Genomic DNA, 126,798 nt, shown 5'->3' with positions numbered 1-126,798 from the left:
ATCATACTGCTCGTATTTAGTTATTCGCCGCTGCACATTTAGAAGAAAAATATCGATTAAAACATTCCATCGAGATCGAGTTCGATCGAACCGTGAAGTGAAATCCAAATTATTTCAACTTTCAACTAACCCACAATCTAGTCCACAGCGCGCGTGTGCGCTGTCCTCATATTAGCTGTGAAATTTATAGGGAAGAGAATCGCGAAAAACAGAAGCTTAGAACAACGAAGAGCAAATCAATGAACCTACGTGTTTTTCTCGGTGTAGTGATTCTGCTGTTACAAGTATGGTATTTTGTATTAGATTCCTTCATTTCAAACATTGAACACATTTTAAGTTGAACTATCAAAGCTTCCTCTTGTTTCGTGATTCCATCGAATATAATCTATGATTTTTATGTAAAAACATGAAGGTAAATGAGAGATAATTCGTAGAATGACATTTACTTCAGTAAAATGGAAATAACTATGGTATGAGGATACAGTTATGGAAAGTACTCCGAATAGGGTAACATTGTAGAAGAGTTTGACTTTCGAATCAACATTATGCAAATGAGAGAAATAACAGCTGATAGCAATAAATTCTATATTCGCCTATGCGTTTAAATTGGGAAAGAATCAAAACATTGCTAGAGATAAAGGTATAAACAGATCCGAATACATCTAAATCGTTTAAATTGAGCATAAGCTTTCTGTTGCATGCTTAGACTTTCCTTGCTACTACCCAATGCTAATCGGTGTGTGTAATGTATATCTGTACGTTTGTATGTGTGCGTGTTGCCGCATTCAAATCGGAAGTTTTAGCCATATTTAATTGTGTAAATCTGACCATAGAACCAATCGGTATTTGAGGGGTTTTAAGTAGTTGTTTTCTTAGAGAGCGTTCCGACTGCATCAAACGGTCATTCAATAAGCTATACATACTATTATACATCATACAGAACATGGAACAATCTAAAATAACCACTTGATGTCGTGTGCATTGTGTTAAAACAGTACTCCGTTAACTAGGTTATAATACCGCGTGTTCGCCTATTGAAGAGAAATCGAGGAATCATATAAAACTGTAGTGATGTAGGAACTTCACTGAGCCGTGCTTATTTATGAATTTGGAAACGTTAAAATCGCTGGAAGGCTTACAAAGTGCAACTAATTGTTGGGAAAGACAAATACTATTAAATTGCTTTAGCAAAGTTTAAACATTACAAAACGCTTTGTTGGACAAGCAGTTGAGCAGAATGGAGGAGGGCGATCAGGTAGACGCGGTTACATTGATTGGAGTTTATTAATTCCGACGGAAAGCCGTTGGGATGTGCTGTAAAATAGTTCTTTTTTTTCGCTGCGATGTTGCTGCAAAGTAAAATGTGTTTTTTAAGATTCGATATGTTAGGAATATTTACAACGTAAACAATTTAATTCGGTTATTAGCTCAATAGGAGGAATGTTATATTTTACTGTATAGTTATCATTACTATTATTGTTATATTATAGCTGTATAGGCGTATAACCTATGTTATTGTGATTTTTATTATTAATATAACTATTTTTTTGTTATGAATGAACTGTTCATATAGTGTTTGTATAAGTATGATTTATTTATATTTAGTTTACGCTGGAAAAGTAAGACATGCAAAAGCAAGAAATGAACGATGAAAGCAGTTGGAAATAATAATGAAAAGATTAGATTGAATGCAAGAATTTTATTTATCCGAAAACTCCTTCGAAGAATGCAACACAGACAAAACAGAATAGATGTACCCGTTATGATTACAATATTAATTACGGCAATAGTGGAAAGAAAACAAGATCTTTCCCATTAATGCCTCAGAATATAACGGCTTATATTGACAGGAATGATTTATTTGTTTTCAATTAAAACTAGGCCTTGCTAAGTGTATTGGTGCAATACACTTCGAAAAATATACATTTTGAAGTATTATCTCACGTATATGTCACCTTCTTATTAGTTTTATAAAGGACACTAGCACCGAAATTTATGTTTTCGTCCGATAAAACTATTTCAAATGATGAATGTATGTATTCTAGTGGGAACAGGCTTGGCAACTGTGACCACAATTTACCACAGTTCGTCGATTCTGCTAGTCAACCAAAACACAAAGCAGCAGCAGCCAGTGTTGGGAAACTCGTACTCACGAGTTAAAAAATACTCACTCTCGTACTCGTTTGCGAGTAATACTCACACTGTGAGTTACTCATTCCTTACTCTTACTCACGCGAGAGTATGACGTCATAACTCACTGCGAGTATTACTTACGTAAAGAGTAATACTCGCAGTGAGTATGACGTCATTACCCAGACAACCAGAAATCGCATAAAAGTTTACGTTACAACTCGTTTATTCATACTAATTACATCAAACCCGCAAAACACCGTGGATAAACTCGTCAGATTGATGAGTTTCCTCGCATAACACACTTCTTTTCTGAGTTCCTTTGTACATTTTGTTTCGTCCCGTACACTTGTACAAAGTAAGTCGAATCAATCCGTAGCAGCTGTCAAATCAACATTTGTTATCATAAGTTAAGTCGCATAAGATTACAGGATAGTTCGGTAGAATATTTATTGACTCGCATTGCATGTTATCATTCATCACATAATATATGCACGCATATCGCCTCCACTTTTGTACGTAGAAGACCTTTTCGCGACATCTTATAAGTGAAATTTTGCACATACAAAGCCTCCAGGTGATTTCGTTATACGTACATTTTGGTTGTCTGGGTACTCTCGGGTGAGTGAGCAAGTTACTCTTTGTGAGTATGGTGAGTAAAGAAAATCCAAAACAAATTAAGAGTGTACATTTGTATGTTTTATACTAGGTGAAAGACTGTAGAATTAATTCATAGTATTAACACTTGCTTCGATTTCTGTATTGTGATACGCATTTTTTAGCATGGATTTTAAAATATTACTGAATTTATAGTCAGTTTTCAAACATGAATCAACAAGTTATAATGGCGAAAGTTTGCTTGTGTTCAAATATACTGCTTCGCGTTAGAAAATGGGTTAACCAAGGTGCAAAGTTTGATTTTGGACCAACCTCGCCGCGTCGCAACTCGATTCTCAATAGTGCGCATGATGCACACGGCGGAGGGCATAGATGCGCACTATAGCGAAGTGACTCGCGACGCGGCGAAGTTGGTCAAAAATCGAACTTCGCACGTTGGTTCATCCATTTTTAGTCGCGAAGCAGTATATATTCCAGACCAATTTCATTCTTCTAGTAACAAATAATAATACAGATACTTTTTTCTGAATACGTTTATGTTATTGATATTCAAAATTGAATAGCAATAATAGTAACATTCATTTATTTAATTAACATCTAAACAGATAACACTGAATCAACAATTTCACGCCACAATGGACCGATGCACACCAATTATGAACTAATCTAAGATGACGTCACGCTGCAACTTCCAGCGGGAAGAAAGCCTTTACTGCGGGCCGTGTTTACAAAAAATGAATGATTTCGTTGTACATTCATCCAATTCATGTTCATCCGGTGAACATTCGTTGTCTGGATGTTGGTCCGGATGTCATTTAATGTGAACATTGCCCGCATTTACAGCAGAAAAGAAAAAAAAGTGGAGGGTAAAAGAAGACCGTGGATAAGTCCACTACGATTATTACACGAAACCAATGTATGGACCAATGCACGAGTCCATTATTTGAAGTTTGAGCGGTGCCGTGTTATTTATTTGACCATGGCAACTAGTGAATATGGCACCGCTCAAACACCAAATTAATGAACTCGTGCATCGGTCCATTTTGTCGTTTGCCATCATAACATAAATAACACGGCACCACTAAAACGTCAAAGAATGAATGCGTGCGTTGGTCCATTATCGCATCCAATTTCGATGCGATAAAATCTCGCAACACTGCTCACCTTTGTTTTCGTACCGGTTGACGACACAAGGTGCAGTTGGCGTTCGCGTTTTTCTCCACAACGCAGGAAATAAGTTTATTTTATTGTAAAAAAAAAGTGTTAAATAGTGAAAATCACTTGGCATAGGTGCCGGAATGGTAAGAAACGAGAACTTATTCGGGTGGCGCAAAAACCTAAAACTTAAGCAATTCTGAAACAGCTACCGGTGAAAATTGTATTCCATTTGGCTCTGCGGATCAGGAGCAAACACGAGATGAAAATCGTGCTAAAGATAGCGCAGGATCTGAAAGAACATCCCAGGAGCTGATCGTCACTGGTTAGTTACCTCGTCTCAATAAAGGACATCGGTTCCTCCACATCGATGTGAACAGCCCAGCAACTTCACGAAAAGGATATCCCCTCTTTCAGTTCCTGGAATTCCTGCACGGATCCGCCCTCTTGGATAAACTTACCGCCACCTCCTCCGACGATACTATCCACTCTACGGCTCATCTCGTCCCCTCAAATGTCCACACAACAGCCACTACCGAATCATTCGAGGAAGCCATTGATTTGGTCCTCAAGGAAAGACACCGCTCGCCACCATCCCCCATTTTCACCAAACAGACCTGCTCTAGGTGCAGATCAACCAGTTTCACGAGTTCAGTCTTCGACAAACGCAGATCGAAGGAGATTCTGGTGGAGGTCAACACAATCACCGTAACCGTCCTCCACAGTCACCAAGCTCGCGGAACACCTGAAATCCATACTGTTTGCCGTGAGGGACGAACTCAGGCGGTACGAGTAAATTCCGTGGACGGCCTCCTCCGAGCGGAACATGCTGTACATGATCAGAAACACATTGGTGACATGACGAAGATTTTGGACTTTGTGCTGAACGGGCGCATGCTGCTGCTCGAGAGCGTCCAATACGAGGCCAACCAGACCTTGCTGCTGCAAAAGTTTAAATAACAGAGGAGTGACTTGATTTTACCGCTAGGTAAGCGTTGGTTGTTGTTCGATAAGAAGGAATAGGAAAATTAGACCTCTCATTATCATGCTCAATTTTTATCTAAAAAAATCTGACAAAGTTAAACGATACGTTTCCTGTAGACAGGTTCTAAAATTTGGAAATGAATGTTGAACCCTAAATATCTGTAGAGATTACTTTATCCCAGCAACCTTTAGGAGTGGATTTTTTCAAGAATCTTCTCTAGGAAATTCTTCAACACTCCGTGGCTTAATAAAATACAGAGATTATCAAAAGATTTTCCACAGTTTTCCAACGATACTCTAGGGTATTTTACAAAGATTTCAATGGGAGTTGTATTAATAAAATCCACATTTTCAGATAGGACCTCTATGGACTTGACATACGAACGGACAGCGAGACGTGCATCAGGACAGACGGCTGACTTAACAACTGTAGCTTCAGGGGCATTTTCTGATTTTTAGGGCACGGACAATAATAAGTCAGAAACTTGAACGGACATTCGAATCCAGGACTCTTGTATCAAAGACAAAATAAAGACCTTCATGTCCCTTGCAATTGCCCAAAATTTTTTGGCACATAATGTAATAGAGTAGAATATAGAATTCCGTGAAAATTGTAATTGTACCTGTAAATTGTACAAACCACATTTTCTATGCAAAATATATAAGACGCTTTACTATATAAAACTAAACTGCCCATAACTGCATATTTGTAATATTCGACAAAAGTAGGCATTGAGTAAATGGAATACCAAGTGTGCATTTTATTGCAGTATGGGAGGAAACTAAAATTTCAAAAAATTACCAGGAACTCAAAAGTGCTTATTTGAGGCTGATTTTGTACAACTCATATCGCATACTACGTGAATAGTCAGAAAATAATTCTGATAAAAAATTCATTGCTATTACATTACGAGGCACATTTATAATCTCAATATGACTGTTATGCGGTTGTAATTACCAATGTGACAAAACAACTTGCTATTTTTTCGAATTATCTAGAACAATCTCACAGATTTCATTAAGTTGATCGAAAGTATTTCATTTGACGACTCTTCATTGTATTAACTCCAATTTGTCAAAAATGTCGAATGTGACTGTTATGCAGTTATGGACAGTAAAAAGAAACTTGAAAATAATCATTTTTTTCTGATTGATTGAAACTTGAGATTTTTAATTGTTATAGGGCATGTCACGGTAAACTTCAAAACGTCAAAACCTTATAACAGCCCAAATTCTTGAGACCACACCATAAAAACGATCATCTAATTATGTATCATGAAATTGAAAGCCTTTAAAGCTAGAGGTTGTGCAACGAAATTAATTACAAGCCTAAACGAAGTTACACAAAATTGAGTAAAATGCGAACAATACCAAGCTCTTGTAAACCAACACATGTATACAATTTTAATACATATTGAAGAACTGCTCACGGGATGGTTTTATCTTTTTTTCGCAAAGTTTATTCGAAAAGTAATCCGAAGCATTTTTTTGTGTGGTGAATTTTAATAAAATGAAGTAGAAATCTGGATGTGTTGAAATCACACATATGGTATGCATCAGTTAAAATAAGTAAACTACCACTGACTAGTTTAGGGTAATTCGCTAATTGTTGAACGCTACCCAAATGTTGAACGATCTGTACAAACCATGTTAAAACAGGAAATTGAACCATTTTCAAACAGTTGCAATAAATTATACAGATTATTTTGTAAGTTAGCTGTACTATTGGACACAATAAATTTAATTAGCACATCAATTTCTGAAACGAACTATTTATTGAAAATTTTTATCGGTAGGTGGAACGAAAATTTCGATTCTCTTAAAAAATAACTTAAGCTGGGGCTGCTATGAAATAAGCTGTGTGGTAAAACATACTACGTATATTGGGTTAAGCACCTATTCACGATATCAGTAAAAGTCTACTTTAGTTATTTTCTAAACATCCGTACAATTTACTCGTATCTATTAATTACATAAAATCATTTTCAATTGCACTTTCGTTTCACGTACATTTTCCATTTGTTGAACACTAGCATAACATGAAAGGCTTGGTTTCATCAACAGTATTGCCAGATTTTTTTATTTTCGTACCAAACACCTATATTGAAATGGAATATTGCATTACACAATATAGTATTGTTTTTTGCTTTAAATATCTGTTGAATAATTATTTTAAAAATCCTATAATGGTGTATGTTGCAATGATGAAAACGCGATTCAGAAAAGTATAATTAATTGCATCCCATTCCCATAGCCATTCTGATTCTTTTTTTACGAATTTCACTATCTTCACTATGGCATCAATGCCATCACCGTTTGTTTGTTTACACCATGATTGAAATTACGCATCGGCAGCCGATTTATCCGGAGTATAACCTCAATCTCGCGATTGATGCTGTAATGTCGAAAATAATGTACATTAGGAGAAGCCGCTAAAGTCTATGGAGTGTCGTAGGGGACGATTCACTTCCGTTTCAGCCCAGAGTGGTCAGGGAAAGTGCTTCGTGGACCTAACCCTGGCCTCACAACCGGCGAGGAGCGCAAACTTGCAAGTTGAATGAATGCGGGAGTAAAACGGTCAACATTTAGCGACAATCGTTCAACATTAGGATAAGATGGGTTATGTATGTGTTCAACAATTGGGTATAGAACTCTCTTTTTAAATATATATTTTTTCAATTAAAAATGGACATTACCGTGCTAAAAATGTTACAGAAATAATGTTAAAAAATCGTCTACGTGTTGAATGCTTTTTAAGCAACATTTCTATCGAAATTTCCATGAAAATCAAATAACAAAAAAACGTCTATCTTAACCGTTCAACATTTGGCGATTTACCCTATATGTTTGCTTCGAGCAGTGTGTAATGTACTGTAGAGGCGTAGCGCAAAAAAAACATTTACGAGACAACATACGGAGCGCAATGCCCAAAATAAATTACAGCTTGTGTTAAGAATTGATATTAAAACAAGGTTTTGCGTCCATCAAACAGTTCCCAGAATAAAAAAATCATCTTACCATTTCATTAAGAACGCCCTTATAAAAGCCTTACATAGAACTTATTATTTATTTGAGGCATTTGCAAGTTTTTGAATATTTACAATACTTCAAGTGAGTAAAACTACTCACGAGTGAGTAAGCGTTAGTCTAAAACTCACTCACGAGTATGAGTTGTACAGCTGAAACTCACGCCTGAGTATACTCACGCGAGAGTTCAAGCTGTACAACTCATACTCGCGGGTGAGTTTTCAGTTTTCAGTGAGTACTCACGAGTTTCCCAACACTGGCAGCAGCATCAATACCATCAGGCGCTGCGCTGCCAACGGTTCACACACTGCTTGAATGGTTTTGTCTCTCCATTATGATCGTTTTCGGGCAAGGTGAATGATTGAAAAAATGTTAAATAATTTAATCGCTAATATTTCGCTTGTGTTTCAAACTGATTGAAATCTATTAGCGCTAGCAGAAAGAGCACAATCTCACCGTTACGATACATATAAACAAGTTCAATTTCATGCGGCCTTTATCGAGCAAAAATGCAAAACCCCGAAAGCCGGAAAAATCGTGTCACCGCTTTGCTCGAGTCATTTCGCATTCGGATTTAAAAAAAACATTGGGAGGACAAAGATTACAGTTTCGAAGAGCTGTGACATTTTTTTTTGTTTTGAACGGTCATGGTTTGCTTTGGAATTTGATTGAGAAGGTAACTCAGGGAATGCGGGGATGACGCACCAACGACGACTCGCTAAAACCTGGGAGGGAGAAACCGATACAAAATTTATGTACGTCATAGTGAGCCGAGATTCTGCTGTCATGAACTGTCACGGTGAGCCCAGATCTTGAAGAATGGACAAACTTGATAAAAGCGCGTAATTGATCAAAACAAATTTTTGCATTCCAACAAAGTTGACAACAGTCGGTTGAAAATCTTTTTACTGTTTTCCAATCATCATTAAAATTGAATGCACATAAAACTATGGCCCTTTTTCCAAGTTTGTCCAGAAAGATCGAAGGTACACAACAAAAGAAAACTAGCGATTTTACCCAAGCCTGCCTTGATTGTCGTTGGTGAGCGGGAGTTATCTTGCAATTTGGAAAAGTGTTGTGTCATATTTCGTGTGTAGTATCGGTGCCTCCCTCCCAGGCTAAAACCAGCCTATGCACTGTGGTTGAGCAATTCTTTTAGGATTGCTCAAGTGGTGAACAGTGCATCGACATGACCCTTGGACTCAGACCCTTATCTCCCTGGAACCACCTTACGGTATTTCTTCGGGGAGGGACCAGTGCATATAGCACACACGTGTAGCAGAAGTAGCCTAGGCTAACTGCTTCAGCAGACTTAAACAATGTTACAATGTTGCAATTCTATCATAATGTGAGTGACAGCCGTACTTAGTGCTTTCCAGCACTCGGCATCCGCACACATTCTCTCTATTATATTGTCGGGGGACGTGTCCCCTCCGCATGTAGTGAGCATGCGACCTCTCACAACAATGAAACGGGGGCAATCGAATACGACATGCTCCGCTGTTTCCTCCACACCAGCACAATTGGGGCACGCAGGAGATTCTGAGTGCCCGAACCTATGAAGGTACTGTCTATAGCAACCATGTCCTGACAGAAACTGCGTCAGGTGGAAGTTCACTTCCCCATGGTTTCTACCAATCTGACACATTTGGTATTAGCCGATGGGTCCATCTACCCTTAGTAGAGTTATCTCCTTCATGCTGCCAGCTTCTGAGCGTTTCCTCTTTACACGTGTCGCGGACTCCTCTGGTACCCCTTTGGTTGAAGCATTGGACATCTTCCTTGATGATGAGCCCGATGGGCGTCATCCCGGCTATGATGCACACGGCCTCTTTAGATACCGTCCGGTATGCACTTGCTACTCTTAAGCACATTATCCTGTACGCGCTTTCCAACCGCTCGTTCTAAGCGCTTTTGACCAGATTGGTCCTCCATACCTTAGTATGGATAGCGCCACGCTTGCTAGTAGCTTGCGTTTGCTGGCAATTACAGCAGAGCTGTTAGACATCATCCTCGGAAGCGCCGCTATAGCCGTAGATGCCCTTTTACAGGCATATTCAACGTGGCTAGCGAAGCTGAGCTTGTCGAAGGCTGCTTGGGCACGTCAGGAGTTAATCATCAATATTAACCTCCTTTTCCCGAGCAGCCTAGATAGCCGCGTAGTGTCGGTAGCGGTTGTTTCAACTGGCTAAGAATTAACACTACGGATTGCCTGTTCCGGTGGTAAAAGTCCACCTCACAGGTGACCCCTAATTTATGGTGTGATGCGTACCGTGCCTAAGAATGAATGGTTAGGGGGGTCTAAATAAAACCTAACCGCAAACGGAGCCTGTGGGGTACCAGGGCGCCCTCCACAGTATTGAGTCCTTCCTGTGCTACCCGGAGCAATGGTGCAGGTGACCTTGTGTTTCTCCGAGATAATCGGCTGCCCTTCTTCAGTCTCTATCTTGAGGCTTAATAAGGGTGGGATTATGAATATGTTGACATTTAATTTAAATTATCACCTATATGGATTCGCATTATGCGTTTTACACAGTGTATTCTGTGCTCTTTCGCCTTTGGCGACTTTAAATAGATACCGATCTGGTTTTTTCGTTGCTGGTCTTTTTCGTGCTGAGATTGCAAAAAGCTTAACCCTGCCTAGTTTGGGTAGTGGCTACGGTTAGGTTAGCTCAGATCAATCTTCAGCATAAAAGAACAGCAACGATCAATCTTTGCAGACTCATGCAAAATGGTGCAGCCCAAGTGGCGCTAGTTCAAGAACCCTACTTTCGTAGAGGGAACTAGGTATCTAGGTAACCTTGTGGACCCAGTTTTTGCTACTTTTAGCAAGCTTGAAATGGCAAACTCGCGCTCCATACCCCGCGCATGCGTGCTCGTTAATAAAACAATCGTTGCTACACTCATTTCTGAGTTAACTACCAGAGATGTATGTGCTGTCACAATCGATGTTTCTGTTGGTGACCTCAACAGGAAATACGTCTATTGTTCGGTATATTTACCACATGATGAACCATCCCCAACGGATGACTTCAAACGAGTTGTCGTACACTGCGTAACAAAAGGCCTTCCGCTGATTGTGGGCAGTGATGCCAATGCTCATCACATCATCTGGGGCAGCTCGGATATCAATTTGAGAGGCTCCAGTCTGATGGAATACTTAAGTAGTACAGACCTTGGATTACTTAACATAGGCAATCGCCCAACCTTCATGGTTTCTAATAGAGAAGAAGTGTTAGACATAACGCTCTGCTCGAATAGAATCAGTCACGAGTTGACGAATTGGCATGTATCAGATGAGGAATCATTATCTGATCATCGCTACATCTTCTTTGAACATTCAAATGTAACTGCGCAGACTTTGCGTTTTAGGAATCCCCGGTCAACAAACTGGGAACTCTACATTGAATTGGTTGCGACCAAATTTCATGGATATTCTCCGTCCATTGAAAATCCAAGTGATCTGGATGATGCCGTCGATACTACAACATCCTACATTATGGGAGCTTTTGAAGAAGCATGTCCTCTGCGGTCTGTAAAGACTACAAGAGGGACCCCATGGTGGAATTCCGATCTGACTAGACTCAGGAAACAATGTAGAAGGAGTTGGAACAGACGCCGTTCAGCTGGATCAGAGTCGTTCAAGTCAGCTCGCAAGGCTTACAAGAAGGCTCTTCGTTCTGCTGAACGATCCGGCTGGAAAAAACCTTTGTACAAATGTTTCCAGTTTGAGTAAAGTCAGTCGGTTGAATAAAATTCTTGCAAAATCTAAGGATTTCCAAGTGAACGAAATTCGCTTACCTAATGGTGACTTTACTTCTTCCGATGAAGAAGTTTTAGAATGTTTATTCAATACACACTTCCCCGGATGTGTGGACATAGCATCTACGGATGAACCAAATGTCTTTTCATGTAGTTACGAGTCTCTGGCCTCGGCTCGCAGTATCTTAACTACTGAATCGATTCAATGGGCACTTAATAGTTTTGCTCCTTTCAAATCTCCAGGAGCGGATGGGATTTATCCTGTTCTGCTCCAAAAGGGATTTGAGTCTATCAAACATGTTTTGAAAAAGCTACTTGTAAGCAGTTTTGCTACCGGGTACATTCCCAAATCCTGGCGTGATATTACTGTAAAGTTTATCCCAAAAGGAGGACGTGCGTCGTATGAGGAAGCGAAGAGTTTTAGACCAATCAGTCTGACCTCTTTTCTTCTGAAATGTCTGGAACGCATTATCGATCATCACATCCGTGATGTTTATTTGGCAAACATGCCTCTTCATGTGAATCAACATGCTTACCAATCTGGAAAGTCCACTGTGACTCTTTTACACAAAGTTGTATACGATATCGAGAAAGCATTCGCTCAGAAGCAATCCTGCTTGGGTGTTTTCTTGGATATTGAGGGTGCCTTTGATAACGTGTCTTTCGATGCCATATTGGAAGCCGCACGAAACCATGGGCTACCTATAATGATTACCAATTGGATTCATCAAATGCTCAAAAACCGACATCTCTTCTCGACATTGCGTCAAGCAGCGATTCGAAAATTGAGTGTTTGCGGATGCCCCCAAGGGGGAGTCTTGTCACCACTTTTGTGGAATCTCGTAGCAGATACGCTATTGAGGCAACTCAATAATTGCGGTTTTCCAACTTATGGATTTGCCGATGACTATCTAGCTCTGATAGTTGGTATGTGCATAAGCACCCTATTCGACCTGATGCAAAGTGCTCTTCAGGTAGTCGAGAGTTGGTGTCGCCAATATGGCCTTTCGGTTAACCCGAATAAAACATCTATTGTTCTTTTTACGGAAAGACCGCGATGGAATTCGACCTTTACGTCTTTTTGGCACTGAGATTAATGTGACTGATCAAGTAAAGTATGTCGGAGTCATTCTAGATTCCAAACTTTTATGGACAGCTCACATTGATTTCAGAGTCAAAAAAGCTTGTATGGCCTTCGGTCAATGCCGGCGAACCTTTGGTAAAACTTGGGGCCTCAAACCCAAATATATCAAATGGATTTACACAACAGTTGTTCGACCAATATTGGCATATAGATGTCTTGTGTGGTGGCAAAAGGGCGAAGTGAGAACAATCCAATCAAAATTGGGCCATCTCCAAAGGATGTGCTTGATGGCGATGTCTGGTGCGTTCTCTACAACTCCCACAGCAGCGCTCGAGGCCCTTTTCGACGTTGCGCCACTACACATATATCTTAAACAAGAAGCACTTTCTTGCTCTTACCGTTTATGGGTACTGGATCTACTGGAGAAAATCCAGTGAATCGTAGATCTACACACACTTCGTTGTTTCCACTTTTGGTGAATTGGGACAAAATTGTCCTTGCTCCAAGTGATCTCACAATTGCTTGTAACTTTCCTTACAGGACATTTACCACACAATTCCCTTCACGGGAAGAGTGGACGTCTGGCTATTTGGAAAGAAGTATATCAAACAATATAGTATGTTACACTGATGGCTCCCTTCTTGAAGGTAGAGCTGGTGCAGGAGTATATTCTCGTGAGCTAAGGCTGAATCAGTTTTACTCACTTGGTAGAAACTGCACCGTTTTTCAGGCGGAAATATTTGCTCTTATGTTACATACAAAGGTATCGACCGTGATGATTTTATTTTGAAATTGTTTATCGGCATATCGGTCTATTTTGCTCGAAGTAAGAGGGAGCATGGAGAAGAAAGCAATGAATACTAGATGGATAGGTACCGTAAGGGAACGGCGAGAGAAATTGGATTAGATGTTGAAGAGGGCATACCATATGAAACAGTATTACTTGAAACGTCACTGTGACGTTTCAAGTAATACTGTTTCATATGGTATGCCCTCTTCAACATCTAATCCAATTTCTCTCGCCGTTCCCTTACGGTACCTATCCATCTAGTATTCATTGCTTTCTTCTCCATGCTCCCTCTTACTTCGAGCAAAATAGACCGATATGCCGATAAACAATTTCAAAATTTGCTCTTATGTGTGGAGTGCAATCAGCACTTCAACAGCGCGTAATGGGTAAAGTCATATACTTCTGTTCAGATAGTCAGGCTGCTATAAAAGCTCTCTCTTCGGCCAACTCAAGGTCGAAGCTTGTTATCGCATGTCGAACTCAAATTGAGGAACTGAATTCAGTCAACTCTGTAAACCTTGTATGGGTACCTGGCCATTCTTCCATCGCTGGAAATGAATTGGCTGATGAGCTAGCTCGCGATGGAGCATCGCATGACTTCATTGGCCCTGAGCCGGCTATTCCAATTTCGAAGTGCTGGGTGAAGCTTCAGATAAACTCTTGGGCGGCAACTCAGCACAAGCAATATTGGAATAGTTTGGAGTCGTGTCGTCAAACAAAATTGTATATTACTGAGCCATCTCCAAAGGTGGCGAAGTATTTAACAAATCTGTCAAAGCAGAATTGCAGTCTCTTGGTCAGAGCGTTGACAGGCCACTGCCGACTCAACTATCACATGGCAAATATTCAGCGTGCTGACTCATTTGTGTGTGATAGTTGTGACTCCGATTATGGAACTTCGTATCACCTGATATGTAACTGTCCAGTTTTTGCGCAAATGCGATTCCAATTACTTGGTAAACACTTATTAAGTGAAACTGAATACAGAAGCCTGAATCTTCAGGACATCCTGTTATTCTTAACCCGCTGTGGTAATGAGCTATAGGCTCTCTTTACGCTCATGCGTTTTGCAGTGCCCTTTTTAGGGCGCTGTTCGAACCCATTGTGGTATGGAGCTACATGCTCTCATTTCGCTTATGCGATCTTCCCTCTTCAAGGGACCCCACTCCTATTTCCTCCCATCTTTCCCTTCCCTTTCCTCTCCCATCGGGTAGATGATGAAATAGGCTCAAATATGGCGATGGCACAAATCTCCCAACTGGTGGGGAACGTGCCTTTGGAGCCGGCCTTCTGATACCTGATACCTGATGGATAGCGCCACGCTTGCTAGTAGCTTGCGTTTGCTGGCAATTACAGCAGAGCTGTTAGACATCATCCTCGGAAGCGCCGCTATAGCCGTAGATGCCCTTTTACAGGCATATTCAACGTGGCTAGCGAAGCTGAGCTTGTCATCGATCATTACCCCAAGATGCCTAAGGGATCGCTTGAACTCTATGGTGCAATCACCTACCGAGATAAGCGCCCGTTGCTCGGACTTGCGGTTGTTGACCACCACCACCTCAGTCTTGTGACGGGCCAGTCCTAGATTTCCTAGACTTCATCCATTCCTCAACTTTGGAAATAGAGTGCGCTGCTTTCAACCCTACTTCCTCCATCGATTCACCATAGATCACTAGGGTGATATCGTCGGCGAAGCCCACAATCTCAACACCCGTCGGAAGGGGCAGCCTCAGTACGTCATCGTACATCGCATTCCATAACAGCGGGCCCAGGATTGAACCTTGAGGTACTTCCGCGGTAATTCGAACGCTTTTCTGTCCCTCCTCTGTGTCATACAGTAGAATCCTACCTTCAAAATAACTTTCTATAGGCTTACACAACTGCATTGGTACCAGTGGTAGCTTTTTCCCAGAATTTGTTGGCATTTTTCGTTGGAAATGTCCACGAAATATTTACCTGAATTCTTCCAGAAAGTTAGTCAGGTTTCTATCTTCCTTGACATTTGAAATTCCAAACATTTGTCTTTGTATATATTTGGCTGTTTTTGCTAACTTAGCTTTAAGCTTCATTATCATCAGATTACGAAAATATGTAGTGACCATTTTTGTGAAAAAAGTGTCTAGTGACTTTTTGTTGCAAATAGTGACTTTTTAGTGACCATGTCGAGAAAAGTGACTCGCTTCCAGGCCTGAAAGCACTACCTACCGCAATAATAAGGGATGGTACACAAATTAAGTCACGCTAAATTTCAACTTCTTTTACCACCTAACCCCCCCCCCCCTTAGAGCGTGACGTAATTTGTGCATGACCCCTAAGTTTGATTTCAACTTTTTAACTTCATCATATTTTAAATTAGATAAAGAATAGTTTCAATACTTTGCATTGCAAAATACGTCTATATTTAAGTTTTGAACAGTTAAATACGATTTAAATTTCAATACCGTGCATAGATTCTTCATTATAGGAAGGATACTCTAAATGATCAAAGGTACGGAATAATTATTCAAAAAGCAGGCTTTATTTCACAAATGCAAATTAAACAAAATTATCAAAACATTATCCATTCACAACATACTCGGAGGTAAACCTATATTTAGCTGATTGGTCGATTCATTGAATCAAAGAGGTCACCTTTGTGATCGGCAGCATTTGGTTGAGCTTCATATGTACAAATTGTTACTCCGTGATGGTGTGCCTCGCTGAATTCTCCCTTCAAGCCGATGTAGTACACGGTGGTATTAGAGTCTCCATAGTTGGTGGGGAAGTGAATCGACAGATGGTGCACCGACGAAAACGTAACAACCCTGAACAATGAAAACAAGTGTTAGGTATTCATCAAAATCGTTACATCGCAGTCAAGGAATTTACTCACTTGGTGGAATATTCAATAACTCCGTTGGGATCCCGTTCAAGTTCAAACTCCTGATCCGCTTGGGCACTCACATCGTCAAAGGTCATCTTTGGGCGATTTTTGAATCTGAAATGGAATTTCCTCATGAGTAAGGCTACTAGAGATTGAGTAATGGCAGGTAATTATACAATTTATCAACCCTAGGTATCACCTCACAATAGGAACTATAGATAAGAACCATAAAGAGGTCAAACAGAAACTATGAAAACAAAACAAAATCCTTAAGATTGTAGTATTATCAATAGTTTTTTTTCTGCGTGTTTTAAGTACTCCAGAAGAAATCTCTACAACAAAATCAATAGCAGAATTCCTGAACTTTTTCCTCGAGAAATCTAAGAATTTGTTGAAAAACCTGTGGAGTTGGAGTAGGCCCATGATAATCTCTGTAAGTTTCTGTAGTTCTAGAAACCATTTTGATTAAAATAGACCAAGACCTTTAATAGAAATTAGACTTTTTAGTGTCTTCCCCCATCATTGTGACCAAGCCTCTAAAAAGACACCTGCTAGCACCAGCCCTACATGAGTCATTCTCATGCCATGTCCATACAAGGTACCTAGTTTTACTCACAGTCTCATCTTCTTCGGATGACTATCGTCATTGGCGCCCACAACGATGATTCCCTTCAGTTTGATATTTCCGGTAAACGGGATATTGAAAAGCAGTTCCTCATCGGCATCGCTGGTAACATGCTTGTCGAAATCCAACCGTTGGCTGTAGGGTTTGAACACCGTCTTGCCGGATCCTTCCTCTTCCTCGTTCAAACATTCCACGTTGATCGTGTCGATTTTTTCGTACAAGCTGTACTGGATGCCCATCTCCAGTTCGTCTTCGATTCCTAGGGCCTCGTGCGCACAGGCCCCACCATGGTCGTGTGGATGATTGTGCGACATTCCGATAATATTCCGCGATTTTGATCGGCAGATGTAGGAAGCTTCCAATGGCTGAAATGAAACTGCGCTAAAAACAAAAACAACAGCAGAATGACGTTTTACTTTTTAGCGAAGCGTTTCGTTTGTTCCCTTGAAGCGTTTTGTTATGACATTTGCTTAGAAGAGTGTTGAAAATCTTTGCTCGATATGGACCAACAGGTCTGTGCCACAATAAGGGAGAAAATCTTTGCTTAGAAAATTGTCAGTCCTGAGTCTGACTCTGCCTTCGGCGCTGGAAATTTTTTTTTTTCACTCTCTGCACGGGAAAAAATTCTGTAGTAAAAATTACTATTTTAGCTGACTACGCTCATTATTGAAACTACCATGCAATTTCAGACCAATTTACTATGTTTACGGGATGTACCACATTACAGGTACATTTGACAGAAATAATTTACAACAATCTGATTTCGACTACAGACATAGTAAAACACGCAGCGAACTGAACTACCGAATTACATACTTTTTGCCTTATGAAAGGTGGAACGATTATTGCAATACGAATGCTTTATGTATCGTTTTAGCATCACTCCTCATCAACGCGTCGATGGGCGCGTGGTGTACGCTCGGGCCTATCGATCGCAAAGTTCTTGGTTCGATTCCAGGTTGCCGCGTAAACGTTTTTTGTTTTCAAATTCTGTGGCCGGTACCCGACAGAACAGAGTGCGGTACAGGCAAGGGGTGGATCACTTGTTCAGTGCACATCAAATGTACACGCTAAAGAAATAATACACTAAATAGCTTAAATACTATACTAAAACCATACTTGGTCTATTCACTCATTGCGATGCATTTTAACGAATTATGCTCAGCTAGTATAAACGTGTTTTATATAGATAAATGAATTTTCGGTCAATATGCATTCAATGTATAAAGCTCTAAAATCCAGTGCTCTGAATACAACTAGCCATTTTTATTTGATTGCTGTAAACAAAAGCAAGATAAAATGTGAGAAAGTAATAACGCATGCAAAGTATTTATTTTCATTTCAATCATGTGATAGGATATACATTTTTATGCTGCCAATCGTTGATTAATCTACCGATCTGCTGATTTTTGTCCGTCTTCGATAAGGATCTGTTATCCTCAGTTTTGTCGCATAGTTCGTTTTTGCAGTTTTTGTACCTGGAATTGACCTGGAAAAGTGGACGTAACGATGATTTTATGCCGATGTGAATAAGACAAAGGAACTTACCTTTATGTTCATCAATATCGCTACCATTTTCCATATTTGAATGATGCTATTCCGAGGTTTGTGCTGGACGCAATACACTAGCGGCTATAACGGTATAATGGCGGCAGTGGGTGATTCACAGAAGAATTTTTCGCTCAAGTTCTCGTTTTTCTTTTACTGGTTTTCTCTTGAGAAAATGATTATGCGATCACAGAAAAACACGGTGAAATAACACTTGACTTGAATGAATCGAACTTTGCAGAAAATTGCTAAATATTATTCAAAAACAATACTGAAAGTTTTAGGAATAGCGCGACGTGATTTTTATAGGAGAATCCGACCGAAATGAGATTATAAGTTTCCAGAGTAACATGATTATCTACATAAGCACGTCCTAAAATAAATCATGAATATGCAAGGTTAAGTATAAAACATAATGATTCGGTGATTAAAGTCTAATCTTCTCCATGATTAAAAACGTTTAATGGTGGAAAAATAATATATCATATACTAACTAGTATTTTCGACTTTCTCCGTGTACATTTATTTGTATCAAATGCATTTTTTCGACTTCCGCATCAACTTAGCTTTGTCTTTAATAACACTACTTTAGCTACGAATCGTTCTATAGCAACGCGTTGTTTATTGTGTACGTTTTAAATTTGGTTGCGCTCCTCACGGCAAATTGAATATTGTAAACCATGGTTTTTCCTTTTAATTTGCTAATCGTTATGTATTTCAGGTTATCGAACAAGTATTACTATCAGTATTACTATCGGATCTTCGAATACTGCTGGCATAAGTCGTATCCTGCGTGCACACAGAACAATAGTACTTGCAAGCATGAATAAGACGATTTACCTCACTGAGCTGCCTTTATATGATTGGTGGAATCGAATTGCAGAACTCGAAAACCCAAGACAAAAAAATGACCATTTTTATTCAATGAACTCGTTTTATTTGCTTCAACGATAGTTAGGAGTACGAATGGCATTCCAGTTGAATTTTTTATCCTTTCAGCTAGTTCTTCGGATCATGAACCGGATTGAACTTTTTTTTTATCAGAATGTGTCCTCTAGGTTAAGATGGAGAAGCGCAACGTTTTTGTATATTTGTAGAGCGACTAACAATTGATGTCTTCATAAATATATTCAATTCTAAGCCAGTGATTCATAGTAATCTCCCCGGACCAAACCCTGCTTTGAACTTGCCACATACATACGTACTATAAACGGAAAACATCTTTGACCGGAATAAGAGTTAAGTCGATTATCAGATTGACGATACTAGGTCTTCAATGCCACTAAAATGGGCCAAACGAGATTACGATCATAGTCACAGTTACTGCCTCTTGTTTTTTACGCGATAACAAAAATTCTTGGACCAATTCATCGGTGGATACGTAGCATTTCCACTATTCCAGATAGATTCACTTCCACGTTGAGCCTGCAAACAATTTGCATTCACGGTGACTATTTTACGTCTCCTCTTGTTGGAGAAACCCTTCTTGTCCAGTTTCGCATGTAGTTTCAACATAGAATCTAGAAGAATAAGTAACAATGATAAAATAGCTATTTTTTCTTTATCAACGCAGACGCTCGATCTTCCTCTTAAATATTTTGTCAGGCCTAACTGTTCACGAAGAAATTTGGAACTTCATTATCCAAGTATTTGAAGTGAAAACCCAAATGCCGATAATCTGGAAGTGTTATGAATCCTGAGTGTGTACATTTTTCGTATGGGGTAGCAACTCTTTTCGATTTTGTGGAACGCCAAGTTTGACACTTCGACAAAACAACTGTAAAACGTTTGAGCAAGCCATGATTAGCAAATTTGCTGAAGGTGTGTATTTAAATGCATTTGAATGCATCAAATTTACTCGAAATAATTAGATGCATTAGGAGTGATCCACGCCTTGGGTACAGGGCAGCGAGAGCCGAAGAAAAGCGAATCCACCGCAGAAAGAAAAGGCAGCACGAAGAAAGTGTGGTAGCTGACGCACAAGAAAGCATGAACCGGAATGATATGCGGAGATTTTATGCAACGGTCAATGGTGCGCGGCACAATACCGTACCAGTGCCCGCCATGTGGAATGACCGAGAAGGGAATTTGCTGACCGATAAAACGGCGGTGGCTGCCAGGTGGAAGGAGCACTTTCAGCAATTGTTGAACGGTGAGAATGGAAATGTAGCGAGGAACAGGATGAACATAGATGATGATGATCAAGCTGTGGACCCACCGACCATAGGAGAGGTTAAAAAGGCTACAGCGAGCTGAAGAACTGTAAGGCTGCTGGGAAGGACGAGATCCCGGTCGAGCTTCTCAAGCACGGAAACGAGCAGCTTTACCAGTCGATCCACCGAGTACTTCTGAAGGTATGGGAGGACGAAGAATTGCCCACCGGCTGGTTGGATGGCTTCATCCGCCCTATCTACAAGAAAGGGCACAGACTGGAGTGTGCCAATTACAGAGGAATTACCCTGCTGAATTCGGCGTACAAAATTCTGTCGCGCATCCTGTTTAACAGACTGAGACCGCTCGAGGAGTCCTTCGTCGGCGAATACCAAGCTGGTTTTCGTGAATGCCGTTCGACAACGGACCAGATGTTTAGCTTGCGAATGATCCTAGACAAATTCCGGGAGTATAACTTGCAGACTCACCATCTGTTTATTGATTTCAAGGCGGCGTACGACTCAGTGAAAAGAAATGAGCTTTGGCAGATAATGTCTGAAAATGGTTTTCCGGCGAAACTAATTAGTCTGATACGTGCTACGCTGGATGGTTCGAAATCAAGTGTTCGGATCGCAGACGAGGTGTCAACCTCGTTCGTGACATTAGACGGATTGAAGCAGGGAGACGCACTTTCGAATTTACTGTTCAACATTGCACTTGAGGGTGCTATTAGGAGATCTGGCGTGCAAAGAAATGGCACTATTATCACAAGGTCGCACATGCTCCTTGGCTTTGCGGACGATATAGACCTGATTGGAATCAATCGCAGGTCAGTGGAAGAGGCCTTCGTGCCTCTGAAGAGGGAGACAGCGAGGATAGGCCTGACCATCAATTCTACCAAGACGAAGTACATGGTTGCAGGTAGAGATAGAGTCAGGCATGGTGGTGTAAGTGCTGAGGTAGTGTTTGAAGTTGTTGAAGAATTTGTTTACCTTGGAACACTTGTGACATGTGACAACGACGTTTCCCGCGAAGTGAAAAGACGTGTTGCGGCTGCGAATAGGGCCTTTTACGGACTACGTAACCAGCTTAGGTCCCGCAGCTTGCAAACCGAAACAATATTCGCCCTGTATAAAACATTGATTCTTCCGGTGGCTCTCTACGGGCACGAAGCGTGGACGTTGAAAGAGTCAGACCGGAAAGCTCTCGGTGTTTTCGAGCGTAAAGTGCTGCGGACAATACTCGGTGGGAAACTCGAAAATGGTGTGTGGCGCAGACGCATGAATCACGCGTTGTATCAAGTGTACAAAGATGCGAATATTATCAATCGTGTAAAATACGGCAGACTTCAGTGGGCTGGTCACTTAGTGCGAATGTCGGAAGAAAGAATTGCGAAAATAATATTCAGCAGGGAACCAGGTAGAGGTCGGCGGCTTCGGGGAAGACCACGAATACGCTGGCTGTACGCAGTGGAAGAGGACCTGGCGATGCTAAACGTTCGGGGCAACTGGAGAAGTTTCGCCCAAGACCGACGAAGATGGAGCTCTACAATACGCCCGGCAATGGCGTGATGCTACGCTGTAGCCATCAAGGTATCAAGGTAGGTAAGGCAAATTTATGAATTTCAACCCGATTTCTTGTGGCGAATTTTCATAAGGGGTTCCTATGTTTATCGATACAGTAAGGACCCGATTTTGTCAGCCCTTAGATGAATTTTGGGCTGACAAAATGGGGAACCTCACAAAATCGGGTCATTTTATTTTGTTCCTGGGGATTTTTTTTTATTATCGGACAATTTGGGCCGGAGGTTCTCCGATTTGCATGTAATTTTCACCAGAGGTAGAGCTCGTGGATACATGACCAAAAGTGAAATTCAAAAAAATTATAGTGGTCTATTTTCCCGGAAAACTCTAGATGAATTTTCACGATTTTTCTATATACCTCAAACTTTGAAAATTCATATCTCCTGAACTATGCATCGTAGAACAAAAGTTTTTTAGTGAAATCGAAAGGAAATTTTCTCAGCAATCTATCAAAAATATAAAAAGAAAAACATTTCTCGGAAAATGTTTCACCATGGAGAAAATTGTCTGAAAAATAGCGAAAAAACTATCGTCTGTATCATGAAAAATTTTCCAAAAAATATTTTTTGTTTCATCAATCCATACCCTAACTTTCGTCCATAGACGCCAAAGTGGTATCTTTTACCGTTTAGGCGACAGAACTGAAAAACCGATGACCACCCGCACGCTTCCCATAGGAAAATGTGTTGTGGGCCTCATAACCGTGCGCTAACGGCGGCAGTAATTTACACGCATTGTAAGTGTAACGCAGTAAACCATCCTTTCCTTTCCAGTCAGAAGAAGTTTTTCGTCAATCGGAGCACTCTCCTTTGGTCTGTTGGTCCTTTATTCGTAACCTTTACTATTAAGACCAACAGTCTTTAATTGAAAACGATCCTAACATTTAATAATATAGGTAATAGGAACTGACCCTCAGCAAGCATGGGAAAATTCACTCACTCACCCGAATGCCACCGATGAAAAATAGCAAAAAATCTGCTGCTATCGAACATTCAGTGATAGCTCAACCGTCCTAGGCGAAATGTAGCATGAAAGCGTCGAAACCGATTGTGTAAAAGCGACAGTCGGAAGGAACGCGAAGAGAAGTGAATACCAATACACTTGTATCTGCGAGGCACGAGTTAATGCACTTAGCATCCATTCGCCGAATGCATTGAACTGACTGAGAGGATTCCTACTCACTGAATCATTCCGTGATGTGGACTGCCAGTCAGTGAACGCTCATTAGCACTCAAACCCGAATGCCATCCGAACGGAATCAGAATGTAAACAATCATTCTTGGACAAACATTTCAAAAGGGCACATCGACACTGGTAAACATAGGGCACTTGCAGCCTTTGTTTAGTGTGCCCAACGGACCCCTTTGATTTTGCTGGGAAACGTTTCGTAACGTGTTTTCCGTTTTAAACCGTTACCCAGCAAAATCAAAGGGAGCCGTTGGGCACACTTTTGTTTGCTGCAAGCGCCCTATTGGCTTTGCAAGCCGCTGTTGAACCCAATTCAACTCAATCACGCCCACCAATACCACTATCAGGAACAGCTAACACCAATCTTTCTGATAGTGGGGTTAGTTTGCGTGGGCGGGCTAAAAAGGGCTCAACAGCAACGTTTCTGAAAAAAGGCTCAAGACCTCTTGGACCCTTTTCAAATGTTTGTCCTTTGTCCAAATTTTGGTATTGCATTCGACTGATCAGATGCCGTTTTTTGTTTCGCTTAGTGCTCGCCGAAGAAGCAGAATGGGCACTGGAAATTGAAACGTTCGGCTTGGTTAAAAAAACGGCTTTCTCGCTCCCGACTGTGCGTGGAAGCGAGTGAGGGAAACACAATAACTGTTTGAGTGTTTCCCATGCTTGACCCTCAGTATTATATAGTTGCCAAGCAAAAAGGATATTTATGCATACATAAAGTGCTATTTGTAATTTTCTTGCCTTTTTCAAATTTTGTTCAATTTATCAAATGATTAGATAATTAACTAAAAACGCGCGAATAAATTTTTAGTTTTGTTTTCTATACAAAGTGATATATTTGATATAAATTCTGATTGTTCCTTGGAAGAATATAGTATAGTATTTGCATGTATATAATATCAATCAACTGTATAACACTCAGGGACGCTATCTATTGTTCCATTGATGGCTGCTGTGGAATATTTCACTGCCAGTCAGCGTGCAGGCTCTACAGTTGGCGCCAATCCAACAGCGCGCCAAACTGTATTGAGAAGCGTACGCGCGTAATGAATAATTATTGTATGTTTTGTCTGGCCGTATCGTGCGCCTATATAAGGCACACCCATTGAATTTGTAAAAATGTAGTTTCTTTCGTTTCTCCACTGAGTAGGCATGCTGCCTCTCAGTGGTAATAAATCTGTTAAAGTGAAGCCGTTCGCTTGATTTGCTGTCCGTTGTATCGTAAAAGACACAACGTAGGAAAGACGTCCTGGCCGAAACAACATATTAACAATATATTCATAAGTTTTCAAAGAAAGTGGATCTTGAGATTTGATCCTTCAAACGTTACCATAATGATTGATTGTAACAAGAACTTCCCGTGCGGCTTTCATAGATGCTGTTAGCTTTAATACTAAATAACGTTGCTGATGAAGGGCACACAAAACACCCAACTGACCAATGGAGAGTGGTCCGATTGACGAAAAGCTTCTTCTGACTGGAAAGGAAAGGATGGTTTACTGCGTTACACTTACAATGTGTGTAAATTACTGCCGCCGTTAGCGCACGGTTATGAGGCCCACAATTGAACACATTTTCGTATGGGAAGCGTGCGGGTGGTCATCGGTTTTTCAGTTCTGTCGCCTAAACGGCAAAAGATACCATTTTGGCGTCTATGGACGAAAGTTAGGGTATGGATTGATGAAACAAAAAATATTTTTTGGAAAATTTTTCATGATACAGACGATAGTTTTTTCGCTATTTTTCCGACAATTTTCTGCATGGTGAAACATTTTCCGAGAAATGTTTTTCTTTTTATATTTTTAATAGATTGCTGAGAAAATTTCCTTTTGATTTCACTAAAAAACTTTTGTTCTACGATGCATAGTTCAGGAGATATGAATTTTCAAAGTTTGAGGTATATAGAGAAATCGTGAAAATTCATCTAGTGTTTTCCGGGAAAATAGACCACTATATTTTTTTTGAATTTCACTTTTGGTCATGTATCCACGAGCTCTACCTCTGGTGAAAATTACATGCAAATCGGAGAACCTCCGGCCCAAACCTGTCCGATAATTTAAAAAAATGCCCTCCTGTTTTTCAAATGTTGACGTGTTACATGGTTACATGGACTTTTAAAAGGGCAATGGACATGGCCGTAGCCAGTTTTTTTTTATCAGGGGCTCCCCCCTCCCTTATATTGGTAATATCGATTTTAAACACTTAATAAAAGGCATTGCCATTGCCCCCTCTGGCTACGCCCATGCGTGCATGACATCAAACATCATCATCAATTTTAATGTAAACGTGGGAAAACACGTAACAATTTTTTGACAAATTTAAAATAGGCTGACAAAATTGGGTCAAAAAGCTGACAAAATTGGGGGCAGACAAAATCGGGGGCTGACAAAATCGGGTCAGTACTGTAGTTCATTTGCCTGAGTGAATGAAGCGCATTTCTGGTCTGCAGAAAATTGCCGGTGCGAGCGCTCAAGTTAACCCCCTAAAATGGTAGTTTTTATCGCACAATTTTTTTGCGTGTGTGTTGGAAAATGAAAATTTCACACAGTGATCGTCAAGAATTTTGAGTGGTCAAAATTATATTTTGAAACATGTGTTGCCACATTGCTTTTTGAACCGAAGGCCTGAAACATAAGCCCATAACCGTTTACATCCCACAAAAATTGTCACACCATGTTTGCCAAGGCATTGTGCTATCGTAGGCTTTGATTAGATCTGGAATTAAAAATTTAGATTATTGTACCGTTTTGACTCATATTCCGAACACTTAAGGCCAACAGTGACTTGAAATGTATCTGGTGGGCATAAATTTGATCGTATTTATGAAAATTTTAATTTCCTCACAGAGTTCAACTGTTTGGTGTTGGATGAGCCAATAAAAATGTTTGTTTAGAATTGTTTAGTATTGATTTTACGTGAACGTATAGAACACCATTTTGATTTTTTTTTTAAATTCAATATTTATTAAAACATCTCGATTCAATATTTATTAAAACATATCGATAACAGTTTACATCTTTTACAAACAGTATTTTGATCTTCAGCACTTCAGCATATATTCAGGAATACTCCAAATTGTTTCTTGAAATGTTCTCTGTTCGTCCACCTTAACTCTCTAATTCCTTTTTTAAAAACAAATAAACTACATTTGGGGAAGTACTTCAAAACAAAGGCATAATAATGACTAACTAATCATAAAGCAGCTTTTTGCCGTTGACAATTTAAGTTGATATTACTTAACAAAAAATCTTCTACATCTGTAAAATCTATATTCATTCTTTGTCTGATTGTCTGATCCACCCAACTCCTAATCTCAGCAGTTACAGAACATAATTTTAATATATGTGCATTGGAATCTACTAAATAGCACTCATCACACGTATCGTCGATACGACGAATTCCATTTGGACTAATTTAGCTTTGTTTGGGATAATATCGTTGACTAATTCATACAATTTAGATCTGTCGGCTGATAGTAAAAATGTTTGACTTATGTTTAGCCAAACTGTAACCCAGTTTACTTCTGGATACAGGTCTTCTATTTTTGGTCTAGTGTTCTCTTTTTCTATTGAGTATGTATATAATATATGACAAGTGTCCGTATTATAGTTCTGCTTCACAAAACTTCCTTCCTCCAACCATTCCCGTGCATTTCTAGACAATTTTGAAGGATATTTGAATTGGATCAAAAAACTTTCGTTATCCACATCACGGTCTCTAAGAATATTTTTCAAAAACAAGGCTTCGCACTTGACAACTGGATCCTGTAATCCTAATCCTCCTTTCTCGAACGGCAAAAATAGTTGTTTCCTATCCAGTTTAAACATATTATTGTGCCAGATGAACATACCTACTGCTGATTTTATATTCGCAAAATGTACATTTTTTGGTGCAAATATTTGAGCCGTATACCACAACTTGGCCAAAACAAAAAAGTTCACAAACCATACTCGTTGCAACAAACTCAGCTTTCGAAAGCAGTTTAGGCTTAATCTATACTATATATCTGTCACTAATTTATCATAGTTAGAATCAATAATCTCACTCCAATTTCTCTTAAACACAACACCCAGCACTTTTAACGCATCTGTTTCTTGGATTAATTGTGGTCCAGTTTGGCAATTATTTATCCTAAAAAATTTAGACTTCTTGAAATTAAGCCTTATTTTTGCGAAACTGGCAAAGGATGTGATGATTTTGATTAATAAATCAAATTCTTCTTCAGTTCGGACAAACACATTCAAATCGTCGGCGTATGCGATTACTTTGAGAATCTTGTCGTATACAAGAATCCCGCAAGTATTTGCATAAATTTTACGTATTAAGGATTCAATATACAAAACGAACATAAACATACTTAACGGGCAACCCTGCCTTACTGATGCTTTTATAAGAAATTCTTGTGTGAGAAATCCATTGAACATTATTTTAGAAGTGGCGTTAGCCTATAACCTTTTCAAGCAATTAACAAATTGTTCAGGAATATTGAACTTTTCTAATGTTTTCCACAGAAAAGGGTGATGAACACGGTCAAACGCCTTTTCTAAATCTAAACTCACTACTATTCCTTTAAGTCTTCTTGTTTCCATTGATTTTGTAAGTATTCTTTGCAGATCTTGAAGATTGCCTGAGCATGATTTTTCAGGAACACATGCGCTTTGGCCAGGGCCAAGCAAAGTCTTCAACAATGGTTGCACCCTGTTCGCCAAAATTTTCGTTAACAATTTAAAATCGGTATTCAGCAGCGTTATCAGTCGATAGTTTTCAAGATGGCATAAATCTCCTTCCTTGGCAATTAATGTCACAATTCCTTCGGAAAATTCTTTAGGTGGATTATAAGTTCCGTTCCAATACCCGTTCAAAAGATTACATAAATCTTCTTTTAACAAATCAAAATGTTTCAAATAAAACTCGTACGATAGTACATCTGGACCCGGAGTTTTCTTTTGATTACACGTTTTCAATGTTTCTTAAATTTCGTCAACCGTTGTAGGTTCAGAGAGAACCACCGATTCTTCATCTCCTATGGCATTTGTAACGTAATCTAACGGATTTTCATTCAGATCTATCTCGTCATCTACTGTATTTTGTTGAAACATCTCTCGATAATACTTGTGAATTATTTTCCCTAAACTTTCTCTATCCGATACGAAATCGTTCTCATCAGCTAATTTGATCTGTTGATTTGACACACCTGTTGGGGCAGGTTCGCGATTTCCGTTAGAATAGGAACGGTGGAGAAAAACGGCCACTTGCTGTAAAGTAGCCACTATGCTCGGCGGGAAACGGCAATACCGGCGAAAGCACTAGCACAAAGCTCACGGAGGTGTCGCTAACAGCCACTAGGCTTCTTTCTTCTCTTCACTTATGGAACGGCTAATAATTAAAATTTTATTGGGCAAATAACTTTGGGAACTACAACTTCTAGACTTCTTACTTATTTAAGAGCTCGATTTGGAATAACTTTATTTCTTGAACCTTATTCTAACGAAACTTAGCTAGCTACCACAACTGGTAAATTAAATTATATTCTACTCATTTTATAACACTACTACCATCGCCTAGCACTCAAATGCAGTACTAGAGCAGATGGGTTCGGCGCAAATCTATAGATGTTTGACAATAGATATTTGGGAACTTGATGAGAACAAACAACACCTTTATGTATTTATTTTACCCCTAATTTTTCACCTTCGCAGAAACTAGACTCTGGCAATTTTTTGGAATAGTTTTTTTATCCTATCGTACTCTATCTCCATAAGCCTCGATTTTGCTAATTTTATTAGAATCGAAACATCATCTCCTCTTGCCCTTCGCTCATTCAGCTCTATAAGTCTCCTCAATTGCTCACTTTTTGCATTCCTAATACTGTTGTTCACCCTCCACGCCTCTGATCTATAAAACTGCCTGGCTTTCGGTTTAAAGACAAAGTTCCACCACAAACTTAAGTCACCCATATAGTTTCCGCGTGTTTTCAACATGTCATACTCTCTTTCAAATCTTCCCGCTACTTCATCTGACTCTAAAATACTGGGATTTATCTTCCAATAACCTCTTCCTCTTGAAGCAACGTTGCTCTTAGATGTTTTAATCTTCATCACCACCGCTGAATGATCCGAAAATGACACCGGAATGGTTCGGCAATCAACAACATTTTCAACAAATGGAACTGGTGTGTAAAATCTATCTAGTCTTGAGGCTGATTCACCACGAAAATAGGTGAACTCAGTCTTTTCGAAAACTTTGGCCACATCGTTGAAGCTGAACAAATCAACTAAATTCTTCAACCCTGCATAATAGTTTTATTGTAGGACCTCTTGAATTACCATTCTCTAAAACACAATTGAAATCTCCCCCAATAACAGATACTGCGGCATCTTGCTTACTCAAATGGACTGCAATCAAATTAGTGAACAAATCATTACGTTCCCTACGATAATTCGAGCCAGAATGTCCATAAACGTTTATAAAATTTACACCATTCACTACTAAGGAAACCATTCTGCCATTCGGTTCAAGAAGCACGTTCGAAATATCCATAGTTTTTCTCACAATTATTGCTGTCCCCTTATTGTCGGAGCTAATATTAACAAACGCGAAATGACTGATTAAAAATGAAAATTTTCATAAACGACTCCCTGTAGCAAAAGCACATCAATGTCATGATCGTATACGAAGTCTCTTAATAATCCCTGATTAATTGCACTGTTTTAGCTGTTCAAATTAATCGTTGTACGAGAACTCCATCATATGAAATACGCTTATTACGATTCACTCAGCGGCGGAAACCGTTCATCAACTAGCTCCACTTCTTCCTTTTCTCACCTTTAACACCCTTTCTGTGTCGGGGTGTCAATGAACGTGACCTACGACCTTGCAACATTACCAAACTAACTTCCTTTCCATTATCAATTTTGATCGTCTTTGCAGCAACACCTCCATTTGAATCTCTGCTTCTCAATCTTTTCACCATTTGCCACTCATCGCTGTCGCACTGGTTTGTCCTACCTCATCAATTTTCTCGCTTCCGGAGACTTCACATCTCTGCTCATTGATCGGCTCCTGTACACCACCTACAGAATCAGTACACTGCTCTTCGTCCAACGATGCTGCTGCACCTTGGGCACCCACTTCCGTCACAACCGTTGCCTTTTTCACTGCACCACTGGGCACAGGTAGAATTACACTTCCTTCCAACGATCCCTTTGGATTTACACCGGTACGGTTAACCGGCGGATGCGCGTACGAAGCCAAACGCGTGTTCACCGACCTTCGTTTTGGACATTCTGCCTTCAAATGCTCTGTCCAACCACAGACATAACATTTATGTAGAATTCCATCATAAAACACTCTTGCCTTGATACTTTGCACGTACACTTGTGCCGGGATATCCTGTACCACTTCCATATTTATTCCACGGACACCACTCCAGATGGGAAAGCCCGACTCGGCTGGATACCGTTCTCGGATCATCTGTTGAATGGATCCGTACTTCGCAAAAACCGCTGCGATGTGTTTGTCTTCACCCTCGGGAGGGAGATCAAACACATGGACGTATTTAAACATCCCGTTCGAAGCCGAAACCGTCACTTGAATTTTCGTTCCATTTTCGTACTCATGATTCAAATGCCGAACACTGTGTTCATTCTGTCTCATATTCCGAACAGCACGTATGAATTGTATTGAAATGAATAATTCCGCAAACAAATTTATCTAAGCTACATAGTTATACTGGCCTCGAACTAGAGAATCATCACTACTCCCGAGGTATAAAGTAGATTTGAAGATGATTAAATTGAATTATAATTGACTGCCATTTCATAGTAATTTGATGATATATTTCAGAGAAATATTTCAACCACATCGCTATACAAAAACCGAGTGTTCGGAATTTGAGACAAAACGGTATGCACCTACATAGAGTGGACGTACTCAATTCAAGTCATCATATCTGAATTCGTCCGATTGTAAGTAAAGTCGAAGCATTACAGAAATTTAGAGAACCAAAAACATCCGAAGAGGTCAGGAGTTTTTTGGGACTTGTCACGTAAGTAGGAAAGTTTATTCCTGACTTAGCTTCAATCACGGAACCACTCCGTCAATTAATTTGCAAAGAAATTTTTTTTGGACGCAGGTACATCAGAAAAGTTTTGGACATTTAAAAAGATCAATATTTAATTTACAAACTCTGTCATTTTTTGATAACTCATTGAGGATACAAGTGATTGCGAATGCCTCACCAGTAGCTTTAGGTGCGGTATTGGTTCAATTTGATGGAACAAAAGATTGTGACCCTCGTATCAGCAGTTATACAAGCAAACGTTTAACTGTAAAGCCAAGTATGCTGTTTTGCTCAAGAAAAGTAAAGAAATTTCTTGACTGAATAGGTCTAAAAGTTTCCTACAGAGAGTCCATTTAAAATGACATTTCTTCTAAACTGCGTACTGAGATCAAAGAAATATGATTTTATTGACCATTTCTTGTAAGAAATTTTCCACGCATCGAGATAGGCGATTATTTTTCTTGTCGGGAGCAAACTAGCCTTAACTGAAAAAAGATATTGCCAAACGGAAAAGGAAGCAGTAGCGTTGGTATGGGATGTGGAAAAATGTTCAATGTAGCTTATAGGTCGAGAATTTGAATTACTCGATCGCAGATCGAACCGATCAAAACCCGATCGTTGACGTATCAACTTGCAGTACACCGGTCCCACAGTTATGAATCATTTAAGGCGCAGCTTAAATTTGAAAAATTATAGAGAGCAAAATAAATAATATTTTTTTATGAAATCAATGCCGAATGGTAAAGTGGAGTATATACATGCAGTTCATGCACAATGTTGTCATTGAAATTGTTGAAAACATTTGAAACTTTCACTTATTTGAACATTGTCTTAAGCCACAATTTATGAATCGGCAAAAAAGTTGTCCACAAATATGAATCAATGTGAACACAGTTTATGAACGTTCGACAGCGTTTGGCAGCAATGTCTGGAGACATAACACAATTTTGTATTTCATAAAATGTAAAAATTTTCTGTCATCCTCTCCGATATCAATGTTCTATCATTACATAATATGATCTTTTTTTTAAATATTATTTTCTTTCGAAATGTTCATATTTCTTTATGTGAAAAAGCTCTTGTTTTCCAAAATACTTCCATTCACCCAAAAGATACTTTTTCCTAGGAACAACATAGATACAGTCAGTGACATAAGTTAGTAATCAAATGCTGTTTTTCCATACAAAATGCTCAAGTTTGGGGTGCTGTATATCAGTTTCTGGTAGTCCGAATTGGCTGAAATTTGGATGACGAACTACAAATAACTTGAAATTTTGCTTGTCATGGAATTATTATATTGCAGTCATTTTACATAGGGTTTCAGAGGGTTGTTCAAAGACAAAATTAAGTGACCGAGAGACATTGTAATTTAATTCTAAAACGGTAAGTTGTGGGTTGTTGGTCTGTTCCACAAAGTTGTTCAATTTCAGAAGTCACACAGATTTGCAGAACACACCAACTTTCTACGACTTACCGTTTTCGAATTAAATTAAAAAGTCTCTCGATTGCTTACTTTTGTCTTTGAACAACCCTCTGAAACTCTATATAAAATGACTGCAATGTAATATTTCCCTTACAGGCAAAATTTCAAGTTATTTTTAGTTCGTCATCCAAATTTCAGCCAATTCGGACTACCAGAAGCTGAGATACAGCACCCCAAACTTGAGCATTTTGTATGGAAAAACAGCATTTGGTTACTGACTTATGGCACTGACTGTACCTTATACCGGGTACCCCCGTTGGTTTGACCACATTTAATCTGAACACTTTTTAATTTGTACCCCGCTAATTTGCACATCGTTCAGATTAATAATGGTTCAAACGTCATTTAGCTCATGGTACGGAGTAAAGTAAAATGGAACGCTGTGGAACGGAACGCAGAATCAAAACAAAACAGTGAAAGAGGTAACCAGAAACATGTTTCTAGGGTGACTAGGTGTTCAAATTAAAAATGAACCCCGATGGTTTGCATGAGGTTCCGTTCAAATTAACGGGGATGCACGGTATATTGACTCAATTCTCTCGGATATGAGTAGCGTAAATTGTAACATTTGACAAATGTTCCAACAGGGAAAATCTGTTTCGGTTATTTTTATTTTGCACTTTATTCTGATTGTAAAAAAAAGAAAAAATATGTATATATATAATTGTAAATTTCATGACCAATATTAAACACCATAATAAAAAAAAATCAAGGGAGGTACTAGCATAGTAGATCCACTGATAGGGCTTTAGGGTAACTCAGTGTTGCCACTGTTCGAAAGTGCCTGAGCGGCGGAAGTTCATTTGCCGAGGCGAACAAGCTTGTAGCCGATTCGCGCAAGACAATGGGATAAACGTCGCACAATAGAACCCCAACTACCTGGAGGGGTATAAAAGGAGCTCGCACCCTAGAGCAGCTCTCTTTTGGTGAACATCCTGGCTGACGAAGAAGACTGGTGCAAGTATCGTAATCTGAAGTGATAAACCCTGAGTGACTCCGAGAAGTTAGATGTAGTCAAGCGTAATATGCGTGGTGACTATAAGAAATACCTACTATGGAAACCCACTACGACTTTGCAGCAATTGGTAGATGCTGGTCGTCAGATTGATGCTTCGAACTTTTCCCTGTACAACAAGATGTTTGGCTCGGAAAAATCAACGAACGTGGTAAACGAAATCAAGTGTAGTAAACCAGACTCCAAACCCCCACCCAAAGGTCCTAGTGAGAAGAAGTGGTTCGATAAACCAAAATCGAAACCCTTCGAGAAAAGCTCCGACAAACCGGTCAAAGAACAACCTAAACCGCCACAAAATCCAAAGAAATTTCCCCCGAAAGATTCAGATTCTAAGCCCCAAGTCGGTAAAGAGAAGATTCAGGAGGGAAATACAAGCAATATTCGTTCTTTAGACAGCTTGGTCGCCGCTCACAAACCCCCTCACATGAACCAGTGTTTGTTTTGTCGATTAACAAATCATACGGTAGATCAATGCAGATCTATCAGCGGTATATTTTGTCGAATGTGCGGCTTCGAAGGGTTCGACACCCAGAATTGTCCGTTCTGTATAAAAAACGAATTTCAGACGACCAAAAGTCGCCGGTCGTCGAACTCATCCGCGTGAACAGCTTCCAAGATTCTATCACCCTCTGCGAATTCTGGGAACCTGCTTTGGACGAAATGTACTCCAAGGAAAATCCAGATGTGCAAGTTATTTTGAATTCCGTTGCAAATGACAATAGACCCTATGCTAAAATTAAGCTGTATAGTTTCATAATTAAAGGATTGCTTGATTCTGGCAGTAATTCGACCCTAATCAGTGATCGCACATATCAAAAACTGAACAGTCCTAAGTTACATGCTTTGAATACCCCCTTATACATTCGGTCTGCAAGTGGAACGAAGTTAAAAGTGCTAGGAAAACTGTACATTCCAATCACATTCGATAATCAAATGCGAATAATATCAACCCTCGTTATCGAAAATTTGATTCAAGATTGCATCCTTGGCATGGATTTCTGGAGGAGGTTCAAGATTTCTCCGTCCATTGACCGATGTGCTTTGATCGAAAACGATAAGAACCCAATCCCTGAAATGTCGAGGTCTTCGCTGACCCAGACAGAAATAGAACAGTTAGAAAGCGTCAAGCAGCTGTTCAAAGTGGCTATTCCGGATGAAATCTCATCCACTCCACTAATTACCCATCGAATTGAAATCCAAGATGAATGGAAGAAGAAATCTGCTATTCGGCAGTACCCTTACACTGTTTCTCCTAAAGTTCAACAGAAAGTTTCTGATGAGCTGGAAAGAATGCTTCGAGTCGGAATTATTGAAAGGAGTAACTCCGACTGGTCGCTTAATGTAGCCCCGTGGTTAAACCTACGGGAAAAGTCCGTTTGTGCCTCGACGCCCGTAAAATTAACGAGCGTACGGTGCGAGACGCATATCCGTTACCCCACCCTGGGAGAATCTTAAGTCAGTTGCCAAAGGCCCAATATCTGAGTACGATAGATCTCTCGAAGGCGTTTTTACAAATACCCCTCGAAACTTCCTCACGTCGGTACACTGCTTTTAGTGTACAAGGCAAAGGAATGTTTCAGTTCACTCGTTTACCCTTTGGCTTGGTGAATAGCCCTGCAACATTGTCTCGGCTTATGGATCAAGTCCTAGGCCACGGTGAACTGGAACCAAGAGTTTTTGTATATTTAGATGACATAGTTATCGTCAGCGAGACATTCCAAGAGCATGTCGAACTGCTAAAGGAGGTTGCACGTCGCCTACGCGCGGCGAACCTCGCTATAAATTTAGACAAATCTAAATTTGGCGTAGAAGAACTGCCATTTTTGGGCTATTTATTATCCACACAAGGTTTACGACCGAACCCCGAAAAAGTTAAAGCCGTGGTAGAATATGAGCGTCCAACAACGATAACTAAGTTACGCAGATTTTTGGGAATGTGTAATTATTACCGAAGGTTTATACAAGACTTCAGCGGAGCTACGGCACCCCTGACAGATCTACTTAAAACTAAGAGCAAAGTTTTAGGATGGAATGAGCGAGCAGAAGAAGCTTTCTGTAACATAAAAGAAAAGCTCATCTCCGCCCCCATTCTCATGAGTCCGGACTTCTCGAAGGAGTTCTGCATACAAACCGACGCCAGCGACGTAGCTGTGGCCGGTATTCTTACGCAAGAACAAGATGGCTCAGAAAGGGTCATTTCATATTTTAGCCATAAACTCACGACCCCGCAGCGCAATTATCATGCGTGCGAAAAAGAAACCCTTGCGGCGTTGTTGGCTATCGAGGCATTTCGCGGGTATATCGAAGGAGCCCACTTTACCTTGATAACCGACTCGTCCGCCTTATCCCACATTATGACCACTAAATGGAAAACTGCATCCCGTTGTAGTCGTTGGTGCTTAACACTGCAACAGTATGATATGACCATCATACATAGGAAAGGGAAGGACAACAAAGTCCCAGATGCTTTGTCCAGGAGCATAGCGGTAATTGAAACCCGATCTTCCTCGGTTTGGTATGACAAAATTATTGAAGAAATAAAAGCCAATCCGGATGATTTCGTAGATTACCGTATTGAGAATGGAAATCTTTACAAATTTGTTTCAGTTCCTAATTTACCCTATGACCATCGGTATGAATGGAAATTCGTTCCGCCAGTCCCAGATAGGGAGGACATTATCCGTGAGAATCACGATGGATCAATGCATCTTGGCGTAGACAAGACGGTTGATCGCATTAAACAACGATACTTTTGGCCAAAATTAGCCGCCGAAGTGCGCGAATACATTCAAGATTGCAAAACCTGTAAGGAGGTCAAAGGAGCTTCCGTACCTGTTGTTCCTCTAATGGGTGATCAGAGAATAACGAAACATCCATGGCAAATCATCGCAATGGATTTTATTGGACCCTTGCCTCGGAGTAAGAAAGGATTCCAGTACATTTTAGTAATTTTGGACCTGTTTAGCAAATGGATTATGCTCACTCCTGTGCGCAAGATCGACAGTGCTTCCTTGTGTATCATTGTACGCGACCAATGGTTCTTCAGAAATTCAACGCCCGAGGTTATCATAACCGATAACGCCTCATGTTTTCTTTCCAAAGAATTCAAGTCTCTGTTAGAGCGTTTCAATATTCGACACTGGCTGAATGCTAAGTACCATTCACAAGCAAACCCAGTAGAAAGGGTCAATCGCACAGTGAATGCCGCAATAAGGACATATGTTAGAGAAGACCAAAGGTTATGGGATTCCAAGCTTTCGGAAATCGAAACCATATTAAATTCTTCGGTACATTCTGTTACAAAAATGATCCCGTACTTCATAACCCACGGTCATGAGTTGTTTGTGAAAGGATCGGATCACAAGGATCTCCCTTCTGAACATGATCAAACTCTTGAACAGCGTTCAGAAAAACAAAAGCAGCTTTTTGAAAAGATCTATGGTGTGGTGGAACACAATTTAAAACTAGCTCACGAGTCAGGAAAGCATCGCTATAACCTTAGACATCGTCAGCATGCTAAAGGATTTGATATCGGTCAAGAAGTCTACTACAGGAACATGAAGCAGTCCAGCGCAGTAAATAACTACAATGCAAAGTATGGTCCAATGTACCTGCCTGGGTGCATAAAGTCCAAACTTGGATCGTCGTCATACGAGATTGAAGACTCAAATGGGAAATCTTTAGGAATATGGCACGGTTCCCACCTAAAACCAGCGTAGCTCTAAATAGTCTGTCTGCAAATCTATGATAGAATAATTTCTTATTCGCGATCATACCGTGGACATTTTTATTAAAAGAAAACTGGAAAACTTAATTTGAAGTATTATTGAGTTTTACTATTAGACAGTTGCGTCTAAAGTTTAAAGATCTGTTTGAGTAAAATATTGTTAGGATAGAATATTGAAGGGTTTGTAAATATTTTGTTTTAAGGTTGTACAGTTAGTAGTAAGATAGGTTAACATGTGTGTGTGTGTGTGTGTGAGAGAGAGGAGGAGTGAATGGAATGAGTGAATGGAAATTGAGGGATCCCGTTTGATTGATTGGTGAATGAAAGTATGAGAGAGTTGAATCAATAGGTAAGTTTAGAAACCCACCAAAGTAAGGTTGTCCCCCACAGGTTGAGGGAGTAGAATTGAATTTCCACTTGAGAGAGATGTTTTCTCGGAAAGAAAGAATGATCAAAATGAGCATTTCATATTGTAACCACGGAGACTTTAAAAAAATGAAGAGTTTCACAATAACTCGTAAACAATCGTCCAGTAAATGAACGATCCGGACCTACTACCCAAAAGAAATGACGTAATACTTATATCATATATTAATCGTCACGAAAGATTTGAATTAAAATTACCCATAATTAAAATGTGTAATTTTATTCCGAAGAGGGGAACATTGTAACATTTGACAAATGTTCCAACAGGGAAAATCTGTTTCGGTTATTTTTATTTTGCACTTTATTCTGATTGTAAAAAAAAAGAAAAAATATGTATATATATAATTGTAAATTTCATGACCAATATTAAACACCATAATAAAAAAAATCAAGGGAGGTACTAGCATAGTAGATCCACTGATAGGGCTTTAGGGTAACTCAGTGTTGCCACTGTTCGAAAGTGCCTGAGCGGCGGAAGTTCATTTGCCGAGGCGAACAAGCTTGTAGCCGATTCGCGCAAGACAATGGGATAAACGTCGCACAATAGAACCCCAACTACCTGGAGGGGTATAAAAGGAGCTCGCACCCTAGAGCAGCTCTCTTTTGGTGAACATCCTGGCTGACGAAGAAGACTGGTGCAAGTATCGTAATCTGAAGTGATAAACCCTAAGTGAACGAGAAGTGCTACAATCCGGACAGGGATTTTGTGGGTAGCGATTATATCACCCATCCGGTCTGTTTTTCGAGAAAACTGGACCCCCTTATTGCCACGTTGGGGCCAGTCATAGTGAAATCCGGTGTGTAAGTGTGAATCGAGAAAACGAACTGTCCGTGAAAGTTAAGTGCAAAGTTCGCGAACGAGAAGATACGAGTGCAGTGAATAGTCTCTCCCGGGTGCGTTGAGCCGGTCGTAACGTCACGAAACGACCGTGGCCATTTGTTTTACACGGCCAAGCACTTCGTTCCACGTTTTGGAACGAAACCCCAGCTCTGGTACGGGTGAAGCGCTCCAGAAAGATCCGGCAGTCATCGGTTCCAGCCTTCAAGGTCAAGGTAACTCGAGCAGTGAGCTAGGCCAAGAATAATCGAAATCACATTTAATTGAACCCCCCCCCCCCCCTCCTCCTCAAAAGTGATTTAATAGAGATAGATTGTATTTAAAATCGAAAGCTTGGTGTTTAGAATTTGTAAAACCGAAAGAAAGATTCGCAGGTTGAGAACGATCGAGGTCTGTTACGGTGAGTATTCCCCAAACACGTGTGCCGACCCTGAGAGGCAAAATTACAGGTGAGCTAGCTCGGGACGTGAGGACGTCCATGCCATAGACGTGTGGGCGTCATCGGTAGTAACAAAATCTAATTCAAAAGTTGTACATAAAATCGTAATTTTCATGTTTTGTTGCCACTCTGGATATATGTTATCTTTGATTAATTTCCATAAAATGTTGATTGATTGGAGTAATAACTCTTTTGATATTTTGATTTCCTGTCTGGCCATAACTGCTTATTTGTAACATTCGACAAAAGTAGGCACTGAGTAAATGGAGTACCAAGTGTAAATTTCTCGTCAGTATGAGATGGCCCCAAAATTAAAAAAAAAAATACTGAGAACTCAATAATGCTTATATGAAGCTGAAATTTTGTACAGATCATCTCACATAATTGTTGAATAGTAATAAAATAATTCTGATTGATTTTTTTTGCCACAACATTACGGAGCCCATGTATAATCTCAATGTGACTGTTATGCGATTATGGGCCCTATTCTGAATATCACTTTCACGCTCACTTACACTTCACCTTCCAGTCACTTCACTTGTTTTGCTCTATTCCCGTTGTCACGGACGGTGAAGTGACTGAAAATGAACTCAGTGGAGTGACAACTGCAGTGAAGTGGTATTCATAATAGCTTTTTTTATAGTGAGATGCCACGAATAGTCACTAGTTGCGTTGAATGGTTTTTGAACATGATAATGTAATAGAAATGTCTTCGTTTATTATTTGCCTGATTAGAATTGTTCAATTTTGAATCAATGTGTCGATAATTACATAAAGATTAAAATACAGGTTTGTTTGGTGCGATTTTGAAAGTAGATTTGAAACTTTCGCGCGGATATGAACTATTAAATTTCAATCAGATTATCCAAATTATAATCAATAATTCGAATGACTTAACAGTTTTAATTGATTATGTAGAACATGAGATAAGTCTAACAAGAATTGCATTTGTGTTCCTACAAGCGTGGGATGCCTTTTGAATTTCATAGGCAAGGATTTACTGGTTTGGTAGAGAATTAGAAAAAGGGTTTTGTCGACTACTAAATATTTTAATGTATTTTAAATAGTGGTGAACGCAAACAGGACTTCAATTATAGGGAATCTTGAATACATTTCGAGATAGATCAATTTATCAGCTCTTAATTGTCTATCACGTTAAAAATATTGAATGTTCTTTTTAAAATACGGAGCGCTTATCGGCAGAAGATCTAGCTCAATACTTTGTAAACAACAATTAAAACTATGCTAATTTTATTATTTTAAATCAGAAACTTTTTTAGAGTTGGGTAGAAGAGATAAAATCCACATCTTTCAATTTTCATATACAATGATTCGTTGTAGTCCTTTTTTCAATAAACTTTTTATCTGTGAGTTTATTGAAAAAAGGCTGGTTTACTGCTGAACGGAAAAGTAATCGCTTATCTCGATGCGGGTGAAATTCTAATCTGTTCAGAATTGTTCAATGATTTAATTTTTCTTTAATGGCAGTACCCAGTTGAGAAGAAATGTAAATTGAAATATAGCTCTTTGTTGAAAATATCATGATCCTTTCGGTCAAGAAATTTGAAGTTAACAATGAAACAATTTATGTTTTCGAGCCTCCTCCAGTAGCTCCAACTACGTAGTTATTATTCCGCTACATTGTTTTACATGTGTAGGCCCACATCTATTGTCTAATTTGCAATTACAAAAATGTTCATGAGATTTCTGTCAATAAGCAGAAATTTTCTACAGCGACTCCCGTTTGAGTTGACCTTTCTTTCCTTTGCGTATAGCGAGCGGAAAAAAAATGTTTTGTTCGATTCTTGCCTCACTTTCCCACAAAAAGTAAAGGCCAATACATTACTTTTTAACAGCAAATCGGGACTAAATATTGTGTTCTGCTTCCACGAATAACAAAAACATAAGATTTGTTAAACAAAAAGCATAAAAACACTGTTTTAAACTTGTTCTTTTTTAAGTGACAACTCTTCACCTACCTAAACGGCGGTGAAAAGTTTCCACTTCATGTGATTGCTTTTGTCGATCTTCGCCGGGTAGCGTGCCATTCGTAATAGCTCGTGTTCATGCGATCTATCACTTGCGATGAACTTCTCCACATTTTCTCACTTAGGTGATACCCGTAATAGGAAAGTGATCACTTCACCTATTTGTCACCGTGAGTGAAATCCGGAATAGGGCCCTAGAACTCACGCCCCTCCCCCCTAGGACCTGGGTAAAAGTTATAGTGACGACTTCCTTCAGATGGGAAGTAACCCGTTGATCCCGAGATGAACTAGTCCTGGGCATAAAATCTCGTTAATAAAGATAGAAAAAAATAGTCAAATTAATCATACAGAAAATATGGTTGAAAGGTAGCTCATGAAATTCAATTGAATGTTTCAGTTTAGTCAATATGAAGGGCGTCAAAACTCGCTCCCACCCCAAGTAGCAAAGTTAATTTTGTGCTATTCTTGAAGTATTCTCTTACACCAATTCTATAAAACTAGAAATACAACCAGTAATTCTACAAACCACCTAGAGACGGTGTAGGAGAGCAACTGTCAATAATATCTTAAAACTTGTAATCATAGTGATATCACTTATGATAATCCTCAACACATCAATAAACCTTCCACAAGTAGTTCTCAAGACAAGTTAAACTCACAATATGTTTATCATGTTAGTTTGGCTAACGAATTTATAAATACTTCATAATAAAATTATCAATCAATAATAAAACACAATGCAAATTAAAACATCTGTGATGACAACTTTTCGCTATTTATACCTACCTTTGTTTCGGTTGTCACGCTTATTACATCGTGAATATCATGCATGAAACACCCGAAACGCACAATGCGCCTCGACAATATTGCATTTTCAGAAAAACAATTTTATCAATTTGTTGCCCGTAAATGTTGAACAATCCAGCGTACATGGATTCTACCATCATGGCTCCCTTGCCAAAGCATCGATAATTACAATCATGGCGGTAATTTTACTCAACACCATCATAGAACCGTGATAAATTTTGCTGAACTCGGGCAAGCGTAACAAATATCACTTGAGAGTTCTTAGGCTTAAGGCGATCTTGATGAAGACAAGCTTATCTTCTTGAAGAACGTGATAAGATTCATTCGTTTTATTCAAGAGAAGCACATTTTGACGTTTGTTTATTTACACTTTTCGTTTTTGGAGAAAAATATTTTGTTACGGCATGAAATTTAAAGCTACTAAACGACTAAAGGTAAGTATTACCAGCTGTGGATAACTTCTTAATAAGGCCCAGATGTTGGGCAGGGAAAGCAATCGGACATTTAACCACATCCAGAAGTCCACCTTGCAAGGAGGTGTCCAGTGGTCCAGTTCCGCTCCTATATCATGGCCAAGGGGAGGAAGACCACTGGAACTGGTTGTTTGCGTTATTAGTGAGTTGTGCGTCGTGAGTTCAACAACGACTTCCGTGGAGAACAGATCGAAAATCCACGCAAGGATTCATAATACTACAATCAATAATGTACATATTAGTGCGTTTGATGGGGTAGAAGATTAAGATGTTCTGGGCCAAGAGTTCTTACTCTTGCTCGAGCGCGTTCTTACAGATAAGTACGTGAGTTTCATAAAACTGTTGCCAAGGTCACTTGTTCTTATTGAAAATAAAGTTTTACGTGATGCATCCGAAGTGTTCTTGAAGAAGTATTTAAAACCAAAAACGGTTCAAGATCATTTCTACTGGGTGAAAATCACTATAAAACCTAAAAGAATATGCAAATCTACGATAAAACTATCATAAAAATAAATAAAGCCAGTTAGAATCTAAATTGTTACTTGGGAGATCAACGGCGTGAGTTCTAACCACTACACCAGGTCCGTCCCCCGACGGGTCATATTCAATAGTACCGTAAAATGTTTTTTAAGGTATCAATAAAAAAAGATAATCTCATTATGTCTGCACACTGTTTCAATTATATTTATTTTATATTCTTAAAACAAGTACTGATATCTTAAGTAGTTATCGGTTGTTACTTGAAAGATAAAATAACGAACCATTTGAAATGTACCTATAATTTTGACATAAACGAAAGCCAATTTTCGGTTTTGGGTACCTTTGAAAATAGGTGCGTAAATCCGCAAACAAACTACTGTTTGACATTCCCAAGTAACCACTAGCCCGCTAATTCGCCTTTTTGACCTTATACGGCTGTTACACGGCTAATATAGGGCTTGTCAGCTCTATAATAGCCCTTTATTAGCACGGAGGGCGAATTAAAGTGATATCTGGTTACTTGGGTTATTGCAGTTGAAGCTGGATTAAAATTATAATTTTGTTCAAATTGGTTTTTCGAACAAAAAATAATTTTTGGGTAAGTATTATAAACTTAGTTTGTAAGTATTCTTTAAGAAATAAAGTTTGAATTATTTGATAAAAATAGCAAATATATAGTTATACAATTAATCATGGAAATTATGCATTCCAGGAGCGCTTACCCTATTTCATAGCTACACATGGAAGTTACATTGTGCGAGACATGCGCAGTAGTTTTCAAATATTCTATTGGATAAAAATCAAGTGTATCGTCCGAAGAACTTTTGTTATGAATCTTAACATATTTAACTTATTGAACTGCATGTTTGTAACAACTGAATCGTGTGTCTGAGAATTGTGATGGGTAAACCGCATGCACTGAATGAAAATGCATTCACTGCAATAATTACCACCAAAAAGTGGTAATCATTCATGCCAAAATCCAACGAGTACGATACTTTTCCCGGTTGTCCTAGGCAACTGCATATGCAAACATTCTTGATACAAATTTGTATTTACACACGGCAACAAGCATGCAATTGTATGAGTGGTGCACCTTACTGCATCCTGCCGTTCTCCAGCCCTTCAGAGGGCCTACTTGGTAGAAGGAATACGTGCGATACAACCATTCCATGGTGCACGGTCGAAATTCTCTCACTCACTTGGTCTACCGTCGTTGAACGTTTCGGTCACGCGAAGAAAAACCGGCTCGTACCTGACGAGGAACCGCGAAAATTTTCCTCCCTGTTGCAGTGGGGGTGGTGAAGTGTTCCAGCAGTCAGTGAAATTAGTGCATGAGATAAAATCTCCGTTCGGTTCGTTGGAGTTTCCAGTGTTTTACGTGCGAGAAGTTAACTTCTTTCAGGCGCTAATAAAAAGTGAAACAAAGGTGAAAATAACATTCCTGTCAGGAGAACTATGCGAAAACTGTTCTAGGTTTTCCTTTCAAGTTTTCATTTGGTTTTGTTCCATTCATTAGAATTGTTGTGTGTAAAACTTACAATTCTGATATAAGTGCCTAATGGGTTTTGTGTCACACGCACAATGATCGTGGGGGGGAAATGAGAGATAACTCACGTGAAAGCATATGCACTTTTCGCCCGGCTGATAATCCCCCACCCACTTATTGATGCTGCAGATTTGACAGTGTTTCTCAAATTGTTATATGAAGATGATATGCAAGATGATGAAGGTTGAGAATACAAAGTTACTAAAATAATCAAAGCCAAGCAAGCAAAGTGAATTAAAAAAATGCTTTTTAGAATTCTGGAACCGTTTTTTTTTTGGGAAAAAAATTCTGAACGAATGTTGAGCAAGTTTTGTTGAGAATATATTTATTTTTAAAAACGGGGTACGTTTGTTTTATTAATGTGTGAGGTCAGAAGTTTTTGATAGGGACGAAGCAGGGCAATTTTACTTTCTTTTAAACGGTTCATTCAAGGCAGAAAAACTTATAATTTTGCTCAGTCTAAAACTTGTCAAGGGCAATGAATTACTTTAACAGCTCATGAAAAGTGCAATTCAACGTAACCACTTAGCTGGAGAAATTTGATAATAAAGTCCGAGTCGATTTACACTGATAGGTTCTCCATGGTTCTGAAAGTCCTCCTTCATCTTGTCCTCTTAGGCAGCGTCCATTTATTACGTAACACCTAAATTAAAAATTTTTGATCGCCTCCTCAATCCCCTCCGTAACGCTTTATGTATCAATAATTTCAAATTTTTGTATGAGTTGTAACGCTTAGGCCTTCCTTAGCCGAGTGGTTAGAGTCCGCGGCTAAAAAACAGTTCCATGCTGAAGGTGTCTGGGTTCGATTCCCGTATCGGTCCAGTATCTTTTCATAATGGAAATTTCCTTGACTTCCCTGGGCATAGAGTATTATCATACCTGTCACACGATATACGAATGCGAAATGGCAAATTTGGCAAAGAAAGCTCTCAGTTGATAACTGTGGAAGTGCTCATAAGAACACTAAGCTGACAAGCAAGCTCTGTCCCAGTGTGGAAGTTAATGTCAAGAAGAAGAAGATAAAGAAGAAGAAAAGAAAGAAGCTTGAGTCTATTCCCCTTTTCCCTAGGGTGTTGCTTAAGCTGGATTGGTCTCTCTCCCGTGGTTGCTACTCCAGTATCGCCAGATCAGCTTACAGCTTACTTACACAAGGAACCAACCAGATGACTGCACTTGTACAAGGGACCAACCAGACACCCTAAGTGTATTCCCCATTCCACGGTGACGTCATCAGAAAATCGCTCTCTTTCCCTCCTTCGGGAAATTTGAAAACAACGGTGCCAGTACTTGTCAAAGTTGACAGGTACTGGCACCATTGTTTTCAAGTTTTGTTGAAGAGCGAGAGAGATAATTTCGCCTAAGTGCTGGTGATTTTTTGTTTTAGGCAACAATGGCGCCTGCCACATCAGAATGCAGACCAATGAGGAGAATTAGACCAGATATACCCCTGGAACTACGCAAAAAAGTGTAGGGGTGGTAATTTTTATGGAAGAACAGCCAGCTTGTTTTTAGTTAGTAGACTGCCTATGTATCAAGCGTAAGGGAAACATTCTATAATGATGGAAGAATAGAATCGTAGGGAAGAGCTGTCTCTGGTTCTAGCGATTGCTATAAACGAATAGTTTAAGAAGTGTGATAGTGTAATAGATTTCAAGTGGAGGTAGAGGAAAGTGAAAGATACTACTGCAAAGTACAAGGAAAGGGACTGGACTGGAATCGAACCCATCAGCTTCTGCTTAAGAAGCAAACGGCTAAGATCGCAATTTTTAAAGACACTGACACGTTAATGCTTCCAGTGGGCATTTATGCCCTTTGAAGGAAGCACCACACTAGACATCGGACTAGCATGCAACGCCCAGTGGCACAGTCGGAAAACATTTCTCACGAAAAGTTTACCAGCCTTTTGCACGAATCGAACCCACACTCCCTAGCACGATGCGGCTAAATGCCTGGTGACAATAACCGCACGGCTACGAAGCCCACAAATGAAGTCTTTTGCACAGTGGGTCAAGATGGAGTAATCATGGACGCGCAGCTATTCAGCATGACCATGCTGAGGGTCGTGGGTTCGAATCCCACTGGTCGAGGATCTTTTCGTAAAGGAAATTTTCTCGATTCCCAGGGCATAGAGTATCTTCGTACCTGCCACACGATATACACATGCAAAAATGGTCAATCGGCAACGAAAGCTCTCAGTTAATAACTGTGGAAGTGCTCATAAGAACACTAATCTGAGAAGCAGGCTTTGTCCCAGTGGGGACGTAACGCCAGAAAGAAGAAGAAGAAGAACATATAAAAAAATGAAAAAAATCAAAAATACGATTTTTGAGAAAATTGATTTTTAAGCTTTATTTCAGTGTCGTAAAAATTCAGCCGAATGATACCCGATCAGTGCGAAAACGAACAAAAACAAACTCCGCTAGCAAGAAGCCAATCTGACTTCGAGTGCGAATGCGACGAGAAAGAGAGTGGGTGCAACACACGCACACATTCAGTTTCACCCACTGTTGGTGTCATTCCAAAATTCAGTTTCACCTAGAGGCACTGAAATTGAAAATTGAATATAAAAAATTACAAATGAATTTTATATTACTGGTGTAAGAAAACGGCAATGTGATGCCTCCAGTTGATGAATCATGATTGTCTTTTAATAAAAAAAATACAACTTTTGCAATTTGCGGATGTTTTGTGGGGTATTCTGACGTAAATGATTTTTTTCACTAGTGAAATTGAATTTGAATGTCAGTAGTGGATGAGAATTAGTGTAGCAAAAGTAATTGAAAAACTGAATGCACGTTCTACCAGATTCGCGCATGTATTGTCAAACAAACATTCACACAAAGAAGAATTCAACGATGACGGAGCCTACTGAGGATCGGCGTTGTTGACTGTATATTGAAATATGCAGACACTGCTTTATTTTCGATGTATAAAAATTACAACATTTTTTTACAGTGTATATTTTTTTCCAGATAGTCCCAACAATAACCTAAAACTTTGCGGAAGACACCAAATTGATCGGACAAACCGTTTCTAAGTTACATTATAATGACCGAAAATTGAAAATTATATCATAATTTTGTATTAAAATCGCTGTATCTTTGAAACGGTAAAAGTTAGCCTGATTTTTCCGTATACGTAAAATTCAACTATTTTCAAAAAATTATAACTTTTTTGTCCATGATTTCTCCATCTTGACCCACTGTGCAAAAGACTTCATTTTTTGTCTACTTTAACATATAATAAAAATCAAAAATACGATTTTTGAGAAAATTGATTTTTAAGCTTTATTTTCGATATATAAAAAATTACAAAAAAATTTTACAGTGTATATTTTTTTCCAGATAGTCCCAACAATAACCTAAAACTTTGCGGAAGGCACCAAACTGATCGGACAAACCGTTTCTAAGTTATTTTTTTTTCTTAGGCCCTTCTCAAAAGTAAGGCTAGAGTCAAAATGGCGAGCCGATGATGCAAAAAGGCATTTTTGGGCATAAAGAAAGCATGTGCAAAATTTCATCCAAATCAAAAATATAAAAATGAAATTTGAGAAAAAAAAGTCGTCATTTTCTGTGGAACCGCTCACATTCATAATATTTAAGGCTTGTCTACGCCATTTTGCGCCGAAAGCAGGTATTGGGGCTTAAACTACCCCTAAAAAAGGGTATATTTTGAAAAAAAATGTTATGTGCGTAATGACATGTTCAGCAAAATACGGGTTTTTACGTGACAAACAACTTTCTAGAAAACACAAAAAATGTTCAAAATCTCGGGGAAAAGTTATGATAAAAATATGTGTTTTAGGGGTCATTTACATACAGCATGTTTGAGCATATAAATGTTTTGAAAAGAGTGGATTGATCACAGAACTTTTTTGCATCAAAGCGCATCCTTCAATATACCAAGAAACTTCTCCGAACAAACTATATCGCTAAGATCAACGGTTTGAGCGCTATTCAAAAAACGCACGAAATTGACAAAACAAATAGGAATTCATATATGGCGTTGTTAGATTAATTGTAATGAGATATATTCATGAGATATAATCATGTTTTAAATAGGAATTCCTGGATACTCCAGAAAGAAACAAAATTTGAGTATCTTTCATACTTAGGTGAAACTTGCTCGCATTTCTTGCTTCTGTATATGTAGAGTCTAAAACATAGAATTCAAAGCAATGTTATCATAAAATCCTGGAAGGGTTTTTTTAACAGAATATGAGAAAGCTGAATTCATAAAGAATTTATAACAATGACTTGGAAACATGAGTGAGAAGAAAAGAAACTATTGTTTTACATAAATAAATCTAAAGTATTTCAAAAATATCTCTAAAAGAAAGTTATTCAATGATAGAAAGTCGTTAGAAGTAATGATTTAAGTACCGTAAAACGTAAATCTTTGATAATGCGGGTAACTTTGGTAGTGCGTTTCCCACCACGTACTAAAAGAAATATCATAATTTCTGATAATCAATTAAGCAAAACGAATGCAAAACTAAAGAATACTAATATGATACTTCATGTAATAGCTGTTTTCATTTGAATCGAGTACATCGAGAGGCTTTATATAGGAATATAAAAAATTGGTACGATTGTAGCATTTTCGCAACGCTTACAAACAATATGTATTTATGAATAGTTGGTCACTTATCTTTGACAGCCTAGTTATCATTGAACTTGAATATGGTCTCAAATCTCTTAGCGAAAAGCATTTTCACAATCTGGGACCATGTTTGTAATCTAAGTAAAAAATTTCCATATAACCTTAAACGCCTAGAGGTATGCAATGCTCTACAAATGTTACATAATTCATTCAATTTTTTTCGATTTATACCTACTCCATTATCGAAATAACCCCAAAACAGAAAACCGACTTTTGATTATATGAAAAATTATATATCCATTCAGGATAAATCTTTTGGCAATCTATCAACTGCAATCGATGCCAATACTTGTTTTAAAATTATAAACTATAATTCTTTGGAATAGCATGCATAAATATTCAAATTTTCTACGAAAAAACTATCAAAGTTACCCCGTTTTACGGTAGTACGCTGAAAGAAATTACTTGCAATTAAAATAAATGCAAAAAGTTAAAAAAAAAAACTAAAAGCTTCGAGGCCAGTTTTTTCTGAAGTTGTTTTTTATCACGAGCATCCCTCAGCTCGCATATGCTATCGATCTAAAGTCGATGGGAAGCTGAGAACCGGGGGAGGTTGCTTTCCACGAGACGCGCTTTGATTGCAATTATTTTGCATCCTCTATCCCTCTCTTGGTAGTTCCGGATTTTTACAAGTTAATCCATGATGCACACGACTCTCGACGACGATGACTGACGATGAATGATGAGATGGATGGTTGTAGGGTTTTTACGGCGCAACCGGTGTGTCGGATGGGAGAGCATACTCTCGTATTATTACAAAAAAATCTATTAGGTCATCATTGAGCTCCGTCATAATATCGACATAGGGCGGGTGGATCGGCATTACTTTCCAATATCTGCAACCTGCGGCGCGAAGTGATCTGATGAAAACGTAATAAATCTATTCTTGGAACTCGTTTTAATTAGACCGGGAGCAACGTGCTAGGGGGCGTATGGCGTTGATGGAGCAGGCGGACGAGTAGTACGGAAATGAAATAATTGTAATAACGTACGAGATGCACTCCCCGTTGATGAAGGATTGACTAACTCGATAATGAACGTTAATCATGATAGAGTATCTCGGCAATAGTGGTGGCGGTGAAAGGAATTAAATTATTCATCCTATCAGTGACAGATAGATGTTATTAAAAGTATGAGATTGATATTATTAAAAGTATGTAAGTCGTCATTCGGAAGGTATTCTTGGCAAAATTTGGATCCTTTCGTAGTACTTGACGAAATATTTTTAGGCAAAATCATTCAGCATGTCATACTCATATCATTGCTGTGTTGATAGTTAGCACCAGGTTGATTACTAATCTAGAGTATAAGGTATCCATTATTTTCCAGACAGATAGAGATTTTAGAACGTCGACGTACGGACCTCATATTTTTACCTGATTTTTTATTACCAAAACGAACACTTAACAATGGTGAACTCATAACATTTCGCAATAAATAACGGCATACAAAGTTGATGAAACACCGTTTTACAGGTTTGTTGTCCAACATATTACCAAGGCATATTGCCAAAACATATTACCTTGTCCAGCGTATCCTTCCGGCTTTTGCCACCTTCAAGATACTCTTTTCGAGCGAGCACGTGGTTCAATTTTCGCCGCCTCACATCGTTGGAGGTGATGGTGTGGAGGATACACCATCAAATACGATTCTAAGCACCCAACGCTCGAGCTTGCAGGTCTTCGTTCTTCTTTTTTCATTCAACGCTTATTATGTGATCAATCAATGAAATTTCAAGCGATTCAGTAACATCGATGTTTTGGACAGTTTTTCCAAATGCTAATCCTTAGTTACATTCAAATACCTAAAATTAAATACTGAAATCTGTTTTCTCCATAAAATAAAATGTATCCACAATAAGTGACAAATTGTAAATAAATTGTGGGATTACGTAGGATTGATTTATTATCTTCGCCGCATGTATTCTTCAACTAAATTATTGCGGTGTAGACACTGATGTAATTCCACTCTTTTATTTGAAAACAGGCACCTTAAAAATATATGAATAGATCAGTAAATACGCAATCATGTTGAGCTTGACCCCATATTAAGACCAAATAAAAGTCATTCATTGTTAATCATGTTTATAGATAATCTTCTTTCAAGACTTTTGCGTTTAAGCACATGAATAAAGCTTTTACAGGCGTGTGTAGCCCATCCCGAAGAAAGTCGAATAACAAATGATTAACAAAGCAAAAATAGTTTTTTTTATCATGAATTCATTTTGTTATTTTTTGTTCAATGAGAAAACATTTGTTTTCATCGATTTTGGAGCTGTCAGATTGAGGATGCCATTGACGAGTAAATGACGTCAAATGTTTGTAACTTGGACCTCAATAACTGATTGTTATAATGAGTTATCAATGGGAGAAATTGAATGTACAAAAGAACTTGTTATTAACCCGTATAGGTCTGAGTGAAAGTAAAAATACTAAAACCCTCACCGCTCGGCGATTTCTTAATGGATTCAAATGGTTTTTTTGTCAGTGTACTGGTAAACATATCTAGTTTCTAGAAGTGGCCAGAGGAACGCGGAAATATTCATGTGGCCGGAGTTATTCCGGTGGGTCACTGGGTCAGGTCGGGTAAGAAGAATGTTGTGCGTTTGATCCCCTGCAGGTAGGCAAATTTTAAGTCACAGATAATTTCCGGAATCTGCTATAATATGGCTACTATATCAAGGAATTTTAAGAAAATTGCATCTGTTTAAATATTTTGAGAAACGATTGAATTTGATAACTATGAACCTTGCTTTTGATAGATCCGACAAATGAACATTTTCGGGTCCACGGGATGCCTCAAATTTATGACAAAGTGGCCTATTTGTATGTAATCTAAAGTTAACAATTATGTTTGATTTCTACTTTTCGAGAATTCAAACGGTTTAGTATTCAACAAATTTTTAGCCGGTTCTTCCGGGCATTAAGTCCGAGTGGCCACATCCGGTAAAACAAACAGGAAACAAACAGTGAAAAACTCTTCATTTATCATGTTGAATATCAGATATTAACGATTTATGCAAATTGAAATCATTTTCATTGCAAATAAATAAAAATAACTTGGCATGTCCCAAAAATAGCCATTTTTTACCCGACTTGACCCAGCTGAATTACTCCGGCCACAGAAGTATATCCGAGGTCCTTTGGCCACCTCTAGAAACTAGATATGTGTGCCTGTATACTGACAAGAAATCATTTGAATCCGTTAAGAATTCACTGAGCAGTTTTGCTTTCACTCAGGCCTATACGAGTTAACCTGTTCCAAATGATAACACAATGAGATATTCTTAGTATATATTTTGTTATCATAATTGTTATGTTGTCTGTTTATTTAACAAAACTCTATGTTATCAAATGCTATTTATCCAATAACTCAACGTGTTATCTTTCAACGGTGCTCGGAATGTGTCTCCAGTTCTGGGATTTCCTATGATGATTGGAAAACTCTGCCGCAAACGTAACTATAAAAGTACTGACTTGATTCAGCTAGAATGCTGGATTCCATATAAGGTATAAGGTAGTAATGTGGACACAAATGGAAAAACATTCATTATTTGAGACTACTGCAGAAAACTTTGTAGTCTCCGTAATTTTTTATTTTCATCGTAGCTAATGTTAAAGTCGTCATGTCACTCCTGTCAAGCTAATTTCTTAAAACTATTTTCACGTAAAACTGAGAAATTCAAAGCATTCCCAAATCAACAGAATTACAAGTGATTACTTTAGAATTAAAATACTTAAAAAGGTATGCTGAATGATCGTGGAAAAGTTCTTCATTACCTTTCTGCCGTAATATACCGACTAGGAAAGAGCCTATTTCTCAGCTGTTATGACCTGAGACCTTTCTTTGCCAATTGACCATTTTTGCATTCTCTTGTGGCAGGTACGAAGATACCTTTTACTCTGGGAAGTCGAAAACATTTCCTCAACCAATGCGATTCGAGCCCATGACACTCAATTTGGTCTAGCTGTATAGCTGCGCGTTTACCGCTACAGCTATCATGGAATACTGAGCTGAAACATACTGTCTTTGTCCCAGTTGGAACGTTTAATGAGAAAGAAGAAAACCAAGCGGTCGTATGAATAGCTAGCTATTCTGAAGTGAAAAGTGAAATTTATGATTATATAAAATGCGGCATACCGCCATGGACTGGTCATATTGTAAGAGTGTACGTACTGATCGCTAGTATATGCTAAAACTAAAGGGCGGTCGTTTCGGTGTTCTCAATTTGGTGGACCCCTCGTACGCCAACTAGCTAAACAGTTTGCGAAAATGCCCATTTTTTTATGAATCTTGGGTAATTCATCACGTAATATGTGTCATGTTCCCCTTGGAACACATAGCAAACTTAGTGGCATCGTATAGAGGAAAGATGTAGCTTTCATTTAATATTTAAAAAAAATTTGACGGCCGTTTTAAGTTTGGCCGCCATCTTAAATTCCGTAAAAAAGTTGTTTCATCATTGATCGTTTTGAGATCACTACCAGAAAGCTACGAAAAAACTGAGTAAGATAGGCTACAAAAACTAGGTGAGCAATGGTGCTAACCCTATGAAATGAACGATTTTCTGAATCATGTTCTACGATTTTGACGTGGCGAATGAAATCAATGCAAACATAATTTTTCGTACAACAAAGGAACAAGATTTCAATCTTTGTTTTTTTTTTAGTTCGAGTCAAGTATTTTTTTTATTTTGATTGAAAATATCCATCGGCCATCTTCGATTTTGACGCCATCTTGATTTTATAGTAGTAGAATGAGGTGTAGAATGAGAAGTAAAAGAATGAGGAAAGTATTTCTGATGAATTTTTTAATGTAAAATGAAAGCTACATCTTTCCTTTATACGATGCCACCAAGTTTGCTATGTGTTCCAAGGGAAATGTGACAAATGTTCACTGGATACATACAACCCAGTTTGTGCCGAAAAAACTACATGAGATGGCTTTGAAATTAGATGTATAGGCGAAAAGGGTAAAAATGGGTTTTCTTGCTTCTTTTTTTAAATAAGTTTTAGGTGTAATCTTGAATTTCTATTTCTACTCAAAAATGCACTGCAATCAAAATAATGTCGAAAACCCTATATGTCAGTGCTTTCAATTTTGGTTCATATGCAAACAGTTAAATATAATAAAGTATTTCTTAGTTTTTTTTCAGCGATTGAAATTTTTATTGTAGTGATTGTATTGAGTGTAATCGATTTTTTTGTTTCTAATCAAACAATTTCTCTGCAATTCTACAAGTAAATTTGTTTCGAAAAAATATCAAAAATGTCTCAGTGAACAACATTACAAAAGGAAATATTTAACTAGGACGTTCCTTTCAAGAGATAAAACTGATCAAGATCAGTTAAAAGTTGTCTATATCAAACTCAAAGTTATAAAAATGTAGTGCAACTTATTCCAAAATACTTTGCCGAAGATTGCAAACCTCTAGCTTACATATCCAGAGCACTGAAGGTTTTGACATGTGAAATCCTCGATTCACATAAATCTGCCTCGTTTGGGATGCTCGACTTTTTTTTTTGCTTCACATGCATTATTTGTCTAGTTATCTTGGGTCATTCGAATTTGAAAAATCTTAAGTTATAACATTTGCGATACAATTTGACACAATTCTCATGCCGCTTTTATGCGCTAAAAATTGTGTATTGGTCTAATTGCTCTAGGAAATAGTTGAATACCTCTAGAATCATTTATTTACCGTACTATACTATGGAATATGGACATAAGATATGAGAAAGAGTAACGAAAATTGGTTGAACCGTTGCTAAGATATGGTCAATTGAATTTCAAGGTACAACTGATATTTGATCCCGGGGCTCCTAGTGTTAAAGGATCCCGACTAGAGGTACATATCAAAAATATAAAGAAAATTTACTAGAATATGATATGTTTCTTCCCCAAACTAACATAGTTTTTAAAATAATTACAAATTTCAAAATGTGAATAATGTAAAAAAAGAAAAGATTTCGGCTCTGTTATGCCCTACGGCGCATGAGCCTGCCAAATAAACGAGATAAGTAAAAAAAATGATATGCATATCACAGATAACAGACGTTGAAGTCCAATTTTAAAACTGTGTAAGACAATTAATGATCATTTTGAATGGCAACACAAGTAGCAACATCGTGGTGGCGCTATCATCGCTAAGTTCCCATGACGATGTCGGTGGTTAATATGAACTATATCAAGATACTGATATTCACCATTGATTGACGCAATTCGCTGTCTGGCGACGCTAGTGATTGCAAGGAGTTTTCAATTTGAATATTTACACAGGTTTTCAGAAAATTTGTGTTCTAGCATTAACATCTGTTATCTGTGTGCATATCTTATTATGATATAATTTTGTTAGGCACCGTTATTCAAAGAAAGTATTGAAACAAAAAATAACATAATATGTCATATTTGATGAATATATTTCTATTTGTTTATTTTTAACAATTTTATAATAACATTGAATACCTACATATCTGTGCATTTCAATAATTTATAATACACCCGATTCTGTTTTTGCACGGATTTTTTTTACACGGCCGTGCAAAAAAGTTTCCATACATTTTTTTCCGCCAAAACCTTATTTTTGCATGAAACGTCGAGAAATGGTGTTACTTTTTTTGCACGGTTTTTGAAATTTTGAACTGAAAACTTTTTTTGCACGGTACGCATCCCCCGTGCAAAAACAGAATCGGCTGTATTTGGAAATATATTGCGCACTGGACTATCCCAAAAAAAATTACAAGTGCGGAAACGCTAATGAAAGTGCGCGATTGCATCAAATCGAGTCAGTGTTTTCAGCGGGCTTATTATCCACAATCCAAAGAATAAGTGCTCTGAAGACACCAATATGATTCGATGCAATTCCGCACTTTTATTCGTATTTTCGCACTTATGAAGCCGCATTTTGCAGTTCAGTAGTGAAAGAAATACACAATACCTTTTTTCTAGGTTTACGATTATTGTTTTTATTAAATGTGTTTCCATCCAGATCATTTCAATCAACAAGAGTTTTTGTCTTACAAAGCGAAATGTATATATTTTTCATTTGGAGAGTATGAAATAAAGTCTCTTGGGTTTGTTAAACCACCCAAGCGGTAACAAAATGTTATTATCTTAATTAAATTATTGACTAATTGCAAGTGATTGAAAACTGGCTTATTGCGTTATAAGCCCAATTTTAAATTGCATGTTTTATATAAAAACATACATTTTTCTGTCTATTGTTCTAAATATAAACTGAATGTGTCGTCCCGTATATCAGACAGTATTACAGTTCTGATAGTTTGTATCGAAAATTATAACTATGTTTGATATGTTTTTGATAGGTTTACAACTTATTTTGTTATATTTATGTTACAATTTATACAAATGTTTGTTATGTTTTAGTTATTTTATCAACATACTGCAACAAGTGTGTAAAAACCTATGTTTCATAAAAATGTTATATCATTATAACATACGTAGATATTATTTTGTTATGTACTCAAAGTCAAATCGAATAAAGTACAACAACTTTGAAGAAATTAATCTCGCGAAAGAAGCATCAAACGACTGTACATTTTTTTTAGTTTTATGCACTAGCGTCAAATTTAACATAAGAAGATCGATTTCCATCCACAATCGTTATTTCTATAGATTAGAACCAGAGGTTGAATTCTGAAAATAATCTGAAGTATCTCTCACTTATCGCGCTCTGTAACAATCATTATCCGCAACATATTATGAGAGTATGTTTATCGTCTACACCCTACTGCTACAACCAAAGATGGTTAAAAAGAAAAAGATGATCGACTCTTTATTTTGCCATATATTTTGTCGACGACACGTTATTCAAGTAACACTACTGCCATCTGTTGAGTCAAAAGCGCGTAAACATTATATTCAGCTAAATTAAAATCATCGTGCAATCAAAAAACGAAAAGTGGAAAAAATCAAAACAACCACGCTTAAAAATTGTTACACAGAAGTGCGTTCGACTCACATAACATCAGGCTTCTCTTGAACAACACAAAATTTGAGTAATTTTTATATATACTAAAAACTGTTCATGTGCTGTTTTTTTTCTTTTTCTCACATTTTATGCCATTTAGAGATGATTGGCAATGTCGCACATCCTCGTTTGAGCTGTGTACCTGTTTTCAAGCGTGAATGTCATTGACGAACACCTCAACATCTGGTGGTCACTAGGAGAACATTGCATATTAGTTGGCTTTTGACTCACCAGAGCGGCACTATTCATGTCGCCTAGAAAACACGAGAGTCGGTTATCTTTTTCCTTCTAACCATCTTTGCTACAACTCTGATTATGTCGGGGGAAATAGTGCATGACAAAAGCCATCTGTACAAGCTCCAAACTTAGGGGACACTATTGATATCAGCTGTTTGGGATTAATTTATCATTTCAGTTAAGTATAACATCTACCCCCAATGGCAAATAAGGGAGAAAAATGGCTTTTATATTTGCTCTCTTTTTCTTTGCTGAATTTATCAAGCTCGTTACAACTTGCAAAGCATTGTCGATCATGGACCGATACAGATGCGACAATTTTCATAGCTTGCTTTGAATTCCAGAACGAGTTTTCCAATGTCTGATAGTGCCATTGAAATCTTGAGCTGTTGAATAACATCCTAACTTCTCCCATCGTTAGAGATGGTTGGTTAACATTGTCTGATCGCATCCGTCCGTCAAGATCCTCCCCTTCTTATCCCTGCACATTTCAACTCGCGGCTCGACGCCTTTAAGGGATGCGTTGAGCTTCTTGTAGATTTTCCATGTTTCTTTAGAACAGTACAACAATTCCATCCTTTGGCATTCCACTTCCTCCGGACGGTGCTTTTTGTCCTGAAATAGGTGGGTTTGCTGTTTCCGCTTCGTTCCATGCCGCGTACTAAACTGCATCATTACAGCCCGCGTTGAATTCTTCTTATTCTATGATTCCTCATAGAAACAATCGTTTCTTTTACTTCGTGCTATGTATTCAATAATGCCTCAGCTGTGCCATTTATGCCTACTTCGACTGTCATCCATCAGTCCTCAAGTTGACATGGATGTTTCAATCACACTAGATTGTATTGAGGCGGGCATCGGTACCGTACATCGTTGATGACAACAGAGGTACTCGCGTTCCTGCTTCCATAAATGCTTCCGGAGTGAACTTCCTGAATGTATTGAGCGATGTGCAGTTCCACGTACCGAGTTTTCAATCATTAGTCTATTTTCTTCTCTGTAGTCTTTGTCTTGTTGGTATATTTTTACGATTGGCTTGCAGGGCATGCAATAATTCCGGCGGACGATTCTCCCTAAATGTACGTAGGGTCATAGTGCACAGTTTAGCTTAAAATCCTTTGCTGGCACTTGGACGATGGTCAGCCGCCCGAATAGTTTTTCGGTCCAAGGCGGGAATCGAACCCATATGATGCGCCAATATGCCTTGGTGATACTAACCGCACGGCTACGAAGTTGTTAGTTGGTTCAATTCTATTACGAACAATGAATGTTCTCGAAATTTTTATTGACCTAAAACCATTATTTTGGGTTCTAAGTTCTAACCGTGAGATTTGATGTCATTTGTGAAGTATCTTGGATTATTTCGTAGTATATTTTGATAACTTTGTTGTTGTTATCAAAGTTATGTAGAGCAACTTTGAACTTAATGGTATCGAATATCAGATAAAGTCATTAGTCATTCGGTATCGAATGTTAGATAAAGTCAAACGTTGCTTATATTGAAATCCATATTTTTGGCGCCAAAACATGATACGGTATTGAATGATATTGTTGAGCCAAACGAGGAGAGTAATTATCGACTCATCTTTCTTTACAAGCTTTATATATGACGTCAAACAAAATTTTGCGAGGTATCACGCCTAATGGGCATACAAACAGGAAAATGTACAACCGAATTGCTGACCGATTCAAGGTATATAATCTAATCTTCGAACACATCTAGTTATACGGTTCGTTTAGTACACAAAACCGTTTTATTCTAATTAGGTAATTTAGAGCCAATAAAACCCCGAAAACTAAAACTCAAACCGGCTAGTCGTCTCGATTGCCGTCCAGTGCACCACAATCGCCACCACCCCAGAAGTGTTCCTGCAAACGGATAATAACAAAACTTGCACCCCCTACGGTCCGCGTTCGGGTGGACGTACCCCGCGAATGATGTTGATCGCAGTGAAGTAGCTAGGAGTTTCGGGCCACGGTGCGAAGTCTAGTTTTTTTCGGAATATGAGTCTGTTCGAAATTTGAACAAAACGGTATAAGATAAGGATAACTTAGATAATTTTCTATGCTCACAAAGAATGTTGTGAATTTGGTTGAAAAATCTCTAATTTTTCATTCAAGATATCACCAAGAACTTATATAAACATTTTGAAAATTCTGTCTAGATTGATTTGCTTTGCTTCATTATAGAGACTCTCTGCTGGATGGGATCTTTTATCAAAGATGATCGTTTTTCACATGAGATTTGATATTTGTTCTAAATATTGCTTTGAATTCTGAATAAATTCTTGTTGTATTTTTATTCTCAGAAATGCTAGAAACTTATGTACATCAATTATAATAAATATAGAGAAATTTTAATATTTAAAAAGTTATCCCATCTTTACAGTTGTTTCCATGAATTCTACAGCTGCTCAATCAAGGATAGATTATCAATTTGGTGAGCTCGTTTCATGCTTTTATTTTAAATGTGCAATATATCTTGGCACGTATTTTCAGCATGACAACGGTAGTAACATTACTTGAATGAATCGATTAAAAAAAATGAACATTTATCACTTGATCAGGGGGCTCCTACATATTGCCAATTCGGGACCATTTCAAATCTGACTTTTCCAGCTGCATTTTCACAGGTTGGTTTGGTTGAACAAGGGGTTTTGATTGGTATCAAGAACTTTACCATGATTTTGGGGCCCCTAGGAATCCGAGGTCCGATGCGGCCCATACTCGCCGCACACCCCTAGTCACGCTACTGATTGATCGCGATGTGCGCGATGGCTGCCAGCTGGATCCAACCAACAATGGGGGAGGACGAGGCGATATCCAATTCACTCAATTCAAAATATAAATCGTCACAACGGTGGACTCAGGTTTCTAGTTCTGTTTGAAACTTTGATCCGACAAGACACACGGTCTCGCGCGCGCGGATTAGTCTCTTTCTCCATACGAACGCAATAGTGATACCTAATAACGAATTGGTAATGCCTAAATTGCCGAGCTTTGTGAGGGTGGGTTTGGCCTGAAAAGTGTCTGATAAGCTATTTCGTGAACACGTTTCAGACGAAAAACAGTGCCTAATCGCTTGAATGGTGTTCCACAGTTATACACGTGTAATTATTTATAACTGTCTCTGAATTGGTATTGTGTACGGCGAAATGTCCTGTTTCGGAACTATCCATCGGTGTTGTAGAAGCACATCGTGACACTTCGGAACAAGCTATTAATTATCAATTTATGTGCTTCGTGAGTGGAATGGTTACTGGTAGTGGCCGGTCAGACTTGTTAAGGTCATTGTTGTCGGATGGATAATGCAAACTGGTTTGATCATCGCTCTCAACGGTGTGCTGTCTCGAGGTTCAATGACAATATGGAACATGCATTAGGATTCAATCGCCGTATTACCTACTACTGCACACACCCGCTCTAGAAGTGATTCTCAGAAAATAATGGCCAAACAGTCAAAAGTTTTTCAACTACCACTAAGATTGGACACAAAAAAGCCGTCGAGATAGTAATCGACCAGCCACTGTTGCGTTGCCGTCTCGCAAAGTTGAATTGAATTTTCAAATTAAATCCAATTTAGAAAGGTTCTCCTCGCTGCAATTTGAAACACGATTGTTCCACCGTTATACTGTACAGTGGGGCAAAGTTGGGTGAAATACAACTTGAAAACGTAGTGGAGACGATTTTTTTTTGAACAGCTTTATGGCTTATTTGGCTATTAGTTATTTTGGTCATTACAAATTAACTGTTAGCCAAACAAAAATTTATTTCTGACTCTTTGTTCCAAACAGGATCATATTTAATGTTTTCATCATTATTTCATCTAAGTGCATTAGACATCAAGAAAACTCAATTTTGATTGAGATTCAGAAATTTCTAGAATTTCTAAAGAGAAATCTACAGACAAAATTGTAATGAAAGCAAAAGATAGCTTCCAGCATATCCAGGCACCTTTTGTGGAGTTCGTAACGTAATGGCCAATCATGTCTAACATATAGTGTAACCTCCATGAGTCAATAGTCCATGAATCAATATGAATCAATATCAATATGAATCAATTAATCAATAGGAAATATAACGCCATCCAAACAATCAGCAATATTAATTTTTAAGATTATTCAGGATCAACACTGGTTCAGACGGTATCTACAGTATTGGACAAAACATTTGCAACTTTTTCGGTTTTCCATACAAAATGACCAACTTTGATAAACTATATCTCGGTTATTTTTGGACCGATTTGAATGAAATTTTCACAGAATATCAAACACAACTTGAATTTTAACATATATTTTTGAATGATTTTTCCAATCACAAGTTGAAAAGCAGTAACGGTTTGACTAAAGTGAATTTTTTGACGATTTTTTATAATTGACATAACTAAACATATTGAAGGAATAGCTTCATGGTATCTTCAGCAAAGTTGTAGATTTTGACGAGATGAATAAGTTTGCTGAAGACAGTTTTTGTGTAGGGCTATCAGCTTTTGAGATAAAAAGTTTTGAATTTTTCGTCGAAAATTACACTTTAGTCAAACCGTTATTACTTATAAACTCGTGATTGGAAAAAATATTCAATAATGTATGTTAAAATTCAAGTTATATCTGATGTTCTGTGAAAGTTTCATTCAAATCGGTCCATAAATAACTGAGATCTTGCTTACCAAAGTTGGTCATTTTGTATGGAAAATCGAAAAAGTTGCAAATGTTTTGTCCAATGCTGTACATACTTTTCTACGTTTTTTTTTTCTCTATTGAGGCCGGTCTGCATTCTTCCTCAGTTCATCTATTAGAATATGATCCAATTTTGATTCTGTGTGCTGTGATGATATCCAAGTGTACTACTCTATTACATATGCGACTGCAAACAAATTTACTGGATCTCATGAAAAATAGATAATGCAGATTCGTATCCCGCCATTCGAAAACCTTTTCGTAATAGAAATATTTTCGAATTTCAGAGCATAGAGTACTTCGTGCTACACGATAAACACTAGATTCCTGTTGAGGTTTTTAAAAGAGCCTAAAGAGAATCCTGTTGAAACTCTTGAGTAACTGGTAATTTTTGGCAGATTTCAGAAAAAAAACTTTGACAATAATATTTTTTGTCTATTTCTTATAATATATGGTCGGCGTTAAGTCAGAGAGGATCAAGTACACAAAACTTGGGAAATTTGGATTATTCTTTATTTAGATGCGAAATTACCTTACCTCCATACCACTTTGATCAGATTTGATGAATGTTAAAAACTGCGAAAGATATATAAGAAATTTACTTTGGATGATCAATAAAAATCCATAAAAGTATGCAGTCAGAGTGGACCAAGTGCTTATTACCATAACAGTGAAAATCATCAGCAGCGCGCTAATGAATGCGAGAAAACGAAAAACATTCCAAGTGTTTTGTCAGTTTTTTTCTCATCGAATTATTCGTCTTCTCGTCCATCAATAGAAATTCATAAATATTACTTATTTCGATGCACTTGATTTTGATTTTTGACCATTTACCACATTTGGATGGGTGGTCAGAAATTGCAACACTTTCTGTGCAGAAAGAGCGAACCAATTGTCAAAAAGCAATAAACTGCTTGATTATTGCGTTTTTTGAGTCGATTTCAGAGCCCGATAGAAGCTGTTGGTAGTTCTATGGTGTCTAAATGGAATATTCTAGAACCCGCGCATTGGACCAGTATATTTTGGCCGGCACTCAAGATTTTCACTTGGTGCACTCTGACTGAACGCATATTTGAATATTGCTGGTCTTCAATGTCCTGAAACCTGCAACACTTTAATTTTCAAGCTATCGTAATGCCACTGATTTTAGGATTGAAGATATGAATTATTGAATAATTTACTGTACTGATGTCGAAGGATGTTGATAATCTATTTATCTTAGAGATATGCACCCAGTTTAACCAGACAAGCATTGAATGATTGTTATTTTCCTAGAAATTGTTCAGTCAGGGTGAACCAAATCACTAAACGGTGGTCTTCAGTGCAGTCAGAGTGAACCAAGTGCACAGAGTCCATCAAAAAATCGTTCTATTAGAGGTTTGTATTATGTTTTTTCAAGATTATTACTTCACATCATATGGTTTGAAAGTAACTTAAAGATGTGTAGAGATATTGAGCCGATATTTTAACGAGTTGAAAAATTACAAAGTGTTAGACCCATTTCTCAAAATATTCAAAATGTCACTTGGTCCACTCTGACTTAACGCCGACCATATAAGAATAACGTTTTATTATTAAGTTTCAATTAAGGTTGATAATGCTTCTTAACACCACCAAAGTTCAGCAACATGGTCTAGGACAGCGTGTTGTCTTAAACTCTGTCAACGCATCATTGAACAAAAAGGCAAGGAAAACAGAACGAGAACGAAGTGGGGATGTAGTTTTTCCCATATTTTTAAAACCCTCAACAGGAATCTAGTGTTTATCGTGTTGCACGATGTACTCTATGCTCTGGAATTCGACAATATTTCCATTACGAAAAGATAAACGAGAATTTTGTAAAAAAAAAAGAATGCATCGTGAGGCTTGTTATATTCGGAAGGGTCACTCAAAAGTTTTTCAGATTGTGCGTTAATGTGAACATAGGTGAACATAGCACAATGGTCGGAAAAAAACGAAGTTTGGCCAAAACTAGTTTTATCGCCTTAATCGATGAAATATGTAATCTGAATATGTTATTTGGCGATTTCATTGTTTCAGAAAGGGTTATTCACATATTACGTAACTTTTTTTTTAAAAAGGTTTTTTTTATTAGAAATGCAATCAAATTTGGCTGAAAGCACAAATTTTGTTTGTATTTTAACGAGTTTGATCAAAATATGTATGAAGAGTGGTTAAATATATTTTATGTCAACTTTGTATGAAAACTATCACCAAAATGTAGGAAATTATTGAATTATTCAAATAGCACTAACTTGTAAATCAGCAAATTTCTACAAAATATTTAAACGTTTTTTGTAAGATCTAAGGATGCATTTAAAAGTGCAATATTCAAAATGGCGGCGACATGACGCGACAAGAGTTGTTTTTCATGTTCAAAATAAATAAAATTACTAAAGTGTAATATTGAACAGTATTAAAGCTTCAACCAAATATTTTTTTCCATCTTCATGCTCGATAATAGTGTTGAACCATAAGCTTTCAGATAGTGCGTAACTTTGGGAAAATATTGCATTCCTTAAATATGAATTTTGTACTTTATTTTATTGTTGCATTTTTAAATTTTTTGACTTCAGCCAGTTTGACGTCATAAAAGTCGAAGAAATTTAAATTTCAGTTCAATTTCAATTAAGAATCATAATAATATAATACATGAGGTATATTTTTAAATCATAAAAAACCATAAAAATCTCAAAAAAGTGTTTTGGTAGTTTTGGCCGCTCCTTTATATGGAGCCCGACCATTGTGCATAGGTGCCATCGAGAAGAGGATCCAGATATCCTCCCTTACCGATACACTTCCGCTCAGATCACTTGAGGATTTGCAATTGCGTAGCTATTTGTTTTTTTGTCTAGAAGGGGCCCAGGGTTGACCTACTATATTTTGGTGTCAGAGATAAGATATCCGTCGCAATGATGACGATTTCTGAGAATTACTTGTTTTTTTTGTACAATTTGGCCATTGTACTTTTCAGATTTTTTTTCAACTCAGGATTATCTTCAGGAATGCTTTGTTAGGAAAATTTCTAAAGCTTGGTGAACTTGGAAGGTTCACTAGTTGCCCTGAAAATACATCATTTACTCTTGCAACGATTCTTCCCAGAGCTTCTCAACAGGAAACATCAGCTTTTCTTTCATGGTTTTTGCTAAAACTTCTCTTAAGTTTTCCCTAGAATTGCAATCTAGAATATCTCTTACAAATCTTTTGTTAATTTTTCATAAATTTTTACCATGGAATATCCCAACAAAATATTTACATTAAAAGGATAGAGAAACTTTAAAGTAGATGGAGTACCGTGTACCTTTTAATTCCGCTCCTAAATGCTTATCTTTGACAGATACGCGTATTTCGACTACCACTTGCAGTCTTCTTCAGTGTCAGTTATAGTATGATAGACTGCAAGTGGTAGTCGAAATACGCGTATCTGTCAAAGATAAGCATTTAGGAGCGGAATTAAAAGGTACACGGTACTCCATCTACTTTAAAGTTCCTCTACTTGAGATTCTGCTCAGAGGATTCGAACATTCAAAAAAAAAAGAAAAGAATTAAAAGGATATTTCCGTAGGTTCAGAATCCTGCAGGAATAACCTAGACATTATTTTTCATGTTTCTCTAGAGTCTAGGGTTTGTTTTAGGCTATCTTAAAGGATTTGCCAAACGATGTTATGAATTTCATTGTACATTTTTCTATTACATTACCCCAAAACTATTTCATGATCGATAAAATTAATTAGATATTCCTCCATTACTTCCAGAAACATAAAAAAATACTACTACCTTTTTTTTAAATTGCAGATAAATGTTCCTTGTTGTTGGAATCCGTTAGAGGATTCTTTTACAAAAACAACAAGACAAATCATAAACTTTTCCATTTTTCTTCAAAGAGCAGTGAAGATAATTTCTGCATTCTTCTTTAATTTTCATTAGAAGCATTTTTTTTTGAATTGCTGAGGAAATGCATTTACGAATTTAGAATGAAATTGTCGAAAATTGGGGAATACTCCTCAAGTCTTAGATCTATCTTTGATTTTAACTAAAACATTACTGTAAATTCTTTAAAGTATTTTGCAAGTACTTCTTCATACTATAATTGCATGAGGGCCTTCTCAATAATTTTCTTAAAAAGATCCATCATCTTTCAGAAATTCTGCCAAACCTTATACAATAATTTCATCAAAAACAACGGAAATAGGCATGTTGAGTTATTACCGTGAAAAGGGATAACATTGACCAGTAGGTTAACATTGATCGGGATGTTTTTGTGAAAATCAAGTTTTGTTTGTGCTTAAATTTTTCAACTTTTCGAAACTAAGATTTCCTTGAGTATGAATGACACTTCTAAAGAATCATGTCTCACCTAAGTTCTGCAAATGATATGAGCAAGAATATGCGCTGTTTACTAAAAATGGAATCGTCATAAACGATATCGTTGTCAAAACGTGGAATATCTTTGGAAAATTGCCTACATTTAGCAGTATTCCGCAGTTCAAGGTATTTATAACTTTCAAATAACTCCAAAACAAATTACTTGTAATAGTTTGGCCTTCATATTCGGCTTCAGGTGCTATGATTTTAGTATCTAATGACATTTTCTATATCACCGATCATTCTTTGCATGGATGATCAATGTTACCCCATATCAGCTAGATAAAAAAATAACATAGAATATTTTTAAAACATGCTTTAAACTTCCAGTAAACTAAATATGGTATATAGTTACAAGCGATGGGTACCAGTACTTGTTTTAAAAATGGAAAACTTGCAACATATGCATTTTCAATTGAAAATATCAATAAATACCTAAAAAAAAAATGATCAATGATCCCCGGATTGCGGTACTCAACGAAATTGAACGAAATGTCCGATAGAATTTCTTTATTGAACTGGTTTAGCCGGAGTTATTTCAGAAACTCTGGGATTGCACCAGAATTATACCTCAGAATGGTGACAAAAAACAATGCTACTTCCACCAAGAATAACTTAACGCTATTCTGCCTCTAAAATGTTGAAATATTTTTTCCAAAATTATTTCAAGAAAAGTCTTTTGAAATGTTATCATAAATATATTCGTAAATTCATTCAGGAATTCCAGCAAAATTTGGCAATATTCAATTTTCTAATCTGAAATATTTAATCGGCAGTTTTTCTTATAAACTTCTGCAGAGGATTTGAGAGAAATATTTAAAATAATTCGAAATAAGTTGATGTAATGGTAACTTGTTTGAAAGTTTACTTAAATTCAATAAATAATTCTTATTTTCAACAAAAACTTCCAATAATTTTGCCCTCGATAAAATTTAACAATTTTAACTATGCATGAACAGTTCCTGTCCAGATTAATTTTGAATTTTGGACATTTTCTGATTGAGATTCTTAAATGGAATGTATTGGACAAAACCATTCCGGTACCACAACGAGTGGATTTCCATACTAAAAAAATAATTTAAATTTCATGGGGCACTTGATGATCCATTTTTGAAGGTTTCCTTTCTAAATTTCTGGTGTACATTTGATTAAATTCATGAAGGAATTTGCACCAGAATTTGTGAAAATTATTCGAAGTAATACGTATTAGAATTTATATACGTTTTCTACAGTTTTTCGAAATTAAAGTTTTTTGGTTTCCATCGTCAAGACTTTACAATTCGTGTTTTTCGATTAGCGATGCAAAAAGTATCAATCTCTAATTATTCAACTTATATATTCTAGTGACCCTGGTATCACTCCTACAAATACACGCCAGTTTAATTTTATATTGAGATTTGTACTGCTTCTCCTTCTTGGTTTACAGTATTACATGCCAGTTCTAGTGCGTAACACTCTCGACAATAGAATGAAATTTGTTATAAGAAACGTCATCGAATCTGTCATCATTCGAATTGTTATTGCTGTGATTGCAGTGACTCTGCGACGATAGCGATCACCTCACGCGCGATTAAATAATAATTAATCTCTTATTTCAACAAAACAGAGAGAATTTTGTTCAGAATTCTTTGATGGGTACCTACCGAAATCCCTTCAATATTATCTGACAGCATTTCTGATATAGTATGTGGTGGGTTCCCCTAATGACTTTTTGGACAAGTTCTTTGACATTTTTTCCATTGTTAATATAGAAAATTCAATAGACTTCTGTAGAAAATGTTGATTTTGTTTGGGGAATGAGGGGCGATTTATGGTGGAGTTCCGGAACAAAATGATGAGAAAATTAGGTATAAACCATTAACAACTACCGAAAAACTAAACGTTACATATACCGTAATCCGGGGTAACATTGATCATTTTTTTGAATGTTTCTTAAATATTTCATTTGAAAATGCATATGTTGCATATTTTATATTTTTAAAACAAGTACTGCCACCCATAGCTCGTGACTGTATACTGTACTTTGTTTTTTGAAAGATTTAAGCATGTTTTAAGTGATTTTTTGATTTAGCTGATATGGGGTAACATTGATCACCTATGTAAACAACGTTCGATAATATTGAAAATATCGTTACTTACTTGAATCATGGCCCCCGAAGCCGAATATGAAGGCCAAACGCTTACAAGTCATTTACATTTTGAGTTATTTTAAAATTAAAAACACTACGAACCACGGAATACGCCTAAAGGTAGGCAATTTCCTTAGGGATTTCTATATTCTTTACAGTAATTCGTTAATGTTGCCTAATTAAGCTTACTTATGAAAGTTTTGACAACGGAATCGTTTTCGGCGATACCATTTTTAGTAAGAACCGTATATTCCTTGCTCTTATCGTTTGCAGAACTTATGTGAGACATGAATCTTCGGTAGTGTCATCCTTACCCATTGAAATCATTGTTTCGAAAAGTTGACACATTCACGCATAATGTACACGCAATTTTCGCAAAAATTCTCACTTACATAAACTTATGAGCATAAGAAAGAGAAGCACCATTCGTGACTTGGAAATGTTCCATCAATAAACAATGATACGAACTTTTTACGAGATGAGTTATTCCGATCAATGTTACCCCGCTGATCAATGATACCCCGGATTACGGTACTTTGCAATTGGATTAAATGGACAAATTGATGTGAAGTTTGCGAAGAAGTTACACGTCTTCTCGGTGAGAATCGAACTCACGACTCCCTGTTCATTAGATAGGGCGTGTTACCCCTACGCCACGAGAGGATTCATGGACGCAGAAGGTAATCTGAATTCGATTTCAGCTCAATAATCACGTGGTCCTCTTTCGTAAAGTGCACCTCTTTCAAAAGAATTAGATGCCCATTCAAACACAACGCTTTCTATTTAAATGCAATGGCTAGCCCGAGAGCGCATTATTATTAGGTATTGAAATACCCGTCAACGACGTGCAGGCTGAGATTTCTATAGTGCGGGCTTCCATTGGGTCGTGACGTTCTCAAACCTCCTTTTCCCGAGCAGCCTAGATAGCCGCGTAGTGTCGGTAGCGGTTGTTTTAACTGGCTAAGAATTAACACTACGGACTGCCTGTTCCGGTGGTAAAAGTCCACCTCACAGGTGACCCCTAATTTATGGTGTGATGCGTACCGTGCCTAGGAATGAATGGTTAGGGGGGTCTAAATAAAACCTAACCGCAAACGGAGCCTGCGGGGTACCAGGGCGCCCTCCACAGTATTGAGTCCTTCCTGTGCTACCCGGAGCAATGGTGCAGGTGACCTTGTGTTTCTCCGAGATAATCGGCTGCCCTTCTTCAGTCTCTATCCTGAGGCTTAATAAGGGTGGGATTATGAATATGTTGACATTTAATTTAAATTATCACCTATATGGATTCGCATTATGCGTTTTACACAGTGTATTCTGTGCTCTTTCGCCTTTGGCGACTTTAAATAGATACCGATCTGGTTTTTTCGTTGCTGGTCTTTTTCGTGCTGAGATTGCAAAAAGCTTAATCCTGCCTAGTTTGGGTAGTGGCTACGGTTAGGTTAGCTCAGATCAATCTTCAGCATAAAAGAACAGCAACGATCAATCTTTGCAGACTCATGCAAAATGGTGCAGCCCAAGTGGCGCTAGTTCAAGAACCCTACTTTCGTAGAGGGAACTTCTATTTAGGTAACCTTGTGGACCCAGTTTTTGCTACTTTCAGCAAACTTGAAATGGCAAACTCGCGCGCCATGCCCCGCGCATGCGTGCTTGTTAATAAAGCAATCGTTGCTACACTTATTTCTGAGTAACTACCAGAGATGTATGTGCTGTCACAATCGATGTTTCTGTTGGTGACCTCAACAGGAAATACGTCTATTGTTCGGTATATTTACCACATGATGAACCATCCCCAACGGATGACTTCAAACGAGTTGTCGTACACTGCGTAACAAAAGGCCTTCCGCTGATTGTGGGCAGTGATGCCAATGCTCATCACATCGTCTGGGGCAGCTCGGATATCAATTTGAGAGGCTCCAGTCTGATGGAATACTTAAGTAGTACAGACCTTGGATTACTTAACATAGGCAATCGCCCAACCTTCATGGTTTCTAATAGAGAAGAAGTGTTAGACATAACGCTCTGCTCGAATAGAATCAGTCACGAGTTGACGCATTGGCATGTATCAGATGAGGAATCATTATCTGATCATCGCTACATCAAATGTAACTGCGCAGACTTTGCGTTTTAGGAATCCCCGATCAACAAACTGGGAACTCTATATTGAATTGGTTGTGACCAAATTTCATGGATATTCTCCGTCCATTGAAAATCCAAGTGATCTGGATGATGCCGTTGATACTACAACATCCTACATTATGGAAGCTTTTGAAGAAGCATGTCCTCTGCGGTCTGTAAAGACTACAAGAGGGACCCCATGGTGGAATTCCGATCTGACTAGACTCAGGAAACAATGTAGAAGGAGTTGGAACAGACGCCGTTCAGCTGGATCAGAGTCGTTCAAGTCGGCTCGCAAGGCTTACAAGAAGGCTCTTCGTTCTGCTGAACGATCCGGCTGGAAAAACCTTTGTACAAATGTTTCCAGTTTGAGTGAAGTAAGTCGGCTGAACAAAATCCTTGCAAAGTCTAAGGATTTCCAAGTGAACGAAATTCGCTTACCTAGTGGTGACTTTACTTCTTCCGATGAAGAAGTTTTAGAATGTTTATTCAATACACACTTCCCCGGATGTGTGGACATAGCATCTACGGATGAACCAAATGTCTTTTCATGTAGTTACGAGTCTCTGGCCTCGGCTCGCAGTGTCGTAACTACTGAATCGATTCAATGGGCACTCAATAGTTTTGCTCCTTCCAAATCTCCAGGAGCGGATGGGATTTATCCTGTTCTGCTCCAAAAGGGATTTGAGTTTATCAAACATGTTTTGAAAAAGCTACTTGTAAGCAGTTTTGCTACCGGGTACATTCCCAAATCCTGGCGTGATATTACTGTAAAGTTTATCCCAAAAGGAGGACGTGCGTCGTATGAGGAAGCGAAGAGTTTTAGACCAATCAGTCTGACCTCTTTTCTTCTGAAATGTCTGGAACGCATTATCGATCATCACATCCGTGATGTTTATTTGGCAAACATGCCTCTTCATGTGAATCAACATGCTTACCAATCTGGAAAGTCCACAGTGACTCTTTTACACAAAGTTGTATACGATATCGAGAAAGCATTCGCTCAGAAGCAATCCTGCTTGGGTGTTTTCTTGGATATTGAGCGTGCCTTTGATAACGTGTCTTTCGATGCCATATTGGAAGCCGCACGAAACCATGGGCTACCTACAATGATTACCAATTGGATTCATCAAATGCTCAAAAACCGACATCTCTTCTCGACATTGCGTCAAGCAGCGATTCGAAAATTGAGTGTTTGCGGATGCCCCCAAGGGGGAGTCTTGTCACCACTTTTGTGGAATCTCGTAGCAGATACGCTATTGAGGCAACTCAATAATTGCGGTTTTCCAACTTATGGATTTGCCGACGACTATCTAGCTCTGATAGTTGGTATGTGCATAAGCACCCTATTCGACCTGATGCAAAGTGCTCTTCAGGTAGTCGAGAGTTGGTGTCGCCAATATGGCCTTTCGGTTAACCCGAATAAAACATCTATTGTTCTTTTTACGGAAAGACGAAACCGCGATGGAATTCGACCTTTACGTCTTTTTGGCACTGAAATTAATGTGACTGATCAAGTAAAGTATGTCGGAGTTATTCTAGATTCCAAACTTTTATGGACAGCTCACATTGATTTCAGAGTCAAAAAAACTTGCATGGCCTTCGGTCAATGCCGGCGAACCTTTGGTAAAACTTGGGGCCTCAAACCCAAATATACCAAATGGATTTACACAACAGTTGTTCGACCAATATTGGCATATGGATGTCTTGTGTGGTGGCAAAAGGGCGAAGTGAGAACAATCCAATCAAAATTGGGCCATCTCCAAAGGATGTGCTTGATGGCGATGTCTGGTGCGTTCTCTACAACTCCCACAGCAGCGCTCGAGGCCCTTTTTGACGTTGCGCCACTACACATATATCTTAAACAAGAAGCACTTTCTTGCTCTTACCGTTTATGGGTACTGGTTCTACTGGAGAAAAATCCAGTGAATCGTAGATCTACACACACTTCGTTGTTTCCACTTTTGGTGAATTGGGACAAAATTGTCCTTGCTCCAAGTGATCTCACAATTGCTTGTAACTTTCCTTACAGGACATTCACCACACAATTCCCTTCACGGGAAGAGTGGACGTCTGGCTATTTGGAAAGAAGTATATCAAACAATATAGTATGTTACACTGATGGCTCCCTTCTTGAAGGTAGAGCTGGTGCAGGAGTATATTCTCGTGAGCTAAGGCTGAATCAGTTTTACTCACTTGGTAGAAACTGCACCGTTTTTCAGGCGGAAATATTTGCTCTTATGTGTGGAGTGCAATCAGCACTTCAACAGCGCGTAATGGGTAAAGTCATATACTTCTGTTCAGATAGTCAGGCTGCTATAAAAGCTCTCGCTTCGGCCAACTCAAGGTCGAAGCTTGTTATCGCATGTCGAACTCAAATTGAGGAACTGAATTCAGTCAACTCTGTAAACCTTGTATGGGTACCAGGCCATTCTTCCATCGCTGGAAATGAATTGGCTGATGAGCTAGCTCGCGATGGAGCATCGCATGACTTCATTGGCCCTGAGCCGGCTATTCCAATTTCGAAGTGCTGGGTGAAGCTTCAGATAAACTCTTGGGCGGCAACTCAGCACAAGCAATATTGGAATAGTTTGGAGTCATGTCGTCAAACAAAATTGTACATTACTGAGCCATCTCCAAGGGTGGCAAAGTATTTAACAAATCTGTCAAAGCAGAATTGCAGTCTCTTGGTCAGAGCGTTGACAGGCCACTGCCGACTCAACTATCACATGGCAAATATTCAGCGTGCTGACTCATTTGTGTGTGATAGTTGTGACTCCGATTATGGAACTTCGTATCACCTGATATGTAATTGTCCAGTTTTTGCGCAAATGCGATTCCAATTACTTGGTAAACACTTATTAAGTGAAACTGAATTCAGAAGCCTGAATCTTCAGGACATTCTGTTATTCTTAACCCGCTGTGGTAATGAGCTATAGGCTCTCTTTGCGCTCATGCGTTTTGCAGTGCCCTTTTTAGTTTTTATAGTTTGATTATCCCGAGAAACATTTAGTTTGCTGTAGCTCATAACTATCTAACAGCTTTAGAAGATTTCATTGCACCCCATGCGTTTTGTACTGTTTTCTCTCGTAGGGAAATACTGGAGTTTAAATTATGCTCCACATAAGGAGGCACAGCTCAACCTGTCAAATCCCATAGTTTAAAAATAGGACGTCATCCCTCTGGTAAACCACGAATCATAATTAATTAAACAAGTATAAGGCATTGTTGACTTCTTGGAGAAATAATTGAATGAAGTTTTAAAAAATTTTCACCAAATTCTTGGAGAAATGTTTACAAGTGCTTCACTAAAACGCTGTATTATGAAAGCAAAATATTGTTTTTATTGAAAAATATATCTTTGAATTTTACCTGCATAGTTCAAAAGCCATAAATGAGTGAAAGTAGCCAACCCATCAACTGTAGCGTTTTATCTTTAATCTTGGACTTCAAAAAGGTGGAAAGTCCTCGCTAACCTTAAACAGTATTGACGAGCTGCTTAGAAGGTGGCCAATTGCGACAGCGGAAATCAGTTTACTAGCATAATTTTGAAACTCTTATTTCAACACATGAGATTGTTCTGCATGACTATTTTAATTTGGAACAAATTGTATTTTTTTTTAATTTTGTATTCAAAATCATGAAAAAATTGGACGGGGGGATTCTGGGAATGTAGGCATGCCCTCCTGGAGCCTCCTGTTCTTACGCCAATGCATATTTATTATTATATCCCGACCAGGATCACAAAACAAGATTGTAACACATTTCTATCAGCAGCAAACAAAAATAACAGTTGATATACCTTTGTTTTCTGGATGGTTTTGTTCTTAGCTTGTTATACTTTTTGTAACCGATTTATAACAACATTTGTTACCTTTTTGGTGGCAAAAAAAAAACATATAATGAGAACACATTATGTCATAATCTTGGTTCTCCCGTCTGTTAAAGATGTCTGACCTTAGTCTTGATATATTTCTATACAGCCATTCCATGAAAAAACGATCTAGTGGGTCACCGAATTCCGTGAAAATATGCTATTTTGTTCCTTATCCAAAATAAGGATACGCGTGTTTTTGGATTTTTTTTGATTAGGGTGACCATTTCCAGAATAGGGTAACCAGAAAAATCGCGATTTTGCTTAATTTTTACTTTTAAAAAAATTATAACTTTTGAACCGTTCGACCAATTTTCAATCTTTTTGGACGAAATGAAAGCTAAAGATTTTAACTTTTCAGGAAAAATATGAAACATTACAAAAAAAAAAAATTACGTGAAAATTAATCAATAATTTACGTTTTTTCGTGTTTTGAAGGCCTCATTTCGTCCAAAAAGATTGAAAATTGCTCGAACGGTTCAAAAGTTATAATTTTTTTAAAAATAAAAATTAAGCAAAATCGCGATTTTTATGGTCACCCTATTTCGGAAATGGTCACCTTAATCAAAAAATCCAAAAACACGTGCATCCTTATTTTGGATAAGGAACACAATAGCAAATTTTCACGGAATTCGGTGACCCACTAGATCGGGTTTTCATGGAATTGCTGTATAAGTAGTTTAGAAGAAGTACGTCATTCTGGTGCGATACCTGAAGGTCTTAAATAGGGTCCTAAAGCCCTGTCCCAATTTTAGTGCCAAACGCTTAAGTTTAGGCCAAAAACACATGTTTACTCAATTTTCTAATGTTTTCCGTTGGTTTAAGCCCAAAAAAAAATTTTTTTTAGATTTTGTCACACCCCTTGGCTTAAACTCAAATTTTGGGTGTATTTTGTTTTCCGTGTCCCTTACAAAATGTCAGATAGGAACAACCCCAGTGGTCGAACTAAAACCCCTGTGGTGTTTTTGTCGACTAAGCGAACGTCAAACATGATCAAAAGTGTCAAGGTCCATTTATGGACCAAATTTTTAAATTAAAGTTTAAACATGATATAGCCATTATTTGAGCGGGAAAAATTGCTAAAGTAGTTACAGTAACATGCTTCTTCGTGTAATTAAATAAAAACAAGATTTCATTAAAAATTTTAGGACCCAATTCTGTCTACAGGGTGTCCGCAAATTATGCGAACAGCTAAATATTGGAAAGATGATCTCGCATTGAAAACAATGAAAAATCAATGTCCATGTACCTTTTCTAATACATTTATATTATAAAGTAACACTAAATACAACTTAAAAAAAAATAGAAATGATTGCTTGTTACTGAGATAGGCAGATTTAAATTTTTCGAAAACGTTTTCCCTGAGGGCCGCTAGTCATACTGGAGCAGAGTTATCCCTAAAATCTAAAAGACATGATTCTAAATGTCCTATTATTATTTGAAGTAATCTACAACTTAGTGGCTTCAAGTTAGACTGGAAATAGAAAATTAAACGGTTCAAATCCAGTGAGTTCTATGGACATTTCTCTTCCGTCATAAAGCTCGGAAAACAGCTCCCTTTAAGACACCTCAATACATTTGGGTTGGTTTTGTAATTATTTGAAATCGGAAATATGTCAAACTTACTTCTTAAGAATAAAATAAACCAATGTTTAAAACCATGCAAGAATATTGAATTTATTATGCTTGATTGTATAGAGCCATGTCTTCAAAGTTTGTACGGATAATTTGCGGACACCCTGCACATTATTGCCAGGAATATTCTACGAAGATTACCTGATCTTTGTCAAGAATACTACAAGGAATATGGAATTATAGCCCTGCAAACATGTACAAAAATTCCAAACAAAATTAGCTCGAAAGGGATTTGTTTTTTTAGCAACATCCTTCACAAGGGTTTGAAGAGTGAGTTTTCAATATGGGATGATAAGTTTCTACTTACATTACAGTACAAGCATGTTTGGAACATTTCTTAAAAATTCTCTATAGTAATTTCCATTTAAACCTACATTGTCTTTGAGCCACTTTTAAATCACCACCTAGAAAGCTGAAAATTTCACAGAACACTATTTTTATGGTAAGAAGCATGTGGAAGATTTGATTTTCATACATTTTTAAATTTTGAATCGCCCTAGTACACATGTTGCAATAGCATATGACAGAATCAAAATCCTGATTGTATTATTGTTTTGGTGTAATAAGTTTCAAATCCGTTCTCTACTCCCCACAACTTCTTATGTGGATGACAATTCTTAGGAGGTTAAACTTCCAATCCGGTGGCGACTTGATTCATATTAATATGGGGAAATAAACTCATTGTTCCTAAAAAAAATATTCAAAAAATGAACTTAGTTAAAAAACTGGCATTTAATTACTATCAAATTTATTGCCGCTTTGTCAAAAAAAAAACCCCACTGTGCATCACTGCGATTGATTGTGCTGATGCGCGGGCTAACTTCTTCTGAGTGCTAGCCTTGTCGGCGTAGCTATTGACTGTGTAGACGTTGGTGCTGCCTCCGGTGGGTGAAATGGAGAATGTGATCTTTGCAGAAAAGTACATTCTACTTTAGACGAACGCCGAGTTATTATTCAATTGAACGATCGACAATGCTGACGCTCGGACGTTCGCGACAGCGACGAGCATATTTATAGTTTATATTTCTCTAGATGCTGGAGTCGATCCAGACACACTCTAAGGTGCAGGTGAAAATGGCCTGAAAAGGAAGGCGGGAGCGCGATAACGCGACACACTGACCGGAAGATGTTAGTTTGTTATACAGGCAAGTGATGGACGATAATTTCGTCAAGTCGGATGTGTGGTATAACCATCCGCATTATTTGAATAACGTTATTTGATAATGCAATGGGGTTTTGTGGCCTTGATCACTAATAGCGTTATGATTTCAACATTTGCATTTTTTTTCTTTTACCTGACAGTACTAGTGTTAATTTAAATATCTAACGGGAGATCAGCATACAACATATAGTGCTCATAGCATTAGAAAATGCACTTAATTCTAGTGGAATATTTGCCTCCGATTTTGATTTTTTAACTGGACAATTGAATCAAATCATTGATGCAATATTCAAACCACCACTATGGCTGAAGCAGTCCAAGTTGGTTTAAAATTTACTAACAAAATAAATTAATTAATCTAAACAATGTATTAAATATTTTAAACTGAAATTGTTCTTTGAATGGTAAAGAGGACGAACTGTTTAATTTTCTAACGGCTAATAACTTACATATAGCAGTTATTATTGAAGCTTACTTGAAACCTGGATCCAAACTAAAACGAGATCCAATTTGTTTTGTTTATCGTAATGATCAACTGCCCCATGCGGGGGATTTGCATTCATCATTCATAGGCGTATAAAATCTCAACTTTTTTTCTTCATTTGAAACCATGGTTGCAACTTTGCAAAGTTTTTAAAACTAGGTGTTTTTGTTGAAACACAGCTCGATAAAAATACTTGCATAACTGCCTAGTTGCCTTTTCGATGGTCAAGCAAGTTAATTTTCTCCAAACTGACTTGCGAAAATTGACTCAAAAATTGTTGTCATTGGTATATAAAGTTTTGAGAAAAAAAAACTATGTTGGTATAATTTAAAAGAAGTGGTCAATTTCACCTGACACTACGGCTCCAACTTTGTAATCATCGACCCTTTGGTTGGGAGCAGCCAAAGCTATCGAACTTTGATTGCGTTATAGCTCCCTCCGAAGCGTGGCCCAAATTACATCACTTTCGAGCAGTGATTAGCATAATTATATGGCGGCAATGAATCGATACAGAGGCTGCCATACGTGCTTGGAGGGGCAGACAAATCCACGGAATTGAACTGAAATCAATCACCACCGAAGCCAGCAGCAGCGCAGCAGATTGGGGTTCTTTGGGTATCCACGATTGCAATCCTGTTACGGTTCTATGGTTTCGGTCCATAAATTAGATCCGTCGGTTGAGGTTGTTTTTGTTTTGACCGAATCATGTTCTCAGTCTTTCTTCGAAGTGCGGTAAACAAGAACCAGTGTGGTGGTAGATGGAGTTGGTCTGGACAGCTGAGTCATCGATTGCAGCTCATTTACGCCGCACAGAAGTGGGTTAAAATTTGAGTTTTACGCAATGGAAACATTATGGCATTAGAATTAATTTCATCGTTGGGTAACCGGTAGTGATCATGAAAAAAGTATGCCATCAAGTTTTGAACACTGGATTAACCTTCATTCTGGTGACGTTGCCGGAAATGTATGCAGTATTGATTATTTGTAAATAAAGCTTCATCATACGACAATTAAGTTTACATATTCCTCTCTTAAACAGCAAAACAGTATCTATTCGAAAACTGTTACTAGACTGGATCATACCAGTATCAGTACCTTAGCTTAGCTTAGCTTAGACTGACTACACATATCAATGGTTGCTATTCCGTGATTGACCGAAGTCAGTGAAAATGCACAAAGAATCAACTAGAAGTTCGGCTGGGATTGGCCATAATCTTCTTCAGTGTGCATAATTCAGTGCCTCTATTTATACAGGGTCAATAACGGCGCCGGCCACGTCCTTGCAGTCAGGTGGGATTGGGGGAAGGGATGTTAGTGTGTAACCTTTGCTTTTTGGAGACCGTGTTTGCCTCTGCATCTCCACAAAGGTTACTGGGAGGGATGTTTGTTAATGGGAAGGATTGTTGGGTCATAGGATTCACTTTGATAAGCGATTAGACCATGATAAACAATGATTTGTGAGATATATACATGCTTATACGTTAATATAATATTTTCATTTGAAATGAACAATTTCTATGTAGAGGAAAATTATGCCGACACTTGAGGTGACGAACCATTCAAAGTTTGTTGAACAAATACCTAAATGTAACATTCCTACAGCTGTCAGGACGAAAGCATGGGTTATTATATTTTACTCATTTGAAAAGAAACAAAAAACTCGATTGGTTGGGACATCATAGAACACTCTTATTCTTATGCTGACACTTACAGTGGCGAACCATCAAAAGTTTGTTGAATAAAGTGAACCTTTCGCAAGTCTACACTTGTAGTGTTGAACCATTCAAAGTTTTTTTAATTACAAAAATAAAGGTATATAAGAGGTGTTCTGAAAAAAAAAAATGTTAAACATAAATAAATCATGAATCAGAGTTTGTGTCGACACTCACAGTGACGAACCATCCATAGTTTGTTGAAAAATCATATTTACATCCCACCATTGTAACGATTGAATGTGAAGTCATACATATTTTATAGATTAGAAATAGTAGCATGAAACGAGCTCACCAATTGATCCGTTATCCTTGACTGAGCAGCCACAATCCACTTTCGGCTTCACTCGTTTGCTCGGCTATAAAAAAGCACTCAGGAAAAAAAAAAAAAAAATTAGCGCGCGACCCAAAAAGAATAAAAAAAAACTGTTCGGGCTTTCTTGACGCACTGCCCAGGAGCAAGCGTCAAGGTCGAAAGATCAAACAGAACTAACCGATCGCGGCACTTTTTCAGTTACTCCAACCGAACTCATCGATCACGCCACTTTTTCACTTACGAGACCGACGCGCGACATGTTTGATCCTGCCCTCGTCGCTTGCCCCGGGAAAAGCAAGTGTCAAGGTCGAAAGATCAAACAGAACTAACCGATCGCGGCACTTTTCCACTTTCTTCAACCGAACTCACCGATCACGCCACTTTTCACTTACGAGACCGACGCGCGACATGTTTGATCCTGCCCTCGTCGCTTGCCCCGGGAAAAGCAAACGTCAAGGTCGAAGGATCAAACAGAACTAACCGATCGCGGCACTTTTTCAGTTACTCCAACCGAACTCATCGATCACGCCACTTTTTCACTTACTAGACCAACGCGCGACATGTTTGATCCTGCCCTCGTCGCTCGCCCCGGCAAAAGCAAGTGTCAAGGTCGAAAGATCAAACAGAACTCAGGATCATACCAGTATCAGTACCGAGCTTAAATTCGCTAAACCTTTCACGTCGTGCTATTGTCTTTGCCGATTGTCCTGGTCCGTATTCTTTTCGTTGCTTGATTTTTTTTACAGCTGGCTTGCCCTAACAACTTATAGATTTCCGGAGGACCATTCCCCATAAATTTTCGAAGGGCCATATTGCAAGTGAACAGTTGTTTGGTTCGCTAAAATTTCTAAACTTGTAAAACGTTATTGGATTTGAATTAAAAAAAAATTAAAGCAACTTACGCAAACTTCGTTTGAAGATGTGTTTCATTTTGAGTATTTTAAATTTTTAAAATAAGTATAGATAATAGCAAAAGTTTATTTGACTAAGGATAAGAACATCTTTTATAGTTAACAATAATTTGAAAAAATGATTACTTATTTTAGCCAGAATTCGTGAGTGATGTCAACATCATGATTAACCACTACTGTATTGTTTAGTTGGTCTAATGGTTAACTTTGCCGACAATCAACTTATTTTGCCAGGTTTTTCCAAGAATTTTATAATTTTGGTCATTCAATCCCTGCCTCTATTCGGGATATACTGGACACAAAGTATTACCCTATACCGTAATCCGGGGTAACATTGATCAGTTTTTAGGATATTTCCTGAATATTTAATTCAAAAATGCAAATGTTCTGAGTTTTATATTTTTAAAACAAGTACTGCCACCGATAGCTCGTGACTATATACTGTATTTTGGTTTTAGAAAGATTTAAGCATATTTACAAAAATGTTTCATGAGATTTTTCCATTTAGCTAATATTGATCATCCATGTAAACAACGTTCGGTAGTATTGAAAATGTCGTTACTTACTTAAATCATGGCCCCTGAAGCGAAATATGATTTCCAGCTCCCTATTTTATTTTAGGTGATTTTAACGCTCATAATTATTCTTGGGGTAGCGATAGAACAGATGGTCGAGGTTCTTTATTGTTGAATTTAATTGATGAATTTAATTTAAATATCCTAAACGATGGTTCTTTCACAAGGATTGCTGTTCCACCCCTACAAAATTCATGTATTGATTTATCTTTATGTTCGAGTAATTTATCTTTTACATCATCTTGGAAGACAATCCATGACTCAAATGGAAGTGACCATCTTCCTATTTTAATTCAAATTAAAAGTTCTGCTAATAACGAAAATTTAGAAAATCAAAATTTACAGGATTATACAAAACATGTGGACTGGACAAAATTTTCTGATTTAATGTCAATTTCATTAATCAATTTAGAAACTTATAGTTCTATAGTTGAAAATTATGATCAATTCATTAAAATTTTAATGAAATGTTTACTCAAATCCCAGAAACGGAAAATAATACCACATGCTCAACGGAAAAGGCGACCCACTTTATGGTGGGATAATGATTGTTCCAATGCTATAAAAATAAGTCTAAGGCTTTTAAAACATTTCGTCGATTTTGCACAAGAGAAAACTATTTGATATATTGTAGGAAAGAGGCTTTATTTACACGTATTACTAAATTTGAAAAAAAGGAATTACTGGAAAAATGTTATCAGTAATCTAGATAAAGAAACATCTTTATCACCATTGTGGTCTGTTGCAAGAAATTTGAGGAATCGAGATAATACTTCGCCTATTGTATTGGAATATTCTGATAATTGGATTGATCAGTTTGCATCTAAAATTTGTCCTGATTTTGTACCTCGTCCTATTAATTTTAAAAATAATCATATCAATTATTTTCCTGAGTTGAGTTCTCTATTTACATTAGAAGAATTAAATTTGGCTTTATCTATTACTAATAACACATTTCCAGGTATTGACAATATTGAATTTATTGTTCTTAAAAATTTACCATTTAAAGGAAAAAATTATTTGCTTTCTATAAACAATTATTTTCTAATTCAAAATATTTGTCCATTGGAGTGGCGTTCAATTAAGGTAGTAAGCATTCTAAAACCAGGAAAAGATCCTTCTTTATTTGATAGTCGTAGACCAATAAGTTTATTATCTTGTCTTCGTAAATTAATGGAGAGGATGATTTTGAATCGTCTTGAATTGTGGGCTGAAAAGAACAATATTTTTTCTTCTTCTCAATTTGGTTTCAGAAAAGGTCGAGGTACTAGAGATTGCACAGCTCTTTTAGCTTCTCAAATCCAACTTTCTTTCAACAGAAAACAAGATGTTATTTCTACATTTTTAAATGTTTCTGGCGCATATGATTCAATACTTATTGATTTGCTTGTCCAGAAAATGAATAATTACAAAGTTCCTTCGATCTTGTCCAATTTCATTTACAATTTGTTTTCATTCAAAATCATGCATTTTTATCATAATGGTTCATCAAAAATGTCCCGTTATAGTTATTTTGGCCTTCCTCAAGGATCTTGTTTAAGTCCATTTTTATATAACTTATTCTCAAGTGATATTTCAGACATAATTCCTAATAATTGTTATTTAATTCAGTTTGCTGATGATAAGGCCATTTCCGTTAGTGGAAAAAATAGATAAATTATTCGTCATTTCATGCAAATTTGTTTAGATAATATTGGATTATGGGCTTTTAATAATGGTTTTACTTTTTCGGTTCCGAAAACTGAATTTATTATATTTTCACGTAAACATTCCACCATTAGTGTAAATTTATATCTAAATGGGTTTGAAATTGAACAGGTATATGATTATAAATATCTTGGCATTTGGTATGACTCCAAATTGAACTGGAACTCGCATATTACATATATTCAAAAAGTTTGTTCAAAAAGAATTAATTTTCTTCGTACCATTACAGGTACTTGGTGGGAAGCTCATCCTTCTGATATGATTACTCTTTACAAAACTACAATACGTTCTGTTTTGGAATATGGATGTTTTACTTTGGTTGTGCTACTCAAACTTATTTTTCAAAACTTGAAAAAATCCAAATTCGCTGTTTAAGAATTTGTTTAAAATTAATGAATTCCACTCATATAAAATCTGTTGAAGTTTTAGCTGGCGTGGTTCCACTTAAATTCCGTTACGATGAATTAAATTCTAAATTTCTAATTCAATGTTTTAGTAATAATTATCAAATAATTGGAATTTTGAAAGATATACATGAAATAAATCCTACTTGTAAATTATTGAACTTATTTAATCATACTATTACAGAAAATATTGTTCCATTTGTTTCAAATACTTTCTATGATTGTAACATAAATATCCATTCTTTTCATCCGTTGATTGATTTATCTTTACACATGGAATTGAAACAAATTCCAAATTATGCACATCATCATTTTTCAAAAATATTATTGGAACGTAAATTCAATGGATTTGATAGAAAGCAAATATTTTATACGGATGGATCGCTAATTAATAATAATGCTGGTTTTAGTGTGTATCATGTAGATGTCACACATTTTTTCAAATTGCAATCCCCTTGTTCCATTTTTGTTGCGGAATTGATCGCTTTATATTTTACATGTAACCTTATAGAGCAGTACTCTCCAAATTATCGTATGTACTGATAGCATGAGTTGCATAAATGCTATTAAATCTATTAACTTCAATTATAAAACACACCATTTATTATTGTTGTTGAGAAGTTTGTTGTATAATTTACATAATCGAGGATTCTTTATTAAATTTGTCTGGGTTCCAGCTCATTGTCAAATATATGGTAATGAACAAGCCGATTATTTAGCTAAGATGGGTGCAACTCGTGGTTTTATTTTCCATCGTGATATTTTCTATTCAGAATATTTTGCAAAATTGAAAAGAGTCACATGGACTTCTGGCAAATTGATTGGGATTCTAGTGATAAAGGTCGTTGGTGTCATTCTATTTGTCCAATTGTGCATAAAAATCCCTGGTTCAAGTATTTATCTGTTGGTAGAAATTTTATTTGCCTTTTTTCCAGACTTATTTCTAATCATTATATTTGTAATAGTCATTTATATCGCATTAACATTGTAGATTCTAATTTATGTGACTGTGGTGAGTCTTGTCAAGATATAGATCACATTATTTTTCATTGCAAGAATTATGTTTTACCTAGAAAGAAAATTCTTGATAATGGTCAAACATTGGGTCACTCTGTTTTTTTTTTGTTTTTTACAAGGGGGAAATCTGCAAACAAATCCCCTGAGAAGATAACTCAGGGAATGCGGGGATGACGCACCAACGACGACCCGCTAAAACCAGCCTATGCACTGTGCATGAGCAATTCATTTAGAATTGCTCAAGTGGTGAACAGTGCATCGACATGACCCTTGGACTCAGACCCTCATCTCCCCGGAACCACCTTACGGTATTTCTTCGGGAAGGGACCAGTGCATATAGCACAACACGTGTAGCAGAAGTAGCCTAGGCAAACTGCTTCTCCTAGCCGACTTAAACAATGTTACAAGGGACCAGCCTCGGCAGGGCTAATCCTCTGCAGCCAACTCTTGGTCGGCGCGCCATAGACGCTGCAATTCTAACATAATGTGAGTGACAGCCGTAGTTACTGCATTCCAGCACTCGGCATCCGCACACATTCTCTCTATAATATTGTCGGGGGACATGTCCCCTCCGCATGTAGTGAGCATGCGACCTCTCACAACAATGAAACGGGGGCAATCGAACACGACATGCTCCGCTGTTTCCTCTACACCAGCACAATTGGGGCACGCAGGAGATTCTGAGTGCCCGAACCTATGCAGGTACTGTCTATAGCAACCATGTCCTGACAGAAACTGCGTCAGGTGGAAGTTCACTTCCCCATGGCTTCTACCATACCAATCTGACACATTTGGTATTAGTCGATGGGTCCATCTACCCTTAGTGGAGTTATCCCATTCCTGCTGCCAGCTTCTGAGCGTTTCCTCTTTACACGTGTCGCGGACTCCTCTGGTACCCCTTTGGTTGAAGCATTGAACATCTTCCTTGATGATGAGCCCGATGGGCGTCATCCCGGCTATGATGCACACGGCCTCTTTAGATACCGTCCGGTATGCACTTGCTACTCTTAAGCACATTATCCTGTACGTGCTTTCCAACCGCTTTAGGTTTCTGTTCGTTCTAAGCGCTTTTGACCAGATTGGTCCTCCATACCTTAGTATGGATAGCGCCACGCTTGCCAGCAGCTTGCGTTTGATGGCAATTACAGCAGAGCTGTTAGCATCATCCTCGAAAGCGCCGCTATAGCCGTAGATGCCCTTTTACAGGCATATTCAACGTGGCTAGCGAAGCTCAGCTTGTCATCGATCATTACCCCAAGATGCCTAAGGGATCGCTTGGACTCTATGGTGCAATCACCTACCGAGATAAGCGCCCGTTGCTCGGACTTGCGGTTGTTGACCACCACCACCTCAGTCTTGTGACGGGCCAGTCCTAGTTTCCTAGACTTCACCCATTCCACAACCAGGGAAATAGAGTGCGCTGCTGTCAACTCTACTTCCTCCATCGATTCACCATAGACCACTAGGGTGATATCGTCGGCGAAGCCAACAATCTTAACACCCGTCGGAAGGGGCAGCCTCAGTACGTCATCGTACATCGCATTCCATAACAGCGGGCCCAGGATTGAACCTTGAGGTACTCCCGCGGTAATTCTAACGCTTTTCTGCCCCTCCTCTGTGTCATACAGTAGAATCCTACCATCAAAATAGCTTTCTAGAAGCTTACACAACTGCACCGGTACCTTGAGGCGGTGAAGCGCGTGTGCTATTGCTTCCCAGCTTGCGCTGTTGAACGCATTCTTCATATCCAGAGTGACAACCGCGCAGTAACGGATGCCGCTCCTTTTATGCTCGATTGCCACCTCAGCTGTTTGAACGACCGACTGGATGGCGTCCAGAGTAGATTTACCTTTTCTGAATCCATGGGTCACTCTGTACCTACATCCATTCGTGATATTATTGGCAGTAAATCTCTTGCTATGATGAACATTATTTTTGAGTATTTAAATGAAATTTGTTATGTTGTTTGATACTGCCTTTTTTTTAATTATCTTTTCAGAGTTCAAGAAAATATTCTCCTCGTTTGTCCCTCGACCACCACAGCCCAATGATGTTCTCCTTTCAAGATCTTGGCTCTGTTATGGATTATTTCCGGTTGGGCCTTTATTTTTAATTAGTCTTATTTTATAACGTTTTTGATAAGATGAAGAGGTTTTGCGCCCTTTTGAGAAGTATTTAAATTAAAATCACTCAAAAGGGCTTTTCCCTCTTTTAAATTTTTTTAAATGAAGCGGAATATGATGTCCAAACGCTTACATCTCATTTACTTTTTGAGTAATTTTAAAATTAAAAACACCTCGAACTGGAGAATACGCCTAAAGGTAGGCAATTTCCTAAGAGAATTCTACATTCTTAACAGTAATTCGTTAATGTTGCCTAATTGGACATACTTATAAAATTATTGACAGCGGAATCGTTTTTGGCGATGCCATTTTTGGTGAGAACCACATTTTCCTTGCTCATATCGCTTGCAGAACTTATGTGAGACATGAATCTTCGGTAGTGTCATCCTTAACTATTGAAATCATTGTTTCGCAAACTTGACAAATTTACGCATGAAATTAACGCAATTTTTGCAAAAATCTTAATTTTTAATATCTCATAAATATTAAAAAGAGAAGCAACATTTATGCTTTGGATATGTTTCATCAATAAATGATGATACCAACTTATTACGAGATGAGTCATACCGATCAATGTTACCCTGCAGATCAATGATATCCCGGATTACGGTACTTAAATTGTTTTGTAATAAGTTGCACACAATATTTCTGTTAACAGGAATTTTATCATTCATTCAGTTTCAGAACTACACAGCTAAAAATATGTTGTAAATTTCAGTTTATTTTCATGCACATATTTGGAGCATCAAAATAAACTGAAATGTCAACGACAAATCGCTTATTTTTCAATCGAATGCACTTCAATTTACACGATCATGTAATATTCAAGCATCTCTAGTTGAAAATTAAACGTTATGCTGTAACAATAGATGGTTTTGGTTTACTTTTACTATCTTCTTCTGTCTACGCTACATTGAAATTTAAATATTTTTATCTGTGTAGTCAAAGTACTGACTATTTTGCAAGACAGCACAAGTGACCGATAAACCGTGGATAACGCCCAAGTGATTTATGAACGGAAAGCAAAGTTTTCCAGTTTCATCAATTTCTCTTCTCTTCCTCACAGCGATAAATCCGACAGTGAAGCTCCTAATAACTCAGTGGAAATGATGCAACTTTCGGTACCAATATAGACGAGAAGAAAAACTAACAAATCCAGTTGAGACATCATCAGTGCACAGGGAAAACAATAGTGTGATAAATTGAGATGAGAAAAAAGTACATTACAAGAGTGGGCGGCAGAAGTAAAATGACTCCGGGCCAGTTACTTCCTCTGTTGCTGCTGGTAATACACGCCAGTTACTGTGCCGCTGTAGCAGAAAGTGATGTTTCATTGGCGTTGAATAAGGATTACGTAGGCAAGAACATCTTACCGGATTTGAGCGAGATCAGCTTGGATTCCGTGCCCGAGTCCCATCGGAACGCAGCAGAGCAGTTCAAAGCCCTTTGGGAGGAGCATCTGACCGGGGTGAAAGACTATGACGTAGTTAAAGGTAAGTGTTTCTTCAAGTCATTGTTTCCAATTGGCACCTTTTGCTTGTTCTATCTAATTTGTGGAAATCTGAAACTTCAATGAACGCATACACGGTGTGTTTGAAACCATCATTAACGAAAAATATATTATCAATTCTTCCAAGCATCCTGAATTTGAAAATAGTTCATCGAGGAAAATGAAAGTAATAAATTGTTACTGATCATAGAGGTTGACAAAATCATAAGTTACCAGTCATGCCAATTTTCTTATAATGTTTAGTATCAAACCAAAATTCTAGGATAGTTTTATACATAAATTTTCTTCCAAAAATCCAAAGAAAAGATAATCGATGGAGCCTTGAGTGTAAAATTGAAGGCATTTTCGCTTGAGGCCCTCCATCAAAGTCGTTACAGTGTCATCCGGTACCAGTTTCTCAGTTTTTTTTTTCCATTTTCTTAACATTCTTCTTCTCGTCTTTGACTGTCTTCTTGCTCTTCCGAAGTTCCCGCTTCATTATTGCCCAGTACTGCTCCACCGGGCGCAGCTCCGGACAGTTTGGCAGATTCATGTCCTTTGGAACAAAATGGACAGAATTGGTCTCATACCACTCCAGGACACTTTTAGAATAGTGGCGTGATGCCAAATCTGGCCAAAATAGCGAAGCTTTGTCGTGCTGCTGCAAGAACGGCAAAAGGCGCTTCTCGAGGCACTCAGATTTGTAGATCTCGCCATTTACTGTGCACTTTGTCACAAAAGGCTCACTCCTCAATCCGCAAGAGCAGATGGCCTGCCAAATAAGATATTTGGATATTTGCTCTTGCCGGTGAAAAACTCCATCCCCGGATTTTGCTTAAAATTGGCTTTTATATACATTTCGTCGTCCTTCACACAGCAGCCATATTTTGTCAGCATCTTCTCGTAGAGCTTCCATGCCCGAGTTTTGGCCGTCGATTGTTGTCGCTCATCGCGGTATGGAAAGTTCTGTAACTTAGGTGTATGTAGTCCAGCTCTCTTCTTTGCATTCTGGACGTAGCTCTGCGAAATGCCGCTGTTTTTAGCCAAATCATGGCTTGAGACGTTGGGATTTGATTTAATATTCCGCTTCACCTTTCCCTCCGTCATTTTGTTCTCCGGTCACGGTTTTCTTCCAGCTCCTTTGCCGTGGTCCAACGTCAACCGCTCCTGGAACCGCTTCAACACTCTGGAGACGGTTGAATGATGAATGTTCAACATTTTTCCCAACTGCTGGTGCGACAGGTCAGGAAATTCCAGGTGTTTGGAAAGAATTTATTCTCTCGACTCGCGTTGGTTCACCTCCATTTTCGTTGAATCGAAAAACACGACTTCGAGTTTGACAGCATGTAAACAATACACATCAATGAAAAAGTGTGCAAAATTTGGTTGATTTTTACCCAATGGTAGAAAAGTTATGCCCTGTTGAATGTGTCGCAATAATTTCGTTTTCGCCCTTTAGTGTGGCAGATACGAAGATACTTGAAGTTATTTGAAAACGATTACCTAAAAGCATCATTTCGAGCCAAAATTAGACCAATTACTGTTAGCATGTTTGTTTCTTATTTTTCTAAGCATGCGTATCAATTCATGTACAGTTCATCACTTCCTCACAATACTTTATGCTCTGGTAAGTCGAAAACATTATTCGTTTTCAAAAAGATTCTCGTCCGGTGGAATTCAAACCCATGCCCCTCAGCTTGGTTTTGTTGAAAAGCTGCACGTTCACCGCTACGGCTATATGGGCCTCCTAAACATCAGATCATCATACTCGAATACCAATTCCGTTTCAGCCAAATTAGTAAAAAAGAACAATATAATATAAGAAATCGGCATCATTCGGCAGCAAATCATAATTCGAGTTCTTGTTATATATTAGTAAAACAGTAAAATGACATTGCATCGCTGACAAATTATATATTTTGACAGCAATCTTAATTTTGAAACCTGTTCAAATGGGGCTCCAGAAGTTCTTTCAGGAAAACCTCCAGAGATGCCTCCAAAAATTCCTCTCGAAGTATCTCAAGAGACTTCTGGAGATTTCTCCAGAAAATTCTCCAAAGTAATTTCCACCGTGATCCCTACAGCGATTTCAGAGATTCATCCAGGACGAAATTTTGTTCATCATGAAACGTTTTAGACCGGTTCCGATAGGGCTCCAGACAGAGATTCCTTTAGAAATTCCATAAGGAGTTCCTGCAGAAATGTCTCCATGTCCTCCATAGATTCCCCCAGTAAAATATTTTCTGGGATTCTTCCAAGAATTTGTCAAAGGATTCCTTCTGGACCTGTTTTAGAAATTCTTCCAGGAGTGCTCAGGAATTTCTCCGGAGATTTCTCCAGGGATTTTCCAAGAAATTTCACTAGGGCTTACACTAGGACAATCTCTTCAAGGATTACTCAAGATATTTCTCTAGAGATTTCTCCAGAATTTCTTCTGAGGATTCCTCCAAGATAGCTCTCTCGAGATTCGTCCAGGAATTAGTCCGGATATTTCTTCCGCGATTGTTCCACGGATCGCTCTAGGGATTCTACCAGGGATTCTTCTAGGTGTTCTACAACTCACAAATTCTTCAAGAGATTCCTCAAGAATTTCCCCCAGAAATTCTCCCAGAGCTACCATCAGGAATATCGCTACATGACTTACTCCAAATTTCTCCACATTATTCTCTAGGGTTTCCCCAGCAATACGTTCTTGGCATCCAAAAATCCTCGGGATTCCTCCAAGAGTTCCTCTTGAAACTCCTTGAAAGATTCTCCCATGAATTTCTGCAGGAATTTCATCAGAAATTATCCTAAGATTTTCTCCAGGGATTTCATTAGGGAAATCTCTACAAAAAATCCTCAAGAAAAATCTCTACATAAAATCCTTTTGGAATATCTCCTCATGGATTCCTCCAGATTTCTCCTGGGATACCCCCAGAAATTCCTCCCAGGGTTATTCCAGGGATTTCTCCAGAAAAATCTCTACAGGTTTTTTTTCGGGAATATCTCTACGGATTCCACCAGCAAAATATCTACAGTGACTATTTCTAGGATACCTCTAAGGATTCTCCAGGGATTCCAGAGATGCCTCCAGGAGTCCTTCAGTAATTAACATAGATAATCCCTTCAAAGATTCCTACAAAACTTTCTCCAGAGGAGTCTCTGGATTTCTCTAGGAAAATCTTCACAGGGATTCCTGTAGAGATTTCTTTTTTTCAGATTTTTTTTTTTTTCAGGAATGTATCCTAGAATTGCTCCAAAAAAATCTACATGGTTTCCTCTTGAAATTGTTTCAGGGATGAGCTGATAGAGAATATAGAGATAATTAATTGCAATTGCTTAGCAATTGATAAGCAATTGCTTGGAGGTATTTATGGAGCCCTATCGGAAACCGGTATAGAAAACCTGGCAACGAACAAAAGTTCTTCCTGGAGGAATCTCTGGCAAAACCGCCAGTGGTTTTTCTGAATAAATCGCTGTAGGGATTACGTTAGAGATTATCTTGGACAAATTTCTGGTAAAATCTTCGAAAGAACTTCTGGAGAAAACTCTGGAAGAGTCTTTTGAGAGGAATTCTTGAAGCAATCTCTGGAGGGTTTCTTGAAGGATTTACTAAATTGACCTTGTAAAAAGTTTAAAACTAATAGGTTATCGTCACAACTAAATAAACATACATACATACTAAAGCTATATTTGAACTGGACCCGAAATTTCGATTTTTGTTAAAAGTTATGTAATTCGTCTGCTATTAAGTTTATTTTTATTTATAAATGAAGCATAAATCATGACTTGCCGAATGATTCCGTTGACATATATTAATACAATTGTTTTTTTTTTTCAAAATTTGGCCGTATTGGAAAAGGTATTCGGTATTTTATGTTTGGGAGGCACATGTAGCTTAGCGGTAAACGCGCTGCTTCCAGTAAGGCCCAAGCTCAGGGGTATTGGTTCGAATCCCACCGGTCAAGGGTCTTTTTGGATTGGAAATGTTCTCGACTTACCAGAGCATACACTCCCGTGCAAAAGTTTGGGTTCACCCTCTAAAAAACATACAAAAGTGTTTTGTCCATATCTCTGTGATTACACGTCCAATTGATACTTTCTAAGGCGCATTTGAAAGGCAATGAGTTATTCTTACTTCGTAGATATTTTTCCAAAAACATTGTTTTAATTTTGTATACTAAATTTATACTTAAAGTAGCGACATTTAAAAAAAAAAAAAAAACACTGAAAAAACATGGTTGATTTCCTCAGAATTGGATTACCAAAAGTTTTACATCAATGCGTCATTAGATTCGTTATCGTATATTCTTTGAAGAGCGCTCACAAAATTTTGGCGGAAAAATGTCAAAATCAATTAAACAGTCATTGAAGTCATCGTGGAAAAGTATGGATTCACCCTTCACCATGGTGTATCGTGCAAATTTTTGGTTCACCTGAACTTACTTAAAACACAAAAATTCTATAAAATCTCAAACCAATCATGTACGCGCCATTTTTTTCGTTTGAAAAAGCTATCCAGCTTTTTACGCTAGCCATAAAACAACCAGGGGTGACTCGATTTTGACGTTTCTTGCGTACAGATTTTATGGCAGGATCTTAGTAGGCAGTAATTCTAGTTTGTTGATAGAATTGGCAAACATTTTCACTGGTGTTTGTATAGGATCTTTTCGTATTGCATTTCTTATACTTAAATTTTCTTTATCTCAACATTTATTTTTTTTATTTCATTTTTTTTATTATAGGCACCGCAATTTAAAATATACTTCGATACTATGAACAGTTTCGTGATTCAAATGAAAAATATACCGTATTGTTTAGAAATCATAAACACTATGGTTTCAGTGGACACACAATAAATTTATAGTGTAGGCAAGAAACTTCAAGTGGGGGTGATTCAAAATTTTATAGCGGCCCAGCGTAAAAAACTGGATGAACTATTGAAATCGGTTGAAAAATGGCAGAGATATTCAAAAAATACGCATCATACTGAGGGGTGAACCCAAACTTTCGCACGATGACTTGAATGACTGTTTCATTGAATTTGAATACTTATTCCTGAGCGCTCTTCAAATAATGTAAGATTACGAATCTAATGACACATTGATTTAAAATTTTGGTCGATCCACTGCTGGAGTAATTAGCCATGTTTTTTCAGTGTGTTTTTTGAAAAATGTCACAACTTTAAGAAAAAAATTAAGTAAACAAAATTCATTATCTATTTTTTTGGAAAATACTTACGAAAAAATAATAACTCATTGGCTTTTGAATGTGCCATAGAGAGTACCAATTGGACGTGTAATAAGAGAGATTTGAACAAAACACTTTTGTATGTTTTAAGGGGGTGAACCCAAATTTTTGCACGGTAGTGTATTAATTCGACAATTGTTGAACAGCAAACATGTTCGCTAAATGTTGAATACGCCATAAGAAATACACGGACTGTTCAACAATGGGCGAGATTATTAAATGTTCAACATTAAGCGAATTACCCTAGTACCTTCGAACCTGCCACACATTATACATATACAAAAATGGTCGGTTAATCAGTAAAGGCGCTGTGGTTTTTTCAAGACCTCTCCTCCTCCATCGTGAACATTTTGAAAATTTTAAACTTTGTGTGGATCGTGGTCATTGAATATTGACATAAATTTTATTTAAAACTTGTGCAGGATTCTCATTTGTGTTGGGCTGGATTCTGAGTTGGATTCAAATAAAATACTAGATATAAATTTCACATATTTCTTGATAGGATTACAGAACAAATCTTAAAGAAGATTCTGACATAATGCTGTGCACAAATTTTACAAAATTCTGCTCATAATTCTCGTTTAATTCTAGGCAAAATTGTCGCAAAATCTTAGGAAGTTTTATCGAAAAATCTCGTACATGTTTTTTTAATCCAGCGCAAGACTTTCAGCACAGGTTTCAGGGACAGGTTGAATGCTGGAAGAATTCTGAGTAGTTTTCTTATAAAAACTTGGATTTCATTCTCATGAAATTTAAGGCAAGCTGCTCAAAAAAAAAAAACTAAGGAAAGGTGCTAAGCTGCAAGTATATTTTTCAAGTAAGAAAAAATGACTGATTTCATTCGATTTTATTACAAACAGATTTTTGATGGACTGCTCAAAATTTTGCCCACCACCAAATATTGTCGTGATTCAAACAGGCTGAGCAGGTCTTGACTATATACCTTTCGAATGCCGAGTGCACAGCAAATTACATTGTTAGATACTTTTGAGTATGAAATCGAATGAAGCATAGACAGAATTCAGTGTTATCGATATACTTTCTTCAGCAAACTTGTATTAGACAACCACTACATGCCAAAAGTATGGAATCGCTTCTTTAAGTATTGCAACTTTTGCACCGGAGTATATCTATCATTTCGTGGTAAAAGAAATAATTGATGTAACGTTTTTACTTAGTTATCATGTTTGCAATCTTATAAATAGTTCCAAAGCATTAAAATCTATATGATGCACCGCTTTATCTGAATTAATGAAATCAGCTGAAATTGGGATCAGAGACTATGTCAGTCCAGATACGGATGTGGACTTGAAAATCAAAGTTTTTTTCAATGGATAGGCGGATTAGGGGCATAATGAACACACGGCACTGCGTTTTATTTCGTCGATTTCATGCGCTTTTTGAATAGCGCTAAAACCGTTGTTTTTAGCGATTAGAAGTTTTTTGGTATACTAAAGCGCATCTTCTGATGAAAAAAGTTTTGTGACCAATCCACCTAGCAGTGAGATAGAAAATCAATTTTTTCAAAACATTTAGTTAGACATATGGTGTCTTCGGCAAAGTTGTAGAATTGGCAATTTGAAACAACTTTGTCGAAGACATAATTTTTCTATCTCTTATACTTTTTGAGATATATGCCGTTGTATGTGAATGGGCCCTAAAAATCATATTTTTAATCATAACTTTTTTCCAAGAATTTTGACATTTTTTGTGTTTTCTACATCGTTTTTTGTTATGAATAAACCCGTGTTTTTGCTGAACATATCATCACGCTATCTTTTGAAGTAACTAAGTTATTTATGAATTACTCTTTTTTCAAGCGGTAGTTTAGGCCCCTTTAACTGCCTTCGGCGCAAAATGGCGCAGAAATCTCTTACAAATCATGAAGATACCATATCTTCACTGACGGCAGATGATAAAAACATTTGTCTATAAGAGTCTTTTCATGGGTTCTTAATATTAAACATATCAGCCTTATTAAAACGATTTCTACCGATAATTCCTTTACTTCAAGAGATAGAGAGGTGCGATTTAAGATATCTAACAACTTTGTAGAAGACATGAAAAATGTTGAAAATCTTGTAAAAGAATTACGAATTTTTTAAAAGAATGTACACAAAGTCGTATGAAAAAATTCGTTTAAATTCATTATTGTTCATAGCTTTTTAATAATATTTTTATCATTTTTTATGTCTTGTACAAAGTTGTTAGATATCTAAAAACGCGTGTTTTTGCTGAACATCGCACCTCTCTATTTCTTGAAGTAAAGGAATTATCGGTAGAAATCGTTTTAATAAGGCTTATTTGTTCAATAGTAAGAACCCATGAAAAGACCCTCTTTAATGGCTCGAAATCTTAAAATCACTATTACTTTCATTCACCTCGACAACAATTTTCAAATTCTAAGAGATGCTGGGGATACCATATTATTCAAATTGTGGGTACAGAAATGATGGTAATTTTTTCAGTTTCAAACACACCGTATCTATAATTGCAAGATGATTCAATTATCATGCGAACGACCTTCAGAAGAGGAGGGCATTTCCTTTTGGCAAACCTTGTTTACGCGAGGCCGGTCAGTTGAAATCATCATTAGCGGGCTTTTTTTTAACGACTTCTGCCTTCTGGTTTCTCCCATTTTATCTCCCGTGGATCATCATCTAAATCCATTCCGGCTGACGTGTGGACCAAACTCTGGGCGGATGGAAGTCCGCCGTGGTATTCGAGGCACGTTTCACCGAGTGACCGACACTCACACATATGGCTCGTTGCCTCGTGTTTGGCCAAGACGGATGAGTCGACGCAATCTGGGTTCTAGAATCGCCTTCCAAATGACCGCCTTCGAGCCGGTTGCAAGCTCTTCCCTCAATGCAGTTGGCATGAGCAATTCTTTTATTTTAATTTATTGCGCACCTCGCAGTTGATGAGTACCTTCCTATGAGCCTATCATTGGGTCAATCGAGAATATCTGTGCCAAGTTATTCGACGATCGCCAAAGTTTACCTCGGCCGGCGATTCGTATTATCGATTCATGGCGCGTAATTCACGGCACGCAGACACGTTTCTACTGTCGCCAGTGGCCGCACATTTGATAGTTGCAAACTGTTGTGACTAGAATGCTACTGAGACAACTGGATGATTGGTGTTTTGTTCAATTATTTGTAAACAACACCGCCAGTTAATTGGAGAATGTTACTGATGATGGATACGAGGGGGATACATGGCTGCCGGTTCAATGGAACTTCTATTCGTCATGGTCAAGTTCAATTTGTGAAAGTTAGAGTGATAGTTTGCGGGTGAACTGCGGAGATATGAATTATTCATAACTGCAGAAATGTAGATTTAACCTACATTGTTGCCTGGCGTCATCACCTGTTTTAGATTAGCATAAATTAAATTTCTAGAATATTTCACTTTCCATCATTTAGGTTTGCTGAATCCATTTTTTTTATTAAATAGGCTTACAATTAATACAATTAATTGTCTCTGCCATCTTTGAGATACTTTATAATTTTAGTTTTCTTCATTTCGGTCGTTACTTAAAGCTAATTCCTAATCTCCTTCTGACATCATCAAATTTTCGGCATTCAAAAAAAAAAAAAAATATATATCTATCATCTAGTAAACTGTTACACAAATCATAAATATCGGGATCGTTTCTTGAAAACAAGTCGCATTTTGTTGAGCGCGTATGGCCAACCCTGGTGAGCACACGTTGATCACGAGATCTTCATTTTGTCATTCCTTTTTCCAATATCTTGTTTCTGTTTGGGATGAACCACTGCGACCAGTTTTCTTTGATCTTTTGTGGTATACCCGTGTCCTTTGTTTAGTGCATGTCGTTCTACTCCATTACTATTGAGAAATAATGAAGTAGTCGTTTTTTTATACAAATATCATTCTTTACTATTTTGCATAGAGCCTCTTCAGAAAAAGATACCGCTATTTATACCTTTTGGAGAAAACAGTTTGTCACCATTAAACATGATTGAATGATACTGATTTGGACCATGCATCGGTACTCTAGCGTATCAAATTATTGCTTCTACTTATAAGTTTCAAAGTCGTTTTTTGAAACTGTGAACAGGATTCATCGCATGAGACATTTAGATTCCTTGAAACAGAAAGCTTATTTTAGAAGTTAAGAGGTCTGCTACTCCACTGATTCGGAATCGTTTCCCTCCTAGATATCGAAAGATAAACTCTTGAATTTTATGCCACTGATCGCTAGTTTTCGATAAAACTTAAGGGTGGTCCTTTCTGTTTTCTCAAATTGGTAGACCCCTCGTACGCCAGCAAACTGGACAGTTTGCGAAAAAGCCCATTTTTTGATAAATCTTGGGTATTTCTTCACGTGATATGTCTCATATTTCGCTTGGAACACATAGCAAACTTAGTGGAATCGTATAGAGAAAGAATATAGCTTTCATTTAAAGTTAAAAAAATTTTGGCGGCTTTTTTAAATTTGGCCGCCATCTTGAATTTTGTTAGAAAATTCGCTTTTTCACCATTAGCGCACCGCTAGTTTTGAATTCTGAGATCACCATCAGAAAGCTGAGGAAAAATTGCGTAAGATAGGCTACAAAAACTAGGTGAGCAATGGTATTTACCCTATGATATGAATGATTTTCTAAATCATGTTTTACGATTTTGATTTTGATTTTCTGAGCCATAAAGTATTGTTTTCAGTACCGCCCAACATGCATGTTAAAAATAGCGAAATTGAAAGATGAGAAGTAGGTTTTGTTCTAATGTGGACGTAACACCGAAACGCAGGTGTATCATTTTGAGGTTGGAAAATCTGGCGGCCGTCTTGGATTTCGATGCCATCTTGGTTTTTAGCACTTAAATAATATTTTACCATCTCAGTGCTCATCATGTTGATTTATTAGACCTCCGTTAAAAAAAACAATCAGATTCTATCATTCTTATCTTATCTTAGCTGTTCAACTGATTATTCATTTCTATCAATGGTTTTAGACCAAATAAATGAAAGAAATAAAGCAATTTTTCAATTCGAAGATATGCAGAAGAATCATTCAGGTAGCAAATAAGCGTAAAAAAATCCTATTTGATAATTTGTTTTAAAACTAGTTAAGCTGAGGGGCTGGCTCTGTTCCAGTAGGGACGTAACGTCAGGAAAAAGAAGATAAAGTGTAACGGTAGCTGTTCCCAAAATTTTGAGGGGATAAGAACGTCCTTCACAAGGTCGATTTTCGTCGAGCAAATTACAACGGGTTTGTTGTTTGTTGTAACGTAGCTTTTGCTGTAAATTTTATTTTCTGATTAGCTTTAGTATCTTTGTTTTGTTTGAAGTTTTACTTACATAAATCGGTTTGCATGTGTAGATTTAAGGACAATTCTCCCGTACTCTTTATGTCTTGTGTGATTCCTGCATGATCATTTCAAATTAGGTTATGTCTAACAATAGGTTTAAGTTACTTACAATTTGCATGAAACCACTAACAATTTAGGTAAGGAACAACTAATTTTAGATTTTACAGATTTTAGCTCGTAATTTAGCTGTAAGGAAATTAGATTTAGTTCAATTACTGGTGCATTGTGCTTTATAAATGTTCACCTTAGCGTCATCAAATCCACGTTCTACTTTAACAATGGTTGATAGATAGATAAAGCTTTTCAATTCTTTTTGTCTTTCCCTTTCGGACCTGTCAGCTTGACAGGTACATAAACGGCTGTTCCAGCCGTCACAGTGTCGTGACCAGAAGTGATGCCAGTATCCACATCCTCTCCCCCGTAACACTGGCCACCAGGTCCAGTTTTTACAACTTCATCAACCTCTAAAACAGCAAGCCTAGCCACAGGCCTACGCGCAAGCCCCCTCGCCGTTTGTATTATAGCTTGTCGAATCCTCCCATCTGCCCCCTTGATAGTTTGGACAATTCGGCCTCTAGTCCACTCATTCCGTCGCCCTTCGCCAACCACCATCACTAAGGCCGGAACAAATGTTAAAATCTTCTTTTGTCACCTTCCATCAAAATGTGTCGAGGGGGGGGACAAAAAATAATAAAATGGAAATTCAGGGAAATTCATCATTTTTTATTCTCATATGGTGAAAAACCATGTTTTACCACATATATCCGTCAAATCAAAATGTTTGAATAATACACACGAAATTTTTTTTATTGTTAGTAACATCCATCGCATAACATTTTTCATAAAACGGCTTTCAAATTGTACTGTAGCTATTAACAATTTCAAGAAAACTGCGAAAATGTTGCACTTATGTGCAACTAGAAATCATATTTAGATTGTATCAATTCGGTCCAATATGTATGTAACATTAGGGCGATTCAAATTTTAAAAATGTTCGAAAATCCAATCTCTCATATCTTTCTTATAATCATCACCATAAAAATATTGTTCTGTGAAATTTTCAGCTTTCTAGGTGGTGATTTAAAGATGGCTCAAAGACGATGTAGGTTTATATGAAAATTAATATGCAGAAATTCTGAAAAATGTTTCAATTACGTTAGTACTGTAAGTACAAACATATCATCCCATAGGGAAAACTTATTCTTCAAGCCTTAATGAAGGAAGTTGCTGGAGAAACAAATCCGTTTTGAGCAAATTATCTTTGGGATTTTTATAGATGTTTGCAGGGCTGTGAAGCTAAATAATAGCTAACAAACTTATGAATATCTTTTCTCCTATCGGTCGGATTGAATTGCTCTCTTTAGCAAACTTCTTTATTATGGTTTGGAGAATGAGTTTGGGATGATAAATATGTACTTACATTCCAGTACTAACGTGCTTAGAACATTTTTCAACATTTCTCCATAGTTATTTCCAAATAAACCAACATTGGACCACCTTCAAATCACCACCTAGAAAGCTGAAAATTTCACCGAACTCTATTAGTATGGTAAGGATTGTAAGAAAGATATGGGAGATTGAATTTTTAAACTTTTTTAAATTTAGAACAGTCCTAAAGTAACATTCCCGGTCGGTCCAGGGTTTTTTCGTAATGGAAATTTCCTTGACTTCCCTGGGCATTAAATGTCATCGTACCTGCCACATGTTTTACGAATGCGAAAATGGCAACATTGTCAAAGAAAGCTCTCGATTAATAACTGTGAGTGTTCATAAGGACACTAAGCTGTAAAGCCACGTATATGGCAACCCCAATCCCACCTAATGGATTTGGCAGCAGCCAAGATCAATTGAGTATCCACATTGAAATGCATTTGAGTATCCAACGTTTGCTACGAACATGTTGGATTCGAAAAGATGGCGGCCTCGCATACTGTTGTGTAAAGCAGGCTCTGTCCCAGTGGGGACGTAAGAATTCATGTAAGTCATAGGCGACACAGTTACAGTGAAACAAATAGATTGAGGACTTGTAATCGAATAACCCCTGTTATCTCATTTAAAACAGTAAAGACGAATTACAAAGCTAGCTAAAAAACACGAAGATCAATGAAAATCTACACTGAATATAAGACATTTTATTTATTTTCCCCTTCTGACTTTTTGAAAATTTTGAAGGGGGGGGAGACAAAAGTAAAATTTCAAATTTGTTCCGGCCTAACTGTCCTTCAGCTATCGGTTTCTCTTCTCCACACCACTTTGGTCGCTTAGTCAGCGTTGGGAGGTACTCCATTTGAGTTACCCAGAAGGAAGTGGTTTGGTGTTATTGCCTCGCTCTCTTCTGACGTCAACGGTAGATATGTTAGCGGCCGGCTGTTAACAATTGATTCGGCCTCCACCATTAAGGTGCTCAGCGCTTCAGCATCCAGCTTGCGGTTGTTGTTATATGCCGCCTCCACGGCTGTCTTAATTGAGCGGACCATCCTCTCCCAGGCCCCGCCCATGTGTGGAGTACCGGGAGGGATGAACATCCATTTGGTAGTGGTGCCTGTGAATGTAACTGCTAATTGTTCTATCTGCTCCTTCAGTAGTCTTTCAGCGCCCTGGAAATTCGTTCCATTATCTGTATAGAACTCAGCAGGTGATCCTCGACGACAGATAAACCGACGGATGCATTTGATGCAGGACTCCGTAGATAGATTATGTGCAACTTCCACGTGCACTGCTCGTATTGTTAGGCACGTGAATACGGCTACCCAGCGTTTCGCAGTACTTCTGCCTATCTTTACAGTCAAAGGTCCGAAAAAGTCCAGTCCGGTATAAGTAAACGGTCGTACAAACGAAGCCATCCTAGCTAGCGGTAGCGGTGCCATGCGGGGAACTTTTGGTAAACATTTGTAAACTCGGCACCATTGACAAGCTCTGGCTACACTACTTACTGCTGTTCTAAGTCGTGGAACATAGTATCGCTGACGAATTTCATTCACTACAGTTTCCGTGTTGCCGTGAACGAATTTACGATGATAATAGTTCAGCAGTAGCGTAGTCAATACGTGTTTTCTTGGGAGTATAACTGGAAACTTTGCTTCGTTTTCAACATTTGGAGCCGCTCCGATTCTGCCGTCCACTCGAATGATGCCTTGGTTGTCTAATATTGGACACAGTGGAAAAATATCACTAGTTTTCTCCAGTGGTATTTGCTCCTTCAGCGGCTTCGAACGATTTCTCTCAAGAACCATCATCTCATCCGGGAAACTTTGCCACTGTGCCTGGCGAATAAGCAGCCTTTCTGCCTTCTGAAGCTCCTCTGAAGTCAAGGGACCTGAATTTCGTATTTGTCCAGCAACCTTTTGTTTGATATTTCCGATAAAACGAATCACATAGGCGGCAGTACGAACAGCTCTTATTAGCCGAGAAAAGCGGGATACATCTACCAGTTCCTCCGGAATTTGTATTGCCTTGTGCGCATAGCATGGACGAAGTTCTTCTTCAGTTGGTGGCGTATAAATTCGCTGTGTGGGCCATTCTGCTTCAGATAGCCGCAGAAAATGAGGACCATTAAACCAAACGCTGTTTGCAGATAGGTCCGGACCGCCCAGACAACCAAAATGTACGTATAACGAAATCACCTGGAGGCTCTATATGTGCAAAATTTCACTTATAAGATGTTGCGAAACGGCCTTCTACGTACAAAAGTGGAGGCGATATGCGTGCATATATTATGTGATGAATAATAACATACAATGCGAGTGTATAAATATTCTACCGAAGTAACCTGCAATATTATGCGACTTAACTTATGATAACAAATGATGATTTGACAGCTGCTACGGATTGATCCGACTTACTTTGTACGTGTGTACGGGACGAAACAAAATGTACAAATGAACTCAGAAAAGAAGTGTTTTATGCGAGGAAACTCATCAATCTGACGAGTTTATCCACGGTGTTTAGCGAGTTTGATGTAAATAGTATGAATAAACGAGTTGTAACGTGAACTTTCATGCGATTTCTGGTTGTCTGGGCGCTTCCCCATTTCGTCGCAATGTCCGCCGGATTTTGTTTGGAGGGTACCCAACGCCAATTCTTGACATCGGTAACCGTCAGCAATTCCCCAATTCTGCAGGCAACGAACTGTTTGTACCGTCGATGATCAGCCCGCAACCATGAAAGCACCGTGGCAGAGTCGCTCCAGAATACTTTCCTTGTGATTCGAAGAGCGTGGTTTCCTTCAACGAACTGCGACAAGTGAGCGCCAAGTACTGCGGCCAGCAACTCCAAGCGCGGTATAGATTGAGCTTTCAGAGGGGCCACTTTTGTTTTGGCTGCCACAAGTGCACATTCAGGTGATTCATTGGCGTTCAACGTTCGAAAATACGCGACCGCACAGTACGCGGACTCGCTGGCGTCTACAAATATGTGTAGTTGTAGTTCACGGTACCGCTCTTTTGTGGCGCCTGGAAAGTAACAGCGGGGAATTTCAAGGATGCGAACAGCTTCAAACAGTCGTATCCAATTTTTCCATCTTATATGGAGCTCGTCGTTGACTTTTTCGTCCCATTGTGCACCACTTCTCCACACTTCCTGCAGGAGAATCTTTCCGTGTACCACGAATATGCTCAGCAGGCCCAACGGATCGAAGAGAGACATCAGACACTTCAGCATTTGCCTTTTCGTTGGGCATTCGTCCTTTTTAGCCACTTCACTGATCTCGGGTTTCATCTCAGTCGAGAAACCGAAGGCATCTTTTTCCGTCAACCACAGGAGCCCAAAAACTCGTTCATACTCGCATTGTTTGTCTGCTGCGAACCTTTTGCCTTCTCTAGAATCTGTTTCACCTAGAGCACTTAGGGTCGTTCTACTATTAGATAGCCAGTTCCTCAATTCGAAGCCACCTTGCTCATGGATGAAGCGCATTTCCTGGGATGTTTTGATTGCTTCTTCTTCAGACTCGTAGCTTTCCAGGGAATCATCCACGTAGTGGTTCTTCACGATTCCTTCTGCTGCTCGGGGATACATCTCTTGAAACTTCTTGGCATTCTTGTTTTTGATGTATTGCGCCGACGCAGGGGAGCATGTGGAGCCAAAGGTGGCAACATCCATAATATATACCTCGGGTTTATCGGTAGGAGTGTCACGCCAAAGGAATCGCTGTGAATGGCGATCTTCCTTGCGTATGTAGATTTGGTGAAACATTTCTCTTATATCGGAGGAGACTGCTACTTTAAACTGACGGAAGCGCATCAGAACACCAGGAAGTGACGTTAATTGATCCGGACCCTTTAGCAGTACTGAATTGAGGGAAATCCCGTTTACGGCCGCTCTAGCATCCCAAATCATGCGAACCTTGCCAGGTTTTCGAGGGTTTACTACCGCTCCTAGCGGCAAATACCATACGCGGCGCATGTCGGCGCTAGCTAGTTCAACCTCCGTGGCACGATGCGCATACCCTTTTATTTGGTATTCTTCCAATTGACGCTGCAAAGTTTGTCGGAGCTCTGGGTTCCGGTTCATACGTTTCTCCAAGCACTCAAGTCGTCTAAGAGCCATATTATAATTGTCTGGAAGCTCTACGTGATCAAACTTCCAAAGTACACCGGTTTCGAATCGGTTACCGACTCGAAACGTCGTATCCTCTAGTATTTGCTGGGCACGCTTTTCTGCTTCCGATACGAGTGGAGTAGTGGATTGTACGGCGATTTCCTCCGTAGCAAAGAACTGCTTAACGAGGTCATGTAATGTTTGATCTGACGAACATCCACAAGCATGGTAATTCACTGATGGCTGTTGACTACCGTTTGATTTTCCGCCTTAGATGCACCACCCTAGTCTGGTTTTAGCATCTACAGGTTCACGTCGGAGGCCTTCACGCACCTTCATCGGAACCATCAAATCCAAATTGTTGAATCCTATCAGCAACCTTGGAATTGCCTTGGTGTAGCTTCTCTGAAAGATGCTCGTACGTGAGTGTTTGTACGGGTAGCGATAATTCCCGAACTGTTTGTACTTCTTGCAGTGAGTACTTCTTTCCTCCGGCTGATGAAACTGCCAGCGATATTTGCTGCGACCCTTTCTCGGTGCGTGTCATGTTCGCCGTCCACAGTAAACACAGTGGCATTTTTACTCCTTCGACTCCAAGCTCTTTGACTAGGCTGTCCTCAATCAGCGTTAGCGACGATCCGTCGTCGAGAAAAGCGAATGTCTCCACTGTCCCTTTGGGTCCGTGCAAGGTCACTGGCAGTACTCTGAAGAACAGCGATTGTTCCACCTGACGATGAGTGTGGTTTTCTGCCGTGTTCACCAAGGGCTGCATCTGCGTATCTGTGCTGCTGCGCGTCGAACGTAGAAGCGGATGATGGCGAAATTCACAACCGTTTGTCCCACAATTGCTGATTTTCCTACAGCTTCTTCTGCCGTGTGAGTTTAAACAATTACGGCAAAGCCCGTTCGATTGAACACACTTCCAGCGTCCATCCACTGAGAGAGATTTGAAGGTTCGACAGTCCTGAATACGATGACCGACGTTTTTTCAGACCGGACATTCTTTGGCTTCCTCCCGGTTGGTAGGCGTATTGAACTCATCGTTGGTGTTCGTTTCACTATGGTGAGCGTTGATGCTTCCTCTCGACTTCGAGTTGATTTTATCCACGGCGTTGGTTCGTCCACTGCTGCTTGAGAACACTGTCACTTTACTCACTGCTTTCACGACACTGGACATGAAGAGACCGAATGTTTTCAGATTCACTTCCGAAAAGCCCTGGAGATAGGAGCCCCATTCCATTTGTAAATGCGGTGGGAGTTTGGCGACAAGTTCCGCGAGAAGGGAAGGATTTGACAGATGTGCGGTTTGTCCCGCAACATCTAGGTGGTCGCAAAGACTTTGAATGGACATTCCAAAATCGATTATTGTTTGAAATTTTTCAATTTTCGGTGAAGGAGCTGTACGCACCTTGTCTAAAAGCGCTGAAATCAGCAACTCTGGCCGACCATAGAGCATGTGCAGAGTTTCCATTATATGAGGTACCGATTCAGGCAGAAGTAATCGACTTTGAACGGCCTCGTACGCTGCACCTTTCAGGCTTCGTTGGAGACGGCAAAGATTTTCGGCACTAGAGTACCCACAAGCCAGTGTTGTGTTCATGAAACTGCTTATGAATACCGGCCAATCGGCAGGATTGCCAGAAAATGGGGGCAGATCGCGCGGCATCACTTGCCTGGCCGCTAACTGCGATGGCGGAGGGGCAAATGTAGCTAAATTTATATTAAGCAGTGGTGATTGCGAGGGTGATAAAGCAATGCTACCAAATTGCCTCATCAAATGTTGAAGGTTGTCACCGTTACTGTTCGGTGGTGTATTTGTTTGTAGAGGATAATTATCTGGCTTACCTGGTGGCTGAGGGAATAATACTTCTCTTGAAGGGACTGCATGCGGTGCTGAGGGGTTGGGCGGCGGCACGAGTGATCTCGCAGACGTTGACGAAGACGAGATCGCAAGCGGGGCTGCCGACACAAGCCCAAATGATGGCGAAGAAGCAGCTGCTGTGGCCGATTGGTACATCGGTGGAAACATCGGATACGTCGGTTGGCGGTATGCCACCGGATCCGCTGGTAGCGTTGATGCCCCTTGAACTACCGATGGTATGGGTACGCTGAGAAGAGATTGCACCATATTGTCGTGTTGATGATGCGAAACGAACGGATGGGCAACCACTGGTGGCCTCTGTGTAATCGATGACGGAGGCGGAGCCGGTACATGGACCCGAGCAGCTCCCGACGACGTTGGATCAGTAGATGAGCTCTCTAGTATTTGTGGTAGCCGGTGCACGGCGGTGGAAAATGGCAGCGAGCTTGTTGACTGCATAACTGTCGAAATCGGATACGGTGCTGCCGTAAGAATATTCGTCGAAGCGTACTCTACATCTACTGAAGCCGTGTAGGGTACCGATGTTGAGTTAGGCACAGCCGTTGTGCCCGGTGGGAATGGCTGAGGTAGTAATCCGACTACTGGTTGAAACTGCCGATCTATAGTGGGCAACTGTGCTGAAGTTGATTGCGCCAAGGGTACGTTCCCTGCCACCTTATTGAAAACGCTACGTTTGGTTGAGTCTTCGTGATTCGGAGCTGTTTTCGAACCAGGACAGGCACCGGATGCTTGAGAAGCCGATCTTTGGTTCGGCAGCGCAGGATGTTTGAGAGGGCTTGGCTGATTCTTAGTATCTGGTTGCTGAGTTTGAGCTGGAACGTAGTTGCTAGCAACAGCCTTCGGGTTGGCTTGGCTGGAGGACGATGGCGGCAACGGTGGAATATCTGCGTCCTTTGATGTGGGAATGTAGTTATCCTCCTTCTGCTCTGCACAACTTTTCATCCAATTCGCCACCTTGGCGCGGCTGTGTTGTTGACTATTCCGACTTCGTTTACTCCGAGTACTCTCGTTTTCCTCATCTAGCTCCAGTTGAGACTCGAGCAACTTTTACTTCTCTTCGACAAACTTCTGTTGAATGGACTGCAGCTCGTGTAGCTTCTCAAGCTGCAAATTAATTCGCGCGGATCTTCCCGAACGACTGGAAGTTCGCGATCCACGAGATGTACGTGCGATACTGCCCAAATCATCACCTTGGCATTTTGAACACGACCACGATCGATCCTTTATCGAATCTGTGACGCCGGCACACGAAAAGTGCCACCAAGTCTGGCAGCTGTCGCACTGCACCATGTTCTCCTCGCCGTTCAGGCGATCGCACTGTACGCAGTCTGACCGTTGTTCGTCGAGCGTGTGTGCATGGAGCGGTGTCTTATCACTGATCATCTCCGGAATATTTTGCGGAGGAATCGATTCCATATCGACGAGTTAAACTGCTGTCGATTTATCAAAAGATTGTTCCCAAAATTTTGAGGGGATAAGAACGTCCTTCACAAGGTCGATTTTCGTCGAGCAAATTACAACGGGTTTGTTGTTTGTTGTAACTTAGCTTTTGCTGTAAATTTTATTTTCTGATTAGCTTTAGTATCTTTGTTTTGTTTGAAGTTTTACTTATATAAATCGGTTTGCATGTGTAGATTTAAGGACAATTCTCCCGTACTCTTTATGTCTTGTGTGATTCCTGCATGATCATTTCAAATTAGGTTATGTCTAACAATAGGTTTAAGTTACTTACAATTTGCATGAAGCCACTAACAATTTAGGTAAGGAACAACTAATTTTAGAATTTACAGATTTTAGCTCGTAATTTAGCTGTAAGGAAATTAGATTTAGTTCAATTACTGGTGCATTGTGCTTTATAAATGTTCACCTTAGCGTCATCAAATTCACGTTCTACTTTAACAATGGTTGATAGATAGATAAAGCTTTTCAATTCTTTTTGTCTTTCCCTTTCGGACCTGTCAGCTTGACAGGTACATAAACGGCTGTTCCAGCCGTCACAGTGTAGTGACCAGAAGTGATGCCAGTATCCACAGTAGCATTGAAATTCAACATGTTGAGTGCTAACAAGGTGAAAACTCATTCTACTACTTAAAACCAAGATGGCGTCAAAATCCAAGATGGCCGCCAGATTTTTTCACTCAAAATAATACTCCTATTCTTCATCTGTCTCAAATAGTACACCAATGATTGAAAACTTGTTTCTTTGTTGTGCAAAAAATGATGTTTGCATCGATTGCACTCGCCATTTACGTTAAAATCGTAAAACATGATTTAAAAAATCATTCATATCATAGGGTAAATACCATTGCTCACCTAGTTTTTGTAGCCTATCTTACGCAATTTTTCCTCAGCTTTCTGATGGTGATCTCAGATTTCAAAACTAGCGGTGTGCTAATGGTGAAAAAGCGAATTTTCTAACAAAATTCAAGATGGCGGCTGAATTTAAAATAGCCGCCAAATTTTTTTTAACTTTAAATGAAAGCCACATACTTTCTCTATACGATTCCACTAAGTTTGCTATGTGTTCCAAGCGAAATATGAGACATATCACGTGAAGAAATACCCAAGATTTATCAAAAAATGGGCTTTTTCGCAAACTGTTCAGCTTGCTGGCGTACGAGGGGTCCACCAATTTGAGAAAACAGAAAGGACCACCCTTAAGTTTTATCGAAAACTAGCGATCAGTGGCATAAAATTGGAATTCTAACGATGGGTGCCGATGGCGGCCTGGTTTCAGCGAGAATTGCTCAGATGCTATATTTGTGCTATAAGCATTTTAATTTTTTTTTTTCCAAAATTTTGACATTTACCTGCACTGCTTATGCTTAACCCTTCAACACTCATGATGACTGCAGCAATTCTTACTACAATTCTTATATTTAAAAATCAGCTTTTGAAAATAAGCGGTTTAATTTTTGAAAACTTCATTATAGATTCTTTTACGAATATTTAGGTACCTACTGCTGTTAGAAATGCAGCAATCTTATAATTCGGTTAACATTCCTGATCGAGTCATGATACCATCAGTGCACCAAATTCCACTCATTTAGGAGAAGTTATGTGTTCATATGTTTAGTATAAAATAACTATTGTGTCGATCAATACTATTTTTATGTCACAATGTACCTCCAAGTATAGGTAATCAGCGAAAAATTTAAACTAATTTGAAAAACTTTTATTAAAAAAAATATTAATTGCATTTGTTACTGCATCTAAGTGTTCCTATTTCCGCTCACGGTTAACAGATTTCGTGACAAACTTACTAAAAAATGCATTATTTCCAATTTTGTTATTTATCCTGATATGTTTAATGGTCAAACCATAGCTACTACTGCAATGAAGAAGGCTATATACTGACATTTCTTTAAAATTTTGTTTAATTTTCTGCATGAGCGGTTATTACAACACACAATAATACATAGTGATCCAATAATCGCTCACGAGGTCTTGTGTTTTGAATACAAAGAATTACTTGTTTTAATTATGAATCGTGGTTTACGGCCAACCAGCCGAGTGGAAGTTTAACAACTACCGAAAAGCTAAACATTACATATAATTTGCAATTGGATTAGATGGACAAATTGATGTGAAGATTTGCGAAAAAGTTACACGTCTTCTCAGTGAGAATCGAACTCACGACTCCCCGATCTCTAGTTGGGGCGCGTTAACCACTACGCCATGAGAGGACTCATGAACGCAGAAGTTAACCTGAATTCGATTTCAGCTCAATAATCACGTGGTGCTCTTTCGCAAAGTGCACCTCTTTCGGAAGAATTAGATGCCCATCCAAACACAACGCTTTCTATATATATCCAATGCCTAGCCCGAGAGCGCATTGTTTTTTAGATATAGGAATAGCACACTACACTAGCCAGCAACTGCGCTGGCTGAGGTTTCTATTGTGTGGGCTTCCAATGGGTCGCGACGTTCTCAAACGACCGGTTACGGAACATGAGGCAGTTGCTGGCTAGTGTAGTGTGCTATTCCTATATCTAAAAAACAATGCGCTCTCGGGCTAGGCATTGGATATATATAGAAAGCGTTGTGTTTGGATGGGCATCTAATTCTTCCGAAAGAGGTGCACTTTGCGAAAGAGCACCACGTGATTATTGAGCTGAAATCGAATTCAGGTTAACTTCTGCGTTCATGAGTCCTCTCATGGCGTAGTGGTTAACGCGCCCCAACTAGAGATCGGGGAGTCGTGAGTTCGATTCTCACTGAGAAGACGTGTAACTTTTTCGCAAATCTTCACATCAATTTGTCCATCTAATCCAATTGCAAATTATATGTAATGTTTAGCTTTTCGGTAGTTGTTACAAAGAATTATTTTACCAAATAAATAATTGGAAACATTACTTAAGAATAGCTTCGTTCTCAAAATCAGCTAAAATTTATCTGGAAGCGATATTTGAATAAAAAATTAACTAAGAAACATTTTAGAAAATTGATACAATATTCAATAGCAAATATGCAATTCGCGATGGAATTCACGAATAAATTTATGAGGATATTCAAAATTGGTTAAGATCTTCATGGCTTTTTCTGTACAAATGCTATTAGCACCCAATTTAAATATTTGTTTAGATTAATGCTATAACACATTTGTGGATTATGCGAATTAAACCTCTCGTTGAATTTCTTTACAATTGATCTACAAATTCATTCTGAAATAAAATGCTTCCTGAATTCCGCCAATAATTGCTTCAAAGTGTATGCCAGCAAATGCAAGTTATATCAGCAGATTTACCACATCGACTCTAGGGCGTTACAGAATGCTCGTGATTAATTTCCGGAAGAATGTATAGAAGATTAGCTAGAAAAATTAATCAATGAACAATTTGAAATATTCCAACAAGAAGCAGTGAATAAATCATTGAAGGAATTAATCGAGAGTTACGTAGATAGTTTTGGAGGAATGCAATAGAGAAATATCTAACGGAATTGATTGTACAGTCAAAAGAATTTTCAGGGAGAAATATCTAAAAATTCCTAGGAATTTAGAAGAATAACATAGTTAAGCTCAAACTGCCATAGTTAAGCTCAAAGAATATCAACCGTGATTTAGGTGTCTTGCTGAAAAACTGTGAACCGGTGTTATTCATAGATGTTTCTAATCAAAGGTAAACATTTCTTACAAAAATAATCGTAAATACAGGATTACTTTTTATTAAGCTTTGTCAAATAATGCTAGTACACTCCCGTGCAAAAGTTTGGGTTCACCCCCTCAAAAACATACAAAAGTGTTCAGTCCATATCTCTGTGATTACACGTCCAATTGAAACTCTTTGAGCCGCATTCGAAAGGCAAAGAATTATTCTTACTTCGTATGTATTTTTCCAAAAACATTTTTCGAATTTTAAATTTTAATTTAAAGTTGTTACATTTTTCAAAAAACACACTGAAAAATCATATCTGATTTCCTCAGCATTGGATCGACCAAAATTTTAAATTAAAATGTCATTAGAATCGTAATCTTATATTCTTTCAAGAGACCCTACGAATTTTTTACGGAAAAATCTGGAAAGTATTCAAAATCAATGGAACAGTCATTCAAGTCATCGTGCAAAAGTTTGGGTTCACCCCTCAGTATGGTGCAAATCGTGCAAAAGTTTGGGTTCACCTGAGCCGCACGCACATCATTTATGTCAATATCTTTGCCATTTTTCAACCGATTTTAATAGTTTAAAGCTTTTTTGAGCGCAAATAATGACGCGTACATGATTGGTTTGTGATTTCACAGATTTAAGTATGTTCATTTGAACTCAAACTTTTGCACGATACACCATACTGAGGGGTGAACCCAAACTTTTGCACGATGACTTGACTGACTGTTTCATTGATTTTGAATACTTTCCAGATTTTTCCGTAAAAAATTCGTAGGGTCTCTTGAAAGAATATAAGATTACGATTCTAATGACATTTCGTGGGGTCTCTTCAAAGAATATAAGATTACGATTCTAATGACACTTTGATTTAAAATTTTGGTCGATCCAATGCTGAGGAAATTAGATATGTTTTTTTAAAAATGTAACAACTTTAAATTAAAATTTAGTACACAAAATTCGAAAAATGTTTTTGGAAAAATACATACGAAGTAAGAATAATTCTTTGCCTTTCGAATGCGGCTCAAAGAGTTTCAATTGGACGTGTAATCACAGAGATATGGACTGAACACTTTTGCATGTTTTTTAGGGGGTGAACCCAAACTTATGCACGGGAGTGTACATTAGCCAGTTTTGACTTCAACGCAATGATATAATAAGACATTCTTTCTCGATGCAAACTTAATGAAATGTGGAAATTAATTTAAGGATTTTTTAAGGAACTCTCATATTTATGAACTTCAATGATTCAGGCACAGTCCATATCATATAATCTCAAATCAGCCCTTCGTTCACAAACTGCACAAAACCGGTACAGACTCGTCATTTGGAGCGCCACCCGCAACGCGAAGCCCTAGCACATGGTCCCCTTATTAACCCTCTAATACCCAACCCCGCCTTTAGACGGGGTACACTTTGGAATTTTGTGTATTTTTCCGTAGCTCGGAAATTAAAATAATTTTATTTTTGGCTTAAACCTTGACTCATAACACCCATATAAGAAAAGTTTTTTATGATGTTTTAAACTTTTTTGTATTATTGAAAATTGTTTGAAAAATTGTATTCTTATGTAACCTACAAATGCCTGGGATTCATTTAACGTGTATTATAAAAAATCGTACCTTTTATATTTTTCTACGATCAACCTATCACAGAAGAAGAGCCTGATGGTATTGCAATGATTTCAACTCTGTTTTTCCGTTAGTTACACGGAAAATAAAAAATGTTCCAAAAAAAAAAAAAAAAAAAATCATATTTTCAAAAGTATTGTAAAAACTCAAATTTTTATCATTGCCAAAAATCAGTAACCAGAAGAGGCTTCAAGAAAAAATGAAAAGGATAGGGATGTTCAAAAATAAAAATAATAAAAATCAAAAACCAAAATTCATAAATTTGCGAAGAAAACAAAATCATTGCTCAAACCGTATTGAGAATGATTTTAGATAACGAAAAAAAAATATTTAGATCGAAAACAAAAATTTGGGTATTAGAGGGTTAAAGCTTCCTTATCGTATGAGTTCTAGCACGATTTATATCCTTCCGATGCGATGATGCAGTCAGTCCGTCATTCGACTTAGCGTGCAACCATCCAGACCGCATCATGCTCCTTCCGCTTTTGTGGCACCGACCGACCGACTTTGAAACAGATATGCAAATTCTTTGTACGCTTTTACCTTGGAAGTGCAGAGTGTGGGTGTACTTTAAACCAAAGCAAAACGCGCTTATCGCTACAAAAGCATCTAGCAGTGCTTTCCTTACCATCAACCGTTCGTCGCTTGGGAGAATATCAATCAGCCGCCAATCGTATCTGAATATGCACTTTGGCTCGTGAAGATCGATCAAATTACATGATTGCATTTCGCTTTTCCTTCTTCGATTGCAGATATTCCGTTCACGTTGATCGTTCCGGACAAGATTGATCGGGTGGCGCTCGAAGGGAACGAGCCACGTGCGCGGGAATTCCTGCTGGAACACGTCATTCCCGGTGCGCTCATGGAGATGAAGCCTCGCAACGTTTACGGGAACATGAATCAACACCCGGTGGGGGTGAACCTGACCTGCGTGAATATGCTGATGGGCTACGTGCTGCGGTATATGGTGAACCAGGAGACGAAATACGCCACCCGGCACAACGTGAGCGACTCGCTGACGATGGTTTTCATCGAGGGCAATTTGACCGAGAATAAGGCGTTCAACACGAACAAGCTGAACAAGCGGAACATTCAGGAGAATAACAGGTAATTTTTAAGAGATAACCTTTTAGATTTTCTCAAGGATTTCCAACATAAATTGTTCCTCGAATTACTCCAGAGGATCCTCGAGGGTTTCTCAGGGATCAATTTCAATTTTTAGTGTTGCCCTTGAAGATATAAGCTTTTATCTCGAGATAAAAGAACCGACAATCTAAAACAAATCTAGTTTTATCGTAAGATATTTATCTTCAATAATATCTTACTGATAATGGCGAACTGTTGACTTCAAATTAATCTGTTATAAAATTCGCACAGACGACTCAGACCGTTTTACCAATATTGACTCCGCCCCCAGGTTGTTGCTCATTAAGGTGGTTCAAAAAATAGTTTTTGCTCCAAACCGCTTAGATTTTAGATCAAATTCTTGGTGACCTCCAAAAATTTTAACTCATTTGGATGAAAACTGATATTGCACAAGCTTTTCAATGTTTGTATGAGAATTCATATTATTATTATGTATCTTTATTTGAGTGGCTTTTCGTCCTTGGCGAGTTCGCCACTTCGAGAGTTCATATGGGTAAAACAAGCAATGCATTCATAGTAATAGTATTTTGCCATGTGTTCATGAAGATTATAGCTACGCTGATACTGTTACATACATTCGTTAGCTACAACTTTGCCGAAGATCGTACGCCTCAATTATTAGTTATTGCTCATGTTGGTGCAATGTTTAACCGTGTGTAATGCCGATTGACGAACCAATTTGACAGTTTGTGAAACCGATTTGACGGTTGGCCAAGCGGGCGGAGCAAAAAATTGACGAACTGATCGTACTGTCTGTAGCGATGTTGCTCAAACATCGAATTCAGCATGTCAAATTGAAGCTTCGGCGTCCCATGAATTTCCGATGAAGATGGGTGGCAAGTCAAAATGCGTGAATTCACACAGCGTCCACGCCTTAGTGATCTAGCAAATGTGCGCTCTTGACTTGTTTCTATATAAATCACTAGCATTTTCCCACAATCTTTAACCTGTTTCTTTAGCAAACCCACCATCAGCTCTACATGTGATTCCTTCAGGTATTGCACCAGAAATTCCTACAAGGATTCCATCAGGAATATTACCAGCAATTCCTCCAGGTAATGCTGCAGGAATTTCTTTGAGAATACTACCACAATTCCTTCATGAATTTCATCGGTAACTGCTCCATGATTCTACCAGGTGTTCCTTCAAAAATGTAATCAAGATTCTGTATAGTGATTAAACAAGGAATTCCTGTAAGTAATCCTTCAGAAATTCCGTCCGAAAGATCACTTGGGATTTATCAGGGGTTTGCTCTAGAGATTACTTTAAAAGTTCTTCCAGGAATTCCATTAGGAAAACTTCAAGAGTTTCCATCAGAAGTTATTGTAAGTATTTCACCAATAATTCCTTCAGAGATTCCACAAGGAGCTTCATCAATTTTTATTTTCCAGGGTTTCCATAAGTAGTTCCTCTAGGTATCAGGAGTTATTCTGTGGATTTAACCAAGAGTTCATCCAGGAACAATTGATTGAACAATCAGGAGTACTTCTAAAGATTCTATCATGAATTCCATGAAGGATTCCATCAGAAGTTCCTGTAGAGATTGGAAGATTCTCTAAGGATTCTATCAAGAATTATGCTGAAGATTTCGTCAGAAGTTCTTTTAGGGATCCCATCATTCCTTCAAGGATTCCACCTGTAACTTCTCAAGGGATTTCATCAGGAGTTCCTCTAGCAATAATATTAGAAGTTTCTCCAGGGATTTTATCAGGAGTTCCTTCAGGGATTCCACCTGGAATTCCTCCAGGGAATTTTATCAGGATTTCCTCTAGGGATTCTATCAGGAGTTCTTCGAAGGATTCCATCAGTAATTTCTCTAGGGGTTTTGTCAGGAGTTCTTCTTTAGATTTCATTAGGAGTTTCTGCAAGATTCTATCAGTTGTTCATCCATGGATTCCATTAGGAATTCTCCTGGAATTCCATCATGCACACCTTCTGGGACTCTATAATAAGTTGTCATGGATTCTATCAGGTTTTTTTTTTCTAAAGCTTTCTTCAGAAATTCATCTGGGGCAGGCCTGCCCAACCTTTTGGTACCGCGGGCCACATTTCAGTAATAGTATAGCGGGGCGGGCCAAAACATGTCCAATTTTTTTTTATCGAAATTCTTTTGTGAAAAAAAAAAACGAGATAATTGTTTTTGACTATCATACTAATAGTTCAATAAGAATTCCACTCTGTATTTTATAGTAATCTTGCGAAGGAGTTGAGTTCAAAATTATGTCAGTATTTAGTGAAGGAATTGCTAAAAATCCTGAACTTAATTTTATATTAGAATCATGTTAAAAATAAAAATCGTACTCATCGTATTTTGTCACAATTCCGCCCATCATTATTTAAAAAATAATGCCTAGGGCTGTGAAAGAATTCAGCTTGAGATTTGGCAAAAATCTAATACAGGTCCTCAGAATCTCCATTCTAAAATCCTGTTATGGTTTTGTAAGTATTTTGTTAGAATCAAGCCTTTGCGGTGATATTCTGTTCGAATAATTTAACCATTTCCCATCATATCTATTTAAATTTGATTGAAGTTCAGTCTCTCCTATCAAACATTGAAGAAAGTCATGGCATAGTGTTGTCAAAATCTTAATTAAATTGTTGTAATTATTAAAAAATATGACTTCTCATTATGAACCTCAAATTAAAATAAAAGTTGATTAATTCTCGCAAGAGTGCTACCAAATTTTCTAGTGTTTGTGTTTGTCATGACAATTATTCTTGAGATTATATCCTAATTCGTAGAGATGGTCGGGTCTCGGGTTTTCAAACCCGAAACCCGACCCGAACCCGAACCCGACGGGTTCGGGTCGGGTTCGGGTTTGAAAATTTTAAAATTTTCGGGTTTGGGTTCGGGTCGGGTTTGAAGGTTACAAAATTATCGGGTACGGGTCGGGTTCGGGCTTGAAAAATGTCGGGTATAATCGGGTTTGGGTCGGGTTTGTGTGAGAATTGTGAACATAGTAACAACCTGCAAGCTTCCCTACGCATCAGAAAGGATGAATTAATCATCTTTTCAAACTCGGGTTTTATGCGGGTTTTCCGTATAAAACTTTTTCGGGTTTCGGGTCGGGTTCGGGTTTGAACAGCGAATTTTTTTCGGGTTCGGGTCGGGTCCGGGTTTGCTTTTCAATTATTGCCTCGGGTTCGGGTCGGGCCCGGGTTTGCAAAAATAAAATAAGTCGGGTACGGGTCGGGTTCGGGTTTGAAAAATGTGAAACCCGACCATCTCTACTAATTCGCAAACGTTGGAACAAACGGTTATGGTGTGCTAGTTTCGCGCTGGTTTCGGTAACAATTTGATTGAATTTGATACTGAGTATAAGCAAAACACGACATTGCATAATTTGAATCATTAATGATATCAAGTCAGTTTTATAGATTCAAAAACTTTCAATAATCATCCTTGGTATGTTCTAATTTCTGCGGGCCAGATATGTGGCGAATCTTCAAGCTCTTCGCGGGCCGCACAACATGACGTCGCGGGTTCCGGGTCCCATCAGGCAGAGACTTCACTTGTTTTTCTAATTATTTCATATTTTCCCGAAAAACTACGGGAAAGGAACTTTTAAGGAATTTCACCAGGAGTTCTTCAGGGTTAAGACTGGGAATATCACCAGAGTTTCGCCAGAATATGCACTAGAAAAATCTACCAGAGTTTCGCCAGAACTTCTACCATAAAATACTTCTACCATAGGAATGAACTAGAAATTCTTCCTTTCTCTGCTCTAGGTATTCACTCAGGATGCTCCTATATAATTTCAGAAGATTATTCCTCCAAGGATTCTACTGATATTTACTCAGAGGATTAAACAAAGCATTTCTCTGAATGCCTCCAGATTGAATCCTAGAAGATTTCTTTGTAAAATTTCAGGAAAAAACCATGGAGCAATTTCTTGAAAAAAATCTTGGAGGAATTACCTAAGAAATCACTGAAGAAATTCTCAGAGAATTCGCTGGAGAAAATCTCTGGAAGAACTTTTAAAGCAATCCCCGAAGGAGTATTGGATGGATTCCTTGGATAAATGCTTTTAGGAATCCTCGGATGAATTTCTGGTAGATTCTTGGAGTAATTCCTGAAGAAATCCCAAGAACCTTCAGGGAACCAGGAAGAATCTTTGAAGGAAACACTGGAGAAATTTATAAAAGAATTTATTGAAGATTCACAAACGGCATCTCTAAAGAAATTTCTGGTGGAATCGCGTGGAGGAATTTTTGATAAATTCTTTTGCAGCATTTCTTGTGGAATCCCTTAAGGCTTCCTGGAATTCTTGGTGGAAACCATGGAGAAATTCCTTTATGAATCCTTGGAGGAATCATGGATAGAATCATTGAGAGAATTCCTGGAGTAAATTTCTGCATGTAATTCTGTAGGATTATTTAAGGAATGTCTAGAGAAAATCGTGTAGGAATCCCTGGAAGAATGTTTGTATGAATCGTTGCAGGATTTTCTAGAGGAATCTGTAAAGGAATTCCTAGAGAAATCACTTGAAGAACCACTGGAAAAAAATATGATGATATAAGGAGTTTTTGGTAGGCTTTTGATGAAATTCCTGTAGTAATTTCTTGGGAGCGATTCCATGAGCAATCTCTAAAACATTTTTAGAGGAATTCCTAGTGCAATCGCAGGAAAAGAATCCTACAATGAACTGTTTAGGAATTTATTTCACTGGAGGAATCTTTAAATAAATCTTTGAAGGATTTTTTTCTGGTGGAATACTTGAAAGGAACATTGGAAGAATCAATGAAGAAGTCCCTTGAGGAGATAGATCTCCGGAGGAGTCTGTAGAAAAAATATTGGAAAGAATCGCTGAAGAAATTCCTGGTGGAATTTCTGATGGAACTCCTGGAGGAATCCTAGGAGGAAGCTCTGACAAAAGTCCTGGTTAAATCCCTGGGGAAATTTTTGATTTATTTCTTGAGAAATTCCTGGAGAAGTTTCTGAAAGAATTCATGATGAAATCTCTGGAGGAATTCTTGGAGACAGCCTTGGATTGAGAATTACTGCAGAAATCACTTGAGGATTTTTTTTGGATTAATCCTTGAACGAATCAGTGGAGGAAATCCTTATAGTGGATCTTTCAAGGAATCTCTGGAGGAATGCCAAGATGAATTCTCGATGCTATTCCTGAAGGATTTTCCCCGGATGATTTTCTGGTTGAATCTGTAGAATAAATTTCTAGAAGAATTACTGATAAAATTTCTTGTCGAATCCCAGGAAGAATTTCTGGTGGAATACCTATTATAACCCATGGATTTCTGAAAAAAACTCCAAAGAAGAATAACTACAGGAAACCACTAAAAGACTCTGCATAGAATATTTAAAGAAATTCCCATAACCATTCTCATATCGATGACTGTTCAGAATAATCCTCGACAGAGACCCCTCATATTTTTTGGTTTTGTCGAAATACTTTCTGCGAATTATAACTGGAATTCCTCATCAATATCCATCTCTTCCAACATCTAAATTTTAAAAATTCTACTCTTCCTTACTACGCAAACCGCACAACCATAGAATTCGGAAAAATAACAATCACATATCTACCAGACTTGCCGAAATCATTCAAAACATGCGAACAACACAGTTGTCAAACGGTTGCATCAAAATAAATCGCTTTTACTAACTTGCTGGTGGAGTCAATGTTGGTCAAACCGTCTGAGCTGCTTCAAGTCAACCACTTGGAGACTTGGAAACATTCCTGGATAATTTATAAACGATTTCAAAATGGAAGAATTCATCAAAAAGATTCACTGCCCTTCTATGCCTACTTGTCCCATGTTCTATGTACACCTTATGGACCTCGGGACAAATATGCGTAGAACGGCAGTTCAGTAATTCTTAAATTAATCTTTGAAAAACAAAACACTGAACACTTTTAGATGATTTCTGGAGCCCCGAATCAACTATTATTTCTTATGAGGAACTAAAACACAGGGTCATTTCATTGATAATCTTAACAATATCGAAGAGACAGCTCTTGAATTCAATATTGCATGTTTCGCTTTGGAATGACGATTCCACCCGACCCAGATTAGAACCTTCAATCTTCGGAGTGCAAGTCTTGTAACTTACCTCGACACCAACACACACCAAGCTTTCATTTGAGGTAAAATTTTCTGTTATCGAAATATTATTTCAAGTGCACCAAACATTTTTGTTATTGCCTCAAAAGATTTTACTATATTGAGAAAGTGTCCTTAAGGCATTTTAGAAAAAAAAAAAAAAAAAAATGATGGAATTGACCAGAATCCTCTTGAAATATTTCTGCCAAAATCATTGAAGAAACTTCAGCCACTGGAAAGGCACTGGAATTATCCTTCGCTGATTTTTTGAGACATTAAAAATATTCATAAAAGAATATTCCTGGAGAAATCCCCTGAATAATTTCTGTTAGGCATCCTACAATGAAATCAAAAGAATTCTTGGATTGAACCTTAAAGTTATCAAGTAAAAAATCTTGAAGAAATTCCTGGAACAGCTACTGAACAATTTCTCAGAGAAATCTGGAAGTCACTTGAAGAACTTGTAAGCATTTGACACCTTCAGTCGCAGTAAATGTTCAAGATATTCGAGGCGCAATATTTTGAGGACATCTTGGAACAGCTCCTCAAAAAAGTGTTGCAGTATCTTTAGGAACACTCACGCTTAAAATTACTGTGAATCTTCCTCACAGATGCAGATTGATTGACAAATTTATGAACTTACAAAGAAACATTTTCGAGAAATTTCATAAGAGTTTCAGAGAGCGTATCTGACTAAGGTTCTTGATAGAAAAATTATCAGTAAACAAGTAAACAAGCGATTGCTTCTTACAGAATTCTAGGAAAACGTTTGTCGGATCAGTAATAATCGTTGCCGACAATTAGAATAGTGGTCTTTTAGCATAAGCATAAGGTGAATTTTCACCTTAACCTATTCCTGGCAAAGTGATTTTAAGTGAAATCTTCCATAGATTTCTGATATCATATACCAGTGGTTCCCATTTTTTTTAAGCTGCGGCCCATATGATATTTTATAAACATTCTGCGGATTCCTAAACATCCCTAAACATTCACAACGTTCAATTAAATACGTTTACACTGAGATGAACTACCTAGTTCAGGACTGATGGTCTTGTTAAAAAAGATAGGAACAAAAATGTTAGCAGAAAGATCTCATAGAGAATCAACAGATATCGTTGACAGGCAGACCCAAAAATCATCCCGACCCTCTGATGTCCACTAAGAAGCCACCCAAAAGTCTACCAAACATCTTTCAAAAAGTCCGATAATAAATTTACAAAGGTTAAAATCCAACTAAAAATCTTGCAAGTAAGGTAAATGGTAAGATTCCAGATCCATGTCAAAAAATATTCACATAAGTTTAACAAATATTCCCTCGAGAATTATCGCAAAAGGTTTTCACAACCACAATTTTAAAAATCCTTCTGTATTCTCAAAGGTTTCACCAGAATCCGCGAGATTCTCGCGGCGTGTGATGGCGAGATTGTTAATTGCAGCTAAGTTTCATAACACTATTTGCAATTTTTTGTGTGGTATGGTGGATCAATTCCAAAATGATTCCAGCTTCAATTTACAAGTAGAAAGTAGGCGTTGTGAAGCATTGTATTTGCCACCAAAAAGTGAATCTTGTAGGAGACTGTAATAGAAGCCTAAGGTAACTTTACTCTTAAATATTCACTATAAAATGACTATGGAAAGTAAGATGCTGAGATCGATCATTAGGGTACACTTGCTAGTTTCGAGAAATTGTTGAACAGACATGGAAAGTGACTTTTTTTCTTTAAGGATATATGAACGTAAAGACCTGAAATTAACTAGAACTACTACTAAACAGCCTAATTTTGTTAAGACTTGACGACAATTGACATTTAAGACTCAAATCATACGTAAAAGACAGGAGTAATCAGAATAGCACTTAAATGACAAATTATTCAAAACAATTTCGACTAGACAGTATTAGTAATGACACTACTACACTACTATTTCAAAAAATTCTGATGGAGCTGCTGATTTTCACAATGCAAAAAAAAAGATTCGTGCATAGGCAGTACAACTAGCAATTTTTAACTGATCGTTCCGAAATAGACCAAATTTTTGCCTATCCCAATTATTTTGACAATTCTGTGAAGCACAACGTACAAGCTTTTTCAGAAGAATTTCTGCAAAGCTCCAGAATAAATTCTTGTAGGTTTTACACTGTTCGCTTAAGATACGACGGTTCAAATGAAATACGTCCTAAGAGAGCTCTAATAAAAATATATACGAACTAATTATGACGTATTTTCGCCTAGAAAAACTTGGCTATGAAGATGGTAGATTTTCAGAGCGTAGATGAGCGCGTGAGTAATTAATCGCTCTCTGATCTCGAAGTTCGTGCCTAAATACCAGTTCACAAATTTGTATTTTCAGCAAAAATATTTCATGCGATGTCCTATGAAAAACATTGAATAGGAATATCGTACGAAAATCAAAACTTTCTCTTGTGGTGAATATTCTTAGTTGATTCATATAATTTTCGAAGTTTCAGTATCTTCAGTGTGCGCAATACATCGCATTTCTCTAAATGAGGATATAATTTATCATTTCGATAAGATATCAGATAAAGCTATTATCAACCACGATTTTGCCTCTACGAACAATCATCATTCATCGGTAGTGATTCTACTTTGTTCCAAAAGACTCGACTGCATGCCAAGGAAAAACTAGATCAATAACTGCCATGTAACTATAAAATTGATCGAAAGAATCAATAAAGACCATTAAGATGGAAAATTACATCAATTTAGTTTAATAAAAATATCTTAACCATCACTCTTTTTCAAATTTGTTCGTATCCTCTATTCCAGGTACAACGAACCGCAGCGATTGGAAATGAAAAATGCCACCAAAGAGCTGGCCGCCAACAAGGAGAACCGCATCGGTCAACAGTTGATGAACTTTCTGGCCAGCATGAAGTCCGGCACCAAGGTGTTCCAGCACTTCCTGTCCAATAGCAATCTGAGCCAGCTGGTGGACGACGGTTCGTACATGGTGCTGATTCCTTCAGACACGGCCTTCCAGCGGTGGCATCCGATCGATTGGGGCTTCTACCCGTTCAGTGTGCAGGAATTCACCGAAAGTGTCCTACGGAACCATTTCATCAAGGTGGGGCTGCCACTGCGGATGGCCGACCTCAGAGGGGCGTCCGGAGAGCAGAAATTCAAAACTCTCGGAGGAGAGTACGTCGTACTTAGAGGAAAACGTAAGTTTTTAATTTTTCGCGTATTGAAAAATGACGATACATTAAATGGTATCTTTTTACAGCTACACCAACCGCTAATAATGTCTCGATCATCTATGACTACACGCTTTCGAACCGAATTGAAGTTTTTGTAATATCCGAGGTGCTGTTTGTTTCCGAAGCTGTCGTGTCTAAACTTCATCAGGTAACGAGGAGTAATCATGTTTAAAACTCTAATTATAAGCGGTTTCTTCACCACCGCTTAGGCCTTAAACCTAGTTTAACCATATGGTGATGAAATTGACCTTAAGCGATCTAAAATAATTTATTTTTTATTTCAGATGCATAAAGACAAGGAAACTCCGCCTCTATTAGCTTTCCCGTGGTTCGGTGCCCAATTTCTGTCTCACTCATTCTTAGCGCTGGAACGGGATAATCGTTTCACGCAGATAACTCGCTTCCTGAACACTGCAGAAATCGCCCAGTTCATATCTGGATCCAACTATACCTTTTTCGTGCCAACAGATGAGGCTTTCGAACGATACAGTTTCGATATCCTCCCGGATAATGTTCTGGCATCGGAGAAAGGAGTGAAGTTACTGTTGAACCATTTCATCAAAGGTCGCTTATACGATCGGGACTTGAAGGATGGAGAGGTTCTAGAAACGATCGGCGGAACTCCGGTGAAAATTCATCGAACTTTCGACAACAACGTTACCGTCAACAGCGCCAGAATAGTTGAATCGGAAGTATTCGTCTACAACCTGGGAACGATGTTCTACGTGAACGATGTGCTCTACCCAGAATTGCTTAAAGCGGAAGTGACTGCTTTAACCGAAATGAAGAATACAGATAAGAATATTCCCGAGGATACTGGAGACGTCTTCACCACGGAACCGAATCAAGTTGAACCATCTTCATCGACGACTCATCGAACAGCCTTCTACACTACGAGTGCCGACGTGGAGATTGTACCGTTGGAGTTTACCGAACAAAACGGAAGTGAAGATGATGTTCTGCTACAGGACGACGAAATCATTACGCCTAAGGCGTTGCCAGTGAAATATTACTATTCACCAAAAAAGTGAATGACTCAAGGTGCGACCGAACATAAGGCGAGGATTCCGGTTCGGGTCAAATAAGCATCGTAGGCCTCAAAGCTATCGTTCTGTTTGAATGCTCCTTAGTGATGCGTAGTGTAAGCTTAAGCTCAATGGTTTTCATAGTGAAATCAATCTAAACCTTAGAGTACATTCCATTGTGAATCATTCAATCAATAAGAAAAAAACTCATTCTCCCATTTTGCTAGATGTGTTACGATTATCATCTTGTTGTGACCACACAGATATCTATGAATGAATGGTCTTCCTGGAATTTACACACAAAACCGTCGGTCTTTTGATAGAAATGTTTCGAAATTTATGCTACTAAAAGAGTAGGTAATAGTTATTGGAACGTTAATTGGAAATAGATCCTATTGCTTCAATATTTTTTTGGCGCAAGTAGACCGGAATGAAGGAAAGCATATGCATTTTACGGTAGTTCGCTGTTGAAATAAAAACAAATACAAAAAGATACATAACACGTTCAAATAGAACAGAGCAGATCTACTGACTAGTTGTTTTAACTGTAAGATCATCTCTTGTAATCTCATTAGCTGTTAAGGTGGAGTTTTCCCTCAAAATGAGTATTTATTGAACTAGTTTCCGTTTTCGTTTCTGTTAGTGCAATGAGTTTTAAACATCGGAAAGTGTCGATTACAGCAGAGGATTGGATAGCTATTTTTTTTTTTTCTCGAAAGTTTGGTAAGATTGGAAAGAGTGTCAATCACACATATCAAAATTTGTTCTAATAAAACGGAGAAAAAAATGTCGAAAGTTTTGCAAATGATGAAATTTCTGATATTTGTACATTGTATGTTAGTTTTGTATAAAAATATGTTTAAATAAAATATGATAATAAAAATATACGATCTTTTGTCAATAACATCACTGTCCATAACTGCATGTTTGTCACATTCCATATTTTTTTACAATTTCGAGTTAGGGCAAACGCTCCCTTAGTGGAGGTAATACGGTTAAAAGCCCTTTTTTCAATTTCCTATTCCTACTACCTACTTGCAATGATCGATTTCTCTACATCGTTGTTCTCTTCACATAATTACAAAAAACGAATTCATTATTCGCATTTTTTTGGTTTTGTACGATAAAGGATCGTTGAATCTTGCATCGCCGGCTAGAAACATTGCGGATGTATCTATTTTGGCGAAGTCATTAGCAAAAGGGAGGATCGAAGAAGAGAAATCGATGGGGTTAGAAAAGCCCTTTTAAAGCAACAGGGCAACAGTGTTGAACTGTAAGAAAACCAAATACTTTATCACTTCTCGATAGTGGCAAAACAATACGACATAGGGGTTGTCGGGGCGGTTTGGCCAATGGGGTGGAATGAGCACCCCTTGAAAATTGCATAAATTCTTGAAATTTCATCTGAAATCACATGCAACCCCAAAGCTTATGAGCAAATGAAGCAATAGGCATGTTATAAGTCAGTGTTCAAAACTTAAAGAAAAATTAATAAATGATGTTCGAAAAAACTGCCCATATTGCCCCGAATGGCTCTTTTAAATTTCATCATTTCAGAATGATGAAGTTTGACTGTTAGAATGTTCTTAAAAAATTATATATTCTTGCACGGAGTATTTATAAATACTAATAACTTTCAAGTGTAGTAACAACATAACTGCGCTCAATGGTGAATTTTCGGATTCCGAGTAGGATGCTGCGGAATACAACTCTGCTTGAAAACAGATACCACAGGACCCTGTTTGGGTACAACGAACCGATTGCAGCTTGTGTTAGAACGTTCAGCACAGTGGAAGATCTGTTCGAGTTTGACGAACCGTCCAGCCATTTCGCCAATAGAATCAACCGTTCGAGATTAATTTGACGTTTACAGTTATTTTTTTTTTACATGTGATGCAATGTGGTGTGTAATAGATTTCGTCCTTTTATTAGTATGTTAGTCGTAATAAGTTTATGTAGACCATGAAGTCCGATAAACATGAAGAATAAATAAATAAATAAATAAATAAATAAATAAATAAATAGGGTCGGTGTTCCCTTAGTGGACAGTCCCCTATAGTCGCACTAGTGGCTTTTTACGGCCGTTTTGCTATAAACCTTTTCAAAACATTTTTTGACATGAAGGTCAGGAGCTATTTATCTAAGTACCATTGATACACAGCTTGATTTTGTTCAAAAAATGATCTTAATAATTAGGTATGCCCTCCCCTTGGTTATGCGACCTTGCCGCGATGGGAGGGCATAATCCAT

General features: G+C 38.2%; 2 protein-coding genes across 5 annotated transcripts; one reads left to right on the top strand and one right to left on the bottom strand.

Annotated features, from left to right (window-relative positions):
• Positions 1-16,039: 16,039 nt before the first annotated feature.
• Positions 16,040-17,438, bottom strand: LOC5568486 (PITH domain-containing protein GA19395). Its single transcript, XM_001658021.2, has 3 exons — positions 17,030-17,438; positions 16,423-16,527; positions 16,040-16,354 (listed from the first exon to the last, which is right to left on the bottom strand). Exons 1-3 carry the CDS (start codon positions 17,350-17,352, stop codon positions 16,144-16,146), a joined length of 639 nt encoding a protein of 212 aa, XP_001658071.1. The 5' UTR covers positions 17,353-17,438; the 3' UTR covers positions 16,040-16,143.
• A 26,998-nt stretch (positions 17,439-44,436) lies between these two features.
• Positions 44,437-125,286, top strand: LOC5571212. 4 transcript variants are annotated; one of them, XM_021846089.1, is made up of 6 exons: positions 44,437-44,675; positions 87,956-88,382; positions 113,850-114,204; positions 123,093-123,487; positions 123,550-123,671; positions 123,808-125,286. In XM_021846089.1, the coding sequence occupies exons 2-6, from the start codon at positions 88,097-88,099 to the stop codon at positions 124,552-124,554; spliced, it is 1,905 nt and encodes a 634-aa protein (XP_021701781.1). In that variant the 5' UTR covers positions 44,437-44,675; positions 87,956-88,096; the 3' UTR covers positions 124,555-125,286. The 4 variants fall into 4 exon arrangements, with proteins under 4 accessions (XP_021701781.1, XP_021701780.1, XP_021701782.1 ...); XM_021846088.1 differs by lacking the exon at positions 44,437-44,675 and adding an exon at positions 60,548-60,662; XM_021846090.1 differs by lacking the exon at positions 44,437-44,675 and adding an exon at positions 60,558-60,692.
• The last annotated feature ends 1,512 nt before the right edge of the window (positions 125,287-126,798 follow it).

The sequence above is a fragment of the Aedes aegypti genome, chromosome 2 (assembly GCF_002204515.2).
Source record: "Aedes aegypti strain LVP_AGWG chromosome 2, AaegL5.0 Primary Assembly, whole genome shotgun sequence".
NCBI classification, from domain to species: Eukaryota; Metazoa; Arthropoda; class Insecta; order Diptera; family Culicidae; genus Aedes; species Aedes aegypti.
The sequence above is the reverse complement of the archived record's forward strand: the minus strand, read 5'-3'. Positions and strand labels throughout refer to the sequence as shown.

Excerpts from the sequence above, each read along its gene's own strand:
- LOC5568486 (XM_001658021.2), bottom strand. The coding sequence starts at position 17,352 with ATGTCGCACAATCATCCACACGACCATGGTGGGGCCTGTGCGCACGAG. Across the intron at positions 16,528-17,029 it reads CATCCGAAGAAGATGAGACT|ATTCAAAAATCGCCCAAAGA; the intron begins GTGAGTAAAACT and ends ATTCCATTTCAG. Across the intron at positions 16,355-16,422 it reads GTTATTGAATATTCCACCAA|GGTTGTTACGTTTTCGTCGG; the intron begins GTGAGTAAATTC and ends TTCATTGTTCAG.
- LOC5571212 (XM_021846089.1), top strand. The coding sequence starts at position 88,097 with ATGAGAAAAAAGTACATTACAAGAGTGGGCGGCAGAAGTAAAATGACT. Across the intron at positions 88,383-113,849 it reads AGACTATGACGTAGTTAAAG|ATATTCCGTTCACGTTGATC; the intron begins GTAAGTGTTTCT and ends CTTCGATTGCAG. Across the intron at positions 114,205-123,092 it reads AACATTCAGGAGAATAACAG|GTACAACGAACCGCAGCGAT; the intron begins GTAATTTTTAAG and ends CCTCTATTCCAG.